The sequence below is a fragment of the Protomyctophum bolini genome (genome assembly GCF_963924005.1).
Source record: "Protomyctophum bolini genome assembly, chromosome: 20".
Lineage (NCBI taxonomy): Eukaryota > Metazoa > Chordata > Actinopteri > Myctophiformes > Myctophidae > Protomyctophum > Protomyctophum bolini.
The window spans coordinates 30,403,769-30,506,416 of NC_137881.1; the positions used below are offsets into that span (position 1 = coordinate 30,403,769).

General features: G+C 43.6%; 5 protein-coding genes across 7 annotated transcripts in view; 3 read left to right on the forward strand and 2 right to left on the reverse strand.

Moving 5' to 3' along the window:
* Positions 1-3,086, reverse strand: part of ppm1ka (protein phosphatase, Mg2+/Mn2+ dependent 1Ka) — a 16,533-nt gene extending 13,447 nt beyond the window's left edge. Inside the window, exons 1-2 of one of the 3 annotated variants that reach the window (XM_080792937.1) lie at positions 2,920-3,086; positions 471-603 (exon numbers count right to left, since the gene is read on the reverse strand). In XM_080792937.1, coding sequence (XP_080649063.1) covers positions 471-581 — 111 coding nt within the window. In that variant the 5' untranslated portion in view covers positions 582-603; positions 2,920-3,086. Of the gene's footprint in view, positions 1-470; positions 604-2,906 lie in introns of all 3 variants that reach the window. The other 2 variants (XM_080792939.1, XM_080792938.1) reach the window with 2 other exon arrangements.
* A 6,288-nt stretch (positions 3,087-9,374) lies between these two features.
* Positions 9,375-19,296, forward strand: LOC308335759 (butyrophilin-like protein 10). Its single transcript, XM_080792942.1, has 10 exons — positions 9,375-9,403; positions 9,985-10,080; positions 10,346-10,631; positions 11,896-11,951; positions 12,438-12,698; positions 12,855-13,043; positions 13,765-13,815; positions 14,565-14,648; positions 16,169-17,762; positions 18,178-19,296. The coding sequence occupies exons 2-9, from the start codon at positions 10,005-10,007 to the stop codon at positions 16,216-16,218; spliced, it is 1,053 nt and encodes a 350-aa protein (XP_080649068.1). The 5' UTR covers positions 9,375-9,403; positions 9,985-10,004; the 3' UTR covers positions 16,219-17,762; positions 18,178-19,296.
* A 4,008-nt stretch (positions 19,297-23,304) lies between these two features.
* LOC308335321 (uncharacterized protein) lies at positions 23,305-26,897 on the forward strand (the record flags this gene model as incomplete). Its single annotated transcript, XM_080792339.1, has 5 exons — positions 23,305-23,341; positions 23,490-23,540; positions 23,886-24,161; positions 24,735-24,995; positions 26,740-26,897. Exons 1-5 carry the CDS (start codon positions 23,311-23,313, stop codon positions 26,895-26,897), a joined length of 777 nt encoding a protein of 258 aa, XP_080648465.1. The 5' UTR covers positions 23,305-23,310.
* Positions 26,898-29,898: 3,001 nt separating this feature from the next.
* Positions 29,899-30,786, reverse strand: LOC308335322 (oxidative stress-responsive serine-rich protein 1-like; the record flags this gene model as incomplete). Its single annotated transcript, XM_080792340.1, has 1 exon — positions 29,899-30,786. One exon carries the CDS (start codon positions 30,784-30,786, stop codon positions 29,899-29,901), a length of 888 nt encoding a protein of 295 aa, XP_080648466.1.
* Positions 30,787-32,820: 2,034 nt separating this feature from the next.
* Positions 32,821-88,267, forward strand: LOC308335763 (endophilin-A1-like; the record flags this gene model as incomplete). Its single annotated transcript, XM_080792947.1, has 9 exons — positions 32,821-32,865; positions 75,893-75,961; positions 76,338-76,410; positions 79,386-79,526; positions 80,875-81,008; positions 82,933-83,091; positions 84,743-84,846; positions 86,474-86,619; positions 88,071-88,267. 9 exons carry the CDS (start codon positions 32,821-32,823, stop codon positions 88,265-88,267), a joined length of 1,068 nt encoding a protein of 355 aa, XP_080649073.1.
* Between the last annotated feature and the right edge of the window lie 14,381 nt (positions 88,268-102,648).

The window sequence follows — 102,648 nt, forward strand, 5'->3', positions numbered from 1 at the left end:
ATGGGGGGGAGCGATTGAAAGCTGCTATGACCATGATGATGGGGTTACAAAACTGGCCCAACCATCTGGTCACAACCTAAAAGGCAGAGAATGTATAGCCTGAAATGTCGGCCGGGTCAGATGTATTTCCCCGGATACAATATTCTTCGACCAATCACAACACTTTTGTAAAAGGATTTGCAAACGCGTCAACGTCATTTCCTTGAGCAGTATAGCCTATACTTCCGCCAAATTCCAGCACTTCCGTTTATGCACTCTACACAGCGTAGGTCGTGCCCAGCGTTGAATGTGGAGCAACTACTCAGGTGTTACTCATACTGCCCAACCCATGCAGCTTAAAAGAACTTGCAGGGTTCAATAATTAATGTGTAAAGAAAACTGTCATATAACTATATGCTTCAAAGACACGAAAAGAAGATGAAAGCAGAATGTAAAAAAAAACCCACACATGGATTAAAACTGGCGCTCACCTGTACCGTGGCGGCATGAGCAGGAGCGTTGGCAGAGGAGCGCGCGGAGGTGTGACGCGTGATGGTGGAGCGACCACATCTCAACAGGCCGACCAGAACGGAGCCAGACATGACGGACGGACTGACGGACGGACTGCAGGGGAGGAGAGGAGAGGATAACTAGAGGATAAGCATTACTAGAGCATATTGGGAGTGAAGCAATGGTTCTAATTAAAGCCATGCGGTCCCATATAGGTCTGGAAAACCTTGCTTGTTTCTGTAACGCGAGGCAGCTTCATGTAGGACTACTATTAGGCTACACCCCGTGGACATGACGTCTAGTACTGTATGTCATAATGACAGGTCACACGACGTAAAAGTACACCACCTGGATATGACGCTAGTGACGCACGTACAGTAGGCTATGTCACAAGGACTCCGAAGTTTCCAAACCGACCGTTGGGCAATGAGTGCCAAGCAGGGAGTCTTTGGGTTTTATAGTCCTCTTTGGTAACACTCTCATGTCTCAGGACACGACACTCTAACCCGAAGGCCACCGAGCTGTTAATAGAATGAATACTTTTACACTTGTGTAAAGCTGGATATTCAAGGGGGCCTGCATGGGGGGAGAGCTGCCATTTCCAATTTCCAATACAAATATTGTACTTTTACTATACACTACAATTATTTGAAAACTGTGGTTACTTTGTAGATTCTGATTATAGTGTTACAAAACACACTAACCAACTTCAGCACCATATTATGCTATTATATATTTAGGCTATTTGAAAATAGCAGATCTAGAAGCTATATAGCTCACAATGCGTCAATTTGAACTTGTGGAATGGGACATTCTGCACAATGAGTATTTTGGTAGCCTACTTTAAGTATACTTCTGTATTACTCAAGTAATTTCTTATTCTGGACTTTTACCAGTAACAGAGTATTTCTGCATTGCAGTATTGATACTTTTACCTAAGTAAAACAATGGAGTGCTTTTTCCGCCACTGAGTAAACCATAGGCAGAGAGAGGGGGACACTGACACAATGTTGGCAGCGAGAGACGTGACGGTGTTTGTTGTTGTTTATTTATTCATTTGTCTTCCCTTGTGTGAACGTGCGGGAGTTTGCCGCCCGTTTGAACTTGTAATTGACGTTGGATAAGAGCGTTAAAACACAGTGAGGTATAGCAGTAAGTTAAGTAGGTTAGTAGGTTAGTGGGATGGAGATAGCCATGTGTGAGACCAAACCAATGGGGCGTTATGGGTACCGCTGGACACTGCCTGGACATGCAGCAGTGTGCCTTACTTGCACTGGACTCAAACTATACCAACCCTCCATTCAACCATGACAGCTTAATACACACACTCATTAAGTATGATTTCTAAAATATATGATCAACAAGCTGGTTGGTATATAGCCTAAATTCGCCATATTTGAAAACGAAAAGTGATTGCCCATCACACATTATGATATTATTGTCACAATATCAGTATCGACTATCGAGGTATTAGGTCAAGATATTGTATTCTGTCCATATACTACTCAGCCTAATAAGGGGTATTTCAGCTGAAGAGTGAGTTTACCAAAGGCCAAATCAACGTTCACAAACTTCACATTGTGTCACACTGTGTATATACCATCAACTGCACAAACGGCAATAACAATAATTACAACAAGTATTAAACATAAACATGAGACTTGTCTCACAATAATCTCACATTCCAAACAAACAAACGGGTGTGATGTCTAACTATGACTCTTTTAAGGTAGACAATCGAATTAGTGACGCGCATGATATTAATGTACACATGAAAAGCGTCTTTGAGTGTCATGAAAAGCGCTATATAAGATATTATTATTATTATTATTATGTATTACGGAGATTGCCACTGTCCCTACCTGCTATCTAGCGAAACCACAGCCAACCCTGTTGAGTTTGACTCTATAGTCTAGTCAGGTTTACATGCATGGCTCTAGTGTTTGCAAAGATGAGTCTGTCACTGGGCTGTCCTGAAAAGACAGTCTACCAGTTTAATAATAATAATAATAATAATAGCTTGAATGTATAAAGTGCCATCCATGGAACCCATAAAAAACAATGAACTCCTGACTGCTTTAATTATACAAAACAAACAAGAACTAAATCTATATCCGATTGACCTCAAGATTATGGTGGAGGTGAGTGCATTAAGTGCCCCCTCCGCACGCACGCACACGCACACGCGCGCACACACACACACACACACACACACACACCATGTGATCCTCAGGCCATGTTGTTGACACTCAAAACAAGCCATGTAGTGCATGCATGTATTGTAGACGCACCATCATGTGTGCAAAACACACATGCAGGTTAATGCTTTCAAGTGTTGGACAGTAGCTACATTATTAGTGAGTCACCAACACGCACAGTACACACACACACACACACACACACACACACACACACACACACACACCTTACTTGTGTTTTCTGGGTTTTCTCTGCTAATTTCCCTGCCTGTCTCCAAGGCCACGTACAACAGCAGCTGTTAAGAAGACACTCCGTTTAGGTAAATTAGCTGGAGCCTTTTGAGCGACCGTGGAGGTGGTTGTATAGATACTATAGTCTCACTGACCTCTCCCGCTGAGAGCACAGACCAGCCATGGAAGAAAACGCGGTCTCGAGGCTCGTGTCGGTGGGGGATTTAAACTGTGGCCGCTGTCGACCAATCAGAGTGCACGTTGCTCTCTCACTTCCAATAGCATGGGTGGGTGTGACTGTTTGGATGGGATCCATGCAGGTCATGGGGTTTAAACCTCTCTCTCTCGGCATGTTCTTCTATTTCTAGCTCTCGCGCACGCACGCACACACACACACACACACACACACACACACACACACACACACAGCAGTGGTTGAAAAAAAGTAGGCTACTCACATTTCTTACTTAAGTTAAAGTATCAATACTTCAATGTATACTTGTGTATACTCTGTTGCAACTTAAGTAAAAGTCCCAAATAAAACAAATTGTTGAGTAAAAGTACAAAAGTATAAGTAATTGGTACAAAAATATATATGTACAAAAATATTTTAAAAGTAGCAGATCTACAAGCTCACAAATGGCCGAAATGTAGCTATGCTGCAGGGCTGAAGTGGTTGTTTTGTAATAATAATCAAAATCTATACCATATAGTAACTAAAGTTTTCAAATGGAGCCAAAGTAAATGTATTCATTGGTATACTTAAGTAAATGTAGGATACTCTTTTACTTTCCAACAGGATTCGGACCCGCCACTATATTTGAATACTTTATTAGGCAACATAAATGCAAACAGCACAAAGTACAGTCATGCATTTTTGTCCAAAAAAAGGATTTCACCGAAGAAAGACCTTGCGGCCTTGTTTCCATTCGGGTCCTATCCACTCACACATGACATGAATAATAAGTTAACACAGTAATAGTAAGTGATATAACAATAATAATTTAAGGCAACATATACATTTCCTCTAAACATGAAATACAGTATTTACAGGTTGGGGCCGAAAGTTAATCGGAAGGGGATTATTTTCGCACAAAAGCGGCTGAGGCGATCACCTCCTCTCCCTTTGACTTGCTGACAGGTGAATTTTTAGGCCTGTCTTGAAGGAAGCCAGTGATTTGTTTGTTTTGTATGCACTGACAGGAGCTGCATAGGAGCCTATAAGCGGCCCAGACCGCTAGGCTAGGCTAGGCCGGTCCGGGCCCACAACATCATTTCTGATGGAAGCACATTTATTTGGGGGTCCTCGGCGTGAAAATGTTTGAGAACCACTGAATTCCCACTGCAGATTGTCGACGGAATGTCTACATGGGTTTTGGATGAATGAATGAATTAATTAAGAAAACATAGATTCAGGATACTAGCCTATTATGGCCCTATTAGTATTTCTTTCAGATATTCAGTCAAGCATATAACTACATTTTATTGTAGTACAAAATTAGAAGACACCTAAAGGCACTATTAACCTACACTATTTATTTAGGAACTAAATTACAATAGAACATCTAGGGGTTTTCAACTGATTGTGAACGAGGGACCACCACCCTCACTTAAGAATCAACCTGGGGACCGTTGCTGTGTTGTCAGTGTGCATGGGTATATGGGCCAAGATAAGTGCTTTAGTAACGCTTGCTACACATACATACATCCCATTTGTTTCTCAACCAATGGTCCATTGACTACTAATTTCCTATTAATAATGACTCAACCGTCAACCTGACAATCCAGTGCACTTCCCCTTGAGATTCTATAACTCCCTTTTTCCGTTTGAATTTCTTGCACATCCAACTTGTCAGTGATGGATCAGATCTGGACAGATCTGGACACATGTACATATCAGTCGACCTATTCTCAGCTGTGTATCAGGCTGACACAGATCCCTCAGAGTTATTTAGGCCTACTATTAAGGCCTGTAAAAACAAAGCCTTTTGTTCAAGCACCCCAGGGGTCCGGTCCGGGGTGCAGCTCCTTGTCTTGGTAACAGCCGTGCGGAAGAGAGCTCGCTCTCTGCTCTCTCTCAGAATAGACATGATTCTACAATGTATTTTGTTGCTTAATCATTTAGACCTGTTAAGAATACATTCTACCCTTTTCATTACACGTGTTAAACAATGTTCTGAATAGTGTATAGGTATTTAATTTGTCCTATTGGTAAAATATATATATAATAGTGTGGCACATCATGGGTCTTTTGCCATGAGTCCCTCCTCCTACCCTCATCCGGAACATCCTGTGAGTAAACGTTCCGATTGGCTCCTACAAGCAGAGGTAGCCTGCTAGTTTCCATGGAGGAGGGACTCAGAAGTTAGTAGATACTGTAATGTTGTGAACTGCTGGTGTGTTAACTTCACATTGAGATTGGCTGCGATGTGACTCCATAGAATGTCACGGGGCCTTCTGCCCGTGTCGCCTTGTAACTTGAGTGAATTCTGTTCATTAAATTATCTGACCAGATTTGTCGACTATAGAACCTCCAGCTTGACTCCAATTTCTTCCACTCACCATCACTGCTATACACACATGGGTCACTTGGTACAGAAATATACATCAGTAAATGACTATATGGACGGTCATCATAGGTCACCAGGTCATTCAGTTCTCAACTAGTGGAAAGACAATTAAAAACAAATCAACAAATCCTACATTACTATGGTCAGGATGGAACCACATGCAATACCTCAACGGACCAACAGTGGTCACCCTAAGGAGGAGGATTGTGTGAAGGATAATCCAAGGTGTCTTCACTGCAAGGGAAGCCACTTTGTAGGGTCAGCAGAATGTCCTAAACAAGTGGAGGAAATAAAGGTGAACAAGATCAGAACGGAAAAGGGAGTCAAGTGACATATGCTGAAGCCGTGAAGAGGATGGACGAGAAAGGGGAAAGAGGGAAAAAACAACACGGAATGGAGGATAAGAAGGAAAGGGAGGATCGATATATTTCTATGGATAAGAGACAGTTCCTGGCGTTCATAGCCATGGTCATTAATTGTGCGGTAGAGATGCAGGGCAAGTCTGAGAGGATCAAAATGGTGTTAGACGCAGCGAGGAGATTCCTAGCCCTAGAACGGCTCTTGTTGTTACATACAGTATGTACAGTATTTCACATACATGAGCCATAGATCACATCCATGTTTTCTTGTAGAATTTGTTTATATGCGGCATAAATGCTCCGTTTGTACTCACCCATTAAATAATTCCAAAGACGTGGTGTGAAAAATGGTCCTCAAATACGAAGTTTGCGGTCACACAATTGGCAGGTGCTTTGCGATAGGTGCTGGGTAATTAATCACACCACCTGCCAATTGTGTGACTGCAAACTTTTGTGTTTCCCTGGTCAATTGGTGATGACGTCTGCGGTAAACAGGACGTATTTGTAAAATGGTTCATCGATCTTTCCGGCCCCCCCTCGCCGGAGAGAAAGGCGTCCGTGTGCATCTCTTGAAAAAGTGGAGATAATTCACTAAATACGCGTTTTGTGCCAGAACTTTCACATGGATATAAAACTAGAGGACCATATATTTCACTCCACGTCTTTGGAATTATTTAATGGGCGAGTACAAACGGAGCATTTATCACATTTATGCCGCAAATATTCATATCTACAAGGAAACGGTGGAAGCCATCTATGCCTGAGATACATGAAAATTTACGAAGTATAATTAAATGATCACAGGCATTCTAGGTCTAGGAGATTCCTAAATATTGTGGATATTACTGGAGAAGATTTGGATAACACACTGAGGGAAGGGTTTGCGCAAGCTCAGACCACTGGGTCTCAGGGGCGGTTCCAGCTCATTTTCAGTGGGGGGGCACAGGGGGTACGAACACTTACTGTGGGGAGGCAGACCTTGCATCCGAGCGCCGCAAAAATAATTTGATTTTTTTTGCATTTTCTGGCCATTTCTGGGCATTTTCAGGGCACCAAAACCATCTGGGCACTAGGGACATGTGGGCACCAGCCACCAGGACAACTGGGCACTAGGGACATGTGGGCACCAGGACAACTGGGCACTAGGGACATGTTGGCACCTGGACAACTGGGCAGTTGTCCATGTACCCACATGACCCTAGTGCCCAAGTTTCCTAGTGCCCAGGTTTCCAGTTTGGGAAACACTGACTGTTCTACCTGCAAAAGTTTTTCAGAGGCAGATCTCACCGGGTCTAATGTCAACTAAATTAGAGGTCCCCGATATGAAAAAGGTTAATAATAATCACTGCTATTGATACTAATTACAGAATGAATAACAGTGTAGAAGAATAACTTTGTTTTGATGGTTTGACAGTTTTACTGTTACCTGCAATACAGACGTGGAATTCCCATACCAATTTATTTAACCCGTTCAAAAAGTATGGCAATGACTTGAATTTGTATTATAATCATTGATGTTAAAGAAATGTAATCAAACAAAAGTCAAATAACTTTATAAATGGATATTTATTCTTAACAGTTGCTTCTCAGTGTAAACATTTCTTCTCAGTTTCACACTGTAAATACTGAATTTGAATGTAATCAAACAAAAATAAATAACTTAAACATATTCATCTCTTTACAATAATTAAGCAAAAATCTCTCCACATCAGTTTCAAACAGTACTGTAAATACTGACAGCCACAATGAATGTAATCAAATAAACAAATAAAAAAACATCTCCACAATAAAACAAAAAACACTACAATGCCATCAGTTTAAATTTGTAATTAAAACAAAAGTAGGTAAATTCACAGAACAAGTAGGACTACATTTTAAAACATTTTCTTCATACCTGCACTTTCACCTGGAGGTCCATCGGAGCTGGTCTGGCCCTGGATGTTTTGTACAACACGGGATGGTCTCTCCCTTGGTGCATCTGAAAGTATTGATTGACATACAGTATGACTATATTTTATTTACTTCATTATCTATATTTTAAATTGTACTTAAATGTAAGTTGTACTTTTTACACTATAGCATAAAATGCACATGTTTAACAAAGGCATGCCATTAAAAAAAACTGCACAGCACACAAGGCCATCAGATCAAATTTGTAATTAAAAAGTAAGTAATTGTGTCATTCACTGAACTGCAAAAAAACTGCAGAACAAATGAGTAATATGGCCCTGGGATAAGTATGACCATATTTTAAATAATTTTATGCCAATGTGTATTCTCACCTGGAGGTCCATAGGTGCTGGTGTGGACCTGGACGTTTTGTTCAACACTGCATCCAGGCTCACCCTCACTTTCACTGTTGCTGTCAGTTTCAAGTTGGCTTTCAGCAGTCTTATATGCACTGCCACTGTCACTGTGACTGTCAAGCAGTGTCTGCTTCTTCTTAAAGAAGTCTTTAATGTCTCCTTGTTTTCTTTTCATTGTTTTTGTGCATCATTGAGACCTGGCCAAAAAAAAAAGAGTTAGTTAGTTAGTTAGCAAAGTCTACCTTGAGAACGCATGAAAGCCATCATCTATTATGCCAAATTTCAATGTATGTGGATACAATTATACTTCCCTCTACGTTTAATGTTTAATCAACTAAGCCTTAGCCCACTGCCCACACGCACATATCTAAAGCCAACACTTGCAAACCGAACTAAATTAACGTTAAACAGTAACTCTGGCTCCGTTGGTTTTGTTTTCACTGAGTCAGGCTGAATTGGGCTATGCTAATGCTACTAGTAAACACAGAGTTTGAGCCATACTATGCTATGCTGCTAACCATGGCAACATTATAGAACCACATGAACAGTAACGATAGTTTGCTAAACATTGTTATGACTCAATAAATACTTGCAATGTAATCAATCCATAATAATGTATACATATAGTGTTCAATCTTACCTCTCGTAAACAGTAGCTGGTTCCGACGCTGCGGGGATAGAAACTTTGAAATAGCCGGTCTCGTCTGAAATCTGAAATGCTTGTGTTGCCAGATTTCGAGAGAGAAACCAGCAACCAGGTATGGAAAAACAAGCCCAAGCGACGTTACAAGACAACACAAGCCCAGAATGACGAAGTCGCTTACAAAAAGCAAATTTGGCAACGAAGTGTAGCAGACGATGATTGACGACAATCAGAGCCAATGGAAATGGGGGGGCAGCCCCTAGGCCCCGCCCCTGCTGGGTCTGAGCATTGAATGGACGGATGGACATTGTTTGGGGATATGTGGGATTATTATTATGGGTGAAAGCCTACTCTATGGTGAAAGCCCTATGGTGAAAGCACTCTATGGTGAAAGCCCTATGGTGAAAGCACTGTAATTTGTCAGAGCAAAGAATATTGTTTGGTCCGTATCCCGGACCAGAAGGTGGCGGTAATGCACCATAAACTGGTGCCAACTGCCGTAAAACAACAAAAAGAAGAAGAAGAAGAAGAAGAAGAGTCAGAGATGACATCACATCCAGTATGTTTGGAGACCCCTCCTACCGAGCTTTTTCATCACACTGCTCTGGTCGGTAAGCAAGCATGACATGTCGCTAAACATAAAATGGAATGAATATGATTTCGATTACAAACTGTATGTGTCGACCTGTCTACGTGTAGTTCATAAGCGTAGAAGAGCAAAACAAATGTTACTAGGTTTTAAGGGGTTATTCTGCTGTTTTGGTCTGGGAGACAGATAACTTTTTTGAAATGCCCGCCAAAAAACCGCACATACCGTAGTCCGGCGTGTGTAGAATTCTGACATTTATGCTCTTGTAGATGTATTTATCGATTCTGACATTTATTGAAAATGTCAGAATCGATAAATATACATCTACGAGAGTCTACGTTTTAGGCTAAAACAAGGTATGATCTCATACTCCTCATGAATGAATGAACATGATTCAGCATACAACTTATATACATATACATATACCAGCAACAAAAGTTCGGAAACTTAACTTTGGTCCATTAGTTCAATATAATAAAGTAACAAAGTTGGGACTAGTCTGTCTGTGTAGCATTCTGTAGGATTATACTCTATACGTCAGATTATACATGCATTATTGAATAACATTTATGAGTATTATATGTTTGTTCCCATCGTAGGCCAAAGAGGGGGAAGTGACATGTGTGGACATAGGCCTACCATGATATGGGTGCTGCTAATTTGCTTAATTTGCTTCCAGTTCCACACAGCCACAGGTAAGATTGAATCACAGAATATTAGGTTTTAACTTTAAAATATATTTACAGTCTAATAGGCAACTATCAATTATGTTCCTATCAAATATAATATATTTGATTAATCTGATTTGAACCACTTAAGCCATATTTTCTTTCGTACAACTGTCATGTAAAAAATAGCCAATTTAAGAGCTCGAAAACTCATCACATCCCGACATGTTTAGCTGGTGCAGCACGCCTACGATCTAATCTAAAAAATACTGAACATCTTTATATCAACCAGGTCCAGACGGCGGGTCTGTCAAGGACAAGGTGGTTGGGGTGGTTGGTAGAGGCGTTCTCTTGCCCTGTAGCCTGCGGTCTCCTGCGGACATTTTAGACGAGACGGTGGAGTGGACCCGGCCGGATCAGCCCCAGTTTGTCCACCTTCACCGAAATGGAGGGGACTTATTCATGGAGCAGAACGCGGCCTACCAAGACAGGACCAAGTTGTTCCTGCGGGAGCTGAAGAAAGGAAACGCCTCCTTGTTGATCAGTGACCTGAAGCATTCGGACGCTGGACTATACCGGTAACTTACAGTAACACACACACACACACACACCCACAGGCACACACGTTTTAAAGGAGAATTCCATGCTAGAATGCTTTCTTATCTTTCTTACCTTTCTTTGTAGTTGTTACGTCCCCACCAAAGAGGTCCAGGTGTTTTTTTTGTGCAAAAACTCCTATTTTCCCTACCATAAGCCCTCAATGAATTGCATTGCATTGAATGGGAATTGAATGGGGCTATGGGGTGTTATGCTAGTTCGCTTATTTCCATCGAAAGAAGTAGTAAAGTGTGCCGCTTGGGATATTATTTACATTATGAAGAGAGGATATATACAAAGAAATTATAATTTTGAGCGATGGAAATAAGCAAATTAGCACAACACCCCATAGCCCCATTCAATTCAATGCAATTCATTTAGAGCTTATGGTAGGGGAAATAGCCAATGAGGAACTTTTGCACAAAATAACACCTGGACCTCTTTGGTGGGGACGTAACAACTACAAAGAAAGGTAACAAAGCCTTATAGTATGGAATTCTCCTTTAAATATAGGCTATACTGTATTTATGGCAATCGTCCATATAAACAAAAGTACATGAGTGTAGCTGGGTGGCTCACAACCTCACCCTGATGACATATTAAAAAAGTCTTAATATCTCATACTGTAGGGATATCCCTTTGGCTTAGTGTTTAGTATGTTTGTGTTCCACGCAGGAGAGACCCAGGCTCAATTCCCGGGCTCTATTCCTGGGTGTTACAAGAGCACCTTATACATACAAAGGACATGAACACTGCCAGTGCATTCAGACAGAACAGAAGACCATTTTAGCATACAGACTACAGTAGTATCTTGCCATAGTACATGTATGTTGTTGTTGACATACTTGTCAGACATTAACCATGGAAAAGGAAACTTCCTCAGAACTGAGCGGGCTTCCTACAATAGCTGATGTTGAGCAGTACCTCGCTAACTGCTTGGCCCTCCTTTTGGAGAGGCCTGCCATTTGAAAGGCCCACTTGTACACGTGCCCCAGACTACTGAATATAAAGACTACAAGACTACATCTGTGAATCAGCTGTGACTGAGACGGTGTGCTCCAGCTGTTGATATTTCAGCACATTGGTCTCTAAACTAATCAAAGGTTACAGCTGAACTCGAGAATGAGAATGAGACTTCGACTACCGCCGGTATATTCAGAGTTATAGTTTGATGAGAAATGGATGGATCTTTGCCTGTAATGACCTGCCCAGCCTCACAATAGAGACACTTGTTTTGTCTCTTAGGTGCCTTGTCCCACAACAACAACCCATGCATCTATCTGAGAGAGAGCTTGTCCTCGGTAAGTCAACTGACAACGCCTAATGGGTTCTGTTTAAATCAAGGATTCGGGTTTATAGGAACTACTGTACGTTAAGCCTATTTCTATTCTTTTTATACTAACCCTACTGTATTACTGTTCTGCTTCTACTGATATTGCACTTAAAAAGTTTCATTGTCTACTCAGGCTTATGTGAACACCCCACTGAGTAGAAATTAAACATTATTTTTAAAGTGAAATAACCCTTTAAGTTGGAACTGTACTTTTTTTGCTTTTTTCTTCAACATCAAATACTTTCCCAAAAAAAAGAGACTATGAGAACGTGTGACACTTTGTGGGCTTATAGATCGGCTATGTTTGGCGAATGTTCCCCCCTGAACGGGCATGCTGGAGTGCTTAACCCTTTTCTATTCTGCTCTGTGCAAGCCTCATTTAAATGTCTGCTATTTTCTAAATAGAAGAAATGCCCCCCCCAAAAAATATTTTTTGAAATGTTTCTCCCCTTAGTTCAGACAGTCTCCAAGCCTCAAAGTGTTCCCTGTGAGGTCTCCATCCTAGACGACGGAATGGTTCTGCAATGTGTGTCGGAAGGCTGGTATGTACGACCCAAGGTGTCCTGGCAGGACGGTGAAGGAAACGACCTTCCTGCTGAAGAGTCGGAGGAGACCACAGATCCTGATGGTCTGCATACAGTCAGAAGAAACATCACTGCCAAGTCAGTGAAGAACAACAGTACATGCACCTGCATGTACAACATGCAGAAACCGGGTAAAAAAACAACCTTTCATTGTTTTCATTCCATCCTCCGCCCTTAAGTGCTAAAACATTCACAATATCATTCAATATTATTTTGTCAACATGCTGGATGAGCTCATGTCTTGCTTGAAGAATTGTTCCTCATGTTCTGTACTGGGTTTTTTTCAGCACTGGTGGAAGAATCGACTTACCATGCTGCTCCCCTCACAGGCCTGGGCAGAGGCCTGGGCATAGGCCTGGGGCTGGCCATAGGGTTGACCGCCATTGGCGTCCTATGGAAATATCTATATCCAAAATATAGGATTTACTACTGCAACTACTGTAGTACAGAAGAGGAATCCAACCAGACAAATCAAAGTAATGTATATGTATATAAATGTATATAAAGTTTATATACACTCCTCACAAACACGTTTGCAAACTTAACTTTGGTTGTTTATTTCTCCCCTTCAATAATACCAATTGGTTTGGTATTTTATATAATTTGTATAGTTGTTTAGTCACCTTTACAACTTGTAAGGATCACACAATTGTGCAATGAGCAACACCGCTAAACGCCAATATGCTCTCCTCTTTGGGCACACACCTGCTGAGAGTGTGTGTGTGCGAGTCAGACCCGAGCATGGGTCCTGCAACTTTGTCAGCCTGATGAAGGTACTTTCCATGTGAGTCACATGTGTGTGTGATTGGCACCTGAGCATGGGTCCTGCAACACTGCCCCTCCATGGAAAGACGCATAGGTTTAGACTGATAAAAACCTAAATCAAGTCTACATACAGTCCCGTGCTCAATGCTGCTCATTGTTTAGGAACAAGGCATGGGGGGGGTTCCTTTCACACTTTGGACAAATCACAGATTGGTACTAGGCCTTTTGCTAGATTTTTATTTTTCCCTTTAAAGTACTAGTATTTATGTAAACTGTAAAGAGTAGTATTATTAATACTATTTATGTTAATAGAACTACTATTATGGCTGTATTTCTGTATAGTACTATTGTTGGTAGTATTCAAATTTATAGTTTTATTGGTAGTTGTATTCTTTTAAATAAAATATTGCCTTTTTTTCTGTCTTGACACAGGTACAGCCTTCCTTGCCAGCCCTCCTCCAAATCTCAAACCAGTCCATAAAAGTATGTATTATTTTATAATTGTTGTATTATTGTTTAGAATCTATCTATCTATCTATCTATCACGATAATCTGCTTGAATTAAGCTATATTACACGAGAGGGTGTTCTTTATCGTCATTAAAGCACGCCTGCGGTTCCGAAAGGTATCGTGGAAGATGTTCCTTTACGGCGTTCTGCTGGTTTAAGGCAGGGGTTCAACGTTTTTGGCTGGGGACCCCCGGAAATGCTTTGGCCGTGCCGATGCTCATTCAAGGAAGGCCATTATGTTTCTGCACTGTCAAATAGATCTACATCTATCCAAAGATGCCATCAAAGAAATATTTTTTTACATGTTAACTCGAGCGAGGTTCTAAACATGAAGGCATGTTTACAGTTGTTGCACAGAAATGAGACAGACTCCATGCAGTCACTTTAGTAGAGTACTGCAGAGGGGAGCTGTGTGTGTCTGTGACTGTGCCCAGGTGATGGTCGTTGATGCTCATTAATCCATCAAGGAACTTAGGAAGGCAATTATGTTTCTGCACTGTCAAAAGTAATGCTACTTTTGCAACAACATTTTTCTGGAAAATATTTTTTTGTTTAAAATAATCGTGGAAATGTAATCGAGATACGAATCGTATCGTGAGTTGAGTGAATCGTTACATGTCTAGTTTCAACCAATCGGATTGCTTCCTCGAAACGACCCGTTGTATAATAAAGTATTATGACGCTTGTACACTACATACTAACAGTCTCATATTTGGTTGCTAGGCACCCCTCAGAGTGTTGATCGGGCTGATGACAGCGGGTATGTTCGGTCCCCACCGAACTCAAGCGATCGGCCTTCTGACATAGGTGAGTGTATGTCACCTTATTATGACTACTTTAACCATATGAACCCTAGTGTCCCAATCAGTGTTACCTAGTCTGCTTATAATAAGCTACTTTGGGCTTGTTTCCAGTTGCTTGTAAATATTGGTATATTGCGAGTTGCGTTTTTTTGAGGGGGCTTGTTTCTGAAGTGTAGTTGCTTTGTTTGTGCTTTCTTCCTGTTGTTGAACATTTGAAATGTATTTTGTGCAGGCAGGGACCCCTGTACAAGATTTATGTAGTTAAAATGTTTCAAAATGATTTAAAATGTATTTCAAGGTTGTGGTTTATTTTTGTTTTTATAACTGATCTACAAGCTAGGGTTCGAATCAAGTGGGTAATACTAGTCCCCCTAGTCGTTTTTTTTTGGGGCTTGTTTTCGAAGACCTGGTCACCTGGACCTGGTTTCTGGCACACATGATCTACTACAAGCTCACAACGTGTCACGCCACCACTGGAGACGATGAAACGAAAACAATGAGCATACAAAAATAGGAACGGGAACATTATCACATTGAAACTGATAAATGGGTTCTCTCTCCTGATGTTTCTAGAACAAAATGGGAGCGATGGGGAAGACCTCTGTTGCTGAACAAACACTCTATAGCAGGGGTGGGCAATTATGTTTTCCAAGGTGCCAAATGAGAAACTGAGAATATTGTGGAGGGCTGGGGGCCAAAAGGCTGAACTCAATTCTGCATAATATTCATATTTTTATTTCTATATTAAAAAGCAGTGAATGGCATTGTTTTGACAAGCTGGTAAGAGTATATGTTATTATTATTACTACGTCTGACTTCAGTAAATAATACATATTTAGTACTAGTCCATATTCTGTTGAAACTTTCGGCTTCCACCTTTCTTTTCTTTGGCTTGAGGGGTGACAATTAAGGTACAGTAACAGTTTGTCAATCAATCGCACACAATTCACAGCAGGAAACAGATTGCATGTACGTGAATAAAAAGGCTTCAAAATGAAAGCAATGCTGTTTTAGTCCGCGCATAAGGTAAAATTAGAAAGTATGTTTTATTTTCTAACTTCCAAGTAACTTATCACTTTTCAGGGCTGCTCTATAGAAAAACACCTTTGTTTTCACTTATAGTTTTTCCCCACTTACAGCACCTTTAACTATTTATATTTGTTAATTCATATAGCCAATATATATTGTATGTTTTTATAATGTTTGTATAGCACTGCATGTGCATTTTCTAACGTCTGAACCTATGCTGTAAGCCAGTTGTGTCAAAGCGCTGCGACACAGTATAAAGATTGAAAGCAGGAATCTTAATTTAGCTTAAAATGTTATATTGCACATTATCACTTAACCACTTGAACCCTAGCATCCATTCTTTGCTTTTCTCCCTACTTTGTATTCATTTATGGGGGAGGGAGGGGAAGAAAAGAAAGTGGAGAGATGGAAGGTTTCTGCCCGACAGCAACGATATGTACATAACATGAAACTCTTTTAAAACACATTTAAATTACATTGATAATATCCTTTCAGATCGTAACCTAAGTGGAGATGCCACTCTGGAGGACACGTTCAACACTTAAATTGTCCTTTCCACGCCTCGTCTGCAGCACATCTACACCACATGCTGTGCAGTTACGGAAACACGACACATCTCAGACAGTAAACGTTGAACTTGAACCGGACCATTCTGAACGATTCAGAATGAACAGAGCAATAGATATGGAGGAGTTGCTTTGTATGTGAAATATGAGTTTGAATGCAAAATAATTGAAACAATGTTATCCAAGTAATTGTAGTAAACATGGAAGTTATTACAGTGGAACTATATATGTGGAAAAATCTAAATCTAAAGTAGGTCGGGTGAGGCTTGGTGTCAGCCGCTCGGGAGTCTATCACCACTATAATGGCCGGCAGTGGCATAGGGGGTAGAGTGGCCCCTGAGCAGCCGAATGGCAACCGTGAGGTTCCCGGTTCGATCTGGGGTTTCGATTCCTCCGCCATCATGTTATCCAAGTAACTGAGGAGCGATCAAAGGAACCATAACTGATTTTTTTATAAGCTTTTGGCACTTGGTGTGTACTTAGACATGCATGGCTTCAGTGTTGTTTTTGGCAGCAAATTTCTATTTTAGTCTAGTCATAGTCTTTGGACTGAAACTTCATTTAGTTTTAGTCACATTTTAGTCACCTGGAATGTCTTAGTGTTAGTCTAGTTTTAGTCGACTAAATGTCATAAGATTTTAGTCGACTAAATCTATAGTTGATTTAGTCGACTAAAATGTATTTTGGCGGGTCTTGATGCCGTCTTAATGAGTGTTTTTACACTTTTTACACTGAGCTTGTAGATCTGCTATTTTCAGCATGCAACCAAGTGTAAAATGACATATACTGGATCTCTTGTCCACTAGTCCCTTCCTAACATTTTAGTCTAGTTTTTATTTGTCGACGAAATTGTCAGTATATTTAGTCTTAGTTTTAGTCATCGTAGCTTAGTTTTCATTTAGTTTCCATTTGTTTTTGTCAGTGAAAATAGGTAGTCGACAAACATTTTTCGTCTTAGTTTTAGTCGACGAAAACAACACTGCATGGCTTAATCTTTGAGACCTTTGGTGTTAGTCAGTTGTGGCCTTGGCTGAGACGAGCATTATGCTACTGGCAGGATCAACCAGGTAGGCCTTGTGTAGGCAGCCGCTATACGGGAGGAGGCGGCGGCGGCGTCGAGATGGTGTTATCGTTGCCTGCCATGGTAGCAGTTTAGTGACGTTCGTTAAAGGCGAGACCGGAATTCCCTGTCCGTATAACCGATGAAGGAGACGTCAAACCTTAGGTTTGAATGAATTCGGCAGTTTTGTAAATGGATCTATCTCACTGGTGAGCGTTTAGCGGTAGCCGGGGGGGGGGGGGGGGTGGGGGGGGCGTTTCTCTAACAGTGATAATAAGGTTTACAAACTCTTAAAGACAAGGGGTTTAGAAAATGCTTCTAAAAAGAAAAATATTTTGTATAAGCAGTTTTTAAAGAAGTAAGCTGAAAATAAAAATATATATAAAAATGAAAAAATTGCATAATGAGATTTACGGTAATAAATAGGAATACTAGTATAAACTGCTGCAACAAAATATAGTAGGTGTGGTGGCTAATCAACACCATGAACAATAAAAACTTAAAAGCACCGGGCAGCGAATCTTACGCAGTTTGGTAGGGAATAAGACCATTGTCCAGTCAGGGCAGCAACATTTGATGGTGTTTTTATTTTGCTTCTCCAGACAGACATCGTACAGTCAAAAGGTGCTTTCCCTAGCTGCTGGTAAAAAAACCATTGGCCTTCCCGGTGTTCACAGACTACCTGTGTGCTCACTTGATTAAATAGATTCAGCTGTGCCCCCAGAACTGCCCATCACCTTCAAAACAAAAGCATTAGCTGTAAAAGAAATAATGGCTGTAAACAAACTAATTAAGCAAAACAAACTAAATAATACATGCGTTAAATTATATAGAACAAATGCTGAATTAGCACAAATACTTAATAGCTCCCTCAGTAGGGATGCACCGCAAATTAAGCCACCGAAACTATTCAGCCTTTTTCAGAAATGTGGTTTATTTTCGTTTGTATAGATTTTTGTATTATGACATTTTGACTGTTGACCTGTCCATTAATTCGTGTAATCGCTTCCTTTGCATGTTTAACAGCTATAAATAACTGGATGGCTCAAAACGTTCTGCAGCGTAACCCTAGTAAAACAGAGATCCTCATCATCGGCCCCGAAAGCATCGCTAAATGCCATTCGGCTATCCCTGGGCCCTTTGGCTTCTAATATTAAAGACTGCTAGAAAACCTGGGTGTCTTCTTTGATAGCCACATGCATTTTAAGTTTCATGTAAAGATGCTCACACAGTCTTGTTTTTTCCACCTACGTAATATCTCTAAAATAAAACCACTCCTCTCCACTCAAGACCTAGAAAGAAATATTCATGCTTTCATCTCTCCCCGACTCGACTATACTGTAATGGACTATATACTTCCCTCACCGCGTCATCTGTTCGCCCGTCAAATCCAGAATCGACTTCAAAATTATTTTAACCACTTATAAGGCGTTGCATGATGGGCTGGCCCCACCCTACATCTCAGACCTTCTGCTTCCAAAACAAAATGCAAGATCACTCCGGTCTTCAGACAAGGGCCTACTGAAAAACCCGGCGACTAAACGTGTTAACTAAGGGCGACCGGGGCATTTGCCGTAGCTGCTCCCACACTGTCGAATGCCCTCCCCCTTTCTATAAAGAACGCAGAGTCTGTTGACATTTTTAAGAAGTTGCTGAAAACATACAGTATTTCTTTCGTTTCTATTTTGAGCTGTGCTTTGTCTACCTGACCTTTTTGTGCAGGCCAATGTTTTGTTGTTTTTATTTTGCTTTTCTTCTCGTCGTGTTATTAATCATGTGTTTTTAAATTGATTGTTTTTTACCTTGTTGTCCACTGTACAGCACTTTGTAACTGTTGTATGTATCAGCAGAATCAGGGAAAACTGGTAGATCTTTGTTTGTTTTATCAATTATTTATCTCAAATGTTCACTTTGTATGTCCTTTGTATATGTGTTCTTCCTTATTCTTTTCTCAAATTACTTTTGAATGTGTGTTTTGTAAGGGCACTTACAGATGGTTGCTGTAAAAATTCTAAGCTTATCACCAGAAATAAATACTGTATTTGCCTCAATTTGTGTGTGTGTGTGTGTGTGTGTGTGTGAGTAACGCCCTGGTTGTTCTTTTTCTGATATACATAAAACGTTTAAAAATGGGGATATAATACCTCACTTGATTGTAATGATGCTTGGATTTTCTTTCTTTATTAGTTAGTGTCATACTGTCACACCAATGTAACACAAACCAACAGCCTTTACCCACAGGCTGTCAGGCTGCTGAATGAACAACCTGCCCCCCGCCCCCCATCGCCGAGCCCCCTCTAGTATTAAAAGGGTACTGAAAATGGACTTGGTCTTGCACTGAACTTTGGACTATACTTTGAACTTTGCACTATTACATTGCACCAGCACTATTGCACTTTGGTTATTGTACAGTATGGTTATTTATTTGATGCCAGTGGTGAAGCTCTAAACTGAATTTCGTTGTTTCATGCAAGCAATGACAAATAAAGATCTATCTAGTGTTCAAGGGACAAGAATGTGGCCGCACACACTGGTGGTCAAAGTGCCAATAGTTTATTTTAGAACACAGTCACAGAGTATAAGAGAACCAATGTTTCGGCATGCAAGACGACTGCCTTCTTCAGGGTATGATTTGAACACAAACCAGAAACCACAACGGCACATATCATGGGGCTGTTGTGGTTTCGCTGTTCGAAACGTCCTTTCATGCAAGACTTCCTGTTCTCTTCAGAGTAAACATCTGACAGTACCTGGCATTAGTATAGTTCCAGTTCCAGCTAAAACTTCTGCTAAAACGATAATGAAAGCGTCTCCACAGGGCAGTGAAGAAAACGGTTAAGATTGTGAGAGAATGGACTCATAACCTTGGCACCTGCTTCAAGGTCCTGCACTCAGGCAGGAGATACGCTTGTCCCTTAATTTATTCAAAAAGAAAAAGGCTCCTCAATAATTGTGGTGGTGTATAAGTAGGCCTACAATATTTGCCTCTTAGATGTAGTGGAGTAACCTGACTTTGCCAGCTGGGGGCGGTATTGGGTAACCATGTTCAAACATGTGTAGCAAGCTTCTTGGATCTGGCAGCGTCAGGTTAGTAGAGTCACTGGAGTGGAAGCATAGCAAAAATGGAACTGACATTAAATGTTTTACTTGATTACTTGTTACTTTTCACCACTGACTGCATGGGGGCAGAAGGGAATCTCAGTCTTATCTGCATTGAGCTTGATATTTTCCACTGATGCAGAACGCAACGCCTACAGCCCACCACTGAACTTAAAGGTTGTGCACCCAGTTCAACCGCTTGCGGTTAACAAACGGATGTTTCCAAGCCACTTTCACAGAGCTTTTTTTCCCCGAAACAACTCACAAAGGTGAGCTGATGGTGGTGTGCAGTGCGCGTGTCCTGTGGCTGTGTTTTTGAGCAATTGAATGAGTGTGTGTGTATATATATAAGATCTTTATTGTCACTGTATGAGACATACAACGAAATTCCGGTTAGTGCAACCATGATATATAACGGTATCAACAGCGAGAACACAAAGGACAAAATAAAAAAACACTGATGGGACAACTTCATGGCATAAAACTGTTAGTCCGTCATAGTCCAGTCCAAAATAGTAAAATACACCAATAAGTAGATAAAATAAAATAATATAATTATGTAAGCTAGCATGCAGTAACTTTCGTCACTCAAACATCTGCATAGTGTTTTCTTTTTTTATGTTTTTAGAAGGAAAAAAAATCTGAACCTTTTATTGATAGCAACAGATAGGAAACAGAGTGACATGCAGAAAATTGTCCAGCTGGCCAAGGAATCCCATAGAGTTATGGTTCCCCCCTGTTTGTTTTAAGTCTCGCCAGTCGCTACGAGTTGGAATAAATATACCAAACAAACTATTCCAAAGAATTACTTGAAGAATTCATACGCCACACATCAAGGCTTTTATTAGGCCCTAAAATTATGATGCAGGGAATTGTTTTGGTTCATTCTGATTCCGGTTTGGGGGTTCCGGCCAGATGACTACAAAGCAGACTACAACATAACTAGAAAGCAGTTCCCTACGGAAACTGCGTGGGCTCGCCAAAAGACGCAATGTATATAATGTACAGTAGAAAATGTATTAAAGCTGAAGGAAAAGTTAAAAAAAAGAATGTATAAAAATGTATAAAAAGAATAAGCATAAATAACTGCATAAAGCGGAATAAAGTATGTGGAAGTTGTAGAAGTGTTTGTAAAAGTTTTTTCTTAATAAGTAAAAAAAAAAAAAGTTAAAGTTTTTTCTTAATAAGTAAAAAAAAAAAGTTAAAGTTTTTTCTTAATAAGTAAAAAAAAAAAAAGTTAAAGTTTTTTCTTAATAAGTAAAAAAAAAAAAGTTAGTTTTTTCTTAATAAGTAAAAAAAAAAAAAAAAGTTAAAGTTTTTTCTTAATAAGTAAAAAATAAAATAAAAATTAAAGTTTTTTTCTTTTTTTTAAGTTTTTTTCATTTTTTTCATTTTTTTCCATTTTTTCATTTTTTTTTCATTTTTTCATTTTTTAAGTTTTTTTTTTCTTTTTTTTTTCGTGCGTGCGTGCGTGCGTGCGTGCGTGCGTGCGTGCGTGCGTGCGCTTGCGAGAGCTGTGTAAAGGCCAGCCAATAGGAAGACATGGTGTGTGTGTGTGCGTGCTCTTGCGAGAGCTGTGTAAAGGCCAGCCAATTGCACAAATAGCAGACCTACAAGCTCACAAGGTATCGCAGAGCAACTCATTGAGATCTTGTAACTTTAATGTCAGCCCTGTAATTAAGCCCTTATATGTCTCAGCTGTGGAAGTAAAAGACTTCCAAGTTCTATGCCAGTACTATGACTGGGAGATTAAAATGGTTCTGAATGGGGGAAAACTATGCCCGAACAAATTGCTCTATCGCAAAAAGTAAAAGTCGAATGCAAATATTTTTTTCGCTGTGAGTGGCCTGAGATATTGACGTACACCATGTGCGATTGTGGTGTTGGTACGATTGAAAATGTGGTTATAAGAGCGAGTTAAGAATTGTCAGCGCGATAATTTCCTCGTAAGAATTATACAATGGAGGTCAATGAGCAGATTGACTGTTTTTGTGTCACTTAAAAGGCTGTAGTTCACATTCTGTATGTCTCTGTGCTTTGGTGGTCACAATGTGTGAAAGAGGACATGTGTGGCTACAAAATGACAAAAGAACATGCGTGTAAAATGAATACTTTGGCCGGGACGACAATTTGTTTGGTAAATTTTCAAGGAAAGAATTTCAGTCTCCACACTCTAGTCAAAGAAGGCCCGCACTCTAAAATGGCACTAATTACGCGAAACGGCCTGCGATTGAACTGCGATTTCGGAAAAACCGTTTAACGTATTCGAATACGGTTTGAACCACGAAAAAGTCCAGAGTCGTGTGAGCGTTCTAAAGTTTAAATCACGTTTCTACGACAAAGTATGCCAGAGTAATGAGGCTGCAAAAGTGAGGTTGATTTAGAGATAAATCCCATACAAAGTCAATGGCAGGAAAAAACTATAAATAAAGTTAAATATTTGAAAAAGTATAAACTTTTTCAAAAACACTTTTTCACCAATGAAAGTTCAAAGATAGATGAACATTATAAAGTTTGAATGAAGTTTCAAAGTGAAAGTATGACGGAGTAATAAGAGCTCAAAAAAGTTAACTGTGACTCTCATTATAAAGAATGTAAAAAAAAAGTTAAAAAGTTAAAAAGTATAAAAAGTATAAAACTTTGTAAAAATAAAAATACAAGCCACAATCACTTCAAAGAGCTGAACAGTTTGAAGTTTGAACTAAATTTCTAGCATAAAGTATGTGGAAGTAGTGGGGTGTCAAAAAAAGTGGCGGAAATTGGAATAAGAATAATATAGACTGTGGATAACTATTGTGTGCTCGCTGTGGCGAGCCCACAATAAGTTATCGTGGTATCGCTAGGTGGGAGGAGACTGTCAGTGAGTGACTGTCATAACAGTCAGTCAGTCAGTCAGTGAGCAGCGACACAGGATGAAGCAAACATCACTCTACCTTCTAGTCTGTGAGTAGAAACACTACAATTATTATACTTGCCTATTGGTTATTGTACATTATTCTTCAAATCCTAAAATGGCCAATTCCTCTCTCTCTCTCTCTCTCTCTCTCTCTCTCTCTCTCTCTCTCTCTCTCTCTCTCTCTCTCTCTCATAGTGGTTAATTCCATGGTGAATGTCTCGACAGAAGCTGGCGATGTTCTGAGACGTAAGTCTGTCTTCTACTGACCAGGTGTTCGTATCATCCATAACTATCATTGGAATTAGGCAACTCTAACAATACATATAATATTATGTGTTGTTAGAGTTGCCTATAATTTATTTGATTTTAAAGCTGCAATCTTATTTGAATGAATACAACCGTTGAACTTGAATCAGAGTATACGGTATAGGGTAAACCTATACCTCATGGTTTCGGGGTAGGGCTGCCCTGAAGCTACAACAACATGCAAATAGAAGAACTAGGTATAGGAAGGTAGAAGTTTCAGCTCATGATTCAACTATCAGGAAATCAACTTTCTTCTCTGTCTCTCTGCCCCCCCCCCCCATGCAGCCTCCCTCAGACTCAGTCCGGAAAGATCTCAGTTCTTTAAATACGAGTCTGTCTCCCTGAGCTGCGAGGAGGGCAGGTCTAACTCTACTACCGTGTGGAGAGTGAAGAGACGTGTCCAAGCCAACTCCGTCATCTCGGAGGAGTTGTGCGGTGGGCGCTGGGGGAAGACGAGCGCCACAGGATGTGCCACAGCTTCCATGTACCCTTTTGACAGCGGACTCTACTGGTGTGAGTCTTCCGAGGGAAAGAGCGACACCGTCAGTATCACCGTGACTGGTACGTTCAGCACGTCATGTGTTTTATTTGTTTTATTGGGTTTTTGAGGGCGCTATCCCCTCCTATGCCCGGCTTTAAGTGTGTGTGTAAACACAAACAGTGAAGACAAAAGTGTGTATCAACACAAACATCGAAGACAAAAGTGAGGACACAAATTGTGATTGGCTGGCGTGATTGTCGAGCTTCCGCAATGCTTCCTCAAAAGCTTGCTTTTGCAGACGGCCTGCGGCCTTGTGGTTAGAGTGTCCGCCCTGAAACTGGGAGGTCGGGGTTCGATCAACCCCGGCCGGGTCATATACCAAAGACTGTAAAAATGGGACCCAATGCCTCCCTGCTTGGCACTCAGCATCAAAGGGTTGGATTGCGGGGTCAAATCTACTAATCAAATGATTCCCGAGCGCGGCTCATGGCTCCAAGAGATGGGTGAAATTACTTTGCTTGCTCTCGAGATACACACTCCCCAGAGCCCGAAGGAGGCGTCCACCTCTTTATGTCTTATGGTTCAGACAGAGTGATGTAACCTGCAGTCAAACGTTATTCTGCCATTCTGCTGTTATATTTATCATTGTTCAGATGGTGCTGTGGTCCTGGAGAGCCCTGCACTTCCTGTGACGGAGGGGAGTGATGTCACTCTGCGCTGCTGGTCCAGAGTCAACGCAACCGGTGAACCGTCCTCTGACCGCCCAGCTGACTTCTATAAAGACGGATCCCTCGTCGGGGCCGAGTCCACAGGACAGGTGACCCTCCGCGGTGTTTACAAGTCTGGTGAAGGATTCTACACGTGTCACGTCTCTGACCTCGGAGTGTCGCCAGCGAGCTGGATGGACGTGAGAGGTGAGAGTTGTGTAATAATTAGGGCTGGGACTCGATAAAAAAAAATAATAATTCGAGGCATTGAAATTAATGAATCGAAATGAATCGCATTTTAATCTCATATCGTTATCGATATACTTTTGTTTCAATTAAAACATATTTTGGTGTACGAGTGAATCAATGAGTGAGGTTTTATCTAAATTTCCCATTCACTAGGCCTGTTATAACTATTTTTGGTATAGTTATTCTTATTTCATTTTCATAATGTTTATAAATATGTTTATTTGATAGTGTTATTATTTACAGTTTACAAAGATTTAAAAGACAGTTAAAAATAATTTGATTTCACTTAGAATAGCTGTTTCTGTGGCTATATACAATTTAACAGGGTTTTGCTTGAACTGCATTTCCCATGATGCTAGCGGGGGGATATCCGGTCCAGGAGCCGCGCTTTCTAGTTTGAGTTTGTTGTTTACGTCTGAGATACGAGCTAACTGCAGAGAGAAACCTCTTAAGCATTCTTTCACGATTCATTCAATATCTGTGCCTTTTTCTTGTAACCTTTTTTTCCATATATAAATTGGAACACTGAAACTTCACCGACAACTCCTGTCAAGTCCTTTCGAAATAATAACTACATTAAGGCCAAGCAAAGCGGTCCGATCGGCTTCTTCTCCCTTTGCGTGCACCGGTATGATTGGTTGTTTGCCTCAAATCCATCCAGTGAAAAGGTTTCTGTGGTGCAAAAAAACGAAGTGCGGTTAAAATGCGTTAATTAATCCGTTAAAGTCCCAGCCCTAGTAATAATATGTATCGCATACTGGTATATCCACACCATAAGGAGAATTCATCTCTCCTTCCACTGTCCTACATCGTGTGTTTTCACAAACATTTTACACATTATCTTTATCATGTGATTCAAGATGTAGAAGTCACATCAGGTGTTCGTAAGGTTCACTACAGATTTACAAACCTTACACAAATTGGTACACATTATCTTTATTATCATATGATTCAAGATGTAGAAGTCACATCAGGTGTTCGTAAAGGTTTACTACAGATTTACAAACCTTACACAAATTGGTACACATTATCTTTATTATCATATGATTCAAGATGTAGATGTCACATCATTTATATTCATTGACTTCCAAAATGTGCTGTCCCCTGTGTAGCCAATCCATCAGGTTCTTCTCGGTTAGTTATTTTCTCATTTCATCGCACTAGCCCCTCATATATTCAGCTATGCCATAGTGTTGATTTTTGTCCTAACAAACTAAAATGCCATTGACAATGAATGGAGTATTTACGGCGAGCAAATGGGCTATTTTGTCCCAACGCAAAGATTAAATTCCCATTGACAATATCATCACACATCATGAAGATGTATGATGATAAGAGCGCCACCTCACTTCACACGGGTGTGATTTGTTTTTGTAAAAACCCCCCAAAAATGTTTGTTACGTATATATTTTTTCATCATTGTAAAATCACACCCATGTGAACCGACTGGTGCAACTCCCTTCCCCCCCCTCCTCTCTCTCTCTCTCTCTCTCTCTCTCTCTCTCTCTCTCTCAACAGTGCCCCCACTGGGCCCTACTGGTACAGCGCCCACACTGGCCCCTACTGGTACATACTGGTGCTCATTAACCAACACATAGGTTAACCAACCAACACAGGTCACAGGACATTGCTGTTTCTTGGAGTGGTTGCACCACTCAAAAATGACACATAAATATCCATAATAAGCTCTCTTTGCGAGCAGGTTCCGCGTCTGTAGAACACAGCTCTCCACCGGGAGAGGAACAGAGACCTCCCTACGTGGTCGTAGGACTCATCGTCGTAGGACTTGTGATTCTACTGAGCGTCCTTCTGGTCCTGCTCTACTGCAGAACATCCAAAGGTGACAAACTGCTACATTAGATGGATAGAAACACACCGCATAGCATAATAGAGATTTAAAACGTTCAAATATTTATGTTGTTGTTTTTTTGTTGTTTTGTTTACAGATCCATGTTGTGTCAGGTATATATATATGTACAGTAGACTATAAACACAACATACAACATATTTTCTTCTTCTTCTTTTCTGCTAAATCTATACACTTAATCTTTTAATTACAGATACATTCAGTCCCGGGGAACCAATCAGGGCTCAGCGCCTAGAACCAATCAAAGCGGGGCTGATGATGATGACTATGACGACGTGTACTGCCCACTGCAGCACGGTCAGTATTTGACACCAATCATGTTCATTAATGCATTAAAATAGAAGATGTGCCAGCTTTTATTTTTATTTTTACCTTTTCGAATCTTGAAAGTTTGAGAAATACTGATTTTAGAAGGCATTTGTAGAATCGGCCTCAGGGTCTTGTCTATGCAATCTAAAATGACACGGATGCTTTCCCAGTTTTAACCCATTCTGACCTGAGATCAGATTCATACGAGGTTTCCACTGGACACACACTGGTCTGATTAACCCATTCTGACCTGAGATCAGATTCTAAAAAATGTCAGTCGTTCTTCGATTTTTGAAAAATAGCAGACCTACAAGCTCATAGCGCGCCACTCGGTGGCGCGCTATGAGCTTGTAGATCTGCTATTTTTCAATAGCTAAAGCATGACATGATGCCGACACCAAAAGGGGTTCCCGTTCGGAATGGGTTAATGGGTTAAACTTAAAGACACTTCCGATAAGTCCTTCTGACGAGGACAGCTGCTTCCACTGTAGTTTGAATCTAAATGGTTTTTAGAACTTTATAGCTGGAATTATGGCTGAAAACAGTTGCATTTTAAGGTCCGTCAGTTCAGACGTGTTTGTTTTTCCAACTAATTAGTAGTAGGCAATTGAAACCACTTGTCCACTCATGTTTATTTGATTTACCTTTAGGCACTACAAGTGTCTATGACGTGATGAGGCATCCTCATGCCAATGGAATCGGTACAGTATATGACTGCACTGTTTAAAATGTTGCCATGTGATAGTGTTGTCCAGAGTTATTCAATGGAACAGTACAGTATGACTGACTGTTTAAATGTTGTCATGTCTTACTTAGTTATTCATATTCTGAGACCAAGTGATTGTTGAGTACATTTATTTATGTTTTGTTTTGTTGTGCCTGTGCTACTTTAATCTGTAGTCTATAACTTTTTGTAGTGAATAAATTATCATATTGATGTATACATTTGTGATGTATAGTGTGTGTATATGTATAGTAGAATATTTGAATACAGTAGGTCTATAAACAAACTGGTTGTTTGTCTCCCTACAATTCTAATAGAGTAATAGATCATGTGGTTGGATAGGACACCTACTGGCTGACAAGTGGTATTGCATGAAGGCTTCCTGTACTAGTTCAGCGGTAGACTTTTCAGTTGGGTTTGAATCCCAGTTGACAGTTACCGTCTTACTGATTACACCTTTAATGGATCACACACATGGTTCAGGTTGCTGGGGCACAACACCACGACAGTAATTATGGTATAATATATGGTAGTGTACAGTACAGCACCTGGCCTGAATACATTTGTGTTTATTATTTTATTTTTCTCAATGCATATTTGTGTTTATGCATTAATTTCATTCATGAGAGGTAATCAAAAGACAATGTGACAATGAAACAATGTGTTTGATGGTTTTCTTGACATTTTTGCACATTTGACAGCTTCTGCTCATGCACATTTAGATTTTTGACACCCTTATTATAATTAAGGCTTAAGAGGTTATACGACTGTTTACCTTAGCTCTGGTCGATAGCTTAGAAGGAGCTATCCATCTAACATTCTAGACCTGAGCTAGTTTTACCTGTACTTTCGGTATTATTGCTTATTGTTCCATTTTTATTTTATTGCTATTCTTGATTGTGTTGTTGTATTAGCACACTTCTCTGTGGATTCTGTCCCACCAGCATTTATTTGACTGATTGTACCTGTATGAGTGAGTGACAAATAAACCCTCTTAAACATGTTTTCAAATGGTTTTAAAACACGGTAAGTCTTTTTACTCTCTGAGTCTGCTCCCATGTGCCATGCTCAAATTCCTAATGTCTGGGGTTGTACTGACCACACTGCAGAAACAGTGTGGGCTTGAGTTGCTCACTATAAGTAATACATGATGATGATGAGGATGTACTATTGACCCACATGAGGGGGCAGAATAATAAATACAAAACCTTTTGGGGTTAATACTATGTCACGTAATTACTATAGTCCCATGGTTGCCCCAGAGCCATTGAAAGGAGAGTTCTGCCAATGAGGGGGCAGAAATACAGCCCGGTCACGTGGTTCATGTAACTCATTTGTCACGCTAAAGCCCATAGACTCCAATGCATTCCGTAAACTTCGGGACTTATCAATCCAGGCCTTTGTCTCCCTCCGCCAATAGAGGTCAATGTAGAAGAGCCGCCATTGGACTGGCCCCATGACGTGAACAGAGTTGTGCCCTAATGGCAACCACACCAATAACTGTCTAAACAAAACTATACAAATAAAAGTTGTGGTCTGGCAAAAAATAAAAATAAAAGCCAGAGGTGGAGTTTCCGAAGGGTTCGGTTCGCGGCATTCGAAAGCCCCATACAGGTTGTGCAATGACGCGCTGTGATTGGCCAGTGCACTTGTGCAAGGATGCAACGTCATTGGCCACTTTGAGATTTTGGCAGATGGGGGAAAATGCTCTCGCCGGGAACATTATTTACTATTTTCTGCCTATCGGGTCGCAACTTGAACTCGAACTTCGCAACGTTTGACACGGCAACTCGCTCGCTCGGTGGTCTCACGTGGCTCAGGTTCGCTTGAGATGGAGGGCCTACTTTAGGCGAGAGGCACAGAAGCAGGGCGTGGTTATGTGCACAACCCATCAGTCTGAAGAGATGATTTTTCAGACATAATGTGTCCATCTATGATTTATATGATAATAAAGACTGGTTTTAGGTGTACATCATCTCGGCCATGTGTGACATTTTCTTGGGGATGTAGAGGTAATGCTCCATGTAGCCCGAGAGGTCGTCTATCGTGATGTCATCGACGTAGGCCCGCGCCTGCTCCGAGCAAGAGCGGGGCGAGACCGACGACAAAGACGACGATGCAGGCGTAGCTGCAGGGATGCTTTTCTCATACTCCGAGATGACGTTGCGAAGCTCCGTGAAGGAGTAGACCTGGATGTCATGAGAGGCCTCCGCCGCGACCACGGGTCTCTGAGGCATCGACGACGCTACTACGGGTCCGGACACGTCACGACGGCGGGCACCTTCCTCTGGGCTGCAGCGGGCCTCTGTCGACTCTGTCCCGGCGCTCCCACTGTCCCGGGTGATAACGGAAGGGATCTCTCGGGGCGAGGAAGAGACCGATGCACCGTTCGACTCATACCCCGCGGAAAAAACTCTCGACATCGACGAGGCGCTGTCAGAAGACGCCGGCGGCTCTTTGTGATAACCGGGAGGTCTTCTGCCGACGAGCTCTGTGGCATCGGTCAGGCGCTGGCGTTTGGGAACGTTTGTGAACGTGGGTGGAGGATGTAGGTCGTGGAATTCGGACCTGCTATTCGTCCGGCTCCTGGAGGCAGCTCCTCTGGGCGACGAGGATGGCTTTCTGACACATAAGACATGCCAGTCGTCCCTCATGGCGTGGTGGTGACTCGGTTTGTTGGGTTTTCCTCTGATGGGGTCGGGGAAAGCCCGCGGTACCACTCTGGATGATGCCACGCCCTCTGGCGCGTTCACGGCAGTAGTGGGCAGGCTCTCGGCGTCCACCCTCAGCTTCTTAAAGGTTGCATGGAGCGTGTCCTCTTCGCTGCAGTCCTTCTCCCCGGCGTCCATAGCGAGAGAAAGCTGCTCTGACCAGATGGCGATCTGTGTGTCTCTCGGACCTTTTCTTCGATGGCTCTGTGTATGGTACTTTTTACTCACTTGTTCGTTACCCTATAGTGCTAGAAGTAATAATGGTCTGATCCTACACCTCTCCTTATATAGGCTTGCCAAGCTCTGATCTGACATCACAACACAAACACTCAGCCTAACACAATATGAACCTCATGCCACAGCCAATGGGAGGAGACCGCAGGGCCCTCACCTCGGGACCCCCCAGGATGAAGTTACTATAATGTTGCTCTGGTTGCCCCCGCGACCCGACTACGGATAAGCGGTTGAAGACGGATGGATGGGTGGACGGACATCAGCCACATTTAGCAGATCTATACAAGCTCACAATGCATCCCCAATGTCGGTCCTTGTACCTTATTGCACATATATGGGCATATTCTGAACATCAGGGATATGCACGCACGCACGCACACACACACACAGTCACACACACACACACGCATATCAAACTGGGCCCTGGGGGTTGTGGTAAATTAAAAGGTTTGAGAACCACTTACTGTCTACCACAGGCTGATACATTTTTACTCCTGTAGTAGATTCAACTTACCACATGAGGGCGCCGGTGACAGAATGTCAGCCGTGAGCCTGTTATACGCTGTCCATGGTCCTGGGGTGGGGTTGTCATGGCGTGGGAAATCCTTTTTATATATATGTCTATATACATTGATGAATCTACTTGCTGTCCGGCTGTCAGTATTGAGCATTTTTATAGTGGTTTCTTGTGAACCTACCATTAACATCCTATAAGGCAAAAATGTCAAACTTTCCTTATGCTTTAAGTATAGCGACATGTCAAACTAGGGTTTTTTTCATGATTCTGAATCCATTCCAAGCATTAGTTTTGCACAAAAATACACTGCTTGGGCTAAAAACAGCCATATAGCCACTTTCCCAAATGCCCACATTTGTGCTGACCTCACAACATTTGTCATACGTCTATCTATGGCCTGCCGGACTATCTCTGCCGTCTTTACTACTGTTTAGTAAATGTCTACTGTTTAGTAAATGTATTTTACCGCACGGGGGAGCCGCAGTGACAGTCACAGACAGCCGCTATCCATGGTCCTGAAACCCAACCTTCTGTCTGTCTGTGAAAAAAATACCCTCGAATTGAATTGACAGACTGTTAGCTGTTGTATGATGAATTGAACATGGTGGACGGTGGACCCTATTGTAAACAAGTGTAAAGCTTTATGGTGTCGTCCACAGTTAACAGGTAGTTTTGCATTGAGTTGTAACTTGTGCTTGAAATGTAGGCTACTATATGCTCCAATCTGTTAATACACACTTTACTTCATTCATAGCCGCTGTCCAAGGTCCTGGAACCGTCCGTCCGTCTGTCTGTCTGTCTGTCTGTCTGTCTGTCTGTCTGTCTAATGTCGGTATTATGAATCACAGTGCATGTCGTGCACTCATCAGTCACGGGACCGTTTGCAGCACCACCACCACCACCACAACGCTGAGAGAGAGAGAGAGAGAGAGAGAGCGAGAGAGAGAGAGAGCGAGAGAGCGAGAGAGCGAGAGAGAGAGAGAGAGAGAGAGAGAGAGAGATAGAGAGAGAGAGAGAGAGAGTGTGGGAAGGACGGTATGGTGGAGGGAGGGGTTGTTACGTCACAGGAAACATGGCGAAGCGTTCCGGCAGCGCTGACCCAGCCCCCCACCTGAAAATAGATCCCCACCCAGGCAGCAGGCGGCCAGCCTATCCGCTGCAACAACCCATTCCATCCAACAATCCAAGCACACTCACGACATATTATACACCGCTGAGTCCCCAAACAGACACAGCAGCTAACTATATAGGGGGGTGGGTGGAGACAGAAAAACAAAACGGACGCACTGCATATGTTTTAACGAACGCCAGTCAGTCAGTATTGTTGTAATCCGACATTAGTGTTATTGTTCTTTATTAATTGAGGGCGCAGGTGGAGTTCATTATCGGGTGTAAAAGACAAACCAACAACAAACGCAGAGATGTCTGTCGCGGGGTTGAAAAAGCAGTTCCACAAAGCTACCCAGGTAAGATATGACTGAGACTGGCTATTTGTTTTATATCTCGTGCTGTGCGAACGGCGAACAATGCATTAATGATGCGCGTGGCTGATATTGGTAGCCTATATACGACGTAAATAAAGCCGCACACATCTCTTATTAATGCATGCTGCTGCTGCTGTTGCTGTGTGTGTGTGTGTGTGTGTGTGTGTGTGTGTGTTTGTGTTCTCGTGTTTTTCCATGTATCATGGCCAGGAGACGGATATTGACGTGTTTATATTTGATACCGTCCTATGGAGAAGGGACCATAATTCATATTAGGACTGTATAGTGTTGTGTCCTCGATATATCTCCGCCCCCCTCCGCCTATCTGGTCCTGCTATCCATCTTCTCATCAGCAGCATCATGTCAATGATGGCATGCAGCCTTGCAGGGAATCAGGGATGATATTATGCAACCATACCCGCGAGAGAGAGAGAGAGGATACATATATACATTACTGTACATTGTGCTATTGTATAATTGGGCCTATTATTTAATTATATGTATAATGTAACCGACTTTCACCATATAAACGTCGACCCGATCTGTTTAGGTTTTAACCACGATTCACGTATACGTTTCCACCGTATAGCATAGCAGTAAGGTTTTACTGTATTGTAGCTTATCAGACATACGTGGGTTTTTTTTTCGAGTCATGAAGGAAAAAAGGCGGGTGTTGACAGAAACGTGTAGCCTATATGGGTGTTTTTGAATTGAATTTAGGGTGAAATTGTTGCAATTGTCAAACACAAATCAAAATCACCATGTCGTTTCACATCAGTTCAACTTGAATTCATGTGATGTATGTTCATTTGATTTGGTTTGTGTCGATGTGTCATATAGTGATATTGTTGATTTTGGGGTTTGATTGGTGATTCTGTGTTGAATTGTGAAATTGGGGGTTTTGTTTGCTGAATTAATGGTGTTGTGACATCATGTGTGATTTGTGCTGGCCAGATGTGTTGGTTATGTGTACAGAGATCCTCTGACAGAGGAGGGGGGGGAAGCCTTCACACGCAACTGGGATTTCCTCCCATCATCCATCCACACACTACACTACACCCTCTCTCTCTCTCTCTCTCTCTCTTTTTATTACATGATAGGCCTACCATAAAACCTTTTTTATGGTTTCTTTTTTGGCTTCATTCCCAATTGGAAATAGAGGAGAGTAGAATGGATAGGATAGAATAGGATAATACAATGTAATATCCATTAATACAAATTTGTCTTTAGGCTCTGTCTCTCGCCTTAAAAATTAACAATGGTATCAAATGGAGGGATTCTGTGGTCTTAAATGCATTATATCAAACTGCTGGTCCTTGAAATGTATGATATAAACATTGAGAATGACTGCTTTGATGCTATATACATGCACACAATGTGTTCAGCCCCTGGACTACCCAGATTAGATTAGACTTCATTGTCTGTATTGTCCCCCAGAGGGGTTAGGTTTTTACAGCCTGGTCAACACAGAAACACACAAGAAACAGATGCTGTAGTGGTTATCACAACGTTTTCAAGCCCCCCTCTCTCCCTCCACACAACAACACAACATATGCAATACATATCCAAAAGACATCCAATATACAACACACGTCTATACTATGTCAGTGAGGCAGTTGGTTTAACCCATTCTGACCTGAGATCAGATTCATACGAGGTTTCCACTGGACACACACTGGTCTGATGAACCCATTCTGACCTGAGATCAGATTCTAAAAATGTCAGTCGTTCTTCGAATTTTTCAAAAATAGCAGACCTACAAGCTCGTATCGCGCCACTCGGTGGCGTGATATGAGCTTGTAGATCTGCTGTTTTTCAATAGTTAAAGCATGACATGATGCTAACACCAAAATGGGTGCCCGGTCAGAATGGGTTAATGCGGCAATGTTGTATATATCTGCATCCAGATGGCATTGTTGTGAAGTGTGATGATTGAGGAGGTGATCAGTGTCATATCTTCTATTGTGACTGCAGTGCTACAGTGGGTGAGTGATGATGGCTCGTCTGTGGTTGATGATGTCCTGGGAGTATGTGGGTGTGAGAGGACCAATGATTTGTGTGATGTGTGATGCCGCCGAATGCGTTTGTTAGCGCAGTGTTGTTTTCGTCGACTAAAACTAAGACGAAAAATGTTCGTCGACTGACGAAAACTAAGCTATGGTGACTAAAACTAAGACTAAATATACTGACGATTTCGTCGACAAATTAAAAACTAGACAAAAATGTTAGGAAGGAACTATAGTGGACAAGAGATCCAGTATAAGTCATTTTACACTTGGTTGCATGCTGCGACGCGTTGTGAGCTTGTAGATCTGCTATTTTCAGCAAGTGTAAAAAGAGTCATTACGATGGCATCAAGGGCCCTCAAAATACATTTTAGTCGACTAAATCACCTGTAGTTTTAGTCGACTAAAATCTTGTGATATTTACTCGACTAAATCTAGACTAACACTAAAACATTCCAGGTGACTAAAATGTGACTGAAAATAAATGAAAACTATTCAAAAGACGATGACTAAAACTAAAATCGAAATGTGCTGCCAAAAACAACACTGTTTGTTAGCTGTGTGCTCTGAGCTTATACAGATAAAATGGAGTCTTTGCTGAGATTGTGTGAACACTACAGAATGCAATGTGTTCATCAACACTGGGTATATGGGCAGGGGTGGAAAGTAAGTAACTAAGTATATTTATTCAGGTACTGTACTTGACACGAAACCCTATAGGCTGATTTTGTAGTTTGTTTTCCAATTCAGGTTAAAAACTACAGCAGGGTAAAAGCATGGCTGCGTCACACTGACCTTATAGAGCGTCGCAGTCCCGCACAAATATGTGTGGACATTATTGAATGAGCACAAAAATATAATTTAAAACGATAGACTATATAGAATAGAAAAATCACACCCGTGTGAAATGAGGGTGTGTCATATACATCAATTTATGTTAGCGGACATTTGACATTGATACATGAGATTGGTTAGCCGATTTGCTCGTTTACATATGACGTAAGTTTTCCCTTTAACGTCAATGGCGTTTAATGTTTTTATGTTTAATTCACGCCATATTTAGCGGAATTATTATCAGCTCTTATCATCATCATACATCATCATGCATCATCTCATACTGGCCAATCAGAATGCCTGTTGCCTGTGAACGCCACCCCGCGTCCGAAACGGTCGAAGACAAAGTGAGTGCTCAGACACGTACGACTTACACATATATGTACACGTACACATACGGACACAAATAGCTGCGTAATGGAGTAGAGAGAGAGAGAGAGAGAGAGAGACAGAGATTTACTAGTGAAAGTGAGAGGGAGTGTGGAATCAGCGCAAAAACTGAGGCAAGCTCAGTTTTATTATTAAATCTATAAGTTGTGTCCATGTTGACACAGAGACGTAGCAGTCTGCCGCATCAGCGTTTCAACTTTCAGCCAAACATGCTTTATTTCCCAAAACAATGGCTCAGACTCGGTCAGGAGTCAAGACACATTGCGAGCTTGTAGATCGGCTATTTTCAGAATGCAACCAAGCATAAAATGACTTGTCTTTTAGTTTCACTGGATCTCTTCTCCACTATAGTCCCTCCCTAACATTTCAGTCTAGTTAAATTATTTGTTGACGAAACTGTCCAATATATTTAGTCTCAGTTTTAGACAACATATTATAGCTTTTCATTTAGTATTTATTTTCCTTTTCCTCTGTGAAAAAAGGTATACTCGCCTCGGCGAACATTTTTCTCGTGTAGTTTTAGTCGTCAACACTATAGCACAGTCTTGCATAAAGTATAGGCTAATAATGATGAAGCGACAGACGAAGCCCTTTTGAATCTTGGTTGGTGAAAATGCAGAGAGACGGAGGAAGACAATATCAATGTGTTCAATGTGCGTTGGGTTTTTTCACAGAAGCATTTTTTAACCCATTCTGACCTGAGATCAGATTCATACGAGGTTTCCACTGGACACACACTGGTCTGATTATAACCCATTCTGACCTGAGATCAGATTCTATAAAAATGTCAGTCGTTCTTCGATTTTTCAAAAATAGCAGACCTACAAGCTCGTAGCGCGCCACTCGGTGGCGCGCTACGAGCTTGTAGATCTGCTATTTTTCAATAGCTAAAGCATAACATGATGCTGACACCAAAATGGGTTCCCGTTCAGAATGGGTTAAATACTGGAGTTGAAAAATAATAAATGGTGGCATTAACAGCTTCTCTTAATAAACCCAAGTATGACATGCAAGAGTAAACACATTGAATGTTCACCCCCAAAGTAAAAGGGACAACAGAAAACAAGACAAACAAACCTTAAAATACAGGATCAGTAAAAGTTGAAAAATAAAAGGCAGACAAAAACCAGACAAAACAACAGTATACACAACATCCTATAAACAATCATAGGTATACATGATACATCCATAATCCCCATTACATCACCACAGCAATCCAATCACAGTATATAGGCTATATACTTTTAAATCAAAAGTCCAGCAGACCTCACCCATCCCCATAAGCAGAGACGGATTCAACATTCTGAATGAATTGGAAGAATGGACCCCATATCCTCCCAAACGTATCGGAAAAGAACCATTTAAGGAGAGTCTAATCTTCTCCAGTTTCACACAGTACAGGGTGTGAGAAGTGTGAGAAGGGGATGTGGGCGATTTCCAGCGTTGGGTTTCTGATATGAAGTAGTAGTAGTCATGACGACAACTTTTTTTTTGTAGGAACACTTTTATTTGTAACACCCACGGGCAAATCACCGAAGCGACTCACTTCAATCAGCGCACAAGGGAAGGGGGGGGGGGCTCCTTGAAAATTGCCCCATGACACAAATAGTTTCCCCGGTAAACGAGCATGCACGTGCACACGCACGAAGGGCTCTGCCTCTATTCATTCCCTGTGTAAGCATGTACATTTTATTCAAGGTACTGTATGAATGAATTCATTTTATTTATATAGCCCCTTTCCAAACATAAAGTTACACAAAGTGCTTTACAGACAGGTTAGAAACGACAATCAAAAACAACATCGAGAACATCAGAAATAACAAAAGCATATAGAATCGCATCAAAAAACATCAAGGAAACAATAAATAAATATATACGTACACACACACATATATATATATATATATATATATATATATATATATATACATAGGCCTTATATACATATAAGTAAAACTGAATTAAGAAAAGCATTCTTGATGCACAGGTGTGTTTTTAAAAGATGTTTAAACTGTCTCTGCTTGCCTGAGAGCCAAGGGGAGGGCACCATTCCAGAGCGATGGTGTGCGCGGGCCGCAGAAGCCCCGGTCACCTCGGGTGACGATCGGTGAGTTATTATGGGTGGAACTAGAAGGGGGGCCCTATCTGCAGATCTGAGGCGTGGCACCGGCCTGTGGGGTTTTAGCATGTCCGTGATGTAGTTATTAGTAGTTATACTTTGTAGATTTTGATTATTATTATACAAAACATACATTAACCACTTCAGTTTCGAAAACGTTCGCTGTGAAAGAGCATATATATATTCATCATTCAAAGATTTGCTCGTCGTTTTCACGATTTTTCAAAAAATAGCAGATCTACAAGCTCGTAGCTCTGCACTCGGTGCCGCGCTGTGATCTCATATAGATCTGCTATTTTACCACAGTCTTAATGGGTTTTCTAATGGGGTTTTCTAAGGCACTGAGAAGAGAGAGGCTCCATACAAATATCCACCGTTTCTCTTCCCTGGTGCTTTGTTGTATAGCACAGCTTGTTTTAGTGGCATCGTTTGTTCCACAAGCACTCGCCCTGTCATCGGTTGTTTACTGTTTACTATCATCTGGCAAGTCCCCCTGGAAGAGAGCGTAAATAAGTGATAAATTATGCAACGCTAAATTCTTCTGTGCAGCTGGCTGGATTATAGACAAGCGCACGCACACGCACGCATGCACGCACGCCGGCATTCACGCACGCAGACAGACAGACGGGTAGAAAAGCAAACAGTGTGGGTGTGTGTTTCCGTCAGTCCTTAGTGTAAATTAAGATTAATTGATTTCATGTACAGCATCAGATCAGCCTATATTCCCGTCTGTCTGTCTGTCTGTCTGTCTGTCTGTCTGTCTGTCTGTCTGTCTGTCTGTCTGTCTGTCTGTCTGTCTGTCTGTCTGTCTGTCTGTCTGTCGCCATTAAGGCTTGGTGTGATCCAGTTTATCTGCATGCTTTATTCATGGGAATGCCAGGCGCGTACACACACACACACGCACACGCACATGCACACGCGCACGCACACACACACACACACACACACACACACACACACACACACACACACACACACACACACACACACACACACACACACACACAGTCTCTCTCTCTCTCTCTTCTGGTGGACTGCCAGTAGGACAAAAAGCCAGACTCAAATCACATGCGCGTCTGGCTATAGATGCTAAGTAGGACATACTGCAAAGAATTGGTTCTGGTGCACGGTTGAACAACACCAACAATGTGCAAATGAAAAAAAAGGGCCTTTCTGTGTGGAGTTTGCATGTTCTCCCCGTGTCCCCTATAGGGTAGGTACCCTCACAAAAACATGCAGTAATCCTGGTCTCTAAACTGCCTCCCCCTGGCCAGCCGGGGCGCCTGATGGAGGGGAAAGGAACTGGTTGGAATAACGTGTTCCTTCCACGCGCTATACGTCCAAACCAGGGAAACTCCCCCCTGTCAGGTGTAAAGGAGCAACTTGGACACTCAAGCATGAAGGAAGCATGAGTTAAGTCCGTTGCTCTCCCCAGGTTGGCGGAGGGTGTGTATAGAGCCCAGGATCACAGTAGATGATTGACACAGGGGTGAAAAATGGGTTACAAAATCGTGGGATAAAAAAATATATAAAAAAAAAAAAAAAAAAAGACAGTGTATAGTAGAACAGTGGAGAAAACCTTCTCCCACTGCTGAAAAGCACAAATATATCGCTGTGAGAAACTACTACTCACATCAAATGTGAAAGAAAGTCCAGAATTCACTTGGTATACAAGAGTATTTGGTATCATTTTTATGGTTCAGCAAGTGTATAACTGTGGTCTAATCCCTGTGCTCGTTGGCAGAAGTATAGCAATACTGCAATATAAAAATACTATGTTAAAAGTAAAAGGCCGGAATTCAAAATGTACTTCAGTAAAAGTATTGGCATCAAAATGTACCTAATGTACCAAAAGTAAAAGTGCTCATTATGCAGAATGTCCCGTTTCAAGTTTTCAAATGTATATAATAAAAAAAAAAAACCTTTTGAAAATAGCAGATCTATACAAGCTCACAATGCGTCGCATCGTGAGCTTGTAGATCAGCTATTTTCAAACGGCCAAATATAGAGCTGAAGTGTTTAATGTGTTATGTTTTGTAATAATATTCAAATTAACCCATTCTGACCGGGAACCCATTTTGGTGTCAGCATCATGTTATACTTTAGCTATTGAAAAATAGCAGATCTACAAGCTCATAGCGCGCCACCGAGTGGCGCGCTACGAGCTTGTAGATCTGCTATTTTTGAAAAATCGAAGAACGACTGACATTTTTTTAAATCTGATCTCAGGTCAGAATGGGTTCATCAGACCAGTGTGTGTCCAGTGGAAACCTCGTATGAATCTGATCTCAGGTCAGAATGGATTAATCAGACCAGTGTGTGTCCAGTGGAAACCTCGTATGAATCTGATCTCAGGTCAGAATGGGTTAACTAAAGTTTTCAAATAATTGTAGCGGAGTAAAAGTACAACATTTTCCTCTGAGATGTACAGTAGTAGTAGCGCCAGCGCTCGCCCAGCAGTCTGCCCGGCAACGAGGCGGATGCGTGCACGACGTGACCTTTATAGGGCTTCTCGCCCCTTATAGGCGTCTTACTGGTCATTACTTGTGCAAGCAGAGTGCGAAAGTATACTCTGCAGTGCATTGTTGTCAGCCAAGCTGTCGCGCCGCAGCACGTCTGGTGATATATACGCTTCTTTCCCCTCCTGGCTTTGCCCTGGGTTGGCTGTTGGGGTGCAGTACTTAGTTTAGACAGTTTTTGGTTTAGACTAGTCATTGGTTAGACCAGTCATTAGTCCTATACAACTACAACCTATCTCAAACCCTCACACTAAACCTAACCTCCCACGGGGCAGCACACCTAAACCTAACCTTAACCCATGTCTAACCAATGACTAGTCTAAACTAAGCCCCCGGCTGTTGGCTCCCATAGGGTCAATTTACTTGCCTCAAGTTCTGGGTGCCTGACTGACGCAGTGCCCTGCCATGAGCCTCATCCTTCTCTCTCTGACTTTGTCCTGTGACCCGTGGTATAGGTCCCCATAGAGGTCCCCATAGACTATAGGTTCTGATAAGGGCCGTCCATGTGACACCTATATAGTGCCATTCGTATAGCATTCCGTGTAGACTGACTCCATCCAGGGCTTTTTTTCCTGTTGTACTCCTAAAGGCCTCACCGAGGGTTTTTGAGTGGTGGTGCAACCACTCCAAGGAACAGCAAATGTCTGTGTTGTTAACCTATGTATGCGACTATGTTAGTATGTTACTATGAGTACCAGTAGGGGCAAAAGTGGCGCTGTTGTGCCAGAAACAGAGAGAGCGATAGTGCTGCACTGTTGCCTGCTAATGAGAGACAGAGAGAGAGAGGGGGCGGGGGGGGGGGGGGGGGGGGGGGTAGTTGCACCACTCAGTTCACACGGGTGTGATTTTTTTTAGATAGATTATATATATTTTTTCATAAATTGAATGCCCTATTTTATTTTATTTTATTGCAAAAATAGCTGTCTTGACTTCCAAAACTTTTCCCAAATTACAAAAATAGCTACTACATTATAGTATTGTTGCCGTTCCATGCAGTAAAAAATACGTAACATGTTTAAAAACCAAAAAAGTACTTTAAAAAACAGTATGTTCTCTCTGCCGCCTTGGTCTTGCCCTGCGGCGTGTCCACTGATGCTGCATGGCTATACTGTGTGTGTGTGTGTGTGTGTGTGTGTGTGTGTGTGTGTGTGTGTGTGTGTGTGTGTGTGTGTGTGTGTGTGTGTGTGTTTGCATATTCCCTCGGCTCAGATGCACTCGGGCACACTGGAAACAGGCTGTTTAACTTGCTTTTTTGGTTATTTGGGAATGCTTTGGGGGAGGGGTGTGTGTGTGTGTGTGTGTGTGTGTGTGTGTGTGTGTGTGTGTGTGTGTGTGTGTGTGTGTGTGTGTGTGTGTGTGTGTGTGTGTGTGTGTGTGTGTGTGTGTGTGTGTGTGTGTGTGTGTGTGTGTGTGTGTGTGTGTGTGTGTGTGTGTGTGTGTGCGCGTGCGCGTGTGCGTGTGCGTGTGTGTGCGCGTGCGTGTGTGGAAAAAGTACTCAAATGTTTTACTTAAGTAAAAGTATCAATACTGCAATATAGAACTATACCCTATAGTCTGGAATTCAACACTTACAGTAAAACTGAGAAAATAACAGATCTACAAGCGTGTAGATCGGTTATATTCAAATGTATGTATATTCGAAATGTATAGGGCAGTAAGTGGTCAATGTACTGTATGTATTTTGTAATAATAATCTAAATCTACAAACCTAAGTAACTATACTGTAGTAACTAAAGTTGTCAAATAATTGTAGTGGATTAAAATTACTATAGTGTAGTGGAGTAGAAGTAAAAGTACTGAAAATGTGAAAATTGTACTTAAGTACAGTACTCATTTTAATGTAATTAGTTACTTTCCACCACTGGGTGTTATGTCATGGTTACTGTGTGCTGCTATGCATTTGTGTGCGGTATGACACACACACACACACACACACACACACACACACACACACACACTGCACACTTACACCACTGTACTGTACTGTGTGTACATTGTAGATGGATAACATTTAGTACCGTAGGAAGTGAACCATGCAAACCTTCAAGCGTCTCAAAGCGTGCTATATGAGCATTGTACTCTATGGCCTTTTGTTTACACTTGGTCAAATATGCATGGTTGTCTGATTGGACTGGACTTCTTTGTTGTTGTTTTTGTGTGTCCGTAACTACGTAATTATTATTATTTCTTTATATTGTTTTAATGATGACGATAACTTTGGGGTGAGGGAAAAAATGGAAAAAAAATGGTACGTTAAATTGTTGAAACCCTGATACCAATAAACATATATTTAAAAAAAATATATAGCAGATGTATACAAGATCGCAGCGCAGCACAAAGTAATAATAATAATAATAATAATATATAAGATTTATATAGCGCTTTTCTGGGTACCCAAAGTCGCTTTACAGAAAGAGGTACAGACATATTTATTAGAAAACTATTTAAATAGGTTTAAAAAGGTTAAAAACTAGAAATCAAAAACAAAAGAGGGACAAACAAGAAGTACATCTGCTATTTTTGAAAAGCCATTGAAACCTGGCAGGCGACATGCACTAAAAGGTGGCCTTACACTAGCCGAGAATCGGGCATTTTTGACGCTCGGGGGGGTGCCCGACTCAATCGATCTGCTCGGGGGCTGCTCAAAGCGTGATCGGGATCTGCCCTCTGCTCTGCCCCGCTCCGATTATCCGAGTGTAGTAGTGTGTGGCGCTATCGGATTTCAGATTGAAAAAAAAAATCGGCTAGTGTGTAAGGCCACCTTATAAGGGTTGCCCCACAGGTAAATAAAACATTCGGGCAGGTGGAGTTCGCTTTCACGTTGCCCCGACCGGGGCCATAAGTGCTCGCTCGCTTGAGAGAGCGGGGAGGACACAACCGTCTATATGAAACACAACACGAGATTATCTGTCTGAACAGCTGAACGTGGCCAGATAGCGCTCTGTCTTATGGTCTGTGGAATGTAAAATAAGAGCAATGTTTACCTAATAATGTGCTGTTTTCACTGTTGATACACTAAAAAAATCACACCCGTGTGAACTGAGTGGTACAACCCCTCTCCCCCTCCTCTCCTCCTCTCCTCTCTCTCTCCCTCTCTCTCTCTCTCTCTCTCTCTCTCTCTCTCTCATTAGCAGGCAACAGGCAGCACTAATACTATCTCTCTCTCTCTGTTTCTGGAAAACAGCGCCCCCACTGGTACTAATAGTCATGTACTCGTGCTCATGGCCACATGGGTACGCACGGACATTGCTGGTTGTAGGAGTGGTTGCACCACTCAAAAAATATATAAAATACCAAGTGTGTGAACCTATAGTCATATTCATAGTTATGTAAAAAAAAATTAGGTACAGTATTTCTGTTTTGTCGCAAGTCTTAAATTGAACGGCATTTCACGTTTTACCAATAATTTTATAATGGACGATTAACTTTTCGGGGCATGTGGGCATGACCTTTGGGCAAGTAGAATATGACCTGCACTTGCCCTCTGAGACCTTAAGGCTCATACGTACATACTCCAGGGCCTATAACTCTTATCACCGCGTGAGGTGATAAGCTTATATATCACCTCACGCGGTGATGAGAGTTGAGGCCATCATACTCGCGGTGATGTGGTTCAGGGCACCCCCCCCCCCCCCCCACCTTGTTCTGGGGGGAGGGGGGGGGGCGGAGTCGGTCGCGCATATCTAATTTTGAATCGAGCAACAGAGAGCTGTCCGCCTCCGAAATGCAAACTTCAAAAACAAAAAATAAAACGTAGCTGTTGCAGGTTGTAAAAAGCATACGGATTCCGCAAACCTCGTGTCACATTTATACCCCTAAAAATGTAACGTCGTCGTGTATACAAACAAGTGGCCAGAGATTGGAATCCAGGATCTAATTTTCCACTGCGTTGATCTTTTGCTGGACACAGTGGAGCTCCTCTCCCATATAGCGAGCACAGCAGCCTCCTATACCAGCGTGTTGCTGTTGTTTCAGCATTCATTCCATATAGTTACTATAAAACACTATATAAAACTACTTGTAAAACACTAAATTTGGCTTGGAAAAGACTGCTATACACAAGCAAGAGAAGTGTGTGTACTGTGTACTGTTCAGAACACTGCGTCGTATAGCACACACACGCACACACACACACACACACTGCACACACTCGCCCCGACGCTTTGCCTCTATTCTACTCCTCTGTTTTCGGTTAAATTCAGTCCCTTTCTCTCGTTTTATGTCGTCGCTTTTTCTGTCTCTATTCTTCCATTCTTCTTACACACACACACACACACACACACACACACACACACACACACACACACACTTGAATTATTTTTGTTTGGATCTGCACAAGAGGCGCAATACAATAGATCCAAACACTGATCAGAAGGTGGTTACATCACGGTTCACATGCTTAACACACAGAGGGAAAAAAAGATAGTGCTCACATTGATGACATACTACTACTATAGACACTATACTAGACAGGGTGTTTGTTTTTCCCTTTCCTTTAACCCTTTAACTGACCTGAGATCAGATTCATATGAGGTTTCCACTGGACACACACTGGTCTGATTAACCCACTTAATCTGACCTGAGATCAGATTCTAAAAAATGTCAGTCGTTCTTCGATTTTTCAAAAAATAGCAGACCTACAAGCTCGTAGCGCGCCACTCGGTGGCGCGCTATGAGCTTGTAGATCTGCTATTTTTCAATAGCTAAAGCATAACACGATGCTAACACCAAAATGGGTTCCCCTCTCCAGATACAGACTGCCCAATGCCCATTATAGCTGAGACAGAACAGTATACTTAGCCAACTTTTTGCATTTGTCTTTTTTTCCCCTGAGCACAAGTTTATGGACACGGTCCAGACACCCAAATACAAGGACAATGAGTTGATGATGATATCCCAAGGCATAACACGTTCCACCAAAGGCTAATATTTCATACGTTTGGATATAAAACAAATGTCCATATAAAAAAATCAAATGGGCAGCCTATATTTCAAAGATAGGTGTCAAGCTTTTCATTATTTTCATTAATGAACACAATATCTGGGGTATTTGGAATATCTTGTAGTGTGTGTCATTGTGGATTTGTGATCAAACCTAGTTTTACAGTGCTGTGTTTATACATTCTTGTTGTCCTGTCGTGTCCTGTACTCCTCTGATCTTGTCTGAGACCACCAGGTCCACCACACACACAGCAGGTCCACCACACACACACACACACACACACACACACACACACACACACACACACACACACACACACACACACACACACACACACAGCAGATGGACTGAAAGCTATAGCGGTCGCTAGCAAGCTAGCTGCTCAATCTCTACACACAGTACTACAGTTTACTAACCTGAGGTTCATCCAGTTCCAACTGAACTGACCTCCGCGACTCGGCAACGGTGAGGAAATAACAATATATATATAATAATATACTTACTGTACCAACCCTTTGAAAAGACAAGAACTAATTCTGCTGCACGAATATCAGGAATTATGTTAAATATATTGAACCGAGCAGTCTTGGGTGAACAAGGGGGTTACACTCAAAGTTAAATTACTGTGTCGCGAAAAGTGTAGGGACTTTTTTTTACCAATGCTGACCTACAGTAATACAGTATACGTGACCACAGTGAAGCAATTGAAGCGACTGGAAACAAAATTATATCTTCAGGTTTGAACGCAACTTTACTCTGGTGTCGAATCTAGGAGAGAGACGGTGTAGGAGAGACAGACAGGAAAGCTGAGAGGGAGACGGTGTAGGAGAGACAGACAGGAAAGCTGAGAGGGAGACGGTGTAGGAGAGACAGACAGTAGGAAAGCGGAGAGACAGACAGTAGGAAAGCTGAGAAGGAGACAGTGTAGGAGAGACAGACAGTAGGAAAGCTGAGAAGGAGACAGTGTAGGAGAGACAGACAGTAGGAAAGCTGAGAGACAGACAGTCAGAGTGTAGGAGAGAGAGAGACAGACAACAGGGAAACTGAGAGGGAGACAGTGTAGGAGAGACAGACAGGAAAGCTGAGAGGGAGACAGTGTAGGAGAGACAGACAGGAAAGCTGAGAGGGAGACAGTGTAGGAGAGACAGACAGGAAAGCTGAGAGGGAGACAGTGTAGGAGAGACAGACAGGAAAGCTGAGAGGGAGACAGTGTAGGAGAGACAGACAGGAAAGCTGAGAGGGAGATTGTATATTGAGTAGCAGCACAGCATCACTCACCTCCGAGACCAAAAAGTAGGACACATCGCAGCTGTGTGTGTGTGTGTGTGTGTGTGTGTGTGTGTGTGTGTGTGTGTGTGTGTGTGTGTGTGTGTGTGTGTGTGTGTGTGTGTGTGTGTGTGTGTGTGTGTGTGTGTGTGTGTGTGTGTGTGTGTGTGTGTGTGTGTGTGTGTGTGTGTGTGTGTGTGTGTGTGTGTGTGTGTGTGTGTGTGTGTGTGTGTGTGTGTGTGCGCGCGTGTGCGCGCGCACTCAAGGAAGAGTGATGAGGAAGTGAGGAGCTGGAAGGAGTGAAGAGGATGAGATGAGAGGAGAGGAGATGAGGACAGGAGAAACACATAGAAAAAGAAGTGAGAGGATTTTAATAAAAAATCTCTCTCTCTCTCTCTCTCTCCTCTCTCTTTCTGCCTCTCTCTCCTCTCTCTTTCTGCCTCTCTCGCTCTCTCTCTCTTTCTCTCTCTCTGTGTAATTTTACTCCACTACAACTATTTGAAAACTTTAGTTACTTACTATGATATGATATGATATGATATAGTACTTTATTGTCAGTTCACACTGAAATTTGTCTTGCGACACAGCAGCCAAGTATACAGAAACACATATACAAACACAAAGAACAAGACAATTTACATACATAAAGACATGAGCAATATCCACCGCTTAGATTATCCTGTGGCTACTACATCTCCTGATTAAGCCTCCAGGTCGACTGGTGGACAAAGGACCTCTTTAGTCTGACCTTATTGTATGCTGGTCCACCATTTCTCCTTCCTGAAGGTAGCAACCTATATTCTCCATACAACACATGCTTAGTATTAGAGGTGATATTCCTTGCTAACCTTAGGATGCTGTACTACTACTACTACTACTACTACTACTCTAGCCTACTGCTACTTACTACTTACTTAAGTTAGTTTTGTAATAACAATCAGAATCTAAAATGTAACTACTGTGTAGATTTTGATTATTATTACAAAACATACTGTATACAGTAACCACATTTCAGCCATTTGAAAATGGATCTACAAGCTAACACGCTTGCAGATCTGCTATTTTCGAAAGATTTTCTTTATAGATTTGAAAACCTGTGGAATATGGGACCTTCTACACAATGAGTACTTTTACTTTTGGTTAAAGTATACGTATTTTGATGCCAATAATTGTACTGTACTTTCACTCAAGTAAATGTTGAATTCCAAACTTTTACTTGTAACTGAGTACTTCTACAGTACATTGCACTATTGATGCTTTTATTTAAGTAAAATATGTCAGTACTTTTGCCACTACTGCCGCTCTCTTCTTTAATCCAGCTGTCCACACACACACACACACACACACACACACACACACACACACACACACACACACACACACACACACACACACACACAGAGAGAGCGAGTATCTTTCCAACCTTTCTTGATTTCACTATTGATATACAATACACAGATTGTACCTTATCTATCATCTTTACAGCTTTAAACGGACACACAGCTTTGTGATTTAAAAACGCCCTCCGTGTCGCACAGAAAACATTTGAAGATGGCCGAGGGTGGAATAGTTTCATCTGCAGAATACACGGCACTGGGAGGTGACGAATACACATCCATCAAACAAACAAACGATGATGCACTGTAGAACTGTCATGTCCGCTATACGAGTCATCTGTCGGTGTCAGAGAGCCATAGAGAATCAGACAGAGTTACGACATTGAGGGGGCAGAAAACAGCCCGGTCACGTGGTTCATTTAGCCCATAGACTCCAATGCGTTCCGTAAACTTCCGGTTGTCCCTTTTTCAATAGAAGTCTATGTAGAAGAGCCTGGGCCCCGCATGAAGTGAATGGAGTTGTCGTAACTCTTGTCTTATACGCTATGGCTCTGGTCAGTGGAAAACACACAACATTTCTTCACTTAAAAAAAGCATCAATATTGGTATAAATGGACAATATTTAAGGATATAGGGGAATGAGAGACAATTGTAAATGCCTAGAAAAATGTATGTAACATTTGGAAACGCAACGTCGATGCCTGTTTTTAATTTTTTGTACGTCTGTGGTGTTATATGTATTGTAAGTTCGTTTTTTTCTGTCTTGTCTTGAAAACCAATAAAAATGTAAAAAACATCAATACTGCAATGTAGAATTACAGTTACTCTGTTACAAGTAAAAGTCCATAATAATAATAATAATAATAATAATAGATGAAGTACAAAAGTATTGGTACAAAAATGTGCTTAAAAGTACCGAAAGTAGAAGGTACTCATTATGCAGAATGTTCCATTTAAGTTTTAGTTTTAAAATGTATAACATCTCTAAACATCTTTGTGAGCTTGTAGATTGGCTATATTTTCAAATAGCCTTTATAGGGCTGAAGTAAAGTCACTGGTTAATGTATATATGTTTTGTAATAACAATCTAAATCTAAAAAGTTACTAGTAACTAAAGCTTTCAAATAATTGTAGTGGAGTAAAAGTAAATGAAAATTGGAAATAATCCAGTAAAGTAAAAAAACAATCCTCAAAAGTGAGTAAATGTCCTTAGTTACTTTACACCACATGGTTACAAAGGTAAAAGGATTGGTATCAAAATATACCTTATAGGTATACCAAAAGTAAAAGTGCTCATTATGCAGAATATCCCCTTTGAAGTTCAAAATGTATCAAAAGAATCTTTTGAAAATAGCTATCTCTAGATCAGCTGTCAATTAGCCACAGTATAGGGATAAAGTGGTTCATGCATGTTTTCTAGATCAACATAATGGAATGAATTCTGTACTGGCCATATATGGAGCGCGTCTTGAGTGTACAGGGTTTGATGAGGTCATATCAACATAATGCGAGTGTCAGGACAGGTCAGCTCCATATATGGAGATCTAAGGGTGGCAGCGGGGGGCAGTGTCTTGAGCGTACAGGGTTTGATGAGGCCTGGCCATATACATGGAGCGTGTCTTGAGTGTACAGGGTTTGATGAGGCCTGGCCATATATATGGAGCGTGTCTTGAGTGTACAGGGTTTGATGAGGCCTGGCCATATATATGGAGCGTGTCTTGAGTGTACAGGGTTTGATGAGGCCTGGCCATATATATGGAGCGTGTCTTGAGTGTACAGGGTTTGATGAGGCCTGGCCATATATATGGAGCGTGTCTTGAGTGTACAGGGTTTGATGAGGCCTGGCCATATATATGGAGCGTGTCTTGAGTGTACAGGGTTTGATGAGGCCTGGCCATATATATGGAGCGTGTCTTGAGTGTACAGGGTTTGATGAGGGCCCAGGTATAGGGTCGGGCCTGTTGAATGGACAATCAGTCAAAAAGTGAGACATCGAAGAGGAAGGACGTGGTGGGGTAAGGATCAGCATCATGGAATGTCAGAACAGGATATATAGCTCCATATATGGAGATCTAAGGGTTTGAGGTCAGATGTATAGAGTTGCTGGCCGGCTCCATATATTATGCAGATCTGTAGGTGATGATCCAGTCTTCTCCATGTATGGCTATCCAGGGTTTGATGAGGTCAGTGTCGTGATCGCCATATATGGAGACAGCGTCGACCATATATAGTGGCGTAACTGACGGACGGACAGGTGTTGTGTGTGTGTGTGTGTGTGTGTGTGTGTGTGTGTGTGTGTGTGTGTGTGTGTGTGTGTGTGTGTGTGTGTGTGGTGTACGTAGACGCAGACGTGTGTGCGAAGTGTAAGGGCTGCAAAGTCTATCGATTCTCTACTGTAATTTTTTCTGTCGATTTTTGACTTTTGTGTGCACATGCGTGAACGTGTGCACTCGTGTGTGTGTGTGTGTGTGTGTGTTTGCACGCGTCCTTCCTTGTGTGTGCGTGAAACATTGCTTGTATGTCAACTCTCTCACTTGCATATTAGACACCACCGTGCCATCATCCAAGATGGCTGCTGCCAACAGGAAATCAGACACCACCAGTCACCTGACTGAATAAAACATGAGGGGCGTGTGTGACTGTGTGTGTGTGTGTGTGTGTGTGTGTGTGTGGCATTAGAGGAAGAAGAGAGAGAGAGAGAGAGGTGGAGATGGAATAATCTCAGGATAACGATATGAGAGAGAGAGATGAGGAAAAGAAGATGAGAGAAGAGATACAGTAGATCGATCGATGAGAAACTATAAGCTCTCTCTTTATCTCTCTTTCTCTCTCTCTCTCCTGATGAAACTCCTCTATCTAGGGGAGGCCAGGTTGTCATGGTAACCACACACGTGTCAGGAGAAAATAGGCGTGATGCTGTCACACACACACACACACACACACACGCGTACGCACGCTCGCACGCTCGCGCACACACACACACGCAAACACGTCACACAGACACACACGCATGCACGCACGCACACGCATGTCACACACGTCACACACACGCGCAAACACACGCAAATACACGTCACACACACGTCACACACATCACACACAACACACACGCACACACACACACACAGGCTCTGGTTGGTTCATTCAATAATTGATCGTCCTTGAGGGATTCACATGTGGCATGCAGAGAGGACACGCATGCGAATGTGTGCATGTGTGCGTGTGTGTGTGCAACTGTGTGCATTTCTGTGCCTGCAAAAGTGTGCGCGTGTGTGTGTGGTTCTCAATACAAATTCACATTGTATCCCCAGCAACATTAAAGTAACACATTCTTTAAATAAAAAATAATAAAGTGAAGAAATGTGAAAACGTGAAGGACAACATCTGAGCGAGGAATCCAGTCAAAGGACATGAAAGGAAAAAGAGAGAAAAGAAAAGGGAATTAAGGGTCCATCAATCAAAGAGAATGATAAATAGTAGATGCGAGTTACAGAGCGTATACCGTACATGATGTTCATAGACACTGTAATATCACACGATGCGCAATCTAAAAATTGTGTTTTGAAGAATACATCGAATGCACTCCGGCTTCTATAAATATGGAACCAACGTAGTGTACACTTGAAGATCTTATTTATTGGTGGCGCGCGTGCGTGTGTGTGTGTCTGCGTGTGTGCGTGCTTGCATGCGTATACACGAGTGTGTGTGCGTCCAAAAAGTGGATTTTGTGAATGTAATGCATCTATATGGATAAAAGCGCTATATATAAATGCACCATTTGCTACGTGCAGAGACCACCTGAATGATCAGAGACGTGGACTGGACTCGGAGGAAGTCCGAGCTGAGGAGCCATGATGATGGAATCATCTGTATAATATCTGCTGTATGCAGGGTGTTGTATACAGATACAGTATATGTATTCGCTTGAAGAACTGTAATTGGCTCGACCAGATGATTTATGCTTGGTTTTAATTGAACATTAAATCAATTTAACCTTAATACATGCAGGTGGTGGTAATTGGCATTGCACGCTCTGGCTCCCCAGATGATTGCAAACAAAGTCTTTGGAATTTAAAGAATAGCTCTATCACTGTGTTGTACTTAGTAGTGCAGTGTTTAGCATTAACCCATTCTGACCTGAGATCAGATTCATACGAGGTTTCCACTGGACACACACTGGGTCTGATCAACCCATTCTGACCTGAGATCAGATTCTTCGATTTTTCAAAAATAGCAGATCAGATTCTTCGATTTTTCAAAAATAGCAGACCTACAAGCTCATAGCGCTGGCGCGCTATGAGCTTGTAGATCTGCTATTTTTCAATAGCTAAAGCATAACATGATGCCAACACCAAAATGGGTTCCCGTTCAGAATGGGTTAAACCTTTCTCCATAAGCTTCACGTATATACTCTGTATGAATATACAGCCATACTTTCATTGTTCATACAATTATGTAACACAAAATCCAGGGGCCTGGGCCATGCGGCTCAGCGGTCCAGGTTCTAAAATGGTGGAGAATCTTTCTCTAGACTCAAATGGGCGTGGCCTATATGGGGAGACGCGTTCCTATTCCAGGCGTCCCTATTTTGGGAATGTCATTATACAGCGAACATTTTCGCACCCAAGCAATTAGAAAGAAAAAAAAGTATGGATCTGCAAGCTCTCGACGCGTCGCTTGGCTACACGTTGTGTGCTACACGTTGTATGTGTGTGTGTGTGTGTGTGTGTGTGTGTGTGTGTGTGTGCGAGTGCGAGTGCGTCCAAAAAGTGGATTTTACAGTGGATTGGGTTGTACAGTTCATATGAAAATGTTCAAATCTCTCTCTCTCTCTCTCTCTCCCTCTATCTCCCACCAGTCTCTGATGTTATTAGATGTTATTACTCCATCAATCATCTGTCATCCTCCCACGTCTGTCTGTCTGTCTGTCTGTCTGTCTGTCTGTCTGTCTGTCTGTCTGTCTGTCTGTCTGTCTGTCTGTCTGTCTGTCTGTCTGTCTGTCTGTCTGTCTTCCCATCCATCATATACATGTACAGTATATCTGTCTGTCATCTGTGAGCCTACAGCAGAGGTACAGTAGATCCATGTAACCGGGAGTGTGTTGTCGCTCCACTATAAGAACGTGCAGTTTGCAGCGATGATGATGATGATGATGTGCCAAAGGGACAGAGGTGTCACAGCGATACGGTGTGTGTGTGTGTGTGTGTGTGTGTGTGTGTGTGTGTGTGTGTGTGTGTGTGTGTGTGTGTGTGTGTGTGTGTGTGTGTGTGTGTGTGTGTGTGTGTGTGTGTGTGTGTGTGTGTGTGTGTGTGTGTGTGTGTGTAGGACAGTTCATCTGATGACGCTGACGGAGATGTTCAGTGTTTATAGCCCATTTAGACCTAGAAGACGCATCTGTGTCACCTTATATATAGCTTATATAACCACTTTAACCATTATTTTAAAGATGGAGTGGTGCCACAATTTTTGTATTTTTCCAGTTTCTCATGTGTCTATATGAGGTGACAGTATACTTAATTAGAAACCCTGGAGTTGTTTTTATGTGCAATGGTTGTATTGACTTTGTATTTAGGGTTTCTTCCTGGAGGCTGAACCCTTGACATAGTCAAAACGGGGCCAATGAAGTAAACAGTAATATTGTGACGTCACACTATCAGCCCCATCCCCTAACCCCTCCCCCTTTGTCATACAACTACAGCTGTGGGTGCGGCTTCGGTTCAGGTGGATCATCACCCATCACCACCACCCCACCAGGCAAACCAGGCATACTTAATGAACTGGTGGGCGTGTCCACATAAAAGCATGATTTTAACAAATACTGTACACTTTTAGGAAAAAGTTCTTCCCCCTTATATTGTAATAATACCTGATGATCATGTTTTAGGGTGGAAAAGAATGGTGGCACTCCATCTTTAAACTGTAGCTAAAAAATAGCAGATGTAGTGCAGCAGATATGCCGCATGTATGAGCTTGTAGATTTGCTGTTTATTTATTTCATCGTGAAAAGGTGTGCAAAATCTTTGAATATATATTATTTCACAGTGTTTTTAACTCATCTTTTTGCTTCTGGGGGGGGGGGGTCCCTGGAAGAATATATTCTCAGATTGGGGTCGGCGGCCAATTACATATATTTTTTGGGAGTCCTTGATATGACATTTTGGGAATGTCATTATATAGGCTTAACATTTTCAAACATTTTCTCCTTTCGCCCCCCAAGCAATTAGCAAAAAATAGTTTTTCCACTATAGATCCACTATGACTATATTTTCTCTATTTTGGAAGTGGGGGCTTATGTTATCCTTTCCTTTTCATTATGTTGTAACTCGCCACCCGCTATATTTCTTTCTGAAATTCCGCCCTCTGATCATCGCTGAAGTGCATGCGGTCTCTCTCTCCTGCTGCTTTCCGTGCGACCGAGCGAGAACAACTCTACTTTAAGATTAGATCAGTGAATGTAATCTGATCCCAGATCTGTGCCGTTCAGTAACCGCATTGGGCAGGAACACGTACACGAAACAACACGTCCGTGTCGGTGTCTAAAAAATATATAACAGAAGACTGCTGACGATGTCCTCTGTAAACCGTGTCGTTTTTTAGTCCACTCATCAATCAAATAAACACGTTTCCAATTAACAATATTGAAATATCACATTTCCCCCATCTAGTCTACTGTATATTTGCTGCAGCTATCAAATGGCCAACGGCCGCAAACGGCCAAGAATGGGACAGCATGCAGGAGTTGACCGGGGCGGGTGACAAATACAACTCGATGATTTATACTGCAACAATTATTGCAACACTCAGGAATCGAGTGGAAAAGGCCAACATCTTAACCACTAATCCATAATATATGACTTGAGGGAGATAAAAATTGACTTTTTAGGCCCATCATTCATGCTGAGGTTGTGAGCCACTACTCTGCTCCACCGAGTGGCGCGGTACGAGCTTGTAGGTCTGCTGTTTTTGAAAGATCGCAGAACGACTGACATAGGAACATGGCTTTATCCGGCAAAACTGTCAGGATGTATAGAAGACATGTTTAGAATCTGATCTCAGGTCAGAATGGGTTATAAGGCCCATCAGACCTATAAATCGGGTTGTGACTGCATGTGAGCCACTCTGCTATACACACAACGGTTCTCAACCTTTTCAGGCGGTGCCGCCGCCCCGCCCCCAACATAATCACATGTTGACCCGGGGCGCCCTGCCTCTCACCCTGAAAGGCACTTATTATGGGATGCATAGGGGTCGAGGCGTTCCCTTTTATTTGACTCGTTTCCAACCAGGGACGGATTAAACCCCCCACGAGGGCCCCTGGGGGCCGGTAATCTTTGCAGGGCACCCCATAGCAGCGCGCATGCATGCAACATTTTTATGTTTGTCAGTGTTTTTATCACCTTTTTTGACCTACATTTAACAAAATAAAGGGCCCCCAGGAGCCCAATTCAGGGTGTCAAACCTAGTACCCGACGGTCCAATTTCCCTGAGAGCCAACCACGTGCAGAGACCACCTGAATGTTCAGAGACGTGGACTGGACTCGGAGGAAGTCCGAGCTGAGGAGCCATGATGATGGAATCCATCTGTATCTCTGCTGTATATGCAGGGTGTTGTATATAGAGTATGTATTCGCCGATGACCTGCTTGAAGAACTGCAAATCGGCTCGGCCAGATGATTTATACTGGGTTTTAATTGAACATTAAATCAATTTAACCTAATACATGCAGGTGGTACTATAGGCATTGCACGCTCTGGCTCCCCAGATGATTGCAAACAAAGTCTTTGGAATTTAAGAATAGCTCGAACACTGTGTTGTACTTAGTAGTGCAGTGTTTAGCATTATAAACCTTTCTCCAAGCTTCACGTATATACTCTGTATGAATATACAGCCACTTTCATAGTTCATACAATTATGTAACGCATTGTTAAAAGGGCCTGGGCCGTGGCTCAGTGGTCCAGTCACCTTGGCCGGTAGCCCGAGCCTGGCAGCGTGCCGCGGGCTCGACTCCCGATCCCGACGGCCTTTACTGCATGTCCCCCATCCCTCCATCTCTCTCCCCCATTTTCCTGTCAGCCTATACTGTCTGTCCCTCTATAAAAAAAATATAAAATAAAGGCGAAAGCCGCAAAAAGAAAACAGTAATTGCAACAACTACCATTTGTGAAAAATGAAAACGGGACCGGCAAATATTCAAAACTTAAACCGTGAATTCTGTTTAGTTTTCTTTCTGGCTCAAACAAAGGCGTCACGTGACATTGATCCCCTTCCCCCTATTCGCTCATCATATACTACATGACAGTATAGTAGGCAGAAGATTGTGGCCTCGATCTGCCTGCCTGGACCCACATGTCCGCTGTGCCCTATGTTGTGACTTTGCCCCCAGTGCGTTTTCAACCCCTTGAGCTCCCTGTGAACTCTGATTGCTTCAGAGTGGAAGTCACCTGCGGGTGCCAGTCGTGTCTAGTTGGCTTAATGAGCTCCAGAGACTATTTAAGAGACTGTCCGTCTGGACTGACAGCTTTCTGTGTGCTGGTTCATTGCCATGTTGTTTGTTGGTCTGAGTGTCAGTGGACCTTTTTTCCACCGGGGTTGATCCCTCCGTATTTTATTTGTAAATTAGTGCCATATTTTTTCCATACTACAGTGTCATTCGAAAGTAGCAAAAATAGCAGATCTACCCCCCTCCCCCACTGTAAGTACAGTCGTTGTTTATTGTCCACCTTAGGTTTCCTGCTTTTACTTTGAGTTGAGTTCCGATAAGTTTGGGTCCAAAATGCAACCGAGTTCCTGACAGACTGACTCGCTAATTTGATCACGCGTGATTCCCCACCACCAACCGTGGTATATTATGGCCACCGCGTAGAGATTAACCCATTCTGACCTGAGATCAGATTCATACGAGGTTTCCACTGGACACACACTAGGTCTGATTAACCCATTCTGACCTGAGATCAGATTCTAAAAATGTCAGTCGTTCTTCAGGGTTTTTCAAAAATAGCAGACCTACAAGCTCGTAGCGCGCCACTCGGTGGCGCGCTACGAGCTTGTAGATCTGCTATTTTTCAATAGCTAAAGCATGACATGATGCTATAACACCAAAATGAGTTCAGAATGGGTTAAGAGATGTCTGCGCCTGAGGTCTTTTACGTTTCACTGCATACAATATGTTATATTAATAATAATATATATTAGAAATTCAACATGGTGGTATTTCTCATTACAGGCCTGTATGCCTGTAATGAGAAGAGCAACCTCCATGGTACATACTGTAGTATACTGTAGTCATTCTAACACTGGTTTGAACTGGGAGTGACTTCAAAAGTGACTTCAAAAGTGACTTCAAAAGGACACATACTAGTGTACAAGTATACTCCTGTGAAGAGAATTGGCAATCTGAAATGTACAACTCCACTCCACTTACTTTGGGTGTTTATGCCTTGCTTTTCTTTTCTTTTTTTCCATTGCCCTGTAAAGCACTTTGAGCTGCATTTCATGTCATGAAAGGTGCTATACACATAAAGTTTTATTATTATTATTATTACACACGTATCTGCACGCACACACATATCTGCACGCTCGCACGCATTGGCTTGTAAATCATCAATGGTGACGCAGGCTTTCTGTATTAAACCCCTGAAGGTTTCCATTCTAGTGACACACACATACACACACACACACACAAACACACAGCACGCTGCAGTATGAGTGCAGGTGAATGAAGTTGTTAGATGTTGTTATTGTCAACACGGAACAAATATAAGCATCCAAATATAAGCATCCAAGCTGCTATTGTTCTTGTAATTGTAATTTCAATGCAGTGCACATGGTCATGCATCAAGACCAAATGGCAGGGCTGGGCAATGAACCGAAAATATGTCAAAACTAATATTTAGAACGATTAACCGACTTAATCTTGCTCGCGTGAGTTAATCAACACAAGAAGCCGTTTTCTGTATACATATATTTCGTTTTATTTCTTATATATCAAGGAATTGACAGGAAAGAAATGTAATAGATTTGTGAGACCTTTGACCTCAAAGATCCGAGTACAATTTTGAGGAAATGTTCGTCCTTTTCCCCTTCAAACCAAAAATAGTACACAAAATGCTACAAATGGAACCTCACTGTCCATTTGGTTCCATTTCTAGTACACTCAGAGCGTTGGGGTCCATTTGTAGTACACTCAGAGCGTTGGGGTTCATTTGTATAGTACACTCAGAGGCGCGTTGGGGTCCATTTGTATAGTACACTCAGAGGCGCGTTGGGGTCCATTTGTAGTACACTCAGAGCGTTGGGGTCCATTTCTAGTACACTCAGAGCGTTGGGGTCCATTTCTAGTACACTCAGAGCGTTGGGGTTCATTTGTATAGTACACTCAGAGGCGCGTTGGGGTTCATTTGTATAGTACACTCAGAGGCGCGTTGGGGTCCATTTGTATAGTACACTCAGAGCGTTGGGGTCCATTTGTAGTACACTCAGAGCGTTGGGGTCCATTTGTAGTACACTCAGAGCGTTGGGGTTCATTTGTATAGTACACTCAGAGCGTTCCACGTCTCCTACACCCCGTATCCTCCCACCCATTTTCCTCTTGCCTCTTTCAGCTGACTTTTTCTTCATAATGTTTCACATGCTGTCTCTTTCACTTTTTAATTCACCTCTCTCTCTCTCTCTCTCTCTCTCTCTCCAGTATATATGATGTCATTAGCTGGTATTATTCCATCAGAAAGTGACTGCTTGCCTCTCATTGATCTATTTCTGTCTCTTTCATCCACCTCTCTCTCTCTCTCTCTGACTCCCTCTTCCCACACACTGCAACATCCGGGTATGATGATGACATCACACGCATAGCCTATAGGTGATATCTTCTTGTGTGTGTGTGTGTGTGTGTGTGTGTGTGTGTGTGAGCGTGCGCGTGTGCCAAATATCGCCAAATACATCTTTCTTGCAACATCAAAGAAAAAAAGAAAACAAAGGGGGGGGGGGGGGGATGCGGGGGAGGGAGGCAGAGTTGGGGTGGGGGTGTTGACAGATAGGTACGGGGGGCATACGGGGGGCATACATCACATCACATTACAATTGTCATTGTATCGTGCAGGCACAGACTGTACTTGGGTGGGTTCATGGGTTGTAGGTCTGGGCAACAATAAAATAAAATAAAACACTACCCGCAAGTGTCATGATAAGTCCATTGTTGATTGTAAACTGTATCCTGAGCATGAGCCAATCCCGGATTTGGGTCCCAGGGTCGCGTTATCTCTCAAAGTCCAGATAGTGAGAGGAATAAACACAGCAGGTTGTGCAGACGGTGCATGGCCTTGGTTCTCAAGCCTGGAAAAGCAACCCTCAGTTGACTGTGTGTGCGGGGAGGGGGGTGGGGGGGGGGGGTTTCTCTCCACTGTCTTCACCATGAAGCCGATTCGGTCATGATTATGGCGAGAAAAGGATCACTTTAATCATCCTCTCCTCCGTCAAATTTCCCTGTATCGCGGCCAGACGTTGCAAGCCGATTTCCGTTCGCCGGTCGAGGGCGTCGAGTCTTTCGGAAAGCCTGTCGAAGTCGGCGTCCAGCTTCCGATCGAGCTCGGCTATGGCCACAGACAGGTTCCCCGTCGCTCTGCACAGTTCGGTTACGGCGGCGAGAAGCTCTGGAGCACCTTCGACGCTTTCGACCGCTCGACTCCTCGAAATCTTCCGGTAGATCAGACCGCCTAGGCCTAGGTTCAATAGCAGCCAGCCTGCCACCGCGAATGCAATTGCCCTGCTAATTAGGTCCATGTTTATTAGCCAGAGATTTCAGACGAGAGGCACTGAGGCAGTGTAGAGAGAGAGAGAGACACGTAGTAGGCAGGGAATAGAGAGAGAGAGAGAGAGAGAGAGAGAGAGATAGAGAGAGAGAGAGAGAGAGAGAGAGAGAGATGAGACCGCCTTGTTCAGAAGCCAAGATAGGAAGAAAGAATAGAAGAGAGATAGACAGGGAAGGAGATACAGGCAAATACAAGTAGTTGCAATAACAATAATAATGAATGAAATAGTGTAGGATAATGTAATATGGTATAACAATGTTTTCGGATAATAATAATCTGGTGTAATCTAATGTACTGATTATTGGCACCCCAATTTCCCAACCTGCAGGCCTTGTGGAGACATATAGAGTAGGAAGCACGTCGTATAGAAGACCCTGGTAGGCCAAGGCCAATTGCTACAGGGGGGCTGTGACTGTGAGGAGTAGTTTGAATTCAATTCTGTGTTTGATGGAGGTCACAGGGGAGGACTGGAGTGATGTGGTCTCTCTGGAGCGGGTGGAGGTGAGCAGGCGAGAGAGGAGATATTAAATGCACGCATAGCAAAGCCTCAGGAGTCAGGTTGGATTTGGCGAGCCAGAGCAGCAGGGAGAGAGAGAGGAGATAATATAATACACACGGCAAAGCCTCAGGTTGGATTTTAATCCGGGCAGTGGTGGAAAGTAACTTTGTGCATTTATACTTAACCCATTCTGACCTGAGATCAGATTCTAAAAATGTCTTCTATATCCTCACAGTTTGTCTGAAAAAGCTATGTTTCTATGTCAGTCGTTCTTGGATTTTTCAAAAATAGCAGACCTACAAGCTCGTAGTGCGCCACTCGGTGGCGCGCTATGAGCTTGTAGGTCTGCTATTTTTCAATAGCTAAAGCATAACATAATGCTAACACCAAAAGGGGTTCCCGCACACAATTTTAAGGTATTTGTTGCGACCATAGGTCGCTATGGGATCGTGCATTTCCCGTCGGTGTGTTGGTCGGACAGTCACGTGACATCACGTGACATCATCGGGAATGGAGATCCCTGATGTCATCAATATTAAGCCCATATTATGGAGATCCCTGATGTCATCAATAATATTGGCCAGCCAAGCGATATGCTCCCTTTTGACTGATACCTCCTGTCCATTTAAACTCTATAGACGGGCCTGCCCCAAAGTTATTAGTGCAGCCGTGCACCCGGCAGCCGACAAAAACTGGAGTTCTCAACAGGCCCGAAAATTAAGATCTATTACCCCCCCATGCCAAAGCACCAGCGCTCAGCCAGTAGTCTGCTGTCACCCAGGCGGATGTGTGAGTAAGCGTGGTACTTTGCTTGTACTTTTAATATGACGCATTGTGAGCTTGTAGATCGGCTATTTTCCAAAAGATTTGTATTAATTTGTAAACTTGAAATGAGACACCAATAAGTTATTTTACTTTTGGTACTTTAAGTACATTTTGAGGCCGATACTTTTGCACTTTTACTAAGAGTACATTTTGAATACGGTATATACTTCTACTTGTAACGGAGTACATCCGCATTGCAGTATCGATACTTTTACAACATTCGAGGGCTTATTATTCCACCACTGGATTTGAATCCAGGCCATGCTGCGTGGGAGGGAACCGGGAGTGGTTAAAGGAGGCCGAGGGACTTGTAGCCGTATTTTTATGTTGTATGCGTTCTTTTAATCTTGTTTTGTAACCCATTTTTTCACCCGGTGCCAATTGCCTATAAGCTGTAATCCTTGGGCACCAATATACTCTCCCTCTGCCAACCTGGGGAGAGCCCCCAACTGAGCTCATGATGGCTTCCTTCAATGCATGACGAGTGAGCAGGCCGCTTTCTTATCACGCGACAGGAGGGGAGTTTCCCCCGGTAGGACGTATAGCACGTTATTCCAACCAGTTGCAGTTCCTTTCTTTGCCCCGGCTGACCAGGGGGAGGCAGTATAGAGAACCAGGTTTACGGCATTTTTTTTTTTTTTGTGAGGGTACCTAGTACCCTATAGGGGACACGGGGATAGAACATGCAAAACTCCACACAGAAAGGCCACACTTTCGCCTATAGCAAACCCACTTTAATAACGAATTCAAACTAACATGATGTCAAAACTAAATAAAAATGATAAACTACAGAGAATTTACAAACTATAGTAACCGCCTGTTGGAATGCCTACGGCATGCGTTTGCTATGACACCGTGTGGGTGTGTGACAAGAGAGAGTAACGTGAATCAGCCACACAGCCTCACAGGGAGAGCCTGTTTGTTTGTCATGGCAGGTTGACTTATCAGCTTCGAATGTATATATGAGGTGACAACAGTGTTGGGCAGTAACTGGTTACTTACTGGTGTGGCATATTTCAGGGAAGCCAACACACACACACACACACACACACACACACACACACAGGCGCACAGGCTCATATAGGGTCACATGCACACACACGCACGGCACCCACACACTGAGAGCAGAGTTAAGCCAGATACATAATTTGAAGGGGATCATCATTCACTGAACATATACAAGTCACTCCTCCGCATATATTTCACGCACGTTTCACAAGCACGCCAAGACCTTCCCTAACTGTTGATTGGAGGGTACCTTGTTTGAACGCACACACCACTGGGGTTACATATAACACACACGCCGATGATACCCAGCTATATCTCCCCGTCAACCCGGACGACACCACCAACAGCTTAGCCAAACTGCACTCCTTCCTGCCTTTTCCGACATTCAAGTTTGGACGGGCAATAACTTTCTCTCAAAAACTCAAGCAATCGAAAACCGAAGTCCTTATATAATTCGGCCCACCTTCTGATAGAGCGCCGCGCCTAGAAAGCAACCTTCCCTATACGCCAGAATATTACACCCGCAGCTATAGAAACCTATAGGTGTCACCCTATAGATTCTGTGGTCCCCATGCAGAAAAGTAGCCGTCTCATCTGAGGAAATGTCTTCAACTTTTTGCCCACCACTAATTTACCCCGCCGCCCCCTCGGTTAATGTCGCCGTGCATGCCAAGCATATCGTCCACACCCCCGCATGGCAGATGCTGCCTTGTCAGTGGCGTTTCCAACTGATTTATTTCACTGATTTAGTTCAAACAGAAGTGCGTGCGTGCGTGCGTGCGTGCGTGCGTGCGTGAGTGAGTGCATGCGTGCGTGTGTTTGTGTGTGTGTGTGTGTGTTTGTGTGTGTGTGTGTGTGTGTGTGAAAGTGAGACAGTGTGGGCTTCTGCTATAGCCTGGAAACCAGACGAATCTGCCACAGGAATAAATAAAAAAAGTCCCTGGGGAGATTGGTCTGTCACTCCTCATTTCGCTCACCCCAGAGATGTGGGTGACCAATAGAGTGCACTGTTCAAAGAGATATAGACTTGGAATCTGTTTGTGTAAACCGCCCCTTGGAAATATATCTTCCACTGTTTTGGCTGACGGGCACAGAGCGAGAGTGTTGTTTGGTTGTTTTTGTGTGTGTGTGTGTGTGTGTGTGTGTGTGTGTGTGTGTGTGTGTGTGTGTGTGTGTGTGTGTGTGTGTGTGTGTGTGTGTGCGCACACCGCTGATGGCGTGTCGGAATGGGCTGCTATTCTCGGTGAGCGGGAATATGGATTGCGCGCGAGAGAGAGAGAGAGCCTCAGAGCAGTTAGTCAGGGATGTTTTGCACACTTGTTTAATCCATATCTCCTATTTTGTTATTGTCTTCAGAAGCGGTGAGAAATAAAACACCGCCCTCTGAAATTTAAGTCATTTATATTTACTGTCCAATTAATTCTTTTATCTTTTGTTCAAATAGCAGTGCAGCAAAATGTAACTAGAAAAAAAGTCTATGCATAAGTTGTGATAAAATACAAATAAAAAATGTATATAGCCTTAATAGTTTCTTTCGTATCATGGAGAACGAGACAAGGAACAGGCAGTTGAGAATCCTTACAAACTCTACAGAGAAAGATCAAAACACTGGCCTAGCATAAATTAAATATTACATTTTACTAGTCAGGAAGGAATATAAAAATATGCCACGATTTTGTAACCCATTTTTCACCCCTGTGTCAATCATCTAATGTGATCCTGGGCTCTATACACACCCTCCGCCAACCTAGTCCCCATATATGGGGGACAAGGGGAGAGCAACGGACTTGAACTCCTGCTTCCTTCATGCCTGAGTGTCCAAGTTGCTCCTTTACACCTGACAGGGGGGGGAGTTTCCCTGGTTGGACGTAGCGCGTGGAAGGAACACGTTATTCCAACCAGTTCCTTTCCCCTCCACCAGGCGCCCCGGCTGGCCAGGGGGAGGCAGTTTAGAGACCAGGATTACTGCATGTTTTTTGTGAGGGTACCACTACCTACCCTATAGGGGACACGGGGAGAACATGCAAACTCCAACACAGAAAGGCCCTTTCGCCCAACCCCGCCTCATGGGCACTGAGGAGGAAACACGCCGCCAGCACCCACAGCACCCGAGCGGGAATTGAACCCAGGACCTTCTATAATATAGCTGTGAGGCGACAGCACTACCAACTGTGCCATGCCACCGTGCCCCTGGTGGTCTGCATGTCTGAGTATATAGGCTTCACATCAGAGGGACGTCTCGGCTCTTCTAGAGTGTTCACTTATACGTGATAATCATGGCTGAGTCATGGTCGGAAGGGGCGGAAGAAATGTCAAAGTGTGTCTTTTTACTTGAAAGTAGCAATACTGCCATATAAGATTCAAGATTCAATAATTTATTTGCCATGTCAACAAGTTGATAGGAATTTGTCTTGGTTCATACTCAACATATACAGACAACCATAGATACACAAACAAGAAGGACCGTACAATACAAAAACAAAAACCAGCAGCATAGGAAATTACATTCAGTTTTTTTAAGTGCTATATGCATATACTATGAGTTCAGATGTCTAATGGCTACGGGGTAAGTGCTATCCCTGAAGCGACATGTTGAGCTCTGGATACTTCTATATCTCCTGCCTGATGGGAGGAGATTGAAGAGGTGATGTGCAGGATGGGAGTTGTCTGCAATGATTTTATTTGCCTTCCTAATTATTCTGGTGGAATAGAGTGAGGAAAGTGTAGGGAGGCTGCATCCTATGTTTTTTGATGCGCGAAGAATGACTATGCTACCGTAGGGCACGGTCACACGAAGTTTAATTCCACCCATGAGGGTGAATTATTCTGCCAATGCTTTTCAACAGTGGTTTTTCTTGCCATTTTGTGGATTTCTGTCTCTTTCTGACGGCACATACTGTCGACGCACGTTTCTGTCTCTATATCCCTTTCTCTGTCTCCATTCTGTCTCTATTCCCTTTATCTGTCTCCATTCTGTCTCTATTCCCTTTCTCTGTCTCCATTCTGTCTCTATATCCCTTTCTCTGTCTCCATTCTGTCTCTATATCCCTTTCTCTGTCTCCATTCTGTCTCTATATCCCTTTCTCTGTCTCCATTCTGTCTATATCCCTTTCTCTGTCTCCATTCTGTCTCTATTCCCTTTCTCTGTCTCCATTCTGTCTCTATTCCCTTTCTCTGTCTCCATTCTGTCTCTATTCCCTTTCTCTGTCTCCATTCTGTCTCTATATCCCTTTCTCTGTCTCCATTCTGTCTCTATATCCTTTCTCTGTCTCCATTCTGTCTCTATATCCCTTTCTCTGTCTCCATTCTGTCTCTATATCCCTTTCTCTGTCTCCATTCTGTCTCTATATCCCTTTCTCTGTCTCCATTCTGTCTCTATTCCCTTTCTCTGTCTCCATTCTGTCTCTATATCCCTTTCTCTGTCTCCATTCTGTCTCTATATCCTTTCTCTGTCTCCATTCTGTCTCTATATCCTTTCTCTGTCTCCATTCTGTCTCTCTACATTTGTCTCTCTGTCAATTCAATTCAATTCAAAGGGCTTTATTGGCATGAGAAAACATACGTTTACAAGCAGAAAGAACAATACAACAATACAGCAATACAATCAAAACAAAAATGATGTACTTTGAAGGTCAGAATCTTCAATAGATCAACTTCTATGTACCAAGATCACTCGATGCAGGTATAGTGTCATTCCCGACACGTTTCCGTGTCCGTCTCTTCTTCTGAGCATTATTGATTGCGGCTGTTTGCTGATTGTCCGCTCTCTTGTCCTCCTTGGAGACGGAAAAAATATCGATCTCTGCATGTCTCTCATGGCCGATAGCTTTTGGATCTGGTTATTGATTTTGTATTAAAGCGAACTCTCAGGTGACTTTCTCAAGTAATACAATCATGGAACCCTCAAGAGGATCATCCGCGATGAGTCACTGATGACCTAAGAGTCTCCTGTTCAGTTATCTTTTGCTGTTGGTGTGTGCGTGCGCGCGCGCGCATGCATTCGCACGTGTGTGTAATTTGTATTTGCACGCACGTGTGTGTTTGTGTGTCTATCACCTGTGGACATTTTTAAGAACAACTGCAACTGTTCAAACACATGTTGATTTGTTTTTGTTACATTCCTCCGCATTACTAACCCTGTCCCCGACAATCCATTTGTGCATTTCATTTCGGCATTCCGCTGCTTGTTTTATTTGTTTTATGTGAAGCACTTTGGGTTGCATTTTTATGTATGAAAGGTGCTATATAAATAAAGTTTATTATTGTTTGTTTTAATTCAACACTTAACCCATTCTGGGCGGGAACCCATTTTTTAGCAGATCTATACAAGGTCTGCTATTTTTGAGAAATCGAAGAGCGACCGACGTAGAAGACATTTTTAGAATCTGATCTCAGGTCAGAATGAAAACTGTCAGGATGTGTAGTAGAAGACATTTGTAGAATCTGATCTCAGGTCAGAATGGGTTAAGGAACATTAAGAAACAAATGCGCCTCAAAACACAAGTTGAATTGATGCATTATTTCTTGGCCAGCTGGTCCTCCTCTCCTCTCCTCTCCTCTCCTCTCCTCTCCTCTCCTCTCCTCTCCTCTCCTCTCCTCTCGCCTCCTCTCGCCTCCTCTCCTCTCCTCTCCTCTCCTCTCCTCTCCCCTCCCCTCCCCTCCCCTCTCCTCCCCTCTCCTCCTCCCTCCTCTCCTCTCATTCCATCATGTCTTTACTCCAGTCATTATCCCTATACTCACTGCAGCCAATGCAGCTTGGATTTAATCAGTCATTCCAGCCAATCACTACTGTCCGGCTGATCCAATTATCCACTCAGAGCTATAAGATGCTGATTGATCTATGATGGACTGTTTTGTGAAAGCCAATAAGGCTCTACGCACATAATGCCATTTTGGAATTAACTCGCGCTACACTTCCGGGCCGCTTCCGACTTCCTTCACAGGTGTTACCGATGATATTAAAAAGGCCCTGTTCCACCAGTGGGTCTCAAAGTGTCCTTTAGTGGCTTCCAAATGGCCGCAGGTACGGGTGTGTAACTCTTGAGAGTGTACACATTGAACCAAATGGATACATTAAGTTCCATTTCTACACTCTCAGAGTTACGGGGGTCCTTGAAATTAAGAAGTTTGAGAACCACTGTACACTAAACAGAACAGCCTTAACCCATTCTGAACGGGAACCCATTTTGATGTTAGCGTCATGTTATGCTTTAGCTATATTGAAAAATAGCAGATCTACAAGCTCGTAGCGCGCCACCGAGTGGCGCGCTACGAGCTTGTAGGTCTGCTATTTTTGAAAAAACAAAGAACGACTGACATTTTTAGAATCTGATCTCAGGTCAGAATGGGTTAATCAGACCAGTGTGCATGTGTCCAGTGGAAACCTTGTATGAATCTGATCTCGGGTCAGAATGGGTTAACTAGAAAAGTGCCCCTCGGGGCACAGGTTTCCACCAGTCCAGGTCTAGGTTTTGTGGCCTCCTGGTGGCGCTATAACAGGCCAATGTGAAAAGGGTGCCATTTGTTCTTATACGCCTAAAATGTGTTTTGCCAAAAATCCACCTGTTGATGGCGCTATAACAGGCCAATGCGAAAAGGGGTGGGATATATTCCTCAGCCTGGAAAGATTGAAAGATTTCACGTAAATTGCGTTAATGATTTGAGGCTTTTTGTTGAAAACGGGCCAATCCTGCAAACTTTGGAAGCCAATGTTAGCCAATTAGGATGGAATATGAAATATCGGACGGATCCGTCTTGAGCACATGACTATATGGAGATACTGTGTAACGATTTGCGGGATTTTTGGACAGAATCTGGAGAAGTAATAGCGACAAGTGTGTGTGTGTGTGTGTGTGTGTGTGTGTGTGTGTGTGTTGATTGATAATTTCATCTCAACTTCAAACTAAGGACAATCAGAATAAATTAATCAGATTTAATATGATTTCATCTGAAATAGGAAATGCTTCATTTTAATATCATGATCCTCTCTCTCTATCATTTGATCAACCACTCTCTCCCTATATCACTCATTATTCCCCATGCACTCTCCCTTTATCTCTCTGTCTCTCATTTTGATCTCTCTCCGACCGTCTCTCATAATCCTCTCCTGTGTCCTTTGATGTCCTCGGTTGTTGGGTTAGATGGGATTGTCATTGATTTGAGATCAAATCAAAACCATGTCTGTCTGTGCGTGCGTGCGTGCGTGCGTGCGTGCATGCATGCGTAGGTGAGAGCTGGTCAGTTTCCTCAGCAGAAAATCCTTCACTTCTCCTCCAGGCTCCAGCTTGCAGAATTTGTCATTTAAATAGCAATGTGTCATCATGTCATGTACAGGGCAGGCGTATACCTGCTAAATTAAAGGGATGGGGAGATGACGCTAACAGAGAGTATATGCACATACATGCATGACTTTCCCACCGGGACACTCTCAACGTTTTTGGCCAGGGGGGGCCCCCGGAAATGCTTTGGCCATGTCTCTTGATATGCAATATAGGCTACGGGACCCCCATTGAATGGCATTTCTATCTCTGGGACAGCAATTTATATTGTAAAATCAATGTTATAATTGATTGACTTTACAGACCCATACGGGTCTATTTGGTTCCAAACTTATCATTTAGCCGCATGGGGAGACCCCCTGGAACTCCCTCAAGGACCCCCTGGGGGTATATAGCCGCGGCCCCCACTTTGGTGAACAACTGATCTCGATAGAGTGGCAAAACATTGAGCAGCATAGACCGTTGGGAGTTTGGAAGTCACTCAAGTCAACGGTCCTGCGTTATATACCACCTGTTTTCTAAATTGCACATAAATGCAGAAGGCAACAGGCAAGAGGGTATATGCGCGTGACATCATCACATCATCATACCAGGAAGTTCTGCGGAAATGCCTATACAGAGTGGCAAAAAACTACTTTCTGGCCTCGACAGCCCCCATACATCCACACAGAAAAGTCATAGTTTATTGCATTAAATGACTTTAATCGACATTAAATTCACTTTGCCACTCGATTTGCCACTCGTTCTGCCGTTCACTTTATGCATGCGCGCTGCGTGCATACCCTCTATTGAAAACGAGTGCTTCCCAACTCCCCTGCACGGAATTCCAACTTTGCAGATGGAAGAAGGAGCGCTTGATGTGGAGGAGGAGACACACGCACACCCCATGTGGGCTGTCTTTATACTGAGACAGCATGTATAGTCCATGCAGGAAGGAAGTGAGACCAGTGTCTATGGCAGGTGGCGGAACTACCGGGGGTAGTTTAAGTTAGTAGTTTAAGTTAAGTTCACTTAAGAACTCACAGAAGAACTTTGGGAGTCCGGTTCGGCGGGGGCCCGAGCGTTCGGTTAACCCCCCCCCCTGGCCCGGTACTAAGTTGTTCCGCCAGTGGTCTATTTAACCTCGCCTCACCAGGCTTTCCTTCCACCACCTCGGAGGAAAGCCTGGTTCTCTGTTTCAAAAGTCTGTATGACTATATCCTCTCGAGAGCGGATGATATCGTTATACGTCATGTTGTATAGTATTGTTTTGTATAGTCGACAGGCAGGAAAACAACAGGCGTCAACTTTATTGAGGGGGAAAAGGAAGGTTTCTTCCTTTTTCCCTCAATAAAAGCTCTCGTATATAGCCTGTAGCTTTTATTGAGAGAAAAAAAGGACGGAACCTTCCTTTTTTCCCCTCAATAAAGTTGAAATGGTGCCCCAGGCTATAGTGGTCTATATGGACATCACTGGCACTTTGAGATACTAAGATATCTAAAGACACATATTACACACACACACACACACACACACACACACACACACACACACACACACACACACACACACACACACACACACACACACACACACAAAAACCCCCAGGAAAGTGTTTCTTGTGTCTTAATAGGATCTGACTGGTTGCAAAAGGAAAGGAGTGAAGTGGCCCTTTAAAGGCTCATATGTGTGATTATCAGCCCGTCTGTCTGGCTGCACCGCTGACCTCTTGACCTGTGGTGTGACAGCAGCAGGCAGAGTGATCGCACGCCGGCCAATCACAGCATGGGAGCTTGTCGTCTCCATGACAACCAGCGTAATCCTTTTGAATGCAGCTATAGTGTCTGGTTTCTGTTTTCTTTTCCCAGGGGAAGATTGGAGAGAGAGGCAGGCAGGCAGCGTGGAAAAAGTACTCGTGTTTACGAGTAAAAGTATCAATACTGCAATGTAGAAAGTAAAAGTCCGGAATTCAAAATGCACTTGAGTAAAATTAAAAAGGTTATTGGTATCAAAATGTACTTAATAAAGTACCAAAAGTAATTATTTCAAGTTTTGAAATATAGACAAATATTCACACAATGTGTCGCTATAAGCGACACATTTGTGATCTTGTAGATCAGCTATTTTCAAATGTCCGAAATGTACAGGGCTGAAGTGGTTAATGTATGTCTTGTAGTAATAATCCAAATCTACAGTAAGTAACTATAGCAACTAAAGTTTTCAAATAAATGTAGTGGAGTAAAAGTAAAATCTTTGCATCTGAGATGTACTGTAGTGGAGTAGAAGTAAACGTATTGAAAATACTCATACTTACTTTATACCACTGATATAAAGTTATGAAGTTATATAAAATAAAACATTATTCAAAAGAATTTCAGAAATTGTCCACAAAAAAAAAAAGAGAGAAGAAGAAATCCCATACATTTCAAAACCTATTTTCACTATTAAAATAGGGATTCATTAATCAATTAAGTAATGGTGTTTTTCTTGTGCGCTCGCGTCCCGGGAAACACCAGATATGTATTCGGGTCTGCCGAACCCCATCTGAAATGGTTTTGTGTCAGAAGAGAAGATTTATGTTAAAAGAAAATTTAAAACGTATTCAAACTTTTCCATCGGTGGTTTTCCAATTTTTCAAAATTTAAATTCAAGCTCTCAGCGCAGCACAAAATATTGTAGATCTGCTATTTTGGAATAGCCAGCATATGAATGGATGAAGTGGTTAAAATGATTGTGACGATAATATTGGACAACTGAACTGTATTCCACTTTGAGAACCACTGAGATAATTAACTTTTAACAGATTTGGTCAAAATAACCTCTTAAATTCCTAATTCGCAGATTAGTCCACGTGTGTAGCGTCAAAGTTAGACATAGCAGGCATTATAGAGGCTATGCGCGTGAAGTCATTGTAGCCCGGAAGTTACGCGGTTATGCCTATACTGAGTGGCCAAAAAAACTACTTTCTGGCCTTTGACAGCCCATAAATCCAAACAGAAAAGTCCTGGCTGATTGTATAACACGACCTTAGCTGTATACGGAATCCTTGAATTATCCTCTTTTTTTAGAAACCTTGAATTATCCTCGTTCTATCTGCAAAGTGTTTGTTTCATAAAACTCCACCATAGTAGAGTTTGGAAGCGCTCGTGAGTCATTATCAATTCGCCTCCTCCGTTATGTGCAAGTTAGAAACAGGTGGTACGCAGGACGGCTGAGTCATTTCCAACGAGCGCTTGCTTTCTGGATGAGGGGGAAAATGAAATAGTGTGAATAGTGGAATGAAATATTTATTACTACAGGTTTACTATTGGCTGAAATGGGCACGACAGCACACCTAGCCGTTAATGGAAGATTTGAGAACCGGATTAATCACATTAGAAATGTCATGAGTTGAGCTGATTATAGTGATTAGACAGAGTGTTGTCAGAGCAGCGGCATTATTGGCTTATAGGAATGGAACAAACGGGACAGGTCTATACGCTCCTGTTGGCATGGTCTGTATGTCAGCCACTCCCACATTCCATGCCATCTCTCAGTCCTTGCCACACACCTGCTCACACTCCCCCATTAGCCCAACAGTGCCATGCCCCTTTCACACCTGAGAACATTTCTCCTAATCATCCTGCTCCCTATCAGACTGGACTCATTCCACACACACACACACACACACACACACACAGCCAGTACATACTTTCCGTTCCTGTCATGTTCCTTGTTCCTCTGAGAGATTTTGGACTTTACCTCTTGCCTCTTGTAAGGTTTGCCTTTTTGGACTTTTTGAACTGTTTGCATTTTGGGCATCATGCACTGCTTTTGTGTTTGAAAGGTTTAGCTCTTTTACTTTCCTGTTTTTTGTGCTTGCAAAACGTATTTTTGTAAAGCTGTACTTTTAGTTTGAATTATTAAATACGTTAATTTAAACTCCCCTGCTTGTGGCTTCTTGCATTTGTGTGTGTGTGTGTGTGTGTGTGTGTGTGTGTGTGTGCGTCTGCATCTGCCAACTGTGACACCTGCATTTTAACATCAGTGGTGCTTCAGTATAAATAGGTTGGGAACCAATGGTCTAGATGAGACAGTATATGAGCATTCATTTGCTGACACGCACGCGAGCGCACACACACACACACACACACACACACACACACACACACACACACACACACCGTTATGTAACAGAACATCCTACCAGAGGCATACGACTGACACTTGACAGACAGATGGTGTACTGTATCGTTTGTGTGTCCGTGCGCACACGAGTTTGTGTGTGTGTGTGTGTGTGTGTGTGTGTGTCTATCTTTGTCTTTATCTCTATTTCTCTATCTGTCTTTGTCTTTCTCTCTCTCAATTCAATTCAACTCTTTCTGTGTGTGGGTGTGTGGGTGTGTGTGTGTGTGGGGGGGGGGGGTCATGTACTGCAGTCAGATAGTTGTCTCCATAGCAACTGCATTCTCCTCTCCTCTTTATCTGTCTTCTGTCTCACTCCATCTCCTTCCTAACCTCCACCATCTGTCTGCCTGTCCGATCGGAGTTCCCAGAAGTTTATCGCCAGCTCTCGCATATACGGGAGGGAGTCTCTCTTGCGTGTGCGTGTGTGTGTGTGTGTGTGTGTGTGTGTGTGCGGCTGTGCGCCCGCGTGCGCAAGGCACATCGGAAGCAATTACGGGTTCAGAGTCTTGCTCAAGGACAATTTGACACTAATTTGAACTCTGGGGGAGCCCCGGATCGAACCTTCCAGTTCCCATCCGGCTGTGCTGTACCAGCCCCTGAGCCACGTGTGTGTGTGTGTGTGTGTGTGTGTGTGTGTGTGTGTGTGCACACACACACGTATGTACACGTGGGTGTACACTAATGATACGGCAGTCTTTATGAGTCATGGTTCATGAGCTTGTCTTCTGTCGTTCTATCCCCCCCCATCCCTCCCTCCCTCCCTCCTTTGCTGCGTTCTGAGGTGGATGTTAATTAAGATGCGTCATCATGAGCTCTGGAGATTCCACAGGATCAGAGTGGACTCTCCGTCCTGCTTTGATCAAATTTGGACTAATGAGAGAGAGGGAGAGAGAGAGAGAGGGGGGGGGGGGGGGAGGTTTAAGCATGATACTGCAGAAGAAACATAAAGCCAACTTAATTGGCTGACTGAGAGAGAGAGATGTTGAGTTTTTTTGTAATACAACCTGTTATCTTATTTCCATTGGACAAGCCATAGGCGTTCTTGGGTTTAAATCCTCTTAGCATACATAGCGTATATTGAAATGTACTCCCCCCCCCCCCCTGCAAACTGCTAATAAAGTATTCAATCAATCAATTAGAAAAGTAATTATGAAGCCAGCTGGTGGCTCTATTATAAACGTCAGAATATATAGCTATTTTATTGTTCACACGTTTGGATTGATTCAACTTCTAATCGAATATAATGAAATGCAATTTCACGAGGCCCCCAAACCACACCATGCAGCTGCAACTATACTCGCAACTCCTTGCAACAAAACAAACCATACACCGACTGCCATTGGGAATAATAGTTGCAAGGAGTTGCCATGGTGACCCTATAGTATGGTTAGGGCTCGATCCTTCAGTTCATATGCATGCTCAAGAGTCCACATGCAAGGCTTGCAATATTGATATTATCGATTCATTTATTTGTTTGCTTATTTATCGTCTCGACGACGCTGAATGACTCCATAGACATAAGAAGAAGGTACACGGAAACCAATTGCTATAAGCTTCCGTGTGCTGCATGCGTCTCAGAAAGGGATGTACGGTATATAGGCCAAACAGACAGCAATGGGTATGACCAGTCAGCATAGCGTCAAGCGTCAATAAAGCACCTAGAACAGGCGTCTCTTCCGGAGACCCTCTTCTAGACGCTTTCTCGACACCTCTTGGCGCTATACTGTATGGTCATACGACTCATTTTGTTTTCTCAAAAGACGTGCCGTGATTGGCCAGTATATGTCACTTGAGTCGCAGCGACGCAGCGTGCCTTCCGCACTTCGGCTTGACTTCCTCGTTGCGCTGGACACACGTGGCTCCAACCCGAGTGGCTACGGGCTATAGTTCCAAACATTGGAACTATCCCATTGAGATAGAATGAGCACTTCCCCCGCAGGCATAGTAAACGCTATAGTGTCGCCACTCTCTTACTATTCCATGCACTCGGGGCTCCCGACGAACTGCAGCGGGCCAATGATGGCTTTGGTGGTGTGAGAGGAGGCCAGTGATTGGTTGAGAGGAGGGTGTGTGTGTGTGTGGGGTGACGTATAGGGTGAAATCAGAGAGGGGACAGAGTGAGCAGAGGGACATCTTTTATTCACACGGGCAGTGGTATGAATTAACTAAGTACATTTATTCAAGTGCTGTGCTTGAGTACAATTTGGAGGTATTTTTTATTTTACTAGCCTGGAGTATTTCCAGTTGTTCTCCTGCACATGACCCAGCTCTTGGAGCGGTGGGCAGCCGTGCCGAGGCCCGCGAATCGTTATAGTTGATCTAATCCCCCAATCCAACCCTTGATGCTGAGTGCCAAGCTGGGTCCCATTTTTTACAGTCTTTGGTGTGACCCGCCCGGGGATCGGACCCCGACTCCCCAGTTTCAGGGCGGAACTCTCTAACCGCAAGGCCACAGAGCTGGTATAAAGCTGCTCAAAATGGCGGAAAATACTAGTTGCCAAAAGAGTAAGCGAGTGTCTCTTCAGTCAGTGCACACTTGAAAGAGTCCAATGCTGTGCGTCTGGCAACTCTCCATGGGGAGAGGGTTCCAAAGGGCAAGAGGGCTGCCACATAGAAAGCTCTATCGCTTTTTGCCGTGACGGGTGATGAGGAGTCTCCATGTCTGAAGACCGCAGGTTCTAGCTCAGTCTGAAGGCCATGGTGGAGAGCATTGTAGGTGAGGTTCTAGCTCAGTCTGAAGGCCATGGAGAGCATTGTAGGTGAGGTTCTAGCTCAGTCTGAAGAAGGCCATGGAGAGCATTGTAGGTGAGGAGGAGCAGTTTGCAGATGATGCTTAACTTAACCAGAAGCCAGTGGAGGCGTTTGAGGGTTGGGGATATGTGCTGCCAACGTTTGGTAGGGGTGAGCACTTTGGCAGCTGAGTTTTGCACATACTGTATTACTGCTTATAACTTGACTGACAAATTAAAACTCTCTCTCTCTCTCTCTCTCTCTCTCTCTCTCTCTCTCTCTCTATCTCTCTCTCCACACACACAGAAAGTCAGTGAGAAGGTTGGCGGTGCAGAAGGAACCAAACTCGATGCTGACTTCCTAGAAAGTGAAAAGGTAACATCCATACAAACGTGTCAATTCTGTCGAGATTTGTCTATCTTCAATTTTCCAGTAGACCAATTATATTAACGGGTGCCGTTTTAGCCTGAAATACTTATTACCAGGCATGTGCTGCTTTAATACCTGCCCATGAACTGCATTATGGGAATTGTAGGAACTTTCACTGCCAATACGGATTTGGTATCAACAAGCAATTGTCTTGATACATTACAATAATCATCATCAACAGTCATATGAAGTATGAGATGTGTGTCATCACAGTTCATCAGAGTTGATGTGTTGTCGGTGTGTGTGTGTGTGTGTGTGTGTGTGTGTGTGTGTGTGTGTGTGTGTGTGTGTGTGTGTGTGTGTGTGTGTGTGGTCTCTGCAGAGGGTGGACATCACCACTAGAGCAGTCCTGGACATCATGACCAAAACAACAGAGTATCTTCAACCTAACCCAGGTATGTGCGCGTGCACACACACACACACACACACACACACACACACACACACACACACACACACACATGTCCCGAGCACATTGTTTTGCTCCAGTTCCCATTCCGTTCATTTGAAAAATAATGACGTAATCGGCCCCAATTTTACGATCACGTGATCGGGGAAATCAGGACAACCCTAAAACACGACACAATATGAGAACCGAAGTGGCAGCCATGCAGGACTCCTGATGAAGACCCAGATGCTACAGTTACCCTGCAGTCAACTCACTTTTCATCATCACCGTTATTCATACTGTGTTGTGTGCTGGCACACTACACACTCTGCCTTTCTTTCATCTGTATTGTACTGTGTTTTTGTATGGACATAGTGTTTGGTGCTTTGCTTGCACACATGGCATCAATTCAACGCATGGTTTTGTGTGCAAGGCACACTGTCTTTCTTTTATCATTCATTTTTTTAAGAGCCTGCCCAGGGACTACAGATGAAATTTAGCTTTGGCTAACTCTGGCCCATTTGCATTGAGGTGAAAACTGACATGTTGATTAATGAGCTTTGTCCCCGTCAAATAAATAAATAAATTGAGAGTATAAGGCCTCATTTTCAACGTAGCCGAGGTTATAATACAATACAATTATACAAGTCAAAGTACAACCAGTACACCTTAATTATTATAAAGTCAGAGTAAATTACAAATGAACTTTAAGCAGAACAGCCAGTCAATCATAACAAAACAAAACTAAAATGACTCAATTGAAACGCTTTTTTTTTGGAGCATTCCTTTTGAACTGACCAAAATATGGCAGCTCAGTTTTGGAGTTAATTCTAAGATGTTGAGCCGCTGACGGAGAAAGCTGTCTTGCCCAGCTCTGTCTGAGCACGATCGAGGAACCTATAGCTTTAAGAAATCACTAGAGCAGGAGTAGGCAACCTGCGGCTCTAGAGTCACATGTGGCTCTTATAGGCCCTTCCCCGTGGCTCCCAGTTGCTACGGAAAAGAAGTATGAAAAGGAATGAAAAGGAATAAGAGGTTTTCTTTTTCTTTTCTTATTTTTGTTTAATCATAATTTATTATTGAATTTGTAGGAGGCATAAAGTTATTCTTTCACCACCAATGCTGCTGGCTTACTGGTACAGTATACTTGATATGCTTTGAGAAATTAGCAAACAATAAAATGTAATATTGAAAGACCATAAAAACCCCAAATAATTAAAGTTTGCTTTATTAAAGCAAACATTATTTTGCGGCTCCAGATTGAATTGTAATACGTTTTTGGGCCAAAAATGGCTCTTCTGATAATAAAGGTTGCCTACCCCTGCGCTAGAGCAATCGTTCAGTTCCAGAATGGAGCAAATATAGGCAGGGAGCATCCCAGCAATGGCTTTATTTATATAACAATAGGTACCAGTGTTTTTCCTAGCCTTATCAGTCAGAGAGGATAAACCATGAGTTCACATAAAGTACACAAGTTTCTGTCTTAGTTTGTCAACTAAACTAAGACAAAAACTTGATCTATACCGACTGAAAGAATATAGTATACCATTGCTGAAAATAGTTTAATTATGGAATGGCAGCGCTGGCGTTGCATACAGTATAAGACAAATGGAACGGGAAATAGAGCGGGGGGGGAATGGAATAGGTATATAGGTACTTAATTTGTAATGCTATACCGACGTTTGTGCACAGCAACACTCTAACTGAATCTTGCATTGTGGGTTTGAGCTGACGGGTCCTTAATTCAAGTGGCAGATTCAAGTGGCAAATGTCTTTAGCCCATTCTGAACGGGAATCCATATTGGTGTTGGCATCATGTTATGCTTTAGCTATTGAAAAATAGCAGATCTACAAGCTCATAGCGCGCCACCGAGTGGCGCGCTACGAGCTTGTAGGTCTGCTATTTTTGAAAAAATCGAAGAACGACTGACATTTTTAGAATCTGATCTCAGGTCAGAATGGTTTAATCAGACCAGTGTGTGTCATGGGGAAACCTCGTATGAATCTGATCTCAGGTCAGAATGGGTTAAGGGCCATGTCATGTTGGTCTACCCACACAGCCTTTGTTGTTGATCTACTGGTAGAATCACGATCTATACCTTTTGGCCTGCACCCCTGCAGTATAATATGGTACTTTAAAAAAAGAACGTTTCGTTCCGTTCATTCCGCTGCCAACCTTTTGTGATTTGTATACAGCGTTATATCTTTCAGCATTCCACTGCAGTTATACCGGTGTACTTTACTCCTGCAAACCACTGCAGTTGGCGACTGACTGTGCTATTTATATGCATATAGCTTTGCATACGTCGTAGACTGCACTAGTGTCTGCACAGAAGTGAGAATATAGTTTAACACGGTGGTTCCCAAGCTTTTTTTAGGCTCTATATAACCCTGACCCCCAAAAAAGAGAGATTATAGGCGTTTTGGCCCAAAGAGAAAGTATAGCAGATTAGTGACTGATTGGCTATTGTTTCACTACTTCTCTAACATTGTTTTCTTATTTTTTTATTTCACTCTTCATGAAATGACTGGGGGAAAAAAAATCATTGCATTTAGTTGAAAATGTAAATCTTTGCTTTTTTTTTGTAGTGGAGTAAAGCTATTGGAAATACTCAAGTACTGTATACAAAATTCCTCAAAAGTGTACTTAAGTACAGTACTAATTGAAATGCGAGGCCCTGTGCGATATGCCGGGGGGGGGGGAACAATTAATTAATTAATTAATTAATACTTACTTTTGCCTTCACTCTCCTACAAATATTACGCTAGGTTCTCATCTCCAATGAGTACGAAATTGACATGCACTGCCCAATTTAGCAGCTTAACAGTGTGAATGCAGAGATTGTGGTCCTCCGCAATATGTTATTTTATTTGTTGTAAAGGAAGACACTGTCTGATGATGAGAAATGCCTACACTACTAGTGTTTTATGGTTTTGTTCTTATGTCTTTTTAATGCATTTTGTTTGTGTCTCTCCCTGCAGCGTCCAGAGCGAGGCTCACCATGATCAACACCATGTCTAAGATCAGAGGGACGGAGAAGGGTCCGGGTTACCTTCAGGCAGAGGCCGTCCTGGGAGAGGCCATGCAGAGGTTCGGACGAGAGCTGGACGACTCTTGCTTCGGTGAGTGTGGGCGCACGCACGCACGCACGCACACACACACACACACGGACACATATACATCTGTACCTTAGCTATACCACCTCTGGCGAGCTGAATTACCCCTGCAGGATCAATAAGGCCCCTTTTAGACTGCAGCCAAAATCCAGCCAACTCCGATTTATTTCTCAATTCTGATCTTTTTTGGGGCCCGACTGTTCACACAAGTGACCAGATCGCATCTTTCCGTCACAGTTCTGTGTGTTCAGACAGATTTCTATTGACGCCAAAACCCTGCATCGACATATCTGCTTTGGTTACCGGCGTACCGCGGTAACGACATATAGGCGGCATGACGTATAGGCATAGTCGCTTGTGGATTACGTTCAGGACAGTTTTGATATGCGACTCGGGTGGTTGGATCAGGTTACCGCGTTCAGACTGAGGCGGATCTCCCCCCCCGGAAATCAGACTTGAATCCGATTTGAAAGCACCTCTGATTGTGGCTCGGGTCGCGTTTGTAAAAATCGGATCCCATGTCGTTTGTTTGTGACATATCCATCTGTGTCACCTTAGCATTTCACCACTTTAGCATTATTTTAAACTTTAGCTGTTGAAAAATAGCAGATCTACAAGCACATAACATGGCACTCAGTCCCACGCTATGAGCTTGTAGATCTGCTCATTTTGGAAAATCTTAGAAACGTGTGCAACTATTTAAATACAATATTCTTAAACTCATATCTTAACATATTTTCAGATGGGGGTCGGCGGTACAATTTGGGGCCCTTCACCATCCTTGACAAGAAATAGTTTGAGAACCACTGATATAGAAACACAGGTTTTTCAGAAAACGAACGCGTCGATTTAGAAGATATTTGTAGAATCTGGTCTCAGTGGTGTTGACCCATTTTGGGGCGGGAACCCCTTTTGGTGTTTTAAACATAATTTAGCTATTGAAAAATAGCAGATCTACAAGCTCATAGCACGCCACCGAGTGGCGCGCTACGAGCTTGTAGGTCTGCTATTTTTGAAAAATCGTGAAAATGTGGCACAAATCTTTGAATATATATATTCTTTCAGGACCAACGTTTTTAACTCAAATCTTTGCTTCTGAGGGGTTCCTGGAATAATTTATTTTCAGATAGGGGTCAGCGGCCAATTAAATATCATTTTTGGGGTCCTTGACATGAGATATTGAGCACCGCTGATATAGAAACATGAGTTTTTTTCCGGAAAAAGATACATTTAATAAAAGAAATTCTTCGACGTCAAATGGGTTAAACAAATCGGATTCAAATCTGGACAAAACGTGGCACAGATCTGGATTCAGGCTGGATTTGGCTGCTATATCGTGTCTCTCTCTCCTCAGGGCTGGCTCTGATCGACGTGGGAGAATCCATGAGGGAGTTGGGGGAGGTGAAGGACGCTCTGGACATGGAGGTCAAACAGAACTTTGTGGACCCACTCCAGAACCTCCATGACAAGGACCTGAAGGAGATTCAGGTATATACAGACCAGTGATGGAAAAAGGACTCTTTGGGAATTCTTCAAAATAAAGGCGTGCCAGCAGATATGGCAGATTTTACTCTGAAAAGTCGTTCCGTTATACGTCCCCCCCCCCAAAGCCGGGAGTCATAATCTTCCTTCCTTACCTCACACTTTTTGGATTGAATTGATTGAATATTTTATTAGGCAACATAAATGCAAACAGCACAATGTACAGTCAGGCATTTTTGTAAAAAAAAAAAGGATTTCACCGAAGAAAGACCTTGCAGCCTTGTTTCCATTCGAGTCCTATATCCACTCACACATGACATGAATAATAAGTTAACACAGTAACAGTAAGTGATATAACTTAATTTAAGGCAACATATACATTTCCTCTAAACATGAAATATACAGTATGCACAGGTTGGGGGCCGAAGGTTAATCGGAAAGGGGATTATTCGCACAAAGAGGCTGAGGCGATCACCTCCTCTCCCTTTGACCTGCTGACAGGTGAATCTTTAGGCCTGTCTTGAAGGAAGCCAGTGATTTGTTTGTTTTGAGCGATGGGGGGGGAGGGCATATTAACGCTTAATATTCCAAACGCGACGCATGCTGAAGTCAGAAATGAAGACATGAACATTGTCCTTCTGGTCAAAACCACGGAGAGTTCCCTATAGATTAGGAGTTACGAGCCATTCTTTTGGAGCCGTAAACAAGGAAGTGAACGGCAGTGCGGCGCATGCGCGAAACGGCAAGGAGTACACTTTTTTTATATCAATAAGAAATACCTAAAGACGCCAATACACGTCCAAGGCACCGCGTGGTTTTGATTCTAAAGACATGTATACACATCCAATGCGTAATTAGTGTTATGTAGCTCGCAAGCTCACAATGCGTCGCCTCACATTGTGAGCTTGTTGATTGGCTATTTTCAAAAGGCCGAAATACTGTACTGTTACCGAAGTACTGTATATATAGGGCTAAAGTGGTTGATGTATGTTTTGTAATCTGCATCTACAAAGTAACTAGTAAACTAGTAGTTTTCAAATACTGTAAATGTAGTGGAGTAAAAGTGCAATATTTGCCTCTGAGATTGATTGATTGATTGAAATATTTATTAACAGTTTGCAGAATGACAGTACATTTCAAGCACAAAACTCAATACAAAGACTGTTAACTGTGAGTGGACGACCCACTTGTTTACAAGAGGGTCCACCTTGTTCAATTCATCGAAACATTTAGAGACGTTAAATAGACACTTCTATAATAGTTAAAGAACGGGTGTAGTGGAGTAGAAGTAAAAATATAGAAAATTATAAATAACTCCGTAGGCCCGTTCAATTTGACGAAGAAACACAAAAAGACAGGGGTGCAGTACTTAGTTTAGACAGTTTTTGGTTTAGACTAGTCATTGGTTTAGACCAGTCATTAGTCCTATACAACTACAACCTATCTCAAACCCTCACCCTATAAACCTATAACCTCCCACGGGGGCAGCACACCTAAACCTAACCTTAACCCATGTCTAACCAATGACTAGTCTAAACCATAGAGTATTAAAAGGATAGAGACTGAACTGGCGCGAAGCTCCGCCCCCTCCGCTATTCATGTCAGTGGATGCCGGAAGTACTGCCTTTTCGCTGATTCAGCATTTCACTTCCGCATTTGGACACCAAATTTTGGTGTCCAAATGCGGAAGTGCAGCTGGGCTTTAACATTGGGCGCTCGGTTGCACGGGGTTTCCTCGTCAAGAATCCACGGGTCCGCATGCAGTCCTTCCTCTTACCACTAGGGCCCAGCGCTTCAACATTGGAGTGCATAGCTGGCCCCTTGGTCTAAACTAAGTATGCACCCCAAAGACAGCGACATCATGTTTTCCTCCTCCTCCTCCTCCTCCTCCTCCTCCTCCTCCTCCTCCTCCTCCTCCTCCTCCCCGCAGCATCACATCAAGAAGATGCAGGGCCGTCGTCTGGACTTTGACTACAAGAAGAAGAGACAGGGCAAAGTCCAGGACGACGAGATCAAGCAGGCCCTGGAGAAGTTTGACGAGAGCAAAGAGGTCGCCGAGCAGAGCATGTTCAACCTGCTGGAGAGTGACGTGAGTGTTAACACATTCTGACCTGAGATCAGATTCATACGAGGTTTCCACACTGGACACACACTGGTCTGATGAACCCATTCTGACCTGAGATCAGATTTTAAAAATGTCAGTCGTTCTTCGATTTAAAAAAAATTGCAGACCTACAAGCTCGTAGCACGCCACTCGGTGGCGCGCTATGAGCTTGTAGATCTGCTATTTTTCAATAGCTAAAGCACGACATGATGCTAACACCAAAATGGATTCCCGTTCAGAATGGGTTAAATAGATACATTTCAATCCGGCGACCCAAGGATCAAGTAATAATGGATAAAAAATAAATGATATCTATTTTGTGATGATGATGATTAGAAAGGACTGTAAATAAATATACCTTCAATAACCAATTACCTTAAAATGAGTATAGCCCTTTAAATCTTGAATGACAGTCTGTACCATAAAAAAAATAGAAAGAGCTTAAAAAATGATTTGGAGGCAGATGAAATATAAAAGTTCCGCGAAAAGTTTCAGGTTTTAACAATTATTTTAGTTGGTGTATAAAGTCAATTTACATAGAGAACGTGCTACATGGTTCAGAGTATGATAGTATAATACATCAATATAAATTTAGAATAATCAATTGTTCCAAGATGGATTCCATTAATGAACCATATGCTCCTCTTCACAGTATATGCTCCTGGTTTATATACAGCATCTGACGTCACTTTTGTTGATATAAAGTTAATTGGCGGTGGCGCTGGTTGGTTGTCGAGCACTCATTGGTCCACCGCATAGATGACGAGACGTAGAATTCATCTCCTCTGTTCGATGCCAAATGGAAAGCCGGGAGAGCGCCTATAGACCGATTCACAGAGGGGTGCCCTGGGCGCGGCCATTACTGAGGTGTAATCCATATAGAGCAGGTGCTCCGTAGGCCAGGTGTAGCTAATCAGTGCTGCTGTGCTTAATGGTACACCTCAGTAATGGCCGCCGCACCCAGGAAACCCTCTGTGAATCGGTCTATAGGCAGGCGTTGCCAGGCAAACGTGCTGATAACTTTCCCTGCGCTGTGAACTTCCGGCAGAGAGAAAAAAACACTCCCTGACTCCCAGTGAGCAAGCTATCTCTTTTCTCACTAGGCCAAGGTCAAAGTATACATAGTAGTCTCACATCAAAATAGACCTCTGCAGTATGCGAGTTATAAACTTGACCGGGGGGAAAGCCTAATGGACAGTAAATCTGAACATATGGCATCAGGAAACCCATATAATATATGATAAAATAATATAAAGGATAATATATAGGGCTGAGATGATTAGGCACGTGGATGGTGACCTGACAATAATGAGGATAAGAGGAACAACGCTGTGTAAACAGGCAGTATGGCTAAGAGTAAAATGATGATATGAAGACTGAAGAGTAAGGTGACAATATGAATGACCTATATATGGCATGGGCCAAAGTTCAGGAGGATATATGGGACATTGACCACTGGGCATTAGTTTGTAAACGGATAAGACATATTTATCTATCAGTTGTGTTGTGGTGCGTGCGTGCGTGCGTGTATGACTAGAGAACAAGTATACTGATATTAATTATTAATTATATTAACCAGTACAATATTTTGTGTGTGTGTGTGTGTGTGTGCGTGTGCGCGCGCGTGTGCGTGCAGATAGAGCAGGTGAGCCAGCTGGCAGCATTAGTTCAGGCGCAGCTTGAATACCACAGCCGCTCCACAGAAATCCTGCAACAACTAACCGGCAAGATGGAGGAGAGGTCAGTATATGCACACACATGCAGGCTACAGCTAAATAAATGGGGGATGTGGATTTGCTAACAGCACAGTTGGCACCGCAATGCGTTGTCACCTCGTACATCCACTGTTTTGTCTGTTTTTGAAAGGTTTTAACCCATTTTGGGGCGGGAACCCCTTTTGGTGTTTTAACTAAGCATCATGTTATACTTTAGCTATTGAAAAATAGCAAATCTACAAGCTCATAGTGCGCCACTCGGTGGCGAGCTTGTAGGTCTGCTTTTTTTTTGTTGAAAAATCCTGAAAATATGGTATACAAACCTTTGAATATATTCTTTTTCTTTTCGGTGGCCTATTACATGTGATTTTTGAGGGTCCTTGACATGAAATATTGAGCACCACTGACATAGAAACATAGGTATTTCAGAATACTGTCATGATTTAGAAGATTAGTTTTTTAATTTCAGGGCCTAAATGGGTTAAACACTGAGAGATATTCCGCTACCTACAGTACACTGTAATGTATGGATGCCAGGCTGAAATGGGGTTACGTGTCTGTATGTGGGTTTTTATAAATATTTGACCAATGAAAAGTATTAACGAGAGCTTGTGGCAAAAACAATAACTACATTGAATGCATCAGGAAGAAAGTTATTATCGTTCTCGCATTAATGATGCGTAGCTTGCGGAGTTATAGTTCAGTCAGATATACTCGAGGGGATTCTTGCCGTGCTCAAGGGCGCATACATATACTATATACTCAAGGGGTTAATATGCTGCATTACTATGTGGGTGTATCCAGTGTGCGCAAGACCCACATGTCATTCGCTGATGTAGGCAGTCAGCTGACCAATTGGGCGGGGTATTTAAGCTCACGTAGACCGCTTGCTTCTTCCTGCCTTCCTTCTGCATATGGTGTTATGTGATGTTTGCTCCCAACGCCACCCCAGAACCACCGGTGGGCTCTGTTATTTCTTCTGATAGAACCTCATCATTTTTGATTAATTATTAACTGTTAAGTTTAGTTGATTCATTTCTTAAAGGACCACTTCACCACTTTTCAACCTATCTTCATATAATAGTTCCTCACTAATAATCATGAAAAAATGGCGCAGTCTGTGTCTCATAGGAGGGCTGTGGGGCAGTTCAGAAACCGTCTTCCAGTGACATCATCGATGGGGAATACAAGCTAATAGAAACTGCAGGCTTTCTAGTCCTGAAAAGTTGCAATGCGAAAATGGAAGCCGTCGTTCTCACGATAATGAAAATCTAAACATTATTGTAAAGAAATCTTGTTTAAAAAAGAATCTGCCTAATGATGTAACTGCCCACAGCCCTCCTATGAGACACAGACTGAGTAGAAAAAAATCGTGCCATTTTATCATGATTATTAGTGAGGACCTATTATATGAAGAAAAAGTGGTGAAGTGGTGAAGTGGTCCTTTAATCAATTGATCAATTAACGATTAAAAATGTACATCCCTAATACATATACAGACAGACACACATAGCTGGGCATTGCAGACGGTGTGCCGGCCACCACTCAAAAATACCCATTTTGTAACATAAACGGTTTCATTGGCCATGCTGCCATGTGCATGCAGCAGTCGATGTGAGACGAGTTGCTTTTTGTTGTCCACCCCGTTGCAGGATAAAGGAAGCACAGAGTAAACCCAGGAAAGAGTTCACTCCTAAACCCCGGATGGCGCTGGAGCTCCTGCCCCCCAGCGAGAGTCACAACGGGGGGCTGCACTCTCCCCGAGGAGCCCCCAAGTCCCCTGCAGGCAAATCACCTGGTGGGTGGCTGTGTGTGTGTGTGTGCGTGCGTGTGTGTGTGTGTGTGTGTGTGTGTGTGTGTGTGTGTGTGTGTGTGTGTGTGTGTGTGTGTGTGTGTGCGTGCGCGTGCGCGTGTGTGTGTGTCTGCAGTCTGCTCAGTAAGCCTTGCCGAGCCATGCGGCCCTATCTCCTGTTTCTGTTTCTAACCACAATTAAGACCACTGACTATGTACAGGTGTGTAGGCCAGCGGACATCAATGAAAGCAATAAGGTACACACCCGCACACTGTGTATATTTTCCGCGGCACGTGAGTATATTGTCTTATTTAACGAAGCAACGTTTTTCCGTCCCTCCGGACCTTTACTCAGGCATGAGGGACCGAAACGGTGCTTCATTAAATAAGACCGATACTCATGTGCCGCGGCAAATATACACAGTGTGCGGGTGTACCTTATTGCTTTCATTGAAGTACTCTTGTTATGCCATGCCATAACCATTATCCATAATTATGTGTGTGTTGGCTAAAGTGCTTTTTTACCTTATTGTAAGGCAGCCATCATTATAGTCCGGCAGTCGGGGGTTGTGGAGTGGGGAATTTGGTATAATATATACCAATAGACTATATTAGTCTTTTTTTCATTGGCCTAAAATATTGTGTTTATTATACATTCATGAATCCACTTTTATAGTGGTTTCTTGTGACCCTACCATTAACATCCTATATAAGGCAAAATAAACAGCCATAGCTACTTGCCCAAAATGTGCTGATTTGTCCTGACGGCTATGGCCGTTTATAGCCCAAGGAGTGTTTTTTTGTGCAAAACGAATGCTTTATAACCCCTATAAAATAAAGTGCCCAATACTGCAGAAAGTGGATTCATGATTGTATGTATATAGACAATATTTTAGGCCACTAAAGAAAAATACTATATACGAAATGTCCCACTTTAAACAAAAGAAGCCTGTAAGCTGCCGGACTATTACACAATGTGTGCAAGGTTTAAATGACTACTGCTGAAATTAAGCTGGGATGTTGTACAAGTGTGACATCTAGTGGTTGAATGTTAGTCTAGTCAGGAAACACAAGGGAGGGAGCGCACACTGCACACCTGTGTTGTTGATGAGGTGCTGACCAAGGCAGGTAACAATGTTGAACAGTCTGCACACCTCTTAGCCACGAAGGAAAAATAAATAAAAAGGTACGGGAAACCCACATGTATAGAGCAGTGGTTTTCAACCTTTTTCAAATTAAGGTCCAATTATTTATTTGGCATTTGAGCCACGGGCCACTATTTGATGGGATTTAAGCCTCTCAGACAATTTAATATCTTATCGTCGTTGGATAAGATTTTGTCCACAATTCCATGCTGTAATTAATGTGGTATCATAGGAGAGATAACTTCTTCTAAATTAAGTGTTTAACAAATAATTCAACGACAAAATGGTGTCCCCCCGCATGCCGCTATACAGCGCCCATGGACCAGCCCTGTTGCCGCTCGCTGTACAACTTTGAGCCGGAGAACGAGGGCGAGCTGGGCTTCAAGGAGGGCGACATCATCACCCTGACCAACCAGATCGACGACAACTGGTACGAGGGCATGATCAACGGCCAGTCGGGCTTCTTCCCCATCAACTACGTTGATATCCTGGTCCCGCTTCCTCATTAGGCCCCCCCCCGCCGCACACTCGCGTTTCCCCGCCCACCCCCCCTACACCCCACCCCCAAACCGCCTGTAATTAACGAGCCACGCCTTCTTCTTCTTCTTCTTCTTCTACTTCCTGTTCTTCTTCTGTGCTTCTGTGCGATTCTGCTTTATCACTCGACTGAAATGGACGGCAAACGGGCTACTATCGACTTGGTAGAACGGAGACGAAAGGATGGGAGCGTGACGGACGAATTGCACCGTTGTGTGTGTGTGTGTGACTGTGTGACTGTGTGACTGTGTGTGTGTGTGTGTGTTTACACTCGAGTGAGCAGCCCCCCCCCGCAGCTTTATCGGTTTGGTTCAGTCCCTGTCACCTTCTCGGGTTTGTTCCCCTCCTATCTGCTTGTTTGTGGATTCTAAATCTCTCTTCCCTTGACGGACAGCCTTGATTCAGCGTTCAAAAACGTCCCCATGTTTCTCTCTCTCGCTCTCTCTCTTCTACCACTCTCTCTCTCTCGCCCTATCACTCTCTCTCTCTCTATAGCACTCTTTTGTATCTCTTTCCCCCCCCTGTTTACATCTCTTCCTGTTGGCCCCGGGCTCCCCACACAGGAAGCGAAAAGCACGCCTTTTATGACCAGACCTGAAGTTTTAAATGTTAATTGTTCTCTCCCCCCGTTGCTCGTCGGCTCCGTAAACGATCTCGTTACAGCTTTCGTTTGTCATTAAAGGGGACGGCGCGTGAACACAGAGAAGCCACTCCTCCCCCAGCTGTATACGTTCAAAGCTTTGTAGGACATCCAAAGGACAGTGAGAAGAAGAGGAGGCGTTCTCAAGGCTGCGTCGTTGCTGTTTTGAACGAAGCTGTTTGATGACTTTTATTTTCATTCAGGCGCCAAATTCTCTGATTTTTAAAAACGACCACAATTAGACGCCTTTCACAAGCAGCCAATTTCGGCATAAATAGATGTGTGATGTTTTATCCCATATCCGAAATGGCGATCGTTGACTTTAGGTTTTAGAATGTTGCAAAAACCATGATTTTGTGAATTCTGTTGGAAGCAGTTTTAAGTTTTCAACACGGCTCACAATGACTCTTTTGGTCTGAACTAAGCATCAATTATTTAGGTCAATACTGGCTTCCATGAAAAAAAGGTCTATTTAACCAATTACGCCCTAAAATAGCCGATCTTGCGAGCTCACTACAACGCGCTGCGACGCACGGTCAGCTCGCACATATAACGGTATCTTCACCATCGTACGACTGTATAACTTACTGGCTAGCATGATAACTCGATTTACGGAATTAGCGTTGTCGTAACGCTCAAATCCTTTGACGCATGCTTCTCTCTCATCTCGACACTGGAGCGTACCTTCCGTACGTCGTGCGACGAAACGGCAAAGCGAGGACAACGTGTGGCAGTATAGGCGAACATCCACCATGCACAACAACATGGACAGACTTCCTATGAAGCCAATTGTTTGAACTCACGTTAAAGAGACTTACTTTTGTTTTGTTCTTTGGGGGGGTGGAACTGACGCCACGGCCTACTTTCTGGTACTCAAATGGACTAGGAAAGAAGAAGAAGAGACACACCTGTTGACGTCCTTCTTTCTCCGTGTAACTGTTCTGACGTGGTGCTGTGTGTGTTCACAGTGTGTTGTGTACGTAGGTATGTATACATGTGGCGGGGCAGACACTTCTTTGACCGATTGGATCTGCTCCCTTTGCTTTGCATGCAGGGTTTTTAAATAGTATATAGCAGGAGACCATCTGGAAATCCCCGTTTACGGCCTCCGTGCTAGCGTGCATGCAGTGGTGGAAAATGTACTCCAGTGTTTTTACTTGAGTAAAAGTATCAATTCTGTAAAAACAATACTCTATATTACAAGTATAGAAGTCCAGAATTCAAAATGTGCTTGATTTTAAAAAAGTACAAAAGTGTTGGCATCAAAATGTACCTAAAAAGTACTCATTATACAGCATTTCAAGTTTTCAAATGGCTTGTAGATTGGCTATTTTGTAGAGCTGAAGTGGTTACTGTATGTTTTGTTACTAGTTCAAAGTAACTATAGTAACTAAAGTTTTCAAATAATTGTAGTGGAGTAAAAGTACAATATTTAAGTAAGAGTATTGGATAGTGGAATTACTCAAGTAAAGTACAAATATCTAAACATTATACTTATGTAAACTTTACTCGGTTACTTTCCACCACTGACTGCACGGACTGCATGATACTGTCGCTCAGTGCCTCGCATCGTTTTTCATGTCGAGGACCTCCGGCATCACCGTTTAAAACGTGGCTTGTCGGGGCGCAGAGCAACAGTATGGTGTTTCCAGTGTAATACAGTATAAGGCTATCAATGGGACTTCTATGGTGACTATACATTGCGGTGTACTGTATGTGCATATTTAGTATTCTGTTTGCGACAGTATTTGCGTTTTGACTAACCTCGTTCCCAGGCTTTTTCCTCAAGGGAGAAAAGTCTGGCTAAAGTATACCATGGCAGAAAGTGTCTACAGGGTGAGGGCGCAACTTTGGTTGTATGAATATCCCCCGCCCGGAAGCCGTTTCTCACCCACATTCTTCTAAATGTAACTTCCGTGGGTGTGGTGTGGTAGGCCTACTTCTTGTATTTTCCGCGCAGTAGACACGTTCAGTAGCAGTCCTTGTCCAAGCACATAGGTTTTGACTAAGCCTCCCAAGACGAGAGCTCCGGACGATTATGATTGGGCGGAGTTTATTTATTGTCGCAAGGCATATGAAGGTTGATGTGCAGCGGCCATTCGGAAGCCATGTGTTCTCTTATCTCTCTCCACCCCAGTGATTCTCAACCTGTGTGCCCCCAAATAATTGGCAAAACTCTTAAGATTATAATAATGATAATATTAATGTTAAAAGAAAGAAAAAAACAGGGTAACGCTGTAAAACAATGAACATGAACTTAAAGTGTGCTACCGAACACAATCGACCATTAAAACAACAAACTCTGAAAATGCCTCGCATCGCCCACGCATCTGACCACTTGACGCGGCTGCAAACACTTTGGCAAATGAGCCCTGGTCCAGAGATGGTTGGGAACCCCTGCTCCGCTCCACTTATTCCGTCTCTCCCCGTTACTAAACCCTGTCCCTAACCGCACTTAGGGACACGTCGTAAATTATGAGCGGATCCCGCTCCACTCTACATATTCCATATAGGTATACTGGGACTGACCCCCACCCACATCACCTGTGGTGGCTACACACTGATTTGCATGCAACACGTGGGGTAAGTGTCAACACGTGCGCGGTCATCCTTTGATCGGAAAAGGCATATCAAAGCTGCTCTTAGTCAGAGAGAGAGAGTTTCTCCAGTGGTGGAAAAAGTAGTACATTGTTACAAAGTGAAAGTATTGGTATCAAAGTGTACTTACCAAAAGTACTCATTGTGCAGAATTTCAAGTTTTCAAATGTATAAAAAATATCTTTTGAAAATGGCATATCTGCAAGCTCACAATGTGTCCCATCGCGACGCGGTTGTGAGCTTGTAGATCTGCTATTTTCAAATGGCCGAAATATGTATATAGGGGCTGAAGTAGTGGGTATAATGTAGGTTTTGTAAAATAATAAAAATATTAAAGGGTAACTATAGTAACTAAAGTTTTCAAATTAACGTAGCGGAGTGGAAGTATTTGGATCCGAGATGTACGTAGGCCTATAGTGGAGTAGAAGTAAAAGTATTTTGGAAATACTCAAGTAGTACAAATACCCCAACATACTTGAGTAAATGTACTTAGTTACCTTTCCACCACTGCCAGCGGTGTGTGTGGGGAGTCCTTTCCGGGTCATTGATTTGTCTACCGTTGTCCCAGCTGTGCCTGTGGCTCAAACGCAGGTTCATTATGCTGCTCTTATGAGCATTATACAGCATGTATAATGAGCATATATTATATTCTTATGAGCATACATTGCAGCACAAACCGTCAACACCAAACAACATAACAAATGTACACGTTTTGAATCACTTTCTCAAAGTAAATGAAAAAGGTCAGGCTGAGATGAGGTTAATCGATTTAAATGTTTTTTCCTAAAACAATTGGTCTTACATGTTTGCGCCATCGGTTTATTCATCGTGGTTTTCCATCACTTTGTACGGAAAACCAATAAATGGCTCACTTGCAATGACATTTTGCTCATGAAAATCAAACCCTTTGCTATTACATCAGTGACTTCTTCAGTCACTTATTTTGTACATTGCGATGCTGTGTTTTATGTCGATTTAGACTAGCATAAAAACTCAAATAATGTCTAAAGCGGGACGCCTGCACTGCTTCTGTGGTGCAAATATACATATAATGTCGTTTTCATACAGACATAAATGTAAAGTAGGCTACCATGATGATCAAATAGATAGAAATAGTGCCTATCCTTAACTAAAGATGATTGGTTAAACCCATGCCTAAACCTACGTTTCATTAATTAAACCCATGCTATGCGAGCAAAAGGGGTGCTGCTTTTCCGGTCGCAGTGACATGGAGATCAACCGTGTTGACGTCACTCCCACACACGACAACGGTGTGACGGGTTGACGCCTCGGCATGCGTTGGCTTCTCACCTTTATATTAGTTATGCGCATGTGTGAACGGTATACCCTTAATGCAGGATTTCTTGTGGCCGACAAGTGACAAACCCTTGATCCTTAATTGAACACAGGGAGGCCTGTCCTACAACACGCTCGTGTGTGTTTAATAGTGCATCAGATGCCATTATTAGGCGAGTAATTTCCTGTTAAATTGAGGGTTTCAGGCTTTCGACATCACAGAAAATTAATTTCTCGCTGTTTCGGGGCTGGGTTGAACAGCAGGGTTGAAATAGTTTTATTGTTGCATAATAGCCTGTTGTCATTTGAAGCCTCTTGTAGTCGTTCACCATTCGTCAAAACAAACGACTTCCCATGGGCATCCATGCTTTACAGACCTAAACCGGGTGCAGTACTTAGTTTAGACAGTTTTTTGTTTAGACTAGTCATTGGTTAGACCAGTCATTAGACCTACAACTACAACCTATCTCAAACCCTCACCCTAAACCTAACCTCCCACGGGGCAGCACACCTAAACCTAACCCTAACCCATGTCTAACCAATGACTAGTCTAAACTAAGTATGCACCCCACCTAAACCTGCATGAGCGCTAAGAAAAGTTCCCAGCGAATTCACCATGGCTACAGTTAACCTTTTTTTGGTCAGTTCATCTGTTGTCAAGTGAAACTTGATTGGTGGCATTGGTACATGAGAAGGAAATGATAACCGCTTGCACAAAGTGCTTCACAATTAGCTCGCTTTATATCTCGTCGTACTTTGTCCAAACGGCCTCGCGCAAAAGTAGCCGAGGCGACACCACGTCGCGTGCTTGTAGATTCGCTGACATTTTCGAAACATTGTGAAAGTCTGTGAAACGTACGTATAACTATATATTTTTTTTAAATGTCGAAGATTTTCCACTTTTATTGAAACGTCCATCGAGCATTACTCATGCCGCAACAGTATGTTGTCACCTTCTTATACCATGGCATAGCATACCATAGGAGATAGGCATAAGTGGATGATGTATGAAATAAAATCCTGTTTGATCGCGTGGACGGCCGGTCCTAAAGATCAGATTTTTTAGAAACAAAACAAACGTGATTTGCCAGCAGTGTGAACGCAGCCTATATAAGCCCTAAGGGACAGATATCTTCTGTGGTCTTCTGTAGCCATACCGTCAACATGTTGAAATGATACCAGATCAACCTGTATTTAAACATCTGCTGTTGGTAGCTGTATAAGACACTCTGGGACAACACTAAGATCAACATAATAGTAATAGATTTATAAACTGGTATATATTATATTATTGCGACATTCACGTGTTTTACCAATAGTGAGATCAATAGTATTTCAATAATCTATAGACAATAATTTCTCCTTACAATGGCAATAAGTGGTAATAATAATAATAATAGTAATAATAATAATAACAACAATAATAATAATAATGGGAAACCAATACAATACGATTAGTTGAAGGTTGGAGAAGAAAGTTGTACAAAATGTATTTGTCTATATATTCTATTGTCTTTATTGAAATACAATGACTTTTCCGTTACCAAAGTAGAGACAAGAAAGCCAATAACCACAACAAAACAACAACAAAATGTAACACAAAAACATATGTTGGTCTCTCTCTCTCTCTCTCTCTCTCTGTTTGTCTGTCCATGTTCTTGCTCGTTGACAGATCTTTTATAAGTTTCTTATTTTCCTTGGCAATTGTTTGGCACTTCTCTTTAAAATGCTGCCAAGTGCTGCAATATCTTTGTTTTCTTTAATGTATGTATATATTTTTTAATTGTTGGTTTTACTTTGGCAAGTATAGTCTTTTCTTTTCTTCCTTTGTACTGCCTTCTATGGCGACATGTATTCTAACCTCAATGAGGATCATGTACATTAATTGTTCCTGTCTGTCCAGTAGTGTACGTCTCCTTGACGTTCACCTGACATTTCAACAGCCTGAGACCCGCTCAAACCATTTAACCAGCACACAGGACCTTTTGCACAAACCACAAAGTAATGAATTACTATCATTGGTAACACGTGTTCACCCTACTATATGTCATTGCAAAAATGGTTGCTGCGAAAAAGGTCTATTTTACAGTATGCTCCGTTGCACAAGGGTGTGCAACGGAGCATACCTTTGAGAGCGTATGGTTGGTTCCATTTGTACGCTTTCTAAGTTACAGACGTCCTAAGGATCTGGTGCCTATAGTCTCGCGAGCAAGACTGTTTCCTCTTCCTTTCAAATGCTTCCGTCATACAGTCTGGAGCTATACGGGAAGCTCAGAAAATGATCAAGCGATAAATCGGATGTGACGCCTCATCTAAGCAGCAATGGAAATTAAATAATTAAATGTAAAGATATTCTGGGATATATTTTCGTGAACGAAAAAGCTTCCTGCCTCGGATTTGGGGAGGTGTATAGTTCCAGACTCTATAATGGGCATTCAGGGATTGTGGAATATAGTTGTCTGGCTATACGAGAGACTATATTTGCTGCCTAAACTACAGTATAAATAATTTAGCGGAACCCACTTTGAGAACCACTGCTATAGACTGTCGGTGGAATTATAGCTTTGCTAGGAAACGGCTTAGGTCCAAGTGTGTTTCCTGTCGCAGATTTTATGAATATCAGTAGCCGACCGGGAAATAAACTTGGAGCATATGTCAGCAAGTGTTTATATTGTCAAGTGTGAAAATGTTTCGTAGGCTATAGCCCCGGCCTACCAAATCCTGTCCTGGTGTCTTCATTTGGTGCGCTCTGTGAGTGTGTTGCGTATGTGTGCATGCGCGTGGGCCTTTTATGTATATAAACTGTGTATGCACCTCTTAACGGTATTAATTTGACTTATTTATTTGTTTCATTTAATAAGAATATGTTCCTTGTGTCCTATTTATTGCACCTGTACGTATATACGACATGTTGACCGTTTGAATACGTGATCGGCGCTCAATGTGTGAAGGGGGAGGGGTTGGGGGAGGGGCATAAATGAAAGGATAGACGGTTTGGGGGGATGGTAGGAGAGAAAGGGGGAACAGCGGAGGGGAACGGGTTCAACGTGGGAAACAATTATCCTTAGTGTGATTTGAAACCTTAACTGTTCTGTCCTGTATCTGACGATGACGATGATGATGGTGGTGGTGGTGGTGGTGAAGACTACAGAGACACTGTATGTAAACCTGCTTGTTGTGAAGATGAATTAAGATGTTAATGACCAATAAAACACTATCAGACACAACACACAACACACGCCTCTGGATTGCGAATTGATTGATTGATTGATTGATTGATTCGATACTTTATTAACGGTTTGCATGGACAAGAAGCACAGTGCAATGCAAGGTCTTCTAAAAGGATGACGCCCAAGAAAAAGCCTGATTGGCTTGTTTCTATTGGGTGTCCTCTTGTACTCAATTCATCGAAAAACATCAATAATATAACACAATACTATGCAAATACGTCAAATACATTTGTATAGGAAACAAAGTACATACGTATATGTTGTGGGAGGTCGGGTGGGAAATACAACTCAGAGTGCAGTTTCAGGGGTTAGACACACGATGGCGCCCCTTGCTTTATTTCTCCAACAGGTTCAAACAAAGTCAGTTTTCACAAACAGAACTCAGACAGTAATATTCTTTGCATGAGGTCCCGGTTCCGAGGCGGGAGTCGTCACTGCAGAGGATGAGAGGGGATGTTAGCATACGGTCAGAGCACAAGGTAAGTACAAAGTTGGGGCCTGAGACACCCGGTCTAGGCAGTCTACCAACTGGACCTTTGTATAACTCTTTCTCTTCTTCTTTTTCCAGGTTCCAGAGGAGGCCAGGAGGCTCCCCCGGAGGTAGGTAAGGGGGTGCGTATCTTTCTCTATCCACAAGGCACAGAAGAGTACTTTAGAGTAGAAGTACTCGGATACGGGGTGGTGAGTAATTAGAGTAAAAGTACTTGGTATGGTACCGGGCGGGGATGGTACCGGGCGGGGATGGTACGGAGGGCCCCTTAGGCTCGGCCAACAGGAAGATACACAAGCATTTATATTCTTATTTCTCTCTATCTACTGGGTGGCCGTGTCGGTACGACAACGGCAGTCAGGGGGTTAACACAAAGTAAGCGCTCTAGTTTCTAACGGTCTTCTTTCACCGGGCCTGGCGGCGCAAGCCAACTTAAAGTCTCTTCAAGGGTGAAATAAACATAACACGGGCCTGTCTTCTTTCACAGGGTGTACGTGACACTTTATCTAGAGCCGGCTAGCTTCCATTAGTCTCTACGGGGGTATCTTCATTCAACCATCTTCAGTGTACAACACCACGGTGACACTCTTCATTCACAGTCTTCATTTAGCATCAACAGGGTGACTTCCTTCATTCACAATCTTCGTTATTATCCTTAGCTGCTCATTTGCCACTATGAGTGCCTCTTCTTAATAACACGGGTGATAGATAGTGAACGGTTTGTCTTACTGCGACCTTATGGAGCTGTGGGGCTGCCGTTTCCATACGGGGGTCCCGTCTTCCGCACTCGTCCCCGATACGAGCCAGGTGGGTCTCCAGTATGCATGCGGCTCTCCGTGTATACTTGTCTATGGGGGGCACACGCTCCTGCGTGTGCTTCCAGCCCCACTCCTACAAGCCTGGTGATGTGAGAATATAAGAGAGCAATTGAGTGGTGATACAAACGATCAAACAATAAACATAGTCCATACGTGAGAGTCCATAAGTGAGAGGAGTGTGGACTTACCATCCAACGCCGAGTGGACGGCATATGCTGCGCGAGCGTCTGTGTGTAGCAGGGATCTGATACTGCTAGGTGCGCAGGCTGTTTATAAAGGGCGCGGCTGACAGGCTGCGGCTGTCCTTAATTGCTAACCAGGGCGGCGGCCGGAATGAGGCGCAGCTGATTTAGAATTGCTCTGGGATAATACACTGAGTCTATGACACGGCCGTGGGCGTGCCTGGTTGTCATGGTAACTCGCCCCTCCCCCTGAGGTGAGACCTGACAGACTCCACACACTCCCCCCCTAAGTTTCTTGCTACCGCAAGGAGCTTGACTACTTCCCTCGTCTTCGTACAGTCTTGAGAGCGCGTCCGCGTGTTTCATCTTGGTCCCGGGCCGGTGCTCTATCTCGAACTTGTAGCTCTGGAGCTCGACGAACCAGCGGGTGACACGGTCGTTGCGGTCTTTGTTCGCCGCCATCCACTTGAGTGGCGCGTGGTCGGTCACGAGGGTGAACTGTCTGCCCCATAAGTAGTACCGGAGGTGATGGATGGCCCATTTCACGGCCAGGCACTCCTTCTCGACAGTGGAGTAGTTACGCTCGTGCTTCAGCAGCTTCCTGCTGATGTACAGTACGGGATGCTCATCTCCATCTAGCGGCTGGGACAGGACAGCGCCGACCCCGGTGTTGGACGCATCCGTGGCGAGGATGAAGGGCCTTGTGAAGTCCGGCGCCACGAGCACCGGCTCGCTGCACAGGGCGGTCTTCAACGTGCGGAAGGCTTCGTCCGCCTCGTCCGTCCACTGGACGTGGTGGGGAAGGTTCTTCTTGGTCAAGTCGTGGAGGGGGGCCGCGATCGTGGCGAAGTTCTGGACGAACTTCTGGTAATAGGCGATCAGGCCGAGGAAGGACTTGACCTGCTTCTTGGTCACCGGGCGTGGCCAGGTCTGGATCTTCTCCACCTTCCTCGTCTGTGGTCGGATGCACCCTCGGCCGATGGTGTAGCCGAGGTAGTCCGTCTCGGTCCAACCAATGCGGCACTTCTTTGCGTTGGCGGTCAGGCCGGCCGCCCGTAGGGTGGCTAGGACTGTGTCGACCCGCTCCAGGTGCTGTCCCCAGGTGGCGCTGTGGATGATTACATCGTCCAGGTAGGCCGCCGCGAAGGCCTGGTGGGGTCGCAGTATCCGGTCCATCAGCCGTTGGAACGTGGCGGGGGCCCCGTGTACTCCGAAGGGCATCACTCGGTACTGGAAGAGTCCATCGGGAGTGATGAAGGCCGTCTTCTGCTTGGCTCTCTCCGTGAGGGGAACCTGCCAGTACCCTTTCGTCAGGTCGAGGGTACTGATGAACCGGGCGGGCCCCAGCCGGTCAATCAGCTCATCGACGCGGGCCATGGGATACGCGTCGAACACGGAGATCTCATTTAACTTCCGGAAATCATTGCAGAAGCGGAGTGTGCCGTCGGGTTTGGGGACAATCACGATCGGGCTCGACCAGGCACTGTGGGACTCCTCGATGACCCCCAGCTCGAGCATCTTCTGGACCTCTTCTCTGATTGCCTTCCTTCGTGCCTCCGGGATCCGGTACGGCCGTAGTCTCACTACCTGGCCGTTAGGGGTGTCGATGTCATGCTTTAGCACGGAGGTGTGGCCCGGTAACTCTGAGAATACGTCGCGGTTCCGATCGAGTAGCTCCCGCAAGTCCTGTGTCTGCTGGGGCGTCAGATCCTCACCAAGGGCCACGGCCGGGGCCTGCGGGGAGACAAAGGTTACTAAAGCGGGTAGGGGCACTTCCTCCGGCGTATGCCACCGTTTCAGTATGTTCACGTGGTAGATCTGGTGTCCGCGTCTTCTACCTGGCTGACTCACCCGGTAGTTCACGTCTCCTTTCCTCTCTACGACTTCATATGGGCCCTTCCATCGGGCCAGGAACTTACATTCGCTGGTGGGGACCAACACCAGCACTTTATCGCCGGGGGCGAACTCTCGGATCTTGGCACCCTTATTGTAGGTGCGCGCCTGGGCCGTCTGGGCTGCGGCCATGTGCTCTCTTACGATGGGCCAGATGCGTTTGGCGCGCTCCTGGAGCGCGTCGACGTGTTCGATGACGCTGCGGAGGGGGGACGGCTGGCTCTCCCAGGCTTCTTTAGCCAGGTCGAGGAGGCCACGCGGTTTCCTCCCGTACAGGAGCTCAAAGGGCGAAAACCCGGTTGACGCTTGGGGTACTTCGCGAATGGCGAAGAGTACAAACGGGATGAGGCGGTCCCAGTCTTTGGCGTCCTCTTCCGTGACGCGTTTTAACATTTTCTTTAGCGTTTGGTTGAACCGTTCGACCAAACCATCCGTCTCAGGGTGGTAGGCGGAGGTCCGTATACGCTTGACCTTCAGCCATTTATACAGGGATGCTAGGACTCTGGACATGAAGCACGTGCCCTGGTCGGTCAGGATTTCGTCCGCTATGCCGACGTGGCTGAATAGCATCAGCAGCTCGTGGGCGATGGCCCGGGCGTTGGCGGTGCGGAGGGGGATGGCCTCCGGATAGCGCGTCGCATAATCCATGATGACTAGGATGTACCGGTGGCCCCGGGCGGACTTAGGGAGGGGTCCGACAATATCCATGGCGATACGGGAGAACGGTACATCGATAATTGGCATTGGAATTAGGGGGCTATGGGGCACGCCGCGGGGGGCGGTTAGCTGACACTCGGCACAGGAGCGGCAAAACTCCTCAATGGCCTTCTTAACGCCTGGCCAATAGAAGCGGGCGGCGACCCGGTCGTAAGTCTTTTGTACGGCCAGGTGGGCCCCTAACTGGTGGGAGTGGGCGAGATACATTACTCGGGACACATACGGTTTGGGGACGAGTAATTGTTCGACGACCTCCCCAGCGGGGTCCTTGCAAGCGCGGTACAGCAAGTCGTGTTGGACGAAGAAGTGTGGGAAAGGTTTCTCACTCACCCCCGGGTTCAGCTTCCCGTCGACGGCCACGACGTTCCGCCTGGCGCCAGCCAGGTTGGGGTCGGCCCACTGAGCGGTGGCGAACGATCCTTGCCGCCGGGGGGGCGGCGCGTCTATTCTGGGGAACTCTAGGAAGGGGTCTTCACCGAGGGCCGGCGTGTCGTCGGCGTCGGAGGCCTCCGCTTCTTCCGGCCCGGGTTCTGGCTGGGGACTTCCTCGGCCGCTGCTGGTGGACGAGGTCCCGTCTTCGCGGAGGGCGGGGCAGGCGACGAGGGGTACGCTACTTCGGCGGCGTCGGCGGCGCCGCGTCCTGGGGGGCCCTCGTCGTCCCGGGTTCCAGTATTTCTCGAACAGCGGACAGTCCGTTCCGATCAAGAGGGGGACGGGGAGTTCGGGGACCACTCCGGCGGCGACCAACGCGGAGCCACGGGGGGTCTGTACGGTCACGTGGGCGACGGGGTACCGCCGGACATCTCCGTGGACACACGTGACCGGGATGGTGGGTCCATTGGTGGCGGAGGCGAGGTCACCCCGGACCAGCGTCACCACGCTGCCTGAGTCCAGCAAGGCATGGGTGTCGGTCCCATCAACCCGGGCGGGGAGGGTGGTCTGTCGTCGGCTCTCACTTCCGGTGTGGAGGCAGGGGCGGGGCCCTCTCATGCTGTCCGCGGAGGGCATGGAGACATCGGGGCCGGGGGGCCGCTCTGGGCAGGCCCAGGACAGGTGGTCCTCCCGATTACAGACGTAGCACCTGCGGATCCGCGGGCTGCGGTCGGGGGGGCCGGAGGCACGGGGCCGGGCCGGCGGGGTCGGCGGGGCTGGTCGGCGTCGGTCTCGGCGGTCGTCTGTCTTGGGGACGGCGTCGCTCTTGGTCTGGCGGAGCATATCCGAGCAGACGTGGTGGTTCTCCAGGAGGGCGATCAGGGCGTCCACGGATGTGGGGCTGACTCGGGCAACATATTTCTTGGCGTCGGATGGCAGGGCACGGACACACCGGTCTATGACTAATCTCTCAATCCACGGGGTCTCTCCGCCCGTGGTCAGCCAGCTCTGCGTCAGGCGGTAGAGGTCGGCGACCTGAGCGCGAGGGGGCTGGGCCTGCTGATAGGCCCACATGTGGTACCGCTGGGCCCGGGCGGGCAGGCTGTAGCCGAGGGTGGACAAGATGGCGGCCTTCAGCGTCTCGTAGTCTCGAGCGTCTCTGGCGGGAAGGTCCCGACATGCGCGTTGAGCCTCTCCCGAGAGGTAGGGCGCCAGTATGCCGGCCCAGTCGGCGGCGGGCCACTGCTCGCGGTCGGCGGTGCGTTCGAAGAGTTCGAGGTACGCCTCGATGTCATCCTCGGGGGTCTGCTTGGAGAGGACGGCGTTGGGGGTCCTAGGGACATCACCGTGTCGGTCTAGCCTGCGGACAACTTCACGCACAGCGTTCTGTAGTTCAGTCTGACTTCGGAGAAGGGCGGCCAATTCGGGGCTGGCCATGTTTAGGCGGTGGTTGAGATCAGATGAATACCCACATTCTCCACCATATGTGGGAGGTCGGGTGGGAAATACAACTCAGAGTGCAGTTTCAGGGGTTAGACACACGATGGCGCCCCTTGCTTTATTTCTCCAACAGGTTCAAACAAAGTCAGTTTTCACAAACAGAACTCAGACAGTAATATTCTTTGCATGAGGTCCCGGTTCCGAGGCGGGAGTCGTCACTGCAGAGGATGAGAGGGGATGTTAGCATACGGTCAGAGCACAAGGTAAGTACAAAGTTGGGGCCTGAGACACCCGGTCTAGGCAGTCTACCAACTGGACCTTTGTATAACTCTTTCTCTTCTTCTTTTTCCAGGTTCCAGAGGAGGCCAGGAGGCTCCCCCGGAGGTAGGTAAGGGGGGGTCTTTCTCTATCCACAAGGCACAGAAGAGTACTTTAGAGTAGAAGTACTCGGATACGGGGTGGTGAGTAATTAGAGTAAAAGTACTTGGTATGGTACCGGGCGGGGATGGTACCGGGCGGGGATGGTACGGAGGGCCCCTTAGGCTCGGCCAACAGGAAGATACACAAGCATTTATATTCTTATTTCTCTCTATCTACTGGGTGGCCGTGTCGGTACGACAACGGCAGTCAGGGGGTTAACACAAAGTAAGCGCTCTAGTTTCTAACGGTCTTCTTTC

Coding starts and splice junctions, on each gene's coding strand:
- LOC308335759 (XM_080792942.1), top strand. CDS start 10,005: ATGTGTGGACATAGGCCTACCATGATATGGGTGCTGCTAATTTGCTTA. Junction 10,081..10,345: donor CCAGTTCCACACAGCCACAG/GTAAGATTGAAT, acceptor TATATCAACCAG/GTCCAGACGGCGGGTCTGTC. Junction 12,699..12,854: donor GTACAACATGCAGAAACCGG/GTAAAAAAACAA, acceptor GGTTTTTTTCAG/CACTGGTGGAAGAATCGACT.